We start from the raw sequence: 144179 nt of genomic DNA on the forward strand, positions 1-144179 counted from the left end.
CTATCCGTTTGTAAACTTTCTGTGAAGGATAACCAATAATTACCATAAACAGGGTGCGGTTTTGAATGATGTGGGCATGTGTACTTTTCAATCTTTGTACAGCTTAGAGTAAGGATTGGTAGTAACTGATGTATGCAAGCTTACGGTAATAGAGTGAAATCTTATGCACATAAATACTTTTATTTAACTAATCTTAACCTTCCACCATCAAATCAATTTTTAATGCGACTTGTGGTTACAAGACGCGCAGTTGTTTCTTTCCTGTAACTTTTTCCGGATAAGAAGTGCATTTCAGTAACTTTAGGGAGGCGTACCATTCCAGTCCCGAACAGAGCGCGGGAAAAACGAACACCTAAACCTTTCTGTTCGAGCTCTGATTTCTCTTATTTTATTTTGATGATCATTCTTACCTATGTAGGTTGGGCTCAACAAAATATTTTCGCATTCGGAAGAGAAAGTTGGTGACTGAAATTTCGTAAATAGATTTCGCCGCGACGAAAAACGTCTTTGCTTTAATGACTTCCATCCCAATTCGCGTATCATATCTGCCACACTCTCTCCCCTATTACGTGATAATACAAAACGAGCTGCCCTTTTTTGCACCCTTTCGATGTCCTCCGTCAATCCCACTTGGTAAGGATCCCACACCGCGCAGCAATATTCTAACAGAGGACGAACGAGTGTAGTGTAAGCTGTCTCTTTAGTCGACATGTTGCATCTTCTAAGTGTCCTGCCAATGAAACGCAACCTTTGGCTCGCCTTCCCCACAATATTATCTATGTGGTCTTTCCAACTGAAGTTGTTCGTAATTTTAACACCCAGGTATTTAGTTGAATTGACAGCCTTGAGAATTGTACTATTTATCGAGTAATCGAATTCCAACGGATTTCTTTTGGAACTCATGTGGATCACCTCACACTTTTCGGTATTTAGCGTCAACTGCCACCTGCCACACCATACAGCAATCTTTTCTAAATCGCTTTGCAACTGATACTGGTCTTCGGATGAGCTTACTAGACGGTAAATTACAGCATCATCTACGAACAACCTAAGAGAACTGCTCAGATTGTCACCCAGGTCATTTATATAGACCAGGAACAGCAGAGGTCCGAGGACGCTTCCCTGGGGAACACCTGATATCACTTCAGTTTTACTCGATGATTTGCCGTCTATTACCACGAACTGCGACCTTCCTGACAGGAAATCGCGAATCCAGTCGCACAACTGAGACGATACCCCATAGGCCCGCAGCTTGATTAGAAGTCGCTTGTGAGGAACGGTGTCAAAAGCTTTCCGGAAATCTAGAAACACGGAATCAATTTGAGATCCCCTTGGCGCCGCAAATGGTGCATCGGTTGGGGATTATAGAAAGCTGTAAAGAAGAGACCCACGGACGAGAATAAATGTGAAAATGAACTATTTCGATCAGTGATCGAAAAACAGGCCAGAACAGTGTGTGACAAAGTGGGAAAGCAGGACATTTGAACGAGAAGTGTAATTCTACAGTGGGAAGAAGAAGAAGGTCATCGTACATAAGACAGAAGAAGCAGATGGAACGACGGACGCAGCGGCAGCCGCTGTCTCAGCCTCTGCACTGACGGTGTTGGCGGTAGATGGGAACCATTGAACTGGTATACCTAGAGGCGGAGGACGGCCCTGCTGTTTTATTTAGCGTGCCGAGACTACAATCGACAAGTAGAGATAGTTTAAGTTTAGTCCCCTGTTGTTTTCTTGGGTAAAAAGACTTTTTAAAATAGAGGGGAACCATAATTCTGTAGTTGTCAAGGAAGATTATGTGATTTAGTTTTATGGAAGCGCCAATCAGACAAGCACTACCAGACAGAGAAATGTGGGTGAATTGGAAATAAATGATGTTTCAGTTCCAAATTTACAACACTTATGTACAGTCATGGACAAAACGAGCGAGACCTCTCGCCTTTTCGTTATGCTGATCCGCACAGCCTTAAAGTCTGCTACACTGCATAGCAGGTAAGGCGACGAAGTGCTACCAACATACTATGCACAAGTGTGATATTGACAAACTGTCCGAACTTGGTCAGACTGTTTTCAATCATGTGTAAGACTACATTAATGCTGATTAGTGTGTTAAGCACAACACGTGAATATGAGAAATAAATGAAAGAAGAAACGCTAATTCGTATGAACTGTACCAAAAAAAATGAATTTCATCTTATCGAGATAACACAACTGTTTTACTAAGACAAAGCACCCCAGATCGTTACGAATTAGCAAAATATTATTCGCATTCGGCCGTGAAACAGTCTGTGTCAATGTTCAGACCAGTTATACTGGATTATCGTTTGCTGACCTACTATCAATGTGTGCAAATTTAGCAATGCTTGAAGATTCATAACTAAATTCAGTTGAAAGTTATTCAGTGCCACACTTAAGCCAATTCAGTTATTGACAGAAGCGGAAAAAGTAGGCAGTAACAAGTATGATATTCTACAACAGTTTCATATTGACATTCACAGGGCGCCGGTACAGAGTAAAGGTAGCAAGAAAACGTATTGAGGGCGCGAGGATTTCTTAAAGTTTTTAATGATAGTCTATTAGCCTCCATCGAGATTAGAACCGAAAACAAACCAGAACTCCCTTGCAGTAGTAATCACATCTCACTACGCTAGCAGACAACACAGGCAAACAATCCTTCATTATTACCCCAGACGTGAATAAGCCGGCAATTCCCAATGAAAATGGCAAAATGATCTGCAGTTTCTGTGGCGTGGAGCTTTCTGGACTCAAAAACAAATTTTCTACCTTTATGTCACCGCTTATGTGACAATCATTCGGGATGTTTATCGAAATAACAAAATACTGTTATTAGCGATCAAATATAGTAGAATAATTTTGCATTACCCCAGGAAATAAACGACTACATAGCTGCCAAACGTATTCTACAATGTTTCGAATTCTCCATTAGACTCGCCACAGCGAGAAAACGTTCATTAGCCTAAGTGTTTCTTAAGCTAGCTAGCAATGGGAATGCTTGCACTTCTAAAACGCGGTAGCATTAATACTGGGATGTGAATTACCAAGTGTTTCTTCTTTCATTTATATCTTATATTTACGTGTTGCGTTTAACACACCAATCAGCATCAATATAGTCTGACACATGATTGAAAACAATCTGACAGAGTTCGGATGGTTTGCCAATTTCACGTCTGTGCATACTATGTTGGTAGCACTTCGTCGCCTTGCCTGTTATGCTGTATTGCCGACTTTCAAGCTGTGCGGATCAGTATAACGAAAACGCGAGGGGTCTCGCTCGTTTTGTCCTCGACTGTACAATTGTGGGAGAGAAACAGGGACAAAATTATCTAACAGATGTAACTATGGGAGAGGGTACCAGCCGTTTAATAATAGATTAGGTGATATTAGTGATTTTGATTTATTTCACACGAGCCAGGGTGACGCAAATGAACAGTAAACAAGAGATTTTGATTTCAAACTTGATATACTGCAAGTAAAGTGAACCGAACAGGAAAATGTAAAGGAGATGTTAGCAGCACTAATGCTTAGCATCAATGAAGCAAATGAAAATTTGGCTAGGGATCTTAAGCAAGATATTAAAGAAGTAAAACAACAACAGTTGAGTAAATTTGAAGAACAGAATGATAATTTTAATAGGATAATTGATCAGCAGTCCAATACCATTAAAGCTTAAACAGAAATCTGGTACTATTAATGATTTAGCTGGTGAGCTTAAACACATCAGAGCTAAAATTGATACTAAGTTAAAAAACCAGGTTTATGGTCTAAAGGAAATGTAACATGAAAGAACTGAAGGATTAAGTTTCTCAAGTAGAAGAAAATTGCAAGAAAGCCTCAGACAGCATAAGAAAGGAATTAACAGATACTGTACAAAGAGTAGCTAATGAAAGCAAGCAAAGAATAGACCCGATCCGGCAAGATGTTCAGAAAGTAGAGCATAAAATAACTACAGTTCTAGGCGTATATGGAAGTGAGCATACTATTTTGAATAGTAAAATCAATGAGGAAAGTGAAAATCGTTTAAAAGCTGTAAAGGTGGAGGATGTAGAAACTAATATGAATCACTTAACTAATTATGTGAGAGTTGTAGCAAATGAATTGCATAATTGTAACAACAGACAAACTAAAGTAGAACATAATACAAAAGTGTGTACCAACAGTGTGGGTGGTAGTCTGATAACAGAGTTGGCTGAAGTAGCTTATATTACTAACAGACAGTTCTTACGTTTTGATTCTCCTGGAAATGTACACTCAAATGAATTTTGGAATGATTTTGAAAATGTTTATAAAGACTGTGGACCGATAGGCAAAATATCGTTTTTTATTTTATCATAATTTTTGGGGAAAACTGGGAACTAGAGTGTGAGAGCTACTGAACCATATGATACTTTGGAAAAGTTTAAAGATGCATTTTTCAAAGAATACTGGGATAAACATAAGCAGATGGCGCTGAAAAACAATTTCTGGGCTGGGTGAAAGGAGAGTGTGAAAAGATTTGCTTCAAAGTGGGTTGCAAATTTATTATATCTCAATAACAAATTAGAGCCAGAGCAGATTGTAATGGCTTTATGTGGGGAACTGCCCATGAACTGGCATAACAAAATAACTGCTGCTCCCATAGACGATATTAATTAATTTACTTATTATCAGGAAAGAGTAGAGACACTAATGCAGGAGGAGACTCAGGCTAATAGAAAATTTAGGCCTTCGAATAAAACAGAACCTCGACAGAATGCAAATGTAAACAAAGTGGGTGTGTCATGAGGTAATCGAAGGGGAAGAGGACTAAGAGTCTGGTGCCAGCCTATGGCAGACAGGCAAACTAACTCCCATCTAGGACGTGCTAACAGATGACGATCTCGAGTATATGACGATAGTGATGTCCAAAACAGACAGCAGAGCAGAGTGCCAGAGGAAGGGATCGCAGAATCACAGAGGATAGGAAACTAGATCCCGTCCGTGAAGATGCTAGCGTTTGCAGGTCGGGAAATGATACTTTAAAACCGCTAGCATCTCGTTTTGTGGTGTGAAATGAGGAAGTGACTGAACTGGGAAGTAACGATGAGGGCAGTACGAATGAGCAAATAACATCAAAATACTTGTATTTAATGGTGGCTTTGGTGACTTCCTGTTTAGGAACGGAAGGGGGAAACTCTACAGTAATGAGGATTTAATATGTGTGTGTACAGTTGATGATACAGGTTCAAATCAACAGGGAAACGTGTCCAATGTAACAGACGAGGAATCTTTTCAGGAAGAAGTGGAGAGCAGAGATAGTAGAAAATTGCAATATTTTGAAGACAGAAATGTTGTGCAGATAATTAATGAGATTTTTTGTAGTAAGGGCAGAGGAACATGCTGAGGATGGCTGTGGGGGTCAGTTAAATAATAGATTAGAGGAGGTTCAGGAAGAAAAAGGTGATGTATCAAGGTGTTTTGATTTGTGATTAGTGGACAGATCGACGGCTACTAAGAGGATAAACACTGAAAATAATCCTACAAATATATGTGTGATCTATAGGCATGGGGAAGTTTTTGAAGGAAGGGAAGTTGTACACGATTTGCTGGCTGAATCTGAAGTCAGCAATATTGACAAGAAGGCAGGAGGCAGGGATCTATGTGCTATTAGTCAAAGGTGGTTAGATGCTTTGCCAAACAAGGACTAATTAATAATAATGCGTGTCATGGTGATTAAAATATTTGCAGCCATAGGAAAGGTTAAGAAACCTGCTAAATATGAAGTGTTGCTGCCTCTTAAAACAAATGGTATACGGTTTTACCATAAGTCCTAATAATTCAACGATTAGATGTGGACATATTGATAGGGGTGGACTTCTTCAATAAATAGAAAGGGAATCTAGATTTCAATGAGGATTCTATGATGTTAGGAACACAGGGAAGAAATGAAATTATACCACTTTCTAAGAAAAAGAACCTCCCCATGAACCATGCACCTTGCCATTGGTGGGGAGGTTTGCGTGCCTCACCGATACAGATGGCCGTACTGTAGGTGCAACCACAATGGAGGGGTATCTGTTGAGAGGTCAGACAAACGTGTGGTTCCTGAAGAGGGGCAGCAGCCTTTTCAGTAGTTGCAGGGGAAACAGTCTGGATGATTGACTGATCTGGCCTTGTAACACTAACCAAAACGGCCTTGCTGTGCTGGTACTCCAAACGGCTGAAAGCAAGGGGAAACTACAACCGTAATTTTTCCCGAGGGCATGCAACTTCACTGTATGGTTAAATGATGATGGTGTCCTCTTGGGTAAAAGATTCCGGAGGTAAAATAGTCCCCCATTCGGATCTCCGGGCTGGGACTACTCAAGAGAACGTCATTATCAGGAGAAAGAAAACTGGCGTTCTACAGATCGGAGTGTGGAATGTCGGATCCCTTATAGTGGGAATTAGTGAAGTTCGGTGGCAGGAGGAACAAGACTTTTGGTCAGGTGAATACAGGGCTATAAATACAAAATCAAAACGGGGGAATGCAGGAGTATGTTTAATAATAAAAAAAAATAGGAGTGCGGGTAAGCTACTACAAACAGCACAGTGAACGCATTATTGTGGTCAAGATAGACACTAAGCCCACGCCTACTACAATAGTACAAGTTTATATGCCAACTAGCTCTGCAGATGATGAAGAAATTGATGAAATGTATGATGAGATAAAAGAAATTATTCAGGTAGTGAAGGGAGACGAAAATTTAATAGTCATAGGTGACTAGAATTCGAGAGTAGGAAAAGGGAGAGAAGGAAACATAGTAGGTGAATAGGGATTGGGGGTCAGAAATGAAACAGGAAGCTGTCTGGTAGAATATTGCGATGAGCATAACTTAATCATAGCTAACACTTAGTTCAAGAGTCATGAAAGAAGGTTGTATACATGGAAGAATCCCGGAGATACTAGGAGGTATCAGATCGATTATATAATTGTAAGACAGAGATTTAGGATCCAGGTTTTAAATTGTAAGACATTTCTCGGGACTCTGACCACAATCTATTAGTTATGAACTGTAGATTAAAACTGAAGAAACTGCAAAAAGTGGGAACTTAAGGAGATGGGACCTGGATAAACTGACTAAAGACAAGGATGTAGTCTTTCGTCCCTACTGTTCAATCTGTATATCGAAGAAGCAATGATGGAAATAAAAGAAAGGTTCTGAAATGGAATTAAAATTCTAGGTGAATTCGCTGATGGCATTACTATCCTGAATTAAAGTTGAGAAGAATTATATGTTCTGCTGTATGGAATGAACAATCCACTGAGTACAGAATATGGATTTAGAGTAAATCGAAGAAAGATGAAAGTAATGAGAAGTAGCAGAAATGAGAACGGCGAGAAACTTAACCTCAGGATTGATGCTGACGAAGTAGATGAAGTTAAGGAATTCTGCTTCCTAGGCAGCAAAATAAGCAATGACGGCTGGAGCAAAGAGGACATAAAAAGCAGACTAGCACTGGCAAAAAGGGCATTCCTGGCCAAGAGAAGTCTACTAATATCAAATACCGGCCTTAATTTGAGGGAGAAATTTCTGAGAATGTACGTCTTGAGTACAGCATTGTATGGTAGTGAAATATGGGCTGTGGGAAAACTGGAACAGAAGACAATCGAAGCATTTGAAATGTGGTGCTGTGGACGAATGTTGAAAATTAGGTGGACTGATAAGGTAAGGAATAAGGAGGTTCTCTACAGAATCGGAGAAGAAAGGAATATGTGAAAAACTGACAATAAGAAGGGACAGGATGATAGGACATCAGTTAAGAGATCAGGGAATGATTTCCATGGTACTGAAATTCACACCTTTTGGTGATATTGTAAATAACTAAATTTCGCATGGCGTCTTACTTTTTGTTACGTGAGACTGATACACAACATTTGAGCGAACTATTCTAAAAGAAACAATCCGTTTGTAAATTTTCTGTGAAGGATAACCATGTGAACTTTTCAATCTCGGTACAGCGTGGAGTAAGGCTTGGTAGTAATGGGTGTATGCAAGCTTATTCGATGGTAGGTTGTGGGTATGGCGATTGCGCGGTGAACTTCATCTGCCAGCGTGTGTAGCGAAAACAGTAAAATTCGGAAGCGGTGGTGTTATGGTGTGGTCGTGTTTTTCATCGAGGGGCTTGCACACCTTGTTGTTTTGCGTTGCACTATCACAGCACAGGCCTATATTGATGCTTTTAGCATCTTCTTTCTTCCCACTGTTGAAGAGCAATTCGGGGATGGCGATTACATCTTTCAACACGCTCGAGCATGTAACATCCACGTGATAAATTTTTGGCTACAGTGCGACGAGAGGAAACTATGCCTCTAACAGTTATAAACATTATTTATTCGACATATGAAAAAATAGTGAATTATTTATTTATATAATATTCTACGATGTAATTGGACATATCGATGTGTATCATATAAAGACAATGATAATTGTAAAGTGCTTTTATGATCTGCGTTTGTCTTCTTTTGCTTTTACCTTTTGTTGGATGGCTTTTGTAGGTTCAGCACGCAAGACGCATATCAAACTGAGGTCTGTTAAGAAATTGTATTTGTTTGTTAATTATTACTTGAAAATAGAGCTCATTATTATTATAGTCATGAGTGAATAATTATTTGTAACTGTAATTCCACTCTCAGTAAGCAGCCATTGATGATAGCGATTTGTATCGCGTTTTTGTCTGTGTTTTCCTTAGAAACAAATCAAATGTTTGCTTGATGAGGTCTAAATACTGCACAATATGAAAGTATAGTTTATAGCGTTTAGTAAACATTTTAAATATTTACTTATTTGTTCTAACAATAGAAAGTCTCTATCAATTGTCTGCCGCCATCTTAACAATTATCACAGCGGGAAATTCAAACTACGCAACTCTGCAGACATAAATGCTGAACGTAATACAAATGTGTAAAAATAAATGTGCACCGGTGGTTCCGAACTCATTTTAATGAAAATAATTCGAATCAAATTGGTTCTTAAAAAACAGTGCTCATAGCACGAACGTTCTAACAAACGCACGAGTTGCGAAGAATATTGTTTCAGGTAACATATGTCAGTGTTGTGCGCGGCTGATATTCGGTGGTTTTAATGATCATTTTGCTGAAGATAACTGCTTCCATCTTAATCAATAGTTGTATAGAATCTATTGTATGAACTGCGATTTAGTCACACTTACACAACTTACAGACAACACTTTAACACGACGTTAACTTGGAGTTCTTTAGCAACTTGACCAAATCTTTAGCCGGGAGAAAAATTATTTAGTAATTACTCAATGTAATAAAATAAGAGTATCATTTCCATTTACAAATTATTTAAATACCAAACCACTGAATAACACAGCGAACGCCACACTGGCGCCCAAAGTGGGGCCACCAATGCACATTTATTCCTTTTAAGAATTAAATTGAGATCTATTTCGTGTACGGAGTACCAAAACAAGCATCTTCCTACGGAACTGCCGGCGCGACAGTAACTAGATATAAGCAGTGCAGTCCACAGCTCTCGATCACCTCAAGTACGGACAAATGTTAATGTCCTGTAAGTACATAGCAGCACACTAACAATATTCGCTGCATGTGCAATTTAATATTGATATCAACACCTGCAGCTATAAGTAGTAATAATTGAATATTCTGGCTGCGAGAATAATATTTTTGAGTGTTATTTGTGTATATGTGTTAATTATAAGATCATTTTGTGTCAGCTTGTCAGTGATTTATATATTTGTTGTGCTATATTGGTGATAGAATGGTTAAACAAAAGAAAAATAAACCGAATGAGCATACTGATGCAGAGATGACATCAGAGTCTCAGGTAGAACACTCTAGCCATATTTCTGTCGAATTATTAGAAAATTTAATTATGAATGATAATTTAGAACTGATGTCCCGAGTGATAGTAAAACTGAGGAGTTGGCAAAACAAACTGACACTCCTGCATTCAACCAGTTAAGAATTAATGACAATATTTCTTCTGGGCAAGGGGCAGAAGTTAGCAATGCTCAAGCTATGTCCATACAAGATATGCTAACAGCATTTTTTGAAAAGTTTACTGTTAAAGAGCAGGAGCGTGAAAGACAACGTCAGCAGGAAAAGGTAAAACGTAGACAGGAAAAGCTTATAGGAAAACAGCGACAGGAGCTCAGGGACCAAGAAAAGGAAACGAAATTTATAGAAAATGTAAACAATATTTTTCTGGAAAGATAAAGAAATTGTCCGTAGGATAAATGAAGTATTGGTCGATCGTGATAATGCTATTACTACCCATTTTAAGCAGGAGATCTATGCGGTAAAAACCACTATTGAACCGTTAACAAACATTCCAGTTCAGGTCAATAGTCTTCAAAGTGAAGTAGATAGACTAGAGAACCAATTCAAAGCCTTGGCAACCGCTGTGGAAACAATGCAGGAGGACATTCGCTCGGAAATCTGAAAGCAAGTCCGAACAGAAGTAGCCAGGGTGCTGAGCTCTGAAAATCAAAACTTTGAAAATCTGACAGTATGCAGTAATGACAACACTGGTACTGACAGGCAGAAGATCGCAGATAATCTGACGGCGAATATTAATGCACCACAAGGAAGACCAAATTTTGGTAATCAACCGATATTACCAGAGCATTATGTGACACCAAGGAACAATAATAGTGGAGTAGAATGTACTTGTAATGAAGTAACCACACCATCTGCGAATGATAGCATTTCCATGCACTTAACTACTTTGATGCATGAAGAAAGCCTAATTAAGCATAGACAGTTTCAAATATTTAACGGAGAAAGCAAGAAAAACATGCATCCAGTAGTTTTCATTCGAAAGTTCAAAAGTGTTCTTCCAAAATCATGGTCGGAAGAACAGAAAATACAGTTTGTGATTTCACGTATTTCTGGTGATGCTTCGCTCTGGGTATTAAATGCAGCAGAAACTTGCAAGACTTTCCACGACTTTGAGAAGGCGTTCCTTGATCCATTCTGGTCAGCGTCTACTCAAGAGCGACTCCGTAAAATTGTTTACAATGCAGAAATGTGCAATCCGAGTCAGGTTCCTTAAGAAAGTACTTTGAAAAATATATTAACATGACCCGGTACTGGGATGAGCCAGTAACCACCAGAGACTTATTGCGAGTGTTAAAAGCTAGATTACCCATACATATTAGAGAAAAATTATTTAATGTTACAGACACCGATTTGAAAGAATTTCTGTCTGTAATTGATTCTCTGGATCTAGTGCAAGAAGACGCCAGAAAAAATTCTGACGTGATCAGCAATAATAATAGTCCTAATAGAAAAAAATCATGGAATGGAAATAATGGAAATAGGGGCAAAGGTAGTCCAAAGAAAAGTAAAAGTAAAGCTTATAGTAACGGAAAATACAATAATAATAATAGTAGTAAGAATCCCTACAACCAAAATTTTGGTTATCCCAATAATAATAATAGTAATTATCAAAAGGCCGAAGAACACCAACAACCGATTGGTAATCAGAGGCCGTACCACAATGAAAACCCAAACAATAACAATAGCAACCGAACGAGACGAAATAAAAACAGGTGAGACAGACCATATAAAGACAAGCCTAAAAATATGCGGGGTGACAGTGAATATTGGCGACAGCCAGGGACAAGTCATTGGCAGCCGCAGCAAAATTCTATCAATTCAGGTCAGCAAATAAATTATGTACAGGCTATACCTATACCAAGCAATCAATATCCACCGTGGTGGGATCCAAGCAGGCCTCCTCCGACTGAAAACTCACAAAATGTTAGAATAGTGGAGGTACCTTCGGAAACAAAACACAACACTCAGAAGCCAACAAACTAATTTCGGTCCCTGTAGGCCTTCGCCAGGTGACCGAGGCCAACAATGAAGGCAATAGGTCGACGGAACAAAAAATAAACATGATACGGTATCAGGATGGCAACAGGATCGAAGATGAGCTATATCAGGAACCTGCTGTCTCTGATAAGCCACAAAAGGAAAATATCGAAGAAAGTGTCACCGGAGCTGTAAATGGTGTAACAACTACTATTCCGCTTGACACAGGTGCGAATATATCAGTTATGAACACGCAGTTTTTCAAGAAGGTATCGGAGATAAGGAGATTGCCGATTTTGCCGGTTGCAAATTGTAAGGTTATAGGGGCATTGGGAAAAAAGGCACAGAGTATAAAATACCAGACACAGGTGGAAGTTTCCTTGGGAAATGATCGCTTATTATGCACGTTCCTACTAATGGATAACTTGTCCATACCGGTGCTTCTGGGTCTTGAGTTCCTTCGGGAAAGGGAAGCTGTAATTGATCTCGCCCGTGGGACATGTGCACTTAAGTACCAACAGCGACCCATAACATTAATGCTGAATCGGGAGTTCGGTGCGAACCTTCCGCTGATGAGAAAAATGAATCTTTCTGTCAGCAAACAGAAGATGTTAGTGTTGGATCATAAGCACCCACAGATGTGTCACAAAAATCGAAATAACGATGCACCCAGCAACGTGAGTGACATCGTCACAACAATAGAAGAGAAAGTACAGGAGGCAACTTGCATTAATGCTTCAGAGGCTAGACAATTAACAGAATTATTATCCGGATACCTCGAAGTATTCACTGAACGCCCTGGAATCATAAAAGATTACCAGTATAATATGAAAGTATATCCGCACAAGACCTATTGCAGAGCATCTTACTCGGTCCCCTGGTCTAAGAAAATCGAAGTGAAGATACAATGGACCAATCAGAAGTGCAAGTGCACCATTCCACAACTGTAAATTTAATGTTTATGGTAAAATAATTAGCAGTAATAATTTGATAATATTATGTATGTATTAGTTTATAAGCTTTTATGTCAAGTATTACACTGTAATATTCTTGAATTATTTGAACAAGGAGTAGAGAATCCCCATAATAAATGTATTTTTACTCTAAAAGGGATAAATAACTTGATAAACACTTGAGTGTTGTTATATTAAGTGTGAGGAATTTTACCGTCCTATACGTAGGATAGAAATGGTTAAAAAGCTTGAGTAATATATTTGTTCGTGTGTAAGAATGGATACAACAAAAATATTTTCGTAAGATTGAGTCATGTAGTCCCACACACGTAGCGAGTGTTGGTGGTGTGTGAGCTGTGTGACTGAGAAAAAATAACTTAATAAGTAAGTAAAAAATAAAATAAACTGCTTTCACCACTAGTGAAGCGAAATCTGAATGTGTACTGATTTACGTACACGGTTTCATTACAAAGTCATTTAAAATGCTCTTATGAGCAACATTCCTGTTAGATAAACCGAACATGGACCTCTGTCCCAAAAACATGGTAAATAACGATCCCAATAAAAAAAAGAATAGAAATATATTAATATATGTATCTGTAATAAAAATGGAAATGTGCTGTTATCTGGACAGTTCAGTAATGATCTCATTGTCAAGATAATGTAGCAGATTCTGAAAGTTTTGTATATCGTCTCATGTTTATGTGACAGTGTAAAATTTTAAATTTTGTTATTCAGTCATGGTAATATGAACTTATGTTCCAGTGTACCATACCTCATTACTTGAAAAGTGTCATTTGCATATAGATTGTCTGTTAAGTACTGTGGAAAACTACTGACAGCAATCAGAACAGTGAAACGTGTTTCGCAGGAACTAGTGGACGCGTGAAGAACTGTGATTTACATTGTGAATAATGATGAACAGTGATAAAAACTGTGATCACCTAACCCTATCAACGCTCTTGGAGTGTCAAAGTTAGCAGCAACGCTATGAACGTTGAGTACTGTTGACTGTATTAACAAGTAATTTGAACTGATGACCTTTAGTAGTTTGATATGAAGCGTCTCCGCGTGCCATATATAATGTGACAGACTGTACAGCGAGCCGCGCGGCAAAACAATAATGCAATATTGGCTACGCAGCGCGTCGCGAAAATATTTACATTCCGCTTAAGTAAACGAAGCACACTATGGGCACTTGTATGGTTAACGGTGCAGTGTTCAAAATGCGCATATTGTGATAAACTTACATGTGAATCACTACATTGTGTTGAACAGTGTCAAAATGCAGAACATACTCCAAAAACAGTCTAATTCCATCCGTGTGAATGCAAGTGAAATGGACACTAATAGACTTCTCCACAGGATGAGAATAGTAATTATCTTGTCACTGATACTTATATTTTGACATTTTATGTACCCGTCTTAAACTGAGGGACGTGGGAAAGGAGAAACAAGACCTGGTGCAGCGCGACTTCTAGCCAGCAGCAGATCCAAACCACGGTGCAGCCGACGGCAACCGACGCCCCACCGACTCGGCCGGGGGCGGTCCAGCAGCAGCCACTACCTGTCTGCGGTCCAACGGCTCGACAAGAGGGCGGTCCTCGACGTCAGCGGCAAATTGTTATGGCGTTCGATAAATGAGTAACTTTGGAAATTTGGTGATACCCCACCATGAGAAAACATTCATTATCTCAGATGCTTACAACAGAGACATAAATTTGCATTTTCCAGCATATTTTATTACATTCATGTCGAGCCTGACTGTTAAAAGTAGGTGTCTGTGTTTTCTTGAAGCCCCTTGGACGGTTTTATTCCCGGTTTTCCGAGTCCAGTGAACCCAAATGGGGGTTCAAAATGGTTCAAATGGCTCTTAGCACTATGGGACTTAACATCTTAGGCCATCAGTCCCCTAGAACTTAGAACTACTTAAACCTAACTAATCTAAGGACATCACACACATCCATGCCCGAGGCAGGATTCGAACCTGCGACAGTAGCAGTCCCGCGGTTCCGGACTGCAGCGCCAGAACCGCACGGCCACCGCGGCCGGCCCCAAATGGGGGGGGGGGGGGGGGGGGGGGGGGGATAGTTAATCTGGGAAGTATCCGCAGCAATTTCCGAGATAATACAGTCGCTGAAGTCATTTAAAGTACTCGATTCAACTATAATTTTATCATGTCTAAAACAACATTGAAATTAACATTTGCATCTTGAGAGTAACAAATCTACGTGGATTACGTGGACTGATAAAAAAATATACAATAGATAAATTAATTTTTTTTCTCAGCTCAAGGGGCATTGTAACATCCACGTGATAAATTTTTGGCTACAGTGCGACGAGAGGAAACTATGCCTCTAACAGTTATAAACATTATTTATTCGACATATGAAAAAATAGTGAATTATTTATTTATATAATATTCTACGATGTAATTGGACATATCGATGTGTATCATATAAAGACAATGATAATTGTAAAGTGCTTTTATGATCTGCGTTTGTCTTCTTTTGCTTTTACCTTTTGTTGGATGGCTTTTGTAGGTTCAGCACGCAAGACGCATATCAAACTGAGGTCTGTTAAGAAATTGTATTTGTTTGTTAATTATTACTCGAAAATAGAGCTCATTATTATTATAGTCATGAGTGAATAATTATTTGTAACTGTAATTCCACTCTCAGTAAGCAGCCATTGATGATAGCGATTTGTATCGCGTTTTTGTCTGTGTTTTCCTTACAAACAAATCAAATGTTTGCTTGATGAGGTCTAAATACTGCACAATATGAAAGTATAGTTTATAGCGTTTAGTAAACATTTTAAATATTTACTTATTTGTTCTAACAATAGAAAGTCTCTATCAATTGTCTGCCGCCATCTTAACAATTATCACAGCGGGAAATTCAAATTACGCAACTCTGCAGACATAAATGCTGAACGTAATACAAATGTGTAAAAATAAATGTGCACCGGTGGTTCCGAACTCATTTTAATGAAAATAATTCGAATCAGATTGGTTCTTAAAAAACAGTGCTCATAGCACGAACGTTCTAACAAACGCACGAGTTGCGAAGAATATTGCTTCAGGTAACATATGTCAGTGTTGTGCGCGGCTGATATTCGGTGGTTTTAACGATCATTTTGCTGATGATAACTGCTTCCATCTTAATCAATAATTGTATAGAATCTGTTGTATGAACTGTGATTTAGTCACACTTACACAACTTACAGATAACACTTTAACCCACCGGAAACTTGTTCTTTAGCAACTTGATCAAATCTTTAGCCGGGAGAAAAATTATTTAAAATAAGAGTATCATTTCCATTTACAAATTAGTTAAATACCAAACCACTGAATAACACAGTGAACGCCACAAGCACCTATCCATAATGCACGGCCTGTGGCGGAGTAGTCACACGACAATAACATCCCTGTAATGGACTGGCCTGCGCAGAGTCCTGACCTGAATCCTATAGAATATCTTTGGGACGTTTTGGAACGCCGACTTCGTACCAGGCCTCACCGACCGACATTGGTATCTTTCCTCAGTGCAGCACTCCGTGAAGAATGGGCTGCCATTCCCCAAGAAACGTTCCAGCACCTGACTGAACGTATGCCCGCGATAGTGGAAGCTGTCATCTAGGCTAAGGGTGGGCCAACACCGAACTGAATTCCAACACTACCGATGGAGGGCACCACGAACCCATAAGTCATTTTCAGCAAGGTGTCGGGATACTTTTGATCACATAGTGTATATGGAAGTTAAAGAAGTAGTGGTAATTTCTGCACACGATACAGATTTGGCTAGTATAGCGATTGTAGGTAGGATAGTATTAAAGAGGATTGTAAAAATAGTGTACACTAGAGTGGGACTGGTAGAGCGCCATAACTGGGTCAGTGGTATAGAAGAGCTCTTGAAGTCGGGTCACTGGTTAAATTTGTCAGACAAGAGATATCAATAAAGAAGTAATGACTAGTAGAAAGAGTATTAGGTCATGTAAGTTCGGATAGATTCCACACTCATAATGTCTTAAAAACGAGGCTAAGGCTAGGTTACTATGGACTTATTACTTTGGTAAATAAATTTTTCCTAACTGCTAAGATAGAATATACGGTACAAAAGGAGAGTGCGCAGGCCAGTGTCGCCAAGCCATAGGCCAGGCAGTGCATGTGAAATTCAATTCCCTTAGATCAGTTTTGCTCCCCATAGGTTATTGAAGCGTCTATTCTATATGATGGTCTTTACAGATAGACGGTAAATTACTTAACTGGAAGAGAAAGAGTAGATGTAAGTAAGATGGGACTTCATCAGGTCCTATTAAGCTACCCTTATACCTTCCTCTCCCACGAGAAGTAACTACATAGCTACTTACCGTACTGGATAGAAAGAACTGATGGAATAATAGTGCAAACGGAACCTAGAGTTCTGTGTTTGTGCATCGTAGGAGTATGGCTCAAATGGCTCTGAGCACTATGGGACTTAACATCTGTGGTCATCAGTCCCCTAGAACTTAGAACTACTTAAACCTAACTAACCTAAGGACATCACACACATCTGTGCCCGAGGCAGGATTCGAACCTGCGACCGTAGCGGCCACGCGGTTCCAAGCTGAAAGCCTAGAACCGCACGGCCACCCAGACCGGCTTGTAGGAGTAAGGCAGTGAACCTAGTGCAAATATCAAAAGGAAACAGCAGCACCAAAAGCTGAAGATTATTCAAGGGTGTTTAAAGGAAACAGCAGCACCAAAAGCTGAAGATTATTCAAGGGTGTTTACTTCAGACATATCTAGGAGAGTGTGGATCGCAAAAATAATTTTAATACATTAGTGCTTCGTCTGAAGCCAGTTTCTCAAGCACGTTTCCCAGGAGGAAGGAGCATGCTATTTTTAGCAACATGTTTTGCATTGTTATAGAAAGTAATCATTACGGAGAGTGGTGAAATTCATTGATGAGAAGCTATTTGACATACGTAATAATTTGTGAGATATAAAACAGAGAGAAGAAATTTATAAATGAGGCAGAATTTTGGATGCTTGTGTATTTTTGGTAAATAAAGTAGACGCATTACGTATTTTTGATGACGTGTCAGCACATGGGAGATGATACGTTCCCTATTCGCCATAAATATTTTTTCGTATTTTTTAAGATAATACAGGTCCTTTAGATAGTTTTGAACATAGCGCACAATTCAATCGATCAGATGTTTTTGCATATATGCACCTATATGACGCTCCACAAGTCACCGTATGGTGCGTGGCGGAGGGTACCTTTCATCACTGCTAGTCATTTCCTTTTCTGTTACACACGTAAGTGGAGTGAGGAAAAAACGGCTATATTCCGTGCGAGCCCCAAATCCTCTTATCTTAACTTAGCACTCGTTACCCTAAATATACGTCTCCTGCAGTAGAATCTTACTGCAGTTAGCTACAAATGACGGTTCTCTAAATTTTATCAACAGATTTTCGCGAAAAGAAGTCGTACTTCCTCTATGGATGTCCATTTGAGTTTACGAATCATTTCAGTAACACTAGCGTATTGATCGAATCTACCGATAACAAAACCAGAAGCATTCCTCTTGAACTGCTTTAACGTTTTCCTTTAATACGACATCGTGCGGACTCTTTATGGATGACCCGTACTTTTCTAATGCTTTTCCAATAATCTGAAGTCGACCATTTCCCTTCCCTACTACCGCCGTTGCATGATGGTTCCATTCATATCGCTTTGCAACGTTTAACCTACGTCACAGTGTCAAGCTGCACATAGTAATACTGTATTCGATGTGTACATGATTGTTTTTCTCACTCATCTGCATTAAATTACATATTCCTACATTTAGAGCAAGCTGTCATTCAACACGTCAAATAGAAATTCTGTCAGACTCATCCTGTATCCTTTAACAGTCACGCAACGACGATACGTATCCGTAAAATACAGCGTCATCCGCAAGATCCTTTGCATTTATAGAGAACAAGAAGGGCCGCATCACACTTCCCTGGGGCACTCCTGACCATACCCTTGTCTCTGATGAACATTCCTCGTCGACGACAAGATACTGGGTTCCATTACTTAAGAAGTCATCGAGTGACTCACACATCTGGAAACCTATTCCATAGGTCTGTACCTTCGTTAACAGGCTAGATTGGCGCTCTAAAAATATGGACTGTGACTGTTGCTTTTCGTTTATAGTTCGCAGTATGGCATCTGAGAAAAGGGCAAGCTGAGTTTTACACGAGCGATGCTTTCTAAACCCGTACTGATTCGTACAAATACACTACTGGCCATTAAAATTGCTACACCACGAAGATGACGTGCTACAGACGCGAAATTTAACCGACAGGAAGAAGATGCTGTGATATGCAAATGATTAGCTTTTCAGAGCATTCACACAAGACTGGCGCCTGTGGCGACACTTACAACGTGCTGACATGAGGAAAATTTCCAACTGATTTCTCATACACAAATAGCAGTTGACCGGCGTTGCCTGGTGAAACGTTGTTGTGATGCCTCGTGTAAGCAGGAGAAATGCGTACCATTACGTTTCCGACTTTGATAAAGGTCGGATTGTAGCCTATCGCGATTGCGGTTTATCGTATCGCGACATTGCTGCTCGCGTTGGTCGAGATCCAATGACTGTTAGCAGAATATGGAATCGGTAGATTCAGGAGGGTAATACGGAACGCCGTGCTGGATCTAAACGGCCTCGTATTACTAGCAGTCGAGATGACAGGCATCTTATGCGCATGGCTGTAACGGATCGTGCAGCCACGTCTCGATCCCTGAGTCAACGGGGCCTTTTGCAAGACAACAACCATCTGCACGAACAGTTCGACGACGTTTGCAGCAGCATGGACTATCAGCTCGGAAACCGCGGCTGCGGTTACCCTTGACGCTGCATCACAGACAGGAGCCACTGCGATGGTGTACTCAACGACGAACCTGGGTGCACAAATGGCAAAACGTCATTTTTCGGATAAATCCAGATTCTGTTTACAGCATCATGATGGTCGCATCCGTGTATGGCGACATCGCGGTGAACGCGCATTGGAAGCGTCTCAGTCACCTCTTGTTCGCATTGACGGCACTTTGAACACGGGACGTTACATTTCGGAAGTGTTACGACCCGTGGCTCTACCCTTCGTGCGATCCCTTCGAAACCCTACATTTCAGCACGATAAGGCACGACCGCATGTTGCGGGTCCTGTATGGGCCTTTCTGGATACAGAAAATGTTCGACTGCTGCCCTGGCCAGCACATTCTCCAGATCTCTCACCAACTGAAAACGTCTGGTCAATGATGGCCGAGCAACTGGCTCATCACAATACACCAGTCACTACTCTTAATGAACTGTGGTATCGTGTTGAAGCTGCATGGGCAGCTGTACCTGTACATGCCATCCAAATTCTGTTTGACTCAATGCCCAGGCGTATCAAGGCCGTTATTACCGCCAGATGTGGTTGTTCTGGCTACTGATTTCTCAGGATCCATGCACCCAAACTGCGTGAAAATGTAATCACATGTCTCTTCCAGTATAATATACTTGTCCAATGAAAACCCGTTTATCATCTGCATTTCTTCTTGGTGTAGCAATTTTAATGGCCAGTAGTGTAATCTTATTGGTCTCACTGAAATTTATTATATTCAAACTAAGTTTGCGTTCAAGAATTATGCAGCTAACCTACGTTAGGGATATTGGTCTGGAATTTTGCGGGTCCGTTCTTTCACACTTCTTATATACAGGAGTCACCTCCACTTTTTTCCCGTCGTGTGCGTCTTCGCACTGGACAAGAGATCCGTGATAAATGGAAGCTAAGTAAAGATGAATTCCATGAAGGACCCATTGAATGGAGATTATTTTGAGAAATAGGTCTTTTTAAAATTTTCCTGGCGAATTAAATGTTCAAACAAATTTCCGGCATGCAGCCGATCTTTGTTTAATTCATCGAGAGATATTTCGACTGTCGAAATTTATTTGAACAGGATTTTGTAGCCAAAAGAGTACTGAATAATGTAGTGTATTGAATCCTGAATTAAATCATTCTTGTTTCAGAAGAAAGAAGTGTTGCATTTACTTATTAAACGCCCATCGTATGACGGTGCGTATGAAACCGCGTGCTGTAATCGAATTACAATTCGAAGAACTCGTCCAGACATGAAGCACCTTCTCATTCAGCTCGACAATGCCACACCACCCACTATCACTGCGACATCTGCAACAATCCATCGCCTTGGGTTAATTGTCATCGATCGTTCTAAAATTGTTAGAATTGTTGAAGGTGTCAATGGCTCTGAGAATTCAATATGCAGCAATAAAAAATTTTGATCTTTTGCCTAATAATATAAAATGTCTGACAGGTAGCGAAGCAAGTTTTAAATTTAATTTAAAATCATTTCTCCTGGACGAAACGTTCTGTTCCATTGATATATTTCTGCTTAAACACCGATAGCCAGTAAAAAAAAAAGTTTCAAGTGTAATTGCATGTGTAGGAATGAAATGCTAATACGTTCATTAATATTAACATGTATTCATATTCTGTAAACTGAATGGTTCCACATCATTTCGATAAAAGAATTTTTTAAATGATCTATGGAACATGTAACTAACTAACTAATTCTTCCATATAGTGCCGATTTGGCCCCTGTTTCCAAAAGTTGAAGATCACTTTCGTCGACATCATTTTGATAGTGAGGAAGCGGTGCAAGCAGATGCGAGGTTGCGGTTCCGTCAACAAAGTCATGCATTCTCAACAAACTTCTCTCGTTGGGAGAAGTATTATTGTCGCCAGGGCGACTATGTTGAGAAATAAATGTGTAGACATGAAGAATAAAGATGCAGAAAGTTAATAACGTCTGTTTTATTTAGAAAGCTTTAAGAGATTTCACATTTAAAAAATCGGAGGCATTACTTTTCCGAAAGCTCTCGTAACTGATGTACATCGATTGTCAAAGTAGTCTGATGTGCAGAACTTAAGGATGAAAGTAACTTTCTGGTAATGTGTTGGTGCCAAACGGCATAGCCCGATGAAATTTGGACCATGCATAGAAACAATTCCTTCAATTATAGCACAGTAAGTAACAGAAAGAAATTCGCAATGAACGGAATGATATTTTTATTCAAAGGCAGTAATCACACTGAAGCTATCGCGTTCCAACATGATCCCCTTTTTTTTTTGGTCATCAGTCTACTGACTGGTTTGATGTGGCCCGTCACTAATTCCTTTCCTGTGCTAACCTCTTCGTCTCAGAGTAGCACTTGCAACCTACGTCCTCAATTATTTGCTTGACGTATTCCAATCTCTGTCTTCCTCTACAGTTTTTGCCCTCTACAGCTCCCTCTAGTACCATGGAAGGCATTCCCTCATGTCTTAGCAGATGTCCTATCATCCTGTCCCTTCTCCTTATCAGTGTTTTCCACATATACCTTTCCTCTCCGGTCCTGCGTAGAACCTCCTCATTTCTTACCTTATCAGTCCACCTAATTTTCAGCATTCGTCTATAGCACCACATCTCAAATGTTTCGACTCTCTTCTGTTCCGGTTTTCCCACAGTCCATGTTTGACTACCATACAATGCTGTACTCCAGATGTACATCCTCAGAAATTTCTTCCTCAAATTAAGGCCGGTATTTGATATTAGTAGACTTCTCTTGGCCAGAAATGCCTTTCTGCCATAGAGAGTCTGCTTTTGATGTCCTCCTTGCTCCGTCCGTCATTGGTTATTTTACTGCCTAGGTAGCAGAATTCCTTAACTTCATTGACTTCGTGACCATCAATCCTGATGTTAAGTTTCTCGCTGTTCTCATTTCTACTACTTCTCATTACTTTCGTCTTTCTCCGATTTACTCTCATGATCCCCTGGACACTATAAAAGGCCGGACATGGATCGCTGTATTGTGTGTAGTCACCACGGATGGCAATGCATGCTTTGCAGTGTGCCGCCATGCAGGTCACAGAGTTGATTAGGAGTTGTCGTGGTAGTGCGCATCATTCTCCTACCAGCGTGGTTGTCAACTGCTCGATGTTCGTAGGTGCATGTGGGTGTGTTGCAGTATGCACCCGAAAGGCGATCGATGGGATTTAAGTCGGAGGAACTGGCAGGCCAGTCCATTCGCCGAATATCTTCTCGTTCGGGAAAAGCTCCTCCTCTTCCTGTACCTCCTCCTTCTCCTACGCAGTTCAGTGCGGTCACGCATTGTCATCCTTAATACTGAAGTCAGGGTTGAGTGCTCTCCTGAAAATACGCACTCCGATACGAATACAGTGTCCAGTAACGTTGACCGACGAGTGTACCGTGTTCCAAAATTTGAAGGTCAGTACGCCCATGTAAAATTATGACATACAACAACATAACAACTGTACCACCAAAACGATCATATTCGATACAGTTTCTGGGTGCATCACGTATCTTTATATGGCGAGAGGTAATGATGTAATGTCCAGGGACTGACATGATGTATTTCTTTCCGTTACCTTTGTGTACTATACTGTAACAGTTCTTTCTATGTGTAGTCTCATTTTCATTGAGCTATCCAAATGTTACGTTACTGCTTGGATTTTCATACTATCGTTTGATGCTAATAACTGCTTATCTGCTCTTTCCAGAGTAAATACTCTCTCAGTCTTCTTGAAGGACTTATTAACTTCAGTAACCATCGTCACTATGACATCATGATCACTAATCCCTGTCTACACTGACACCGTCTATAAGGTCAAATCTGTTTGTAGTTGTGAGGTTCAAAATATTTCCATTGTGCGTGTGTGTTCTCGAGCTATCTGCTCCAGACAGTTTTCCAAAAACATGTTCAGAACTACCTCACAAGATTGTCTGGCCATGCCACATGCAATGAATCCATAAATGTCCCAGACTGTACTCGGTAGATGAAAGTGGTGTCCAGCGAACATGACGTAAGCGGGGTACTTCCGCACTACTGCGTTACTGAGCATAGATTTACTTTGAATTATTCTGCAAACGTTACGTCGGTTAGCCGATAAAAACATCCCACGATAACGTGAGAGTTGACCTAGGCCGGTTACTCTTGTCCAGATAATTTCACAATCGGATTCAATATTGACTACGATAGACACAATATTAATGGTGACGGCAATGAACACTCCTTCTACTATGGCGTCTAATATGTCGTTTCAATATATGTTCTATGTCTCGTTCAATATTTGTGAACTTACTACTCTGTGTTTCATCTAGCTCTTGGTTTTGGAAATAATTTCAGCGCTACAACTTTTCCGGACGTTAATAAATTCAGAAAACTTGTTACGAATTTTTGGGCAACTTACTGTTAAAGGCCTAACAATTGTAGTGTCTTTACTTTGTACGTCATCTGTCTTCGCCCTGTGTGTATCGACTGGCGAGCCTTGATCAGGGGACCGCAAACTATGGCCTAACCTAAAAGCAAAGAAAGATGTGCATTCTACAGGTAACCTGCTTCCAAAGTAGTTGCTTCCTCTGTGTAACTCGTCCTGACATATCAGTCCTACAGTTTTCCAACCCATAACGCAGGTTCACACATTTACAGACGACAGCTGAGAAGGCCTCAAAATCGATGGAGCCTCTGACTGAAAATCTCCACTCGGTTCCACCTATAAAGAACACGATTCAATTATGGACATAACATGGCAAATTTTGACCCTTGATTTCACCCCACGAACGTGGTTAAAATTGATTCAATTCTGGCGATAGATACACATTTTTGACACGGAAGTATTGCTAATTAAGTATTTTGACAAACAATGAAATACTATACTATTGACAACATCGTTTTTTGAACAACGCACCATTTCAGTTAATGTGAAAATCACACAATTTTCTTCCCAAATAAAACTGGTCATTTGACTTGAACTTGGAAGACACGCAGTGGTTGTGTGTGTCATCAATGTTACTTGAATTTCCTGTTAACGTTAAGTCATAGGAAAAGGCGTATGGCTTGTAAAATCTTTATTATAGTTCCATTGATAAGGGCTGTGCCTCTTCACATTATGACGACGACAATGCAGATAACAGTGCGTGGCTTGTGATCTCATGGCTAGGGCAGCGACCTAAACAAGTGACGTCACAAATGTAAACAAAGTACACCAGGGGGAACATGGCCCTTCTATTTTTGCATCACCTATTGAATTTCAAGCTAAGGTCTCAGAATTAAAATCTCGAAAATATAAACTCTCTCCAATCCGAAATTGTTAATAGCTGTGGCAGATTCGAAGATCAGAATGGCTCTACGCGCAAAAAAGGCTAAGCCTTTTTATAGAGGGTAACTCGGTTTCTCATCAACTGCGACAAGCAATTCACTTTGTCATTCATCAATGCGATACGTAATTTTCGCCTTGTGTGCTATCTTGAAACTAAAGATACCAAAAAGTACTTGATGAGAAACTGATTAAAATGATACATCTTAATAAATTTGTCCATGAATATTTCGCCCACAGTCGCAATTAAAGTGAACGCTATTTACACATAATTTTAAGTAAATTTATTCTTATTGAACTGTGCCTTGAACCTCTGCAATATAAATTTAAGTGGGACGTCAGTCTCATAGGAAATTATCTGCTGTTTCTGCTGGTGTCGTATAAATTTATGTAGCTCCGATAGATTTTAAATTATGAGCGAATCTATGCAAAAATGATTTGAAAACAGCAATGAAATTCTGATAACTCAAAAACCTAAGTTTTGCTCATAGTGTGTGGTTATGTTGTCCAATACATGCTGCAGTGCTATTTGTGTATGTGTTTTGTACATTTAGACTTAATTATTTAATTCAGACCCTTCTCAGGGATTAGTTATGTGCTTGAGTAATCATTTGAGTAGCTCATTCTGTTTGGTTCAACGAGTGCCTTCATTTTGTTGGTCGATCTTCTCAGTGGCTCAATTAGTGTAGATGTTCTTACAATTATTGTAAAAAGTCGTTACTGATTCATTTCCCACCTGTTAATTAATTAAGTACTTCACTTCCATAGGCAACCAGTACATCAACACAAGTGTCTCAGTGGCTTTTTAATTTGATTCATCGTGCTCTGCTGTACATTCACTGGTTTACACTTCACATATGTAGACATGTATTAACTTCTAACGACTCCTGCGAATCAGACGAGCGTCCGCACGCTCGAACTGAAACACATCACCTCGGAGCTCTATTCAGGCTGACGTGTCGCAAGGGCCACACTGAGATGATAATCCCCGGTTATTTAAGCTGACCGTGGCGTTTAGTGAGGAACTATGATTTTTATCTTTTGTGGGTAGTAATCTAACATCTTAGCCTCAGATGGCGATCAGCAAATTCTATTTGCCACTGTGCCTCTTCTAATATTACTGATGGTTCAAATGGCTCTGAGCACTATGGGACTTAACATCTGAGGACATCAGTCCCCTAGAACGTAGAACTACTTATACCTAACTAACCTAAGGACATCACACACATCCATGCCCGAGGCAGGATTCGAACCTGCGACCGTAGCGGTCTCGCGGTTCCAGACTGAAGCGCCTAGAACCGCTCGACCACTCCCGCCGGCTGATATTACTAGTACAATCTTTAACCAGGTTCTTTTGAAGGCCATCCTGGGATCATACACAGTACACATGCATATCCGTATTTAGATTGGATCTAGATCAATGAATAATTACTGTTTTATACAGATCGATGGTGACTGTCATGGAGGCAAAGTTAGTGTTGCAGTTGGAGTTGCAATATTCCACTACCGTTATTTCTAGGAACTATATTCAAGTGTGTCCGCCGCTCGTGGTCTCGCGGTAGAGTTCTCGCTTCCCGAGCACGAGGTCCCGGGTTCGATTCCCGGCAGGGGCAGGGATTTTACCTGCCTCGAGATGACTGGGTGTCGTTGTGTCGTCCTCATCATAATCTTTCATCCCCATTGCGGTCGGAGGAAGGCAATGGCAAACCACCTCCACTAGGTTCTTGCCTAGTAAGGCGGCGCGGGTCTCCCGCGTCGCTCCCCTACGCTCTGTAAAGAAGTATGGTACTCATCATCATATTCAAGTGTATATTTTGAAATAATTATGCGTCTTATTAATAACATCAGTGTCACTATCAATACTACCAAAATTTGTGTTGCTGACAACAGTGACATTGATGAATATTAAGACTAGTATCATATACGTAAGGCAGAGTTAATATATGAAAACAGCAACAGCCAAGAGATTTGAAGCAACTGTCACACACATACACATACATACTCTATCTCCCTCTCTCTCTCACAAACACACACACACACACACACACACACACACACAACACAAACACACACAGAAAAATAGATAAATGCACTAGTAAATTAAATATGATGTGAGTATAATTCAGTCTCCAGTCTCTGTAAGGTATAACAGTGCAAATTCCATTGAAACTAAAACAATGTGAAACAAAATACGTTTGTTTTATACATAATATCATCCTTTAATGAATAAAAATAATTATCTTCCAGTCACCTGCACAGCAGGGATTATTATTTTTTATTGGAGTACCATGTACGAACGTGTCTAAAGGTTAAGTTCATAAACTATCACAGAAACTTCTTTCTGACCTCTCTCTTCACATGTTCAATCTATAGAACGACTGTAGACACCTACAAAAGTAGCTTCACGCAGTCTTCTGCTTCAGATTAAGAGCCAAAAGTCTTTTGCAATAGGTAGCTGCCTTGAACAGCACGTAGACCACGATGGACGCCATTGCAACAACGAACCCAATCACGTCGAGCAGCAGCAGCTGCCACCAGCTCAGGTCAAGGGCTGCACTGCGCATGTGCGGAGCACCCTTGTGACGTATCACGTACTCGATCCACCAGACGGCATTGTCCAGGGACCTCTCCTGGTGCTCACGGAATACTGCTGAGAAACGCTTCATGTTTTCTCGATAGCTGTCGTAAAAGAGGACAGATAACAATAGGCTACAAACAGCAAAAGAATAGTGTAAAAACCAGCTAAACGTAGTTAATGAAAAAGTAGATGAATATGAATAAAAACAAAAGTCATTGTCCACTACGAAAAACTTTATACAGTCGACTTGGAAAACACTGTTTTTAAATATAATAACAAAGAGGGGAAGTAAATTATCACCAAAGACAGTAACTTGTGCGAGGAAATAAAGTTCACCAACAGAAATTTTCCATTGTAAGTCTAAAGCAAAGACATATCTCGTGCAAGTTAATTAAGAAAACGGCTGTTTCTTTTTAATATTGTCTTATAATGAGATAAAATTAAGGCTCACCTTTTGTTGACATAGACATCAATAGGAGAAAGCAACAGTCAAACTAGAGAGGGGAATGAAGTGGCTGTCTGTATGTTCCCTTGATAACATAAATGAAATTTAATATTTCTGTTCCTACCTGTCGTTTTCAAGAACTGTGTGAATGGCTTTCAGAATGGTATCAGTAGTGACATCTCTGAACAGCAGCTGGTAACCAATACCAGATTGTACCATCTTAGCCACATTCTGTTGCTGGTCCGCAAAAAAGGGAATTCCTATCAGGGGTACTGCAAAATAACTTGCTTCATTCATGCTCTGAAGTCCTCCCTGGGTAATGAACAGACGAATGTTTGGATGTGCTGGAAAAGCGAAAAGGGAGGTAAGACAAATAGCTTTTACAGTGCTGCACCTACAAAAATTGGTGCACTGAACAGAAGCTTACCCAAGACGTCCTGCTGGGGCAGCCACTTGGCTATCATGACGTTCTCCGGCTGTCCAGGCAGGCTGTCCACCTCCCACTTCCAAAGTACTCGCTGTGGTAACTGCGCAAAAGCTTCCAAGAATGCAATTCGTTTGTGCTCAGGCATTGTACTACCCTTCACATTAGTACCAAAGCTGAAGTAAATCACACCGTTTCTTGCACCATCAAGGAAATCCTGGATATCCTGCAAAATAATTAATCTCGTATTGTATACTCAGTCATTTAAAATAGGGGATGTGCCTTTCAAATCGCCTCACAAGTAGGTAAACCGTTTTTGATTAGGTACAGTAAATTCTTTCCATCCTTGAATACAATAAATGCTCCATTTTTTTTTTTTGTAAAATAATAAAAACAAATTTTATAACAACAGCAAAATCAATCTCAAATAATTTTCATCGCAGTGTTTTATCCTATAAGTACCAAAGCCAGTAATCTCATCTACCTCTAAAATACTAGTTGCCACCAATATGAGAGAGTATCTGCATAGTTAGGATGTCGTGGATATGAGCCTGTGATAAGGCGCTGATACGAATTAAATAAGTGTTCACTCATACACATGCTTCATAATAACTGAGGAAATTTAAATCACTCTGTAGATGAATAAGTTACATGTAAAAATTTTATTTTCTTACAACTGTCGAACACATGTTATTATATAGTGCCAATATTTTTGTTAAATCTAAGTACTTCTAAGTTATTGGAACCTCAGCCTCAACCCAATAATTCTGCAATTTTTGCATCACAATACATTCGAAATGGTACTAGTAGATTTAACTTTAATCCCTTATGTAACACACACAAGTACACCTTTTTTTAAAAAAAAATTGAGAGTGACAGTTGTTGAGAAAACTTCACAAGGATGAAAATGTGGTAATTTAGACTTTCTCGTCGAATCTGGATGATGAAGTCTTCTTGGGTTATCAGCTGAGTCAAGGTGTCGTTCTGTGGCATCCCACTTGCCGTCTTCAGGTCTGATAACCTGAGAAGGCTTTATCGTCAAGAGTGAAGATGTACTGTCAAGCTTCTCTCGCTAATTAAGACTGTCATAGAGCTGTCTACCAGCGATTTCAAAATGAATACCATGTATTAGTACCACATACATTAATAAACGTCAGCAAGAGCAATTAACTTGTAGGAACCCCAATTCAAAACTTTTCTCTCTCACACAGCGCCACAGTTTAAGAGATTAGGTTCCAGTCTACCTCCAAAAAAGTAATCCATAATTCTAGTTCTCATAAATGTAGAGATCCCACAAACTTATAAAGCTCACGTTTATGTATCATAATTACGCTTTCCTCTGAAACTGCAATCTACATCAAAGAATTGGATGGTTGAGGTTTTGTCAAACTTAAAAATGTGTTAATATGTGAAGAACATTTCATGTGACTCGATAATCCTTTTTCTCTTCTAGGTAGCATCACACCGAATCTGAGAAAAGACGTCATTCCACAATGCTGTATTTTAAAAATCTACTTTATTGAACCCTCCTAGTTTTGGGAGTGATCCAGTTTCAAGTGCATCTAGTTTCACATCGAGACTAAAGTCGTTTTCTTCCATGGTTGTTCAATATAACTAACCACCACTGTGGCAATCCTAAGTGTTTAAAAAAGAGACATTACATATACCAGGGAAAGCATTACATTCAATACTGCACAAAAAAGTTGCTATGTGTACCTATTTATGTCTAAGAAACTAATTCTTTTTGCACATTCATATAGCTACCAAATATTATGGATTCCTGTAACTGATTAGTCAGCCAACAAGTGAATTAGCTATCATTTAACTCTGCAAAACATCATTTGTATGGATAAAATTGTGACATTCAGCGTTACATGATTCACATATATCACAGAAATTTTAGTTATAGATCGTTTCTTACGTATAGTTTTGATTAGATATTTAGTAAGTTGCACTCTCTGTGCACTCCGAAAACCTAACAAGCTATATTTTGGAAGATCTTCAAAGAGATATAAAAATATTGCAATGATTTCCAAAGGGTTTCAGGAACCAAACTCAGTCCTTTTTGAAGAAATAATGCTGCATTTATTTTTATCCACATGGAGGATTTATTCAAGAGAGTATTGCCTTTGTTGATATTCTTTAAAGAAGGAGTATTTTCAAGTTATTAACATTCACTGTAATATGCCTCATTCAGATACTTCTCTTCAGCACCCAGTAAGCATTTTATGTTTAATTTAAGTTGTTAAAACTGTGTGTTTATTTTGAGATTTGGTAAATATTTTCAGTATTCATATCACATTGTCACTATTTGCTTTTAAAACTTTCTACAAGTACCACATGGTTTGAATCGTATGAGTGGAATTATAAATTCAAAAATTGTTTATTTTTAAATCTTTACTTCTATGAGTTTTATTTTTGTAGCTTTGCTAGTCATAGTTGATATGTAAAGTATCCATACCTTAACGGTTGGAATATTTGTTGGATTTTTATGATAATTGGTTCTTCTTCTGTTGTAGTTACATGTCATTGTGCTTTCTTCCTTTCTGTATCTTCCAGTTTCCTGTATATATGACTGTATTTAAGATTGGCTTTTGGCTTTGGTCTTGTAGAGCACATGCGTTGGTATAGCTGTTACTCAATAAGTTTTCTTTTCATTTACTGTTGTAAGCTATGTGCCTTTTAAATTTAATTGTTATGATATACTCTAAGTTTGCTCTCTACAATGACTAAGAACACTTAATTGACTGATCATCATAGCAAGAAATACGATTGTTATTGTCGACTGTAGTTATTGCATGTATAACAGATACATACTTCACCACCTGAACAATAGTCAAGAGCGAATTTGTAGCTCCAGGAAAATATAAATATCTAATTGTATTTGCATGGCTAATACTAAAGATTCCATAGCTCAGTATTTCATCAACTTTATGTAAGATATCAAATACAAACAAGTGATACACAAAACACACTCTAGCAGGGAAAAAAATCTTGCAGATAGTGAGACAGTAGCTGCTAGAATAACAAAGGCAGTGTGAGTTTTGGATATCTGGAAGCAATCTCCACAAAATTTCTAAATGACAACTTTTTATTCATTGACTGTATGTGTTTAGTGTTATCCTACAACTGAAAATTCTACTTTCAGCCAGTGTCTGGTGGTTTAGCTACATCATCAATAAATATTAAGGACATACATACCCTATGGAACAGCTATTACCATTACACAATGCTTTCATGAAACAATGAGAACTGATAATTAACAAGGACTACTCAAATTCTGATAAATATTGTCAGCATTGTTGAAAGAAATAAGATGAGTGCGATGTTATATGGCTCTTTTCACTGCTGTTATACACACCACCTGTACAAATGATCAAAACACACCTCCTAAAAGTGGTAGAAAAATAAAGCATTCATTACTAAATTTACGAGTATGTAATTGATAGAAATGATTTTCGGGGACTTGGCTTCATGATGTCTATAAACATCCCAGTATTGTACAAAATACTGGTCAAAACAAGTGGAGGAACCTACGACATATTTACAGCAATGCCAAAGTCAGCACTTCAGGCGCTTGAAGGCACCATAATACAGACACTTTTCGTAGTATAAACGAATATAATCCTCTGCAAAGTTAAAAGGGAAGAGAAAATCATGGGACTGGACGCCTCATTGATTGTACTATTAGACGATACATGCATCCACACATTTGAAAAATAATTTAAATCGTAGATAGTCGTGAAGAGATGTCTCGTAAATTGGTTTTATCACAGTTAACTAAATCTTCTATCCTGATGCAACTGTTGACCCAAAATCAATGAACCAAGAGTAATGGGAACTCTTGTCGACTTTAGCAACAACGTTTTCAGTCTTGTTACAAGAGATACAACAGTAGAAAACGGTACTTCTTGCAACAAGAAAATCAACATGTTTGATGGATTTTGTATTTTTAGCCTGAACTCAAAATATTCACGACCCTTCAATCGCGATATTATAATCAATATTCTTAGATTAGGCATTATTTTTTCATAGAGTGACCAAGGACAGCGTATTTATTCGTTTCTCCAAGAAATACTTTGGCGTGTGAAATGTTATGTACACAACATTATTGTTGATTTCATACTGCTCGTAACAAGTTCGCGTGCAATATATTATGGACTTACATCTACCAGAAAAAAACTTTTTTCCTTTTCCTTATACCTACTTCCGATCTGTCAGAAATAACCTAATTAATTTTCTCGTCTACACTCTTCAAACATCTATGTAGTATGCATATGTTATTTCAACAATGGCGGATCTAAACAAACGATTTTGTTATTCTTCCCCTGTTATCTCATTCTGTTCTTTGCACCATCTTTCTTTATGGTAATTACAATTGTTTAGTTTTGAAGTATAGGTCCTTATATCACAATGTGCAATTCTATCTCTGAAATGAGCGCACTGGTGACATGAAATTTGCTTCCTCCCTACTGAAACCGTTTTTCAGTGAGATCCCGCAAAACACATATAATGTGAACAAACAGTGGTTCAGTTGTAGTACAACATGAACAATATTACATCACAATCTCAAAACAAGCTAATCAAATGATCTCGTTTTTCTTCCCATTGTTTCCCTTAAAACGTGTACGGTATGACTAAGAATAGTTTGAACTATAATGAGAATTTGCAGTTATTTGTGAGATATTGTGAAAACAGCAGCTACTAAAATCAATACAATTCTCAGGTCGCACTCTATTAAATCACCACTTGAGGGTAAATGTGCGTTGTTTTATTGGGGAAAAATTCTGGAATAACATCCCGTTTCATAGGGTCTTCTTCACAGATATGATTACCAAAATTTGTAGGCAAGGTTTCAAGTAGAGCTTATAACCCTACTACTACTATTGGAATTTAATATGCTTTTACCTAAATAACAGAAACGCTGTCTCTATGTTCCCACGAATAACCCTCATACTAAAATTTAGTTTAGTTTCTAAATAAAGTACACTGTGTGAGGATAGTCCTGTTTATAGGAAAAGCTAACCAATAGAGTTACCCTTTTTACAGGATTTGACCGTGTGTTGTGTCTAATGAATAAGTAAATCAGACTATTCACTTCTTTTCCTAAGATCTTACCCACCGGTTAGATAGAAACGCGGTATGAATAATATTACACTGAATCTGCGACAACTCAGTTCAAAGTTCATTTAGTGGTTTAAAACATGTACTGACGGCCGCCAGCCTATCCAGTCAATTAAACAATGAAGTATTGGAAAAGCAGAAGTATGAATTGTGCCCACTTTCTTGCTACTGTTTAATTTGGCTCTTCACATAAATATTACTCCTCGTAAACAATGCTCGACTACACCCTTATACATTGCGCTTGCAAAAGAGAAAAAAGCCCTGTAGATAACTTCAAGGAAGCTAAAAAAAATTGACCAGGGGACCTTTAGAAAAGTACTTTCCATAATAAACAAACTTAAATAGTAAAATACTTAGATACTAAAGCGCACACTTTTTATACTGGATATTTAACTTCAAGAAATCCTCTTTCTTACTGGAATTTACTTTCAAAAGATATTACTCTTTGAAGTAATTTTGTATAGTTATTTAACAGATTCTAATAACTTGGCTTCACTTTGGTTGGATTTTACGTAAGCAAACTTTTACTATAACATTTTGCAATAGTTGAGAAAACTTTGTTATTATTTACACAAAAACAATTTAAATGGTAACTCTTTATATTAACTTGGCACTTCAAAAGTCTGTAAAACAGGATACTCGGATTAATCAAACACCAGGAAGAAACTCTATATAGGTGTATGGTTAGGATGAAATAACAGGATGAACCAGTTCCTTTAAAGTTCAAGAATTATTATTAAAACACGGTTTAAATTAATGGTTCACGTTGTACAAAAGTAAAAATACAAAAAAAAAAATCTTATCTGGTGGCTGTAGGCTTGGGTGTGGCGAACAATTATGACGGCTACACTACCTATAGTATGGCCTGCAATTATCTTGCTGTATGGCTCCATTTCTCTTCTTGGCATTGTTCAATTTTACATACAGTAGCTCAACAACTCGCAGCTATCCCGTAAGCCATTTGCAGTCTTCGTCCGAGGCATTTTTGTGCAAATTTGCAGGCAAAGTTTCTCCTGCTCCACAGAGGTGTTGCCTCAATCACTGCTGCTTACAGACTGATTGGCTTACTTTCCGCGCTTGCTCTAGGTAGCACGCCAATTTGCCCTTGCCACCTTTTCGACTTTCCAGAACCACTTCCATTTCAAATGCAAGCATACTGGCTTTTACATAACGCCTATCTCTTACACTGTTCCTAGGGGTGACCAGTTCTTAAATTGTCAAATTTACTCAACATTAACAATTTATACACATAAATATTTTTAAATGCGAAATGTCATTAGAAAATTATTTACAGTAATAAACAATTTACATAGTATTTTACATACATTACTCACATACATTGCGAAGAACTTCAAACTTCAGTGTAGCACACTTTACTTTACATCTACAGAAAATATAGTACCAATATCCGAAAATTTTAAAGCAAAAAAATTATAAAAATTTAAATTAACCATAAACAAGTAATGTTATAGGCTGTGTTGTTTGTTACGAGTGTCTTAAGCCAGAACAGGGTCGCTAAAGAGACTCTGAACCAACTGCAGCATCTGTGATATCTAGAAATGACTCATCCGGTGGTACTGCGAAACCAGATTAAGGAAATATTCAAAGAAAATAGTGATGTCTTCCACGTCAGTACCATATGAAGGACATAAAGATATTAGGGAAAGATCTTTGGGATACTCATAGTTGGTGGCTATTCAGAAATACGATTGGTGACTGAAAAGGAGTGATGAGGTGAGGAATTTTGCCAGTACACTATGTACTGCATGGTGAGTTTCCTTCCCAAGACACCATTTGGGAGATCAGAGCGTATCTATACGCCACAGCTAGCAAGAATGATTTGTACTGGAAAGAATAGTCAATTGCATGAGTGTTGAGTAGCGCTTCAATTTAGACCGCAGTACCCCGAGTGCCATACAACCAGTTGTTGCTGTTGTTGTCTTCAATCCTGAGACTGGTTTGATGCTGCTCTCCATGCTACTCTATCCTGTGTAAGCTACTTCATCTCCCAGTAATTATTGCAACCTACATCCTTCTGAATCTGCTTAGTGTACTCATCTCATGGTCTCCCTCTACGATTTTTACCCTCCACACTACACTCCAATGCTAAATTTGTGATCCCTTGATGCCTCAGAACACGTCCTACCAACCAATCCCTTCTTCTAGTCAAGTTGTGCCACAAACTCCTCTTCACCCCAATTACCTCCTCATTAGTTACGTGATCTACCCATCTAATCTTCAACATTCTTCTGTAGCACCACTTTTCGAAAGCTTCTATTCTCTTTTTGTCCAAACTATTTATCGTCCATGTTTCACTTCCATACATGGCTACATTCCATACAAATACTTTCAGAAACGACTTCCTGACACTTAAATCTATACTCGATGTTAACAAATTTCTCTTCTTCAAAAACGCTTTCCTTGCCATTGCCAGTCTACATTTTATATCCTCTCTACTTCGACCATCATCAGTTATTTTGCTCCCCAAATAGCAAAACTCCTTTACTTCTTAACGTGTTTCATTTCCTGATCTAATTCCCTCAGCATCACCCTACTTAATTCGACTGCATTCCATTATCCTCGTTTTGCTTTTGTTGATGTTCATCTTATATCCCCCTTTCAAGACACTGTCTATTCCGTTTAACTGCTCTTCCAAGTCCTGTGCTGTCTCTGACAAAATTACAATGTCATCGGCGAACCTCAACGTTTTTATTTCTTCTCCATGGATTTTAATACCTACACCGAATTTTTCTTTCGTTTCCTTTACTGTTTGCTTAATATACAGATTGAACAACATCGGGGACAGGTTACAACCCTCTCTCACTCCCTTCCCAACCGCTGCTTCCCTTTCATGCCCCTCGACTCTTATAACTGCCATCTGGTTTCGGTACAAATTGTAAATAGACTTTCGCTCCCTGTATTTTACCCCTGCCACCTTTAGAATTTGAAAGAGAGTATTCCAGTCAACACTGTCAAAAGCTTTCTCTAAGTCCACAAATGCTAGAAATGTAGGTTTGCCTTTCCTTAATCTATTCTCTAAGATAAGTCGTAGGGTCATTATTGCCTCACGTGCTCCAACATTCTGCGGAATCGAAACTGATCTTCGTCGAGGTCGGCTTCTACCAGTTTTTCCATTCGTCTGTAAAGAATTCGCGTTAGTATTTTGCAGCAGTGACTTATTAAACTGATAGTTCGGTAATTTTCACATCTGCCAACACCTGCTTTCTTTGGGATTGGAATTATTCTATTCTTCTTGAAGTCTGAGGGTACTTCGCCTGTCACATACACCTTGCTCACCAGATGGTAGAGTTTTGTCAGGACTGGCTCTCCCAAGGCCGTCAGTAGTTCCAACGGAATGTTGTCTACTCCCGGGGCCTTGTTCCGACTCAGGTCTTTCAGTGCTCTGTCAAACTCTTCACGCAGTATCGTATCTCCATTTCATCTTCATCTACATCCTATTCCATTTCCGTCATATTGTCTTCAAGTACATCACCCTTGTATAGACCCTCTATATACTCCTTCCACCCTTCTGCTTTGCCTTCTTTGCATACAACTGGGTTTCCATCAATGGTCTTGATATTCATGCAAGTGGTTCTCCTTTCTCCAAAGATCTCTTTAATTTTCCTGTAGGCAGTATCTATCTTACCCCTAATGAGATAAGTCTCACACATCCTTACATGTGTCCTCCAGCCATCCCTGCTTAGCCATTTTGCACTTCCGGTCTATCTCATTTTTGAGACGTTTGCATTCCCTTTTGCCTACTTCATTTACTGCATTTTTATTTTTTCTCCTTTCATCAATTAAATTCAATATTTCTTCTGTTATCCAAGGATTTCTACTAGCTCTCGTCTTTTTACCTACTAGATCCACTGCTGCCTTCACTACTTCATCCCTCAGAGCTACCCATTATTCTTCTACTGTTTTTCTTTCCCTCATTCCTGTCAATTGTTCCCTTATGCTCTCCCTCAAACTCTGTACAACCTCTGGCTTAGTCAAATTATCTAGGTCCCATCTATTTAAATTCCCACCTTTTTGCAGTTTCTTCAGTTTTAATCTACAGGTCATAACCAATAGATTGTGGTCAGAGTCCACATCTGCCCCTGGAAATGTCTTACAACTTAAAACCTGGTTCCTAAATCTCTGTCTTACCATTATATAATCTATCTGATACCTTCTAGTATCTCCAGGATCCTTCCATGTGTACAACCTTCTTTTATGATTCTTGAACTAAGTGTTAGCTATGATTAAGTTATGCTCTATGCAAAATTCTACTAGACGGCTTCCTCTTTCTTTTCTCGCCCCCAATCCATATTCACCCACTATATTTCCTTCTCTCCCTTTTCCTACACTCGAATTCCAGTCACCCATGACTATTAAATTTTCGTCTCCCTTCACTACCGGAATAATTTCTTTTATCTCATCATACATTTCATCAATTTCTTCATCATCTGCAGAGCTAGTTGGCATATAAACTTGTACTACTGTAGTAGACGTGGGCTTAGTGTCTATCTTGACCACAATAATGCGTTCACTATCCTGTTGGTAGTAGCTTACTCGCACTCCTATTTTTTTTATTAATTATTAAACCTACTCCTGCACTACCCCTATTTGATTTTGTATTTATAACCCTATATTCACCTGACCAGAAGTCTTGTTCCTCCTGCCAACGAACTTCACTAATTCCCACTATATCGAACTTTAACTTTTCCATTTCCCTTTTTAAATTTTCTAACCTACCTGCCCGATTAAGGGATCTGACATCCCACGCTACGATCCGTAGAATGCCAGTTTTCTTTCTCTTGATAACAACGTCCTCTTGAGTAGTCCCCGCCCGGAGATCCGAATGGGGGTCTATTTTACCTCCAGAATATTTTACCCAAGAGGACGCCATCATCATCATTTAACCATACAGTAAAGCTGGATGCCCTCGGGAAAAATTACGGCCTTCTTTCAGCCGTTCGCAGTACCAGCTTAGCAAGGCCGTTTTGGTTAGTGTTGCAAGGCCGGATCAGTCAATCATCCAGACTGTTGCCCCTGCAACTACAGAAAAGGCTGCTGACCCTCTTCAGGAACCACACGTTTGTCTGGCCTCTCAACAGATATCCCTCCGTTGTGGTTGCACCTACCGTACGGCCATCTGTATTGCTGAGGCACGCAAGCCTCCCCACCAACGGCAAGGTCCATGGTTCATGGGGTAGGCATACAACCAGTGATTTATTGGTTTTCTTCAGCTCTTCTGTTCATTGTGTTGGAAAGAAAAATATTGACACGTCACTGTGTTTGTTTTGACCAACTAAAGCGGTAGTAAAGGAGTAGCAGAAGTACTGAACTAGGTTTCCAAATGTTCCTTTACAAAGGAAATACTACAAATATTGACACAGCACAATTAGCGCATCATTAGAAAAATAAGTGCTGTAGATATTAATGGCAATGACGCTGAGAAACAAAAGAGATCATTTAACTGAACAGGTCCCCCAAAGTCCAATGGATTCCCTGCCAGAGTCTATACAGGATCTGCAGTTGACTTAGACCCTTTTTTTGACCATAATAAACCGTAGATCTCTCTGAATCTGTGCCCATTATTTGCTCACACCTGCCTACAAGAAGAATAGCAGAAATGATTCACAAAATTGCCATGTAATGTCATTGACATCCAGCACTTGTAAGATCTTAGAACAACTTATGAGCCCAAATGTAGTGAGATATCTCGAACAGAATCACCTCTTCCAACTCCAACCAGCATGAATTTGGAACGAACCAGTCATACGAAACCAAACTAACCTTCTTCACACAGGACGTCCCGAAACCCGTGGGTCAAGGCAAAAACGTAGACTCAATTTGTCTAGTCTTCCGTCAAAGCATTTGATTCAGTGAAATACGGACGATTATTAACTAAGTCCAATTATACGAGGTTTTTGATTGGGTTAATGATTTCTTTGGTATCGACATATCCAGATCTAATTCAACATATACCTCAGGGACATGTATTACTATGCTTGCTGTTAATGCTGTACGTTAATGACATGATCGACAATATTGATAGCATTCCCAGACTTCTTGCAGATGATGCTGTTACGTATAATGACCCACTATCTGAGAATAAGTTGCACAGTTATTGAGTAACAGATTAATAATGTTTCAAAGTAGTGCAAAGATTGGAAACGAAACTTGCTTCAGATATTCAGAAGCGTAAAACTGTGTACATCACAAAATGCTAGCACGTTATAGTCCATGAGTACTATGGCAGAAAAATCTGCATGTAACAATTTGTGGGGATATGAAATGGAAAGATATTGTAAGCCTAGTCGTAGACAAACTGGTGTCTAACTTCGGTTCATTAGTACCATACATCTACATCTACATCCATACTCCGCAAGCCACCTGACGGTGTGTGGCGGAGGGTACCTTGAGTACCTCTATCGGTTCTCCCTTCTATTCCATTCTCGTATTGCTCGTGGAAAGAAGGATTGTCGGTATGCCTCTGTGTGGGCTCTAATCTCTCTGATTTTATCCTCATGGTCTCTTCGCGAGATATACGTAGGAGGGAGCAATATACTGCTTGACTCTTCGGTGAAGGTATGTTCTCGAAACTTTGACAAAAGCCCGTACCGAGCTACTGAGCGTCTCTCCTGCAGAGTCTTCCACTGGAGTTTATCTATCATCTCCGTAACGCTTTCGCGATTACTAAATGATCCTGTAACAAAGCGCGCTGCTCTCCGTTGGATCTTCTCTATATCTTCTATCAACCCTATCTGGTACGGATCCCACACTGCTGAGCAGTATTCAAACAGTGGGCGAACAAGCGTACTGTAACCTACTTTCTTTGTTTTCGGATTGCATTTCCTTAGGATTCTTCCAATGAATCTCAGTCTGGCATCTGCTTTACCCACGATCAACTTTATATGATCATTCCATTTTAAATCACTCCTAATGCGTACTCCCAGATAATTTATGGTATTAACTGCTTCCAGTTGCTGACCTGCTATTTTGTAGCTAAATGATAAGGGATCTATCTTTCTGTGTATTCGCAGCACATTACACTTGTCTACATTGAGATTGAATTGCCATTCCCTGCACCATGCGTCAATTCGCTGCAGATCCTCCTGCATTTCAGTACAATTTTCCATTGTTACAACCTCTCGATACACCACAGCATCACCCGCAAAAAGCCTCAGTGAACTTCCGATGTCATCCACAAGGTCATTTATGTATATTGTGAATAGCAACGGTCCTATGACACACCCCTGCGGCACACCTGAAATCACTCTTACTTCGGATGACTTCTCTCCATTGAGAATGACATGCTGCGTCCTGTTATCTAGGAACTCCTCAATCCAATCACACAATTGGTCTGGTAGTCCATATGCTCTTACTTTGTTCATTAAACGACTGTGGGGAACTGTATCGAACGCCTTGCGAATGTCAATAAACACGGCATCTACCTGTGAACCCGTATCTATGGCCCTCTGAGTCTCGTGGACGAATAGCGCGAGCTGGGTTTCACATGACCGTCTTTTTCGAAACCCATGCTGATTCCTACAGAGTAGATTTCTTGTCTCCAGAAAAGTCATTATACTCGAACACAATACGTGTTCCAAAATTCTGTAACTGATCGGCGTTAGAGATATAGGTCTATAGTTCTGCACATCTGCTCGACGTCCCTTCTTGAAAACGGGGATGACCTGTGCCCTTTTCCAATCCTTTGGAACGCTACGCTCTTCTAGAGACCTACGGTACACCGCTGCAAGAAGGGGGGCAAGTTCCTTCGCGTACTCTGTGTAAAATTGAACTGGTATCCCATCAGGTCCAGAGGCCTTTCCTCTTTTGAGCGATTTTAATTGTTTCTCTATCCCTATACTGTGTAAATGCATTCACTCTACAGAGGAGATCGCTTAAAAAATACAAGGCGCGCTGAAAAATTCGTTGAATGGTCCCAAAGGCTAACATCAGCGTCAGTTATAATGAGAGAAGTGTCAACAGGCGCTTCCTATGGCGAAAACTGCCGAAGTGAAGCAATGGTGCACCCTGCCACCAAATTAACGGAGTCAATATGAAAACTTGTGTCACTGCAAAATGGAGCAACCCGTTGGCACGAAATTTTGCTTCAACTTAGTGAACACTGTGACGTAGACTCATGGGATGTCAGTGCAAGTGTACGAATTTGAAGCAGTAACTAGGAAGTGTGTATTGCGTGATTTAAACTCTTTAGAGTCGGAAAGAGAGGCTTCATGGATGAGCCACTTTTGGGTCGACTGTCAACAAGAACAGTGCCATACAACGTCGAGAGAGTGAAACGGATGCTTACGGAGGGTCGGCGACTGAGAATGACAACAGAAGAGTCGAAGATAAGCAGAGACGGTGTAAGAGGTATTGTCCAGAAATATTAAAAAAGGCGGAAGATCGGTGCCCGGTTTGTACCGCACACGCTGACAGACGAGAAGGAGCAAACACGGATGGAAACGTCTGGACATGTCATCGACATGTCTGGCCAGCATCATCACGTTTTGAAAACCATCATTACAGGATATGAGACCTGGTGCTACCAACACGATCCAGAGGCCCACCGACCGTCAGTGGTATGATGTTTACCATCTTTCGCGAACCAAAAAAAAGTCGGCTGGCAAAACCCAAGCTTCCGTCGATGATGATCGCCTTTTCCTACAGGAAGGGCTTCATCTCTCAGGAATTACTACCCGAGGACCAAATTGTCAACATGGAAGTTTATGACTGAGTTTTGAAACGGCTGCTGCAACGCATCCAGCGGATTCGGCCACAACTGTACCTGAGTAGACGGTGGAATTTCGTCGGCGATAACGCCCGTCCGCACATCGCTATCTATGTGCTCAACTTTGTCGCTCTGCGCAAGGTGATTGTTTTGCAACAGCCTCCTTGTCTTTCAGATTTGGCGCCGAGAGACTTCTTTTTGTTTCACTTTAATTTGACGCTGGTAGGCACAGACTTCGAAGACGTTGCGGACATCCAACAACGCGTGGGCGCAGCGATTTGAGCGATTCCACAACAAGCGTTTGCCAACGCCTTAACAAATGATATCAGAGGTGTGTTGTAGCTAATGGTGATTACCTGAAAGAACAAAACGCCGAAGAAGCCTCAAAAGGCCCAGCAGTATCGACCGACTGCAGCGTCATTTTCAGCCTAACAGGTGTCAATGGGTGCGGTTATGGAGGGCATGTGGTCAGCTCTCCACTCTCCCGTTCGTTGTCAATTTTTGTGACCGAAGCCGCTTGTGACGGTACGTCACATAAGTATTGACATTTTTAGCGGTTGTAAATCGTAGTTTACGTATTTTATGAATATAATTAGTGTAAAACATATAGTTAATGTTCTTGAAACAACTGATATGCACCGATAGCAGCTTTATTCAATGTCTATGAAAATAAAAAAGGATCGAAAGAGACGCGATTGTACGGCCGAGGAGGAAGGACGTATTTTGTGGGAGACACACTGTTTTGTTTCGCTATACGGAAGGCAGCCATTGAGCGGCTACACATATTTTATGTAAGTTATTCATATTTATTGCCAAAACAAACTTGTTATTATTATTACAACATGAATTTTTTTGTAATAGTTGTAACCTCAAATGCTCACAGTGCTAACTATTTTTAATAAGCATTTTTTCAGTAATTTGCGCTGCGAGATGCTCATCTTCCTATGCAGCCTCTGGGCGGCCATTACGCGTCGAACTATTAATTTATTTATCAAAGTGTTAACAGTAAATGTAAATGCGAGAGATTTCGTTGTACGAACCTTTTAAAATTGCAACAGATTAAATAATTTACGTTAAAGTTCATGCTTTTAAATTATACAGATTGACGTCACAAGTGGCGCCCAACAACGTGGGGGCCCAAACTTTATGTACCAATATTAAACACAGAAATGACTGAGATATGGTTGTCCGTCTAGAAAACTATATTCAAAAGAAATTTTTTTATGTATATAATTATATGTATGTGACATTAATGCCATATATGTAATCTATTTCCATGTACCAAAAATACAAAACTTGAACGAGATCCAACCAGTGAAGATAAATGGACATGAAGCTGATTACATGCGTACCATTGTCTCGACTGAGATAAAGACAAAACCAAGCAACAATAACTAATAAAGGTAAGGGTGTATATGCATGCGCTTCTGGGCTGGAAACCAAAGGAAGAAAGGATCCGGGGGCCATGCACTGTGTTTATCTTCTTGAGTTAAAGTTTGTCAAAAGTGTTTACGCAATTTGTTTTAACGTCAATGGATAGTGAAACAGATTCATTTACTACTACTGAACAAAAATCAGTGTTAGAATTCTGAGACAGTGATTAGTGTTCTGGATTTGAGGTCACACAATCAGCTGTCTGAATCAAATAAATGCTAGTGAATTTGACTGCCAAAGTAATATTTTTGCAGAAGTAAAATTTTTCACAGTGCAACGGAAATATAACGAGTACGAAAGTGTAACTGTTACTTTCAGTAGTAATAGTAGCAGGTAGCTTCTTTGCTTTACTTGATTTCAGTGTTTTGTATGTGCTTTGTGTAGTTAGTATATTTTGTGTCTGTGTCATTTTTGGGGGAAAATAGATTTTGTGTGTACTCGTGTCTTACCAGTCAGGGTTAATACTAGTCTAAATGGTGAAGACACGCAAGGACAAACGGTTAGAGGGGAAAGATCTGTCAGGCTATGACACAGACGAAAACATACAAGAGTGTCCAGTGAGGAACACACCCACAATGACGGGTTCTCAACTTCCAAAACCGGAAGCTGAGCAACCTGAAACGGACAAAATATTAGGATCTGATCAGGATCAAGCTCAATTGAGCAAAGAAATACACTCGACTACTGGCACAGGGAAGGAGGATGCTACTGCATCGACAGCAAATGTACCAACGACCGATTTTCTAACGGTGCTGATGGCACAATTAGACATGAGAGACAAGCAACGGGAGCAGGCATTAATTAAGCAAGTTAAGGACATTTTAGTGGAAGAGCGTCTCGAACGTGAGGAAAAAGAGAGACAGGAACGCCTTGGACGCGAACGCGGGGAACAGGAGCGTGATGCTCAGTTCCTGGCAAAAATGAATGAAATGTTTGAACAACGTGACAGGGCGTTGGTGTCATATTTGTCGCAGGAGATCGATGCAGTAAAACAGCAAGTGGCTGACTTTGTAGACCAAAACAAAGACATTCCGCAAAAGGTAATGCAAATAGACGAGCGCGTAGATCAATTAGACAAGGCGCATAACGTCTTAGAAATTGAAGTGAAATATATTCAGGAAACAGTCGAACGAATGTCAAACAATATAGATCAAAAGATCGATGACTATGTAACAGGCGGCAGCTCGCTTACAGCGGACCGAGCAGTCATCGACCCCCGCGCCATTCAACAACAACAACCCACGGTACGGAAATGTGCCGATAAATGTATGCCGAGTGAAAAAAGCTGACTGCGAGAAAGTGCAACCGTAACGCCAGTCAATTGTTCAGGCGTTGTCGTCGCGAACGGAGAGGTAGCGCTACCAACTGTAGCGCAAGTAAAGCACGAAGAATCACTATTAAAACACAGGCAGTTCCAGACGTTTAATGATGAGAAAAAGAATGTACATCCGGTAATAGTTATAAAAAGTTTCCGGAATGTACTCCCAGCATCATGGACTGAGCACCAAAAGGTTCAGTTTGTGATCTCTTTCATCACAGGCGACGCGAGATCAGGGGAGTACAAACAACGGACAAGCGAACGGTAAAGGAAAAAACCAATCCAATAATAGCCATCGTAAGAACGGGTATTCAAAGAGTGACGCATATTCGCAATGGGAAAACTTCTCTAAGAAAGGAAACACTATGAGTAGCGTGCCCACTGTGGATGGTCACTGGCACAGCACTGGATACAATACGTACCGGCATGGCCACTCAAACCCGTCTTCGCCTAAAAGAGGTGGAGAAAACTACAATCGAAAGAGACGAGGCGAAGGGGGAGGAAATTCCAACTTCGGCAATAAAAATATGAGTACTAACAATGAGCAATGGCAACGGGCAGGGCCAGCAAACTGGCAGGCACATCAAAACATGCCGTCAGGTCATGTGCCTGTTAATCAAATCAATGTCATCCCGATGCCACCGCCTCCACCTCAGCCTCCGAACAATCAGTCACACGTGTACGCACCGCAGTGCACCTCACCAATTGTGACTGATAATGTTCGAATAACCGATGTGTCTGATCACGTGTCGGCAGGGTGCGACAGGCCGTCAAACTCTGGCCGACCTCTGTAGGCCCTTCCCAGACGGTCGGCAAGATGAAAGAGGGGGGCAGACAGAATGTGGGGGTGAATATGCTCCGCTACAATGACGGATGCGACATGAAAGATGAACTAACAGTTGATCCGCGACCTGCGGACCAACAAGAAATGGAACATGTGCAGGCTGCCTTTGTGGCAAAGATAAATGGGGTCGAAGTAATAATAATATTGGATACAGGGGCGAGTGCTTCTTGTATTGATGAGTAGTTATTCAAGTGCGTGGATCGTGTGAAAAAGTTACCGAGCCTGCCAGTAGAAAATTGTAGGATAGTAGGTGCCCTACGGGGCAGGGTGCAGCTAATAAAGAATCAGGTGCAGGCAGAGATTGCCCTGGAAAACGAAGCCATACTGTGCTCAATCCTGGTGGTCAAAAATCTCACAGTGCCTTGCATACTGGGCCTTGACGCTCTTAGGGAATTGAAGGCAACACTTGACCTCTCCCGAGCCAGATGCACCTTAACTTATCTAAACCGAAAAATTGATCTGGCATTAATGAGGACTCCGGACGCGTATGTGAACTACCGCCGGAATGTCCGGGTAACTTTACAGGATACTGACGCATTGAATCACAACAACTGTGTTGTAAATCAAGGCAGCAGCGAACCGGAACCCGGTTGGGAACGGCAAAATGCTATTATTAAGCAGCGTATTGAATCAAAAGTAGCCGAATCTTCGTACCTGAGCCTGTCACAGCAATCTGATTTGAGTCAAGTGCTGAACCAATTTGTACAGGTGTTTTCAGAAAAACCGGGGATAATAAAAGAGTATGAGTTCGACATGCAAGGAAAACCTCATCAAACTTTCTGCCGTGCCTCCTATTCAATACCGTGGTCGAAAAGACAAACCGTGGGGAGAGAAATTCAGAGAATGCTGCGGTGGCAAATATAGAACCGTCAACATCACCATATAGTAGCCCTCTGTTAGCGGTTACAAAAACAGACGGCAGCGTTCGGCTGGTGCTGGACGCACGGGATATTAATAATTTAATAATACCTGTTCGGACCCGCCCGGAAAATATAGAGGAACAAATTCAGAAATTTCAAGGTGTTAAGCACTTAACAAGCATGGATTTAAAAAGCTCGTACTGGCAGGTGCCGTTAACGCCAAATTCAAGAAAATATACCGCGTTTATATTCGCCGGTAGAAACTATCAATTTCGAGTTTACCGTTTGGGCTGAATATAAGTGCGTGCATGTTCATTGCAGCTCTGGACACCATGTTAGGACCTGATCTTCTTGAAAGGGTAACGGTGTATGTCGATGATATTCTCATCGCCACAGAAACCTGGTCTGCGCACATCGAGATTTTGTACCGTGTGCTGGCAAGGTTTGCAGCCGTCGGGGTTCCTGCCAACCTCGAAAAGTCAAAATTTGGCAGGCAAGAAATAAAGTTCTTAGGACATATTATTTCTCCGGTGGGGATTCTACCTAACCCAAAGAAGCTGAAAGCGATAGAGGAGATGCCGTACCCCAAGACGAAAAAGCAATTGAAGGCGTTCCTTGGAGTGGCCTCCTTTTTTAGGCGGTTTTTACCGGCGCAGTTGCTAAACAGTGAGGACTTACTAGGTCTGCTTAGAAAGAATCGGCCATGGAATTTTACGGAAGAATGCAAGAGAGCCTACGACCAAATTAAAGCGGCATTAGTGAATGCAGGAATCCTACACCATCCTGACATGTCACGAGATTTCTATCTAGCAACAGACACATCTTTTTGCGGGCTGGGATGTTGTTTATTCCAAGTAGACAACAACGGCCAGCAAACAGAAGTAAAGATAATAGGATTTGCCAGCCGAGTGTTAAATTCATGTGAACGGTCCTATTCTGCAACTGAATTAGAGGCGCTTGCAGTAATCTGGGCCTTGAAGAAATTTCACTGCTATGTATATGGCAAAAGAGTCATAATCTTTTGCGACCACCAGGCTCTCAGCTATGTGCTTACGTGCCGTTTGTTGCACAAGCGACTCACGGGGTGGATTTTAGCTCTACAGGATTAAGATTTTCAAATCAGGCATGTGAAAGGGTCGGACAATGTTGTGGCAGACGCGTTGTCTATATTACCCCGAGCATTACCAGAATTTGCAGGGCTTGTAGAACAATCTACAGAATTCAAAATCTTGGTACTGGGAGATTCCATCCGGCGGAATAAATATGTGCATATGTGTCGAGAGATCGCACACATGCAGCGTGACGATCCGTTGTGGTGTAAAATAATGGATTCTCTAAGCAATGATCCGTATGGGAAACTTGCCAAATTATATATGACACAAAATTATATTTTGTACCATCGAAGGGCTGAAACATCTGAAAACTGGAATGAGATTTTCACTCTGCAGCGGAGTGTGTGCAGATATGAAACTTCCTGGCAGATTAAAAAGTTTTAATCTGCCAGGAAGTTTCATATCAGCGCACACTCCGCTGCAGAGTGAAAATCTCATTCTGGAAACATCCCCCAGGCTGTGGCTAAGCCATGTCTCCGCAATATCCTTTCTTTCAGGAGTGCTAGTTCTGCAAGGTTCACAGGAGAGCTTCTGTAAAGTTTGGAAGGTAGGAGACGAGGTACTGGCAGAAGTGAAACTGTGAGACCGTGCGTGAGTCGTGCTTCGGTAGCTCAGATGGTAGAGCACTTGCCCACGAAAGGCAAAGGTCCCGAGTTCGAGTCTCGGTCGGGCACACAGTTTTAATCTGCCAGGAAGTTTCATCTGAAAACTGGTGTGTGTGTATACCAACACAGTCAGTAGAGAATTTAATATGGTACACACACGATTCTTGGGGACACTTTGGCGGAAAGAAATGCGCAGACTTATTGTCTAGGTACTGCTACTTCCCAAACTTGCATCGTAAGGTGAAGGCTCTTGTGAGAACTTGCCTTATTTGTCAAAAGACAAAACCGTGCACTCGTAGCGCGAGACACGAGCTACACCCAATAGTGCCGACAGCACCAGCACCCTTGCCGATAGCAAGAGGCGGGTTGAAGTATGTGGTAGCAGCATTGGACATTTTTTCAAAACATTTGAAGTTGCATCCTACAAAAATGTCTACCACAAAAGCAATAGTCAGGAAAATGGTATCAGATTACATACCGAACGTCGGAAAGCCGATGACTTTATTAACTGACAATGCTACTTATTTTAAAAGTCACGACTGGAAAGTGTTTATTTTGGAACACAACATCAAGCATGTTTGTGTGTCATTGTATAACCCGAGCGCGAACCCTGTCAAACGTTGCTTCCGCGAATTCAACAGGTTTGTCCGCACATATGCGGCAAATCATCAAACGAAGTGGATTGAGTTAGCACCTCAACTCGAGAAAATACATAATAATATACCCCATGAATCCACTGGGTGCACACCAAATGAACTCATGACACAGGATTCACCCGACGAGGAGTGGTTAAAGCTTTTGCGACGAATTCCACGACTTGTAAACAGAGAGCAGAAGCTACAGCAAGCCCTGTTCGCAATGCAACACAATGCAGCCATTAGGAAGAAGAAGTAAGATCGCACATTGAATAAACTCTACACGTACAACAGAGGAGACCTGGTGATGCTCAAGAGTCATCCCAAGTCCTCGAGTATCAAAAAAGTCAACAGAAAGCGGCAACTCTTGTATACAGGACCACATAGGATTTTAGAGATACCACATGACGGGTGTTACCTGTTGGCACACCCGGACACAGGAAAGATAAGAGGGTTGTTCCCGCACAAGGACTTAAAACCGTTTATATCCAGGGATACTTAAGGGTTTAAGTCTAAAATGTGTAGTGTGTAAAAGTAGATGTAAGTTGTATGCCTAGTTAGTAAGATTTATTTAATGTTTATTTGATTTTATACCTGTGCTTGTTAGATATAGAGTAGTTGCTAAGTGTATGTATGAGTGAGTTGTGACAGAAGGAGAATACTGCACTTAAACAAGTGCCGTGACAGAAATGAGATTAGCAAATGAATCTGCGTAAGGACGCTCTGCACAGGATAAACCTTGAAAATGGAGAAAGCATTGTGCATGGTCGTCGGACGCGCAAATTAACAGCGAGAATTCTCGGAAAAAAAAAATTCAAACAGAATAATATCGCTTAACTTCCACACTGATTCCAGCTTGAAGGTGCTTGCAGGTACACCCGCTCGCAAGCAAGGCAGCTGAAAACGCAACAATGACAACAGTTTCTCAATCAGTGTTGAATGAATAAATAATAGACATGTCGTAAAACCTACTGAACTCACGGGTCCGGTATGACCAACTGGTCAACACTTTAAATAAGAGGTGACAACTAGGTCAATCACTGAACACTAAGTGATAAATGAACCTAGAAGGAACTCTAATTGTACCATATCTATGTATATACATAATATTAACATATAAAATGGAAAGCAAATTTATTATGTAATTCTAGTAAAATGCTATAAACCATGTTCCAGTTTAAAAGTGACTATCCGAACGCTCAAATAGTGAAAAAACGGATGAACTGAACTACGAATTGGATCGACATTAAAGTGTGAACAGTTAACTGTGCAAGAACACAACATGTGTGACTGTGTTTAACAGTGGATGACTGTTCTGAAAGTATAGTGAACAAAGGAATAAAAATTAATAGCTCAAATGGTGTGCCTTTCCCAGAAAACAATTTAGATGCGAAACATGATAGACATTCACAATGCGGATAAATGTTTCGGCAAAGAAGTGAGACTTCTGATAAACGGAGCCCTAGCAGTGGACTGAGAAAATACGCTATAGGTAGCGCACAGCGAACTGTGGTTTCCGGACCGGCAGAAGCACGCTAGAAGCGACGCAGGCCAAGTGATATGAAGCGAAAAGTGTCACCGCGACGTACTCAACCGAACACTCACCATAGTGACATAGTGACTGCGATCAAGTGACCACTTAGCTTAAAACTACAGTTATGTTAAATCAGTGTAAAATATGTAAGTTAGTACCAGAACTTATTTAAAGGCCTGGAACTCGTTCGTTCGTACATTCTTACAATGCATTACGTAAACAGTGAACACGAGTGACTGTGGAGTGTTTGGGAAACTAATGAATTTTCTTCCAACACTTATAGCAGGTATATTTACTTTATTATGCTGATGAACTGATACTCGGTGAAATCGGCGGTTGTCCTGTCCACGCAGCGGGCGCGGCGCCACGCCCACCGACCGGCAGCTGTTCGCGCCTACGTCACCGCTTGGGCCAACGAACCGGCGCCGGCTGCTACAAGCGGTCACATACGCTATCGTCTACGCCAGAAGCGACACCTCGCCAGACCAACAACAAACCGCCGTCGGCAACGTTTATTTCGATCAGATCCAAAAATGTTGTAGTCGACGATTAACTGATATACCACGTAAAATGGTAACAGTCAAAAACACAAAGCCTAAAACAACTATCTGTACAAAAAAAAGACTGTTGGACGTTATGTAATTTCATGTTTTAGTGATGATTTTTTGTAATGTAAATGTATACGTCTAAATTTGTCTGTTAATTTGTGTGCATGTGCTATACATTCAATGTAAATCAAAATTAACCGTAATAACAACAATCCGAAGGCTCCGGCGGGGTTTTTTTGGCCCGTTTTTTTCCTTTACGCCTGTAACCCGAATGGGGGAGCGTAAGTCAAAGTGCCTCGGGTAAGATACCGGATTGTTCCTATTCATAATAAAACAGAATGACAGATGGGACTGATAGACGTACTCACCTGTAATTGTGACAACCATAATTGTGTAATGAACAGAGTATTGAACAGTGAATTGAAATAGGTGGGCCAAACATAAACTTTTGGCCGTCCACAAAACTGAACTAAATATAAAACCGTAGTGAGTCTGTACATAAACAGTGGACTTTATTACGTACACCCTCACTAGGGGGTCCATGTGACGGTACGTCACATAAATATTGACATTTTTAGCGGTTGTAAAAATGGTTCAAATGGCTCTGAGCACTATGGGACTTAACAGCTATGGTCATCAGTCCCCTAGAACTTAGAACTACTTAAACCTAACTAACCTAAGGACATCACACAACACCCAGTCATCATGTGGCAGAGAAAATCCCTGACCCCGCCGGGAATCGAACCCGGGAACCCGGGCGCGGGAAGCGAGATCACTACCGCACGACCACGAGCTGCGGACTAGCGGTTGTAAATCGTAGTTTACGTATTTTATGAATATAATTAGTGTAAAACATATAGTTAATGTTCTTGAAACAACTGATATGCACCGATAGCACCTTTATTTAATGTCTATGAAAATAAAAAAGGATCGAAAGAGACGCGATTGTACGGCCGAGGAGGAAGGACGTATTTTGCGGGAGACACTGGTTTGTTTCGCTATACGGAAGGCAGCCATTGAGCGGCTACACATATTTTATGTAAGTTATTCATATTCACTGCCAAAACAAATTTATTATTATTATTACAAAGTGAATTTTTTGTAATAGTTGCAACCTCAAATGCTCACAGTGGCTAACTATTTTTAATAAGCATTTTTTCAGTAATTTGCGCTGCGAGAAGCTCATCTTCCTATGCAGCCTCTGGTCGGCCATTACGCGCCCAAGTATTAATTTATTTTTCAGTGTTAACAGTAACTGTAAATGCGAGAGATTTCGTTATAAGAACCTTTTTAAATTGCAATCGATATTTAAATTACTTTAAAGTTCATGTTTTCAAACTATACAGATTCCATGAGTTCAGTAAGTTTCATCTTGGCCGCTCCACGGCAACAATCGAAATTCTCTCAGGCCTTGCTTTGCAATCAATAAATAGAAATTAACAAAATTACATTCAGTTCAGTTAACGGCAACTATATTTTAGTCATCACGTTCAAAATCTAAAGCTGTTACATGAATAACTGAGGCCCTTGAAGAACCCGTTTGATATTTACTTATGCATGTAAGTAAAAGTGGCTCTGAGCACTATGGGACTTAACATCTATGGTCATCAGTCCCCTAGAACTTAGAACTACTTAAACCTAACTAACCTATGGACATTACACACATCCATGCACGAGGCAGGATTCGAACCTGCGGCCGTAGCAGTCGCGCTGTTCCGGACTGAGCGCCTAGAACCGTTAGACCACCACGGCCGGCAGATTTCAACTAATCTCTAACAGTCTTAAGAGGCAGTGTTCAGGACTCTAGGAGAATACACTACTGGCCATTACAATTGCTACACCTCGAATATGACGTGCTACAGTCGCGAAATTTAAGTGACAGGAAATAGATGATGTGATATGCAAATGATTAGCTTTTCAAAGCATTCACACAAGGTTGGCGCCGGTGGCGACACCTACAACGTGCCGACATGAGGAAAGTTACCAACCGATTTCCCATACACAAACAGCAGTTGACCGGTGTTGCCTGCCGAAACGTTGTTGTGATGCCTCGTGTAAAGAGGTGAAATTCGTAACCATCATGTTTCCGACTTTGATAAACGTCGGATTGTAGCCTATCGCGATTGCGATTTATCGTATCACGACATTGCTGCTCGCGTTGCGAGATCCAATTACTGTTGGCAGAATATGGAATCGGTGGGTTCAGGAGGGTAATACGGAGCGCCGTGCTAGATCCCAACGTCCTCGTATCACTAACAGTCAAGATGACAGGCATCTTATACGCAGGGCTGTAATGGATCGTGCAGCCACGTCTCGATCCCTGAGTCAACAGATGGGGACGTTTGCAAGACAACAACCATCTGCACGAACAGTTCGACGACGTTTGCAGCAGCATGGACTATCAGCTCGGAGACCATGGCTGCGGTTACCTTTGACGCTGCATCACAGACAGGAGCGCCACCGATGGTGTATTCAACGACGAACCTGGGTGCACGAATGCCAAAACGTCATTTTTTCGGACGAATCCAGGTTCTGTTTACAGCATCATGATGGTCGCATCCGTGTTTGGCGACATCGCGGTGAACGCACATTGGAAGCGTGTATTCGTCATCGCCACACTAACGTATCACCCGGCGTGATGGTATGGGGTGCCATTGGTTACACGTCTCAGTCACCTCTTGCTCGCATTGACGACACTTTGAACAGTGGACGTTACATTTCAGATGTGTTACAATCCGTGGCTCTACCCTACATTCGATCCCTACTAAACCCTACATTTCAGCAGGATAATGCACGACCGCAAGTTGCAGGTCCTGTACGGGCCTTTCTGGACACAGAAAATGTTCGACTGCTGCCCTGGCCAGCACATTTTCCAGATCTCTCACCAATTGAAAATGTCTGGTCAATGGTGGCCGAGCAACTGGCTCGTCACAATACGCCAGTCACTATATTTGATGAACTGTGATATGGTGTTGAAGCTGCATGGGCAGCTGTACCTGTACACGCCATCCAAGCTCTGTTTGACTCAATGCCCAGGCGTATCAAGGCCGTTATTACAACCAGAGGTGGTTGTTCTGGGTACTGAATTCTCAGGATCTATGCACCCAAATAGCGTGAAAATGTAATGACATGTCAGTTCTAGTATAATATATTTGTCCAATGGATACCTGTTTATCATCTGCATTTCTTCTTGGTGAAGCAATTTTAATGGCCAGTAGTGTACTACAGCCGCACATTTATCGCTCCCATAGGGACAGTGAAGACAATATTATACGATCTGTATCACGTACAGAGGCATTTACGTAGTGAATTTCCCGCGCTCCACATCACAATATGTGGCACATAGGGGAGTGCTATCCACAAATGGTTCAAATGGCTCTGAGCACTATGGGACTTAACATCTGTGGTCATCAGTCCCCTAGAACTTAGAACTACTTAAACCTAACTAACCTAAGGACATCACACAACACCCAGTCATCACGAGGCAGAGAAAATGCCTGACCCCGCCGGGAATCGAAACCGGGAACCCGGGCGCGGGAAGCGAGAACGCTACCGCACGACCACGAGCTGCGGACTGCCATCCACCACACGGTGTTTGTGTAGGAGCATAAGCTATCACTTTTGGGCTATAGACTACATATCTCCTTCTTTTCATGTGATACTTTCATTTAGATACGTATTATTGTCTTTTACTTCTTATTGTGATGTATTTTAGCATTTCATGGCGGTATATAAGAGAATTCAAAGCCCAACGCTATTCATAGCAATGCTTAATCCATATTTAACTATGAATGTTGTCGTTGTGCGTAGACGAAAACTGCAGAGGATTCTGCAGCCTTTTATTAAATAGTCACACCGGTTTTAGTCAGATCACCGAAGGAGAGTAACGTCTGGCGTGGATAGTAATTGTATGGTTAGCCGTATGGGTAAAGTACGTGTTGTTGGCTATTTTCCCTTTGCTTTTACGGCGAAGGTGAAATGGGATGGTGGCGTAAAATTCCTGACCACCAGACCTCAGGTCGATGTCCTGGATTATATTCTAAACCTTTTGATGTGTCGACAGTAGTGCCGACACAGTGTGATTTGAGGGGACCGCAATGCACGCTATAAACACACGAAGGATGGCGTGAGGTCTGAAACAGGATACTAAATGAATGCTATAAAGAAAAGTACGTAGCTTCTGGAATACTTAACTTTAATCCATCCTTGTTGTACATCGCTCTTGACGATACAAGTGAGACTCTTTAGGTACAAGCTATGTAAGGCTAATGGCGCCTTGCTAGGTCGTAGCCATAGACTTAGCTGAAGGCTATTCTAACTATCTGCTCGGCAAAGGAGCGAGGCTTCGTCAGTGTAGTCTCTAGCAAAGTCGTCCGTACAACTGGGGCGAGTGCTATTCCGTATCTCGAGACCTGCCTTGTGGTGGCGCTCGGTCTGCGATCACACAGTGGCGACACGCGGGTCCGTCATGTACTAATGGACCGCGGCCGAATTAAAACTACCACCTAGCAAGTGTGGTGTCTGGCGGTGACACCACATTCCTCCCCCGCAAATCGGCGGACGGTCGTGTTATAAGGCTTCCGCCCGCCGTGGGAGGACCCCATGTTGACGTATGGGACGAGGTGGGGAGCCTAACAACAGGCGAGGCTGTGCCACCCTCACCCGGCCATTCGGTCCGAGGGGAGCTAGGAAACGCCTGAAAACCTACTCCAGGGTGCACGTCAACATGCGGTGTATGCGCCCGTAAAGAGACAGGAGGGGCCGAAGGGTCGACCTCCATTGCGTCGGGGTACCCGACGCGCGAAGACGCCATGTGGTCCGGAGCGGGCAAGAGTTCCGTGGCGGAGGACAGCTGGTCACGGGAAGCGATCGGCGGCGCGTGACCCAGGGAGGCGCTTGGCGGTTGCAGCGAAGCGTCCACTGCGGGCGGCGCCGGCGGGAGACCAAGTGGCGGCGGCGGCGGCGGCGGCGGCGGCGGCGGCGACGCGTCGCCATGGGGCAAAATGGAAGGCAGCGTCGGTAACACCTGGGGATGAGGCGAGCCAGTAGATGGGTCCCCAGGGCGCTGGCCGGACGGCACCGTCGCTGAAAGCAGACGGGGAGCGGCTGAACCCGTGCGACGACAGAGGCGCAGCTGATTGAGATGCCGACGCACCTCACCAGAGGCCCCCAAAACCAAATACATCGCGCGGCCGAGGCAGCTAAGAATGCGCCCTGCGAGCCAACGCCGTGAACCGCGAAAGTTGCGATAGAACACAACGTCGCCTGGAGCAAAAGCAGGAGTCTGCCGCTGCACAGGAACCTGATGCGGCGGAAGCAGCAAAGACATCAAGGTTCGATGAGGACGACTGTGGAGCAACTCAGCCGGCGAGCGACCATCTCGGGGCTGAGAGCGATACGAAGACAAAAAGAGCAACAACGCATCCTCCCGAGAATGCGACTCTTTCAACTTCAACATCTGTGACTTGAAAGTCCGGACCAGTCGTTCAGCGGCACCGTTTGACTGAGGCGAAAACGGCGCGGACGTCAGGTGTTGAATACCATTGGCCTTGCAGAATGACTGAAATTCTGCGGACATGAATTGTGGGCCATTGTCGGAAACAATAATCTGTGGAAGACCTTCAATGCAAAAAATTCCAGACAACGCTTGGATGGTGGCAGATGACGTCGTGGAAGACATCCGGACAACAAAAGGAAAATTACTAAAAGAATCGACCACAACCAACCATCGAGCATTCCAGAATGGACCAGCAAAATCGATGTGCAAGCGTTGCCAAGGGGAAGTGGCTTTCGGCCATGCAAAGAATTTCCGCGGCGGTGCGGATTGTTGTTCGGCACACGCCAGGCAAGAAGAGCACATATTCGTAATCGCAGCATCGATTCCGAACCAAGTACAGTGCTGACGAGCAAGTTGTTTCGTTCGCACTATACCCCAATGTCCTTGGTGGAGAAGCCGTAAGACAGAGGACTGTAACGAACGTGGGACCACGACTCTGGACTGATCATTATGAGAACGCAACAACAAAACACCACGTCGTACAAAAAGTCTCTCCTTATGAGCAAAAAATCGGCGAACCAACGGATCCTCGATCCGTGACTTTGACAAGGGCCATGGCGTAGCAACAAAACGCAAAACGGTAGCAAGGACAGGGTCAGCAGCTGTGGCTGTAGCTACACGACCAAAACCAATCGGAAACAAGTCGACCACGTCATCGGTTTCCGAATCAATGAACATGCAAGCAATTTCGGAAGAATCGAATGCTCTATCCTCAGCAACAGGCAAACGGGACAACGCATCAGCGTTTCCGTGCTTAGCAGTGGACCGATACAAGATATCGTAGCGGTACTGCAAGAGGAAAATAGATCAGCGAATAAATTTCTGCGCTGTACGTGGAGGTACAGGCTTGTTCGGATGAAAAAGCGATGTCAAAGGTTTGTGGTCTGTGATGATGGTAAAGTGACGACCATACAAGAAATCATGAAGCTTTGTAACACCAAAGACGAGAGCCAAAGCTTCTTTCTCTATCTGCGAGTAATTTCTTTGCGTAGACGAGAGCAATTTGGACGCAAAGGCAATAGGGCGATCATGCGATCCATCTTTGTGCGCAAGCACAGCACCGATCCCGAAATCCGATGCATCTACCATCAACAAAAGGGGTTTCTGGGGATCGAATGGCGCAAGGCAAGTATTAGAAAGCAACGCCGATTTCAACTGGCGAAAGGCGCGTTCGCATTCCGTCGTCCAGACGAACGGAACACCTTTACGGCGTAAGCGATGAAGCGGAGCTGAAATGGAAGAGGCATGCGGGATAAAGTTATGATAGTAGTTAATTTTTCCCAACACACTCTGCAGCTGCTTCACATTCTGCAGCGAAGGCAAGCCGTGTATGGTACGGAGGTGCTCTGGACTGGGATGTATTCCTTGTGCATTTATAACATGTCCCAGGTACGGTAAGTCACGAGCAAAAAAACGCATTTGTCCTTCTGCAAGCGAAGACCATTGTGTCGCAATACCTGAAATAACGTTCTTAGATTTGCGAAATGTTCTTCTGCTGTCTTTCTGGAGATCACAATATCGTCCAGATAGTTCGCAGCAGTAGGGACCGACGCACAAACAGTTTGTAAATATTGCTGAAACAATGCAGGGGCGGATGCACACCCGAATGGCAGTCTTTTGAATCGGTACAAACCAAGATGCGTGTTAACCACCAAGACACGCTGGGATTCCTCGTCCACTGGTATTTGCAAGTACGCATCTGCTAGGTCCAACTTTGAAAAATATTGACCCGGGCGCAGTTTATCAAAAAGATCTTCCGAGCGGGGTAAAGGATAAGTTCCAATCACTAATTGTGGATTCACTGTTGCCTTGAAGTCCACACAAAGTCTCAATTTTCCGGAAGGTTTCGGCAAAATTACTAAGGGTGAGGCCCAGAAAGAAGCTTGCACAAGTTCAATTACACCTTGTGATTCTAAATCGTGTAATGTTCTTGCGACCTCATCACGCAATGCGTGAGGAACATTGCGCGCTCTGAAAAATTTCGGTTGCGCGTTGACTTTCAGTTCCAAATGTGCTTCATAGTTCTGAGCGCAACCTAAGCCCGGTGCAAAAATGTCTGCAAATTCTTCACACAGACGAGAAACACTGTCTGAAGGCACAGTCTGATTCACTGATAGGACCTGATGTACTACAGACATGTTAAACAACTGAAATAAATCTAAACCAAACAAGTTCACTGCAGTAGAAGAACGAAGAACGTAAAATGACACAAGTTTTGTTTGTCCCTTGTATGTTGCAAGAAGAGTGCACTGTCCTAACACAGGGATATGCTGTCCTGAATAACTAGTGAGCTGAACATTTGCGGCACGCAATGGAGGTTTGCTCAGTTGTTTGTACGTGTCGTAATTGATCAATGAAACTGCAGCTCCGGTATCGAGCTGGAATGGTATGACCGTGCCATTAAAGTCCAAATCTACAAAAAGTTTATTGTCCTGCTGACGACAAGAGCGACTGTCTCGTGCAATTTGAACTGATACCAGTACAGCATCACTTGCTAATGGACGTGATTTCCAGCGACGTCGACGCACACATTTTGTGGGACGAACACAGTCACTGTGAGAGAAAGTGGCACTGGACAGACTGGAATTAACTACATGAATGTCCACGGGCGAAGTTCCACGAGCCTGAGTGTCCTTAGTTCGATTTCGGCGTGAAGCAAAGGGCCTGGAATGATTAAGAGCGTCTGATCTGAGCTTTTTCTGGCAAACACTTTGAACATGTCCTTTCTTATTACAGTAAAAACAAATAGCTTGGCGTGACGGGCAATTGTCACGCGAATGTCTAGTTGCACACCGCGGGCATGATTTCACTGCATTTGTATGCTTGCGCGGCACACGTGGAGAGCTAGGCGGTAGCTGCGCGGACGAGCGCGAGGGCTGTTTATCGTTCCGTGCAGCGCGCCCGGCGGCCCGGTTAATGTGACACACGGCTGGCGAAGTTGCAAATGATTCCTCTGCAAAGTCAAGTGTGTCTTGTCTATCTAATATGTCTATCACTTGTTGAAGGGAGGGATTAACTAGTTTCAAAATCTGTTCCCGTATACGAACATCAGAAACGTTCTGTGCAATTGCATCACGGACCATAGTATCTGAATAAGGGAGTCCACATTCACACTCAAAAGCACAATCCCTTGTAAGGCCTTGCAAAGTTGCAACTCACTCCCGATTAGTTTGACCGGCCATACGTTTTGTACGAAAGAACGTATACCGTTTTGCAACTACATTAACTGTTTCCTTGAAATAGGCCTCTAAAGCAGACAAAATTTCTTCGTAGTACAGAGTTGCTACGTCGCGTCGGGGAAATAATTTCACTATCACACGGTACGTTTGCACCCCTACACACGACAATAAGTGAGGCTGCCGCTCGTTACCTTGAATTCTGTAGGCGGCGAGATGAAATCCAAATTGGCGTGACCACTCCGTCCATGTTTCCTTAGCTGGGTCAAATGGCCGGAACGGGGGTGCAACAGCATGTTGTGGCTGCGGTAGCAGTGAAGCGGCGGCCGGCGCATCGTTTTGCATTGCACGTTGACCCTGGACGAGCTGTCCAAGGGCATCCAATAACGCCTGCGTCTGCCCGATTCTGCAAGCGATAAAATTCGGACAGTACATCTGGAGAAGCCATAACACAAGTAAATGTAAGCAAGTAGAAAGAACAAGACCCTTTTTTGACTCGTCGCCATATGATGTGTCGACAGAAGTGCCGACACAGTGTGATTTGAGGGGAAGGCAATGCACGCTATAAACACTCGAAGGATGGCGTGAGGTCTGAAACAGGATACGTAATGAATGCTATAAAGAAAAGTACGTGGCTTCTGGAATACTTAACTTTAATCCATCCTTGTTGTACATCGCTCTTGACGATACAAGTGAGACTCTTTAGGTACAAGCTATGTAAGGCTAATGGCGCCTTGCTAGGTCGTAGCCATAGACTTAGCTGAAGGCTATTCTAACTATCTGCTCGGCAAAGGAGCGAGGCTTCGTCAGTGTAGTCGCTGGCAAAGTCGTCCGTACAACTGGGGCGAGTGCTATTCCGTATCTCGAGACCTGCCTTGTGGTGGCGCTCGGTCTGCGATCACACAGTGGCGACACGCGGGTCCGACATGTACTAATGGACCGCGGCCTATTTAAAACTACCACCTAGCAAGTGTGGTGTCTGGCGGTGACACCACACCTTTCCGCAGCGTCTCGTGTAGTGTAGGCATCTGATACTGTCGATGGTGAGCCGTCCGGCGAAAGGTGGCGCTAAGCTCTGCGCCCCCTTGGTGCTATTCGAAAGGAGTAGGCTGTGTGTCGGTACTGGATTTCACTTCTCCCATCTCTCATCACCATTCACTACAGTCATGACCCCACGATTCACACACACACAATTCTCATACTTCGCGAAGGCATGGCGCCATCGTGGGCAAACTGCAGAAAAACCTAGACGGCTGAACCTGCCCTTCCCGAATCTCCCAACCGACAGCGCCTAAGTAGTGTATTCGCTCACTGCTCGTTGAAAGAGATGAAATTTCAGGAGGTAGAATGAAAACCTGGGGATACTGAGGCAGGTACAAACACACAGAATAAGTGGTGCGCTGCAATACAGGAGTTTTTTGTACTTACATATTCGCTTCTTACGTCGTTTTTCTAAATATTTGGTTTCATCGTTCTGACTCAGTAACTCGGAAAAATTTGTTACCTTTTCTCCCTACAAAAGCAACACTTCATTTAGCTAACAAAATCAGGTTCTAGACTTCTGTAATCCAATACGTGGATGAAAATAAGAGTAGATGACTATCTTCTTAATCATAACAGCAGTCGTTCCCCGCTTACAGATGGATTTCTGCCCAGTCATTGCTTCGGAAAGAAAGTCACCGGGTAAAACTGAGACAGAAACTAGCAGGACTGCCAGCATTTGAACTCAAAATAAACTGTCGCCTCCATCATCCCCCCCCCCCCCCCCGCCCAATCATGAATCATGTCACATTCCTTAACACCTTTCGGGACAATACGACAGAAGGTATGTGACTGGCCAATGCAAAACTTCAGGGGAGTCTATGAAAGACGACATACAGATCCGACCCAGGTTTCTGATGTTTTCATTGGTTTAGAAGCCCCCAAAATGTTCTTAATCGTTTTTCAATTGGGTGATGTAGGAAACCAGTAAAAAATTTCCTTCAAAATTAGACTCCTGCTCAGCTCCGCAGAAGAGCTGAATTTCGCATAGAAAGTCTGAATTATCATGTAAAAGCGACTTTGCTGTAGAAAATATTCTAATGTTGCAGTTCCTATCTGACAATTTCTTAAAACTAGAGTATCCATGACGACGTTTACTTCTTGCCTTCTCTTACAATACCACCGTTGATTATACACATGTGTGCTAGTAGCTCTTCTGGAATCTGTCTGGCACTCTTCTCAAACTTGTCAGTCTCTACAAACATGCAGACATCGGTGGCTATTAATTCTCGTTGTCATTTTCTTCTGACAGAAATCATTTGTATGTACGCATTTGCATGCGCAACCTAACGTCGCACGTAGTGTATTCAGTGACATGTATGGCAATTTTTGACCAATCCGCATATGATATATTTATTAGGTATTTCAGTGCACAGTCAGACGGTATTGGAAATGCGTCGTGTCCACAGTTGTGTGTAATGGATCAAGAAATGTTCAGTTACTCATAAAGAGTGGAGGATATTCTTACAAGGAAGAGTTTTACACTAATAATTTAAAAATGAAATTATTCTTCTGGGCTAACACACAGTAAATGTTACTACTTACCCGAGGAAGTGGCTTCCGTTGTTTCTCTAGATGTAGTCCCGTCACCTCAATGATATTAGGCAACAGTGGCCGTGGGTAATTCACGCTGAAGTGGTTGTTGACAATAAGAAGGCTGAAGTTTCTGTCAATTACTTCCACAGGGGGGTGATCAGGGCCAAAATATTTCCTAATCAGTTCATTTTGCGATGGCATTGTTACGTAGTTCCATATGTAAAATATTCGAGCCATAAAATAGGCATTATATAGTCTTTCCCAGAAAGACATGTGGTCTGTGTAGCCAACCAGCAGATCGGGACAGTATGCTGGGTTGTTGGGATTTCCATAAGAAGCGAGAACTGGAGTAGGAGCGGCCAGAGACACGTAGCCAATTGTTGGTGGGGATCCCAACTGGTGAATCAAGCCATAATAGCAATAATATACTAACTGCTCCAGAATAACTACGTCGAAAGACGGCTGGGACCTGCAAACAAAAGTAAGACATCAAAACATCTTAGTATTAAGCATTTTAGAATGTAAAACATATCGCTCAATTCAAACATAATTACCGGAGAAAATCCTTCATCTGTTGGGATTCTAACTGGATCTCACACGTCGCCTTTCCTGAAGGAGACCATCTTTCTATGAATCCAACTGGACTTCGGTCTGACATCGAAGTAAAGTCAAATGTTTTTCTCCAATAGTCGTATGTCATCGATACATCAATTTCTGTAAAATTCTGGATGTTTTTCTGTAGGAAAAAATGTATTTCAGTAGATACGTCCCACAAATATATTACATGTTCAATAACGAACTACACAATGGTGTCCAACTTCTAAGTGTCGGCGTGAAAAAGGAAAACTGAATGAGAAGAATCTGAAACTCATTCTATAACTACATTACGCAGTCAGCTGAGTAGCTGTAAGTATGTATAACACTTGACACGATATTCTGTTCTTTTCTTTACTGCATGAGCTTGTTTGTCAGTGGACGTGAGCTTAAGAATTAGCTGTAACAGACTTCGAATAGGTACGTTATTTAAAGATAACGCATTGCAGAGGATCAGGAACACTTTTTCCCGCCATATGTACATCGTCTGTACACTGGTTTACTGGCTACAGTGCACACGTGCATAAAAGTACGCCAGACAACGACCATCGTCACAGCTGAGCTTGCTAACGTATGTCAGTATGGTGTTTCTCCACTCTGAGGTGTGTGGATCGAGACCGGGCGTTGGAATTAATTTTCATCTCTTGTATTTACCTGACAAATGAACTGCGGCTCATGTGTAGTGCCCTTGAACACAAGATTTTGCGCCAATAACCTGGACTAAATACTGGAAGTCCCCATAACGGTACATGGAGTGAAGGAATGACAAAGTGTTGACTGAAATCCGTCCGATAGATGGGAATGTTAAGCTGGGTGGTCCCTTTGGTGCCTGTTTGAGAAGAGGCTACGTGCTGTCACAGGTTTCACTCTCCTTCTTCTCACATTTTCATACAATACAAATACGGCATTATACACTACTGGCCATTAAAATTGCTACACCACGAAGGTGACGTGCTACAGACGCGAAATTTAACCGACAGGAAGAAGATGCTGTAATGCTGTATATGCAAATGATTAGCTTTTCAGAGCATTCACACAAGGTTAGCGCCGGTGGCGACACCTACGACGTGCTGAAATGAGGAAGGTTTCCAACCGATTTCCCATACACAAACAGGAGTTCACCGGCGTTGCCTGGTGAAACGTTGTTGTGATGTCTCGTGTAAGGAGGTGAAATGCGTAATCATCACGTATCCGACTTTGATAAACGTCGGATTGTAGCCTATCGCGATTGCGGTTTATCGTATCGCGACATTGCTGCTCGCGTTCGTCGAGATCCAATGACTGTAGGCAGAATATGGAATCGGTGGGTTCAGGAGGGTAATACGGAACGCCATGCTGGATCCCAACGGCCTCGTGTCACTAGCAGTTGAGATGACAGGCATCTTATCCGCATGGGTGTAACGGATCGTGTAGCCACGTCTCGATCACTGAGTGAACAGATGGGGACGTTTGCAAGACAACAACCAACTGCACGAACAGTTCGACGACATTTGCAGCAGCATGGACTATCAGCTCAGAGACCATGGCTGCGCCGGCCGGTGTGGCCGAGCGGTTCTAGGCGCTTCAGCCCAGAACCGCGCTGCTGCTGCGGTCGCAGGTTCGAATCCTGCCCAGGGCATGGATGTGTGTGATGTCCTTAGGTTAGTTAGGTTTAAGGTGTTCTAAGTTCTAGGGGACTGATGACCTCAGATGTTAAGTCACATAGTGCTCACAGCCATTTGAACCATTTGAACCATGGCTGCGGTTACCCCTGACGCTGCAACACAGACAGGAGCGCCTGCGATGCTGTACTCATCGACGAACCTGGGTGCACGAATGGCAAAACGTCTTTTTTTCGGACGAATCGAGGTTCTGTTTACAGCATCATGCTGGCCTCATCCGTGTTTGGTGGCATCGCGGTGAACGCACATTGGAAGCGTGTATTCGTCATCGCCATACTGGCGTATCACCCGGCGTGATGGTATGTGGTGCCATTGGTTATACGTCTCAGTAACCTCTTGTTCGCATTGAAGGCACTTTGAACAGTGGACGTTACATTTCAGATGTGTTACGACCCGTGGCTCTACCCTTCATTAGATCTCTGCGAAACCTTACATTTCAGCAGGATAATGCACTACCGCAATTTGCTTGTCCTGTACGGGCCTTTCTGGACACAGAAAATGTTCGACTGCTGCCCTGGCCAGCACATCCTCCAGATCTCTCACCAATTAAAAAGGTCTGGTCAATGGTGGCCGAGCAACTGGCTCGTCAGAACACGCCAGTCACTATATTTGATGAACTGTGATATGGTGTTGAAGCTGCATGGGCAGCTGTACCTGTACACGCCATCCAAGCTCTGTTTGACTCAATGCCCAGGTGTATCAAGGCCGTTATTACGGCCAGAGGTGGTTGTTCTGGCTACTGATTTCGCAGGATCTATGCACCCAAATAGCGTGAAAATGTAATGACATGTCAGTTCTAGTATAATATATTTGTCCAATGAATACCCGTTTATCATCCGCGTTTCTTCTTGGTGTACCAATTTTAATGGCCAGTACACATACCCATTACAATCACCTACACTTAACAGATCCATTTAAGACACAACTCTCATATTGTCACGAACTGCGAAGAAAGGGATCATACAACGAGGTGCCAAAAGACCTCCTAATATCGTGTCGGACATTCTTTATCCTTGGGGAAGCGCAGCAACTCGACGTGATATGCACTCTACAAGCCGTTGGTAGTCCCCTGCATAAATGATAAGCCTTGCTGCTTCTATGCAGGATTTTGTGGGCGTTCTGACCTCTCGACTGTGTCCCATAAATGTCCAATGGGATTCATGTCGGGCGAGATGGGTGGCCAAATCAAATCGCTGTAATTGTCCAGAATGTTCTTGAAACCAGTTGCGAACAATTATGGCCCAGAGACATGGCAATTTTAATTCATACAAATTCCAATGTTGTTTAGCAACATAACGTCCACAAATGGCTGAAAATAGTCTGTAAGTAGCCGAAGATAACCGTTTCCAGTGAATGATCAGTTCCATTCCATGTAAACATAGCCCGCACCATTATGCAGCCGGCCACCACTAGCTTGCACAGTCCCTTATTGACAACTATGATCCATGGCCTCGTGGGGTCTGGGCTACAATTGAACCATACCATCATCTCTTATCAAATGAATTCGTGACTCGTCTAACCAGGCCACAGTTTTCCAGTCTCTAGAGCCCAGCTGGTATGGTCACGATTCCAGCTGTTAACTGAGGCACTCGTGTCGGTCATCTGCTGCCATAGCCCATTAAAGAAAATTTCGCCTCATTGACCTAACGGATATGTTCGTCGTGCGTCCTACATTGATTCCTGCCCAGTGTTGCTTGTCTGTTAGCAGTGACAACTCTAAGCAAAACCCGCTGCTCTCATCGTTAAGTGAAGGTCGTAGGCCACTGCGTTGTCCATCGTGAGAGATAATAGCTGAAATTTGGTACTCTCGGCACACTCTTGTGGCTGTGAACCTCGGGATATTGAATTCGCTGACGATTTCCGAAATTGAATGTCCCATGCGTCTGACTCTAAGAACTATTCCGCGTTCGAAGTCGATTAATTTCCGCCGTGCGGCCGCAATCACTTGGGAAACCTTTTCACATTAATTACCTGAGTACTAACGACAGCTCCGCCAATGCACTGCCCGTTTCTGCCTTGTGTAGGCGATACTATCGCCGTCTGTATGTGTTGTAGTGCGCTGATGAAGCAAATCCTTCTCTATTAAGCTGCTGAATTTACACATAGGACTCTCCCAAGCCAACAGTAGCACTGAACTCTCTTTTGCGACGCTTCTGACATGCACAGTAAGCAGTTTAGTGATTACTGATGTGTCGTATTGGGATGGTCACACTTTTGTTTGTCATCGAGTGAATGTTTCTTCTTCTGTCGACCACAGAGATGGCTCAAATGGCTCTGAGCACTATGGGACTTAACTTCTGAGGTCATCAGTTCAAATGGTTCAAATGGCTCTGAGTACTATGAGACGCAACATCTTAGGTCATAAGTACCCTAGAACTTAGAACTACTTAAACCTAACTAACCTAAGGACATCACACACATCCATGCCCGACGCTGGATTCGAACCTGCGACCGTAGCGGTCGTGCGGTTCCAGACTGAAGCGCCTAGAACCGCTCGGCCTCCCCGGCCGGCGACTACAGAGATGACGTACTGCAACCACGTGACCGAGAGATGTGGCTGAGGCTCGGAATGAAAGCGGTTCGAACCCCATCTAGCTATCTAAATTTAGAATTTCCGGGGTTTCCCTAAATCGCCACGGAAATAAACCACATTAATTCTCTCGAAAAGATAGCGGCCGATTTCATTTACCTTTTTTACTAAGCACCGCTTTTAGATCGTGCAAAAGAAGCCACCTGTCGTTAAAACTTCATTATTTAAGCGTTTCGGGTGGGGAACATCATCTGAGTGTCTACCAAACACATCACAGTTGACATGAACGCACAACATAAATATGGAAATTTGTGGTAAGTTCCTATGGCACCAAACTGTTTAGGTCATCGGTCCCTAGCCTTACACACTACTTAATCTAACTGAAACTAACATTCGCTAAGGACAACACACATACCAGTGCCCGAGGGAGGACTCGAACCTCCGACGAGGGGAGCCGCGAGAACCGTGGCAAGGTGCCGGCAGACCGCGGGGATACCGCGCGAACCGCACAACTTAAAGTTGGCCTATTAAGAATAGATGTAATTAAATCCACTGACAAACAATTTCACACAGTAAAGAAAAGAACTTAATACATAATACCATGTAAAGTGTTACTTATCGCACTACTGACTCCGTACTGCAGTTATAGAACCCAACTATCATAACATGTCACCTGGTGGCATGGTTGTACTGACGTTAGAATGCATCATCAAAAGTCAGCGGACAATTACTAAAACATTTAATGAAAATTTAGAGCCACAGAAACGTGCAAACAGAAGAACATCGCAAAGGAAGGAATATGTAGAGTTTAACATCCCATCGACTATGAAGCCATATAGGGGCAGACCATGAGCTCGGGGTAGGGAGGGATGGAGAACGAAATCGGCCGTGCCCTATACAAAGGATCTATCCCGGCATTTGGCTGGAGAAAGACAGGGAAAACATGGAAAATCTATATCTCGATGAATGGGCTGGGATTTGAATCGTCGCTTCCAAAAATGGGAGTCCGACCTTGTAACCACTGTGGCACCTCACTTTGTAACATCATAAATACGCGCATCAAAAAATGTTTTGCATCACCCCAGTTCCCAGAACTACTGAAGATAGACGTTGACTGTGGATACTGTTTCGCAGTCAGTCCCTTTGACTGTTCAGAGATGTCACTAAACCCGCCCAAAGATGTGAACAACCATGCACGAGCAGCGCCTATTTGACGGACGGGATCCGACAGCCGATCAGTTCGTCATTCCACCAGGAAGGAGGTACACAGCTCTTATTGTCTGTAGTTCAACCATGCCTAGACGGGCAATACCGCGGATCCGTCGCGTCCGCATTGTTACTTTGTGACAGGAAGGGCTCTCAACAAGAGAAGTGTCCAGGCGTCTCGGAGTGAACCAAAGCGATGTTGTTCGGACATGGAGGAGATACAGAGAGATAGGAACTGTCGATGATATGCCTCGCTCACGCCGCCCAAGGGCTACTACTGCAGTGGATGACCGTTACCTATGGATTATGGCTCGAAGGAACCCTGACAGCAACGCCACCATGTTGAATAATGCTTTTCGTGCAGCCACAGGACTTCGTGTTACGATTCAAACTGTGCCCAATAATCTGCAAGATGCGCAACTTCACTCCCGACGTCCATGGCGAGGTCCATCTTTGCAACCACGACACCATGCAGCGCGGTACAGATGGGCCCGACAACATGCCGAATGTGCCCCTCAGTGGCATCACGCTCTCTTCACCGTTGAGTGTCGCATATGCCTTGAACCAGACAATCGTCAGAGACGTGTTTGGAAGCAACCTCAGCAGGCCGAACGCCTTAGACACACTGTGCAGCGAGTGCAGAAAGGTGGAGATTCCCTGCTGTTTTGGGGTGGCATTATGTGGGGCCGACGTCTGCCGCTGGTCGTCATGGTAGGCGACGTCATGGCTGTACGATACGTGATTGCCATCCTCCGACCGATAGTGCAACCATGTCGACAGCATACTGGCGAGGCATTCGTCTTCATGGACGACAGTTCGCGCTCCCATCATGCACATCTTGTGAATGACTTCCTTCAGGATAACGACATCGCTCGATTAGAGTGGCCAGCATGTTCTCCAGACATGAACCCTTACGAACATGCCTGGGATAGATTGAAAAATACTGTTTATGGACGACGTTCCCCACCAACCACCCTGAGGGATCTACGCCCTATCGCCGTTGAGGAGTGGGACAATCTGGACCAACAGTGCCTTGATTAACTTGTGGATAGTATGCCACAACGAATACAGGTATGCATCAGTGCAAAATGACGTGCTACTGGGTATTAGAGATACCGGTGTGTACAGCAATCTGGAGCACCACCTCTGAAGGTCTCGCTATATGGTGGTACAACATGTAATGTGTGATGTTCATGAGCAATAAAAACGGGGGAAATGATGTTTGTGTTGATCTCTATTCAAATGGTTCAAATGGCTCTGAGCACTATGGGACTTAACATCTGTGGTCATCAGTCCCCCAGAACTTAAAACTACTTAAATCTAACTAACCTAAGGACATCACACACATCCATGCCCGAGGCAGGATTCGAACCTGCGACCGTAGCGGTCACGCGGATCTCTATTCCAATTCTCTGTAAAGGTTCCGGAACTCTTGGAACTGACGTGATGCAAAACTTTTTTTGATGTGTGTACATGTGGTATGAGCAAGGGAGGAAGAGAGGACAGCGTGAAACAATCCTGGCTCATGCAGTCCGCACATTTGCTCCACCTGTAACCACCTTGTATTCAGTGGGACGTTAAACATAATTTTTTTTCTTTCTTCTATGTATCACATCAGTGATGGGATAAACACATTATTATGAGTATTAATGGTTTCCAGAAACTTGATATTTATTCAATTCGGTCTACGTATGCAGTGAGACACGGCGAAATCATTAAAATGGTTCACATTAATGTAACATTGGTTTCTAAATTTTTAACGAGATTTGTTTTAAGTTCTAAACAATGTATTCATAGTTCCTTCATCAAATAGACCGCATTTACATACAAAATCGTTTCTACATATTTCCATGGCGATAAACGTAAATTGACAAAAATATTGTTGGATGCTTTCTCTCCAGATGTTCTCTCAGGTTACTGTCAGTCATTTTGGGACATAATGTTTGATTACAAATATCGTACCATGCAAATTCGTAACTTTCGTCTGTTACAGTAACATATCTTCACAAATAACTTGACTTATGCCTGCCAATTATTTTTAGCAACCGGAAACGAACACAGACAAAACTGAATCTAGGATTACTATGCTTTACTTTATGTAATTCTAGCGGAGAAACGCGGTGATGCCCTGGTACTTATTTATAGCTATGCGACCACGCCCATACTGCCCAACGTCTGGCCTTGTACTTAATATTTATGACGTCATATCTTCTGAACTATGTGTTCTCCAGTGATATAAATATTTTGGCATATCGCCACCATAAGTGATTACCGACCGAAAAATGTGTTGCGAATGGAGTTACTAGTAAAGAAGTAATTAATTTAAACATCATACATGATGCGGCAGTTTTTCAAATTCAAATGGTTCGAATGACTCTGAGCACTATGGGACTTAACTTCTAAGGTCATCAGTCCCCTACAACTTAGAACTAATTAAACCTAACTAACCTAAGGACATCACACACATCCATGCCCGAGGCAGGATTCGAACCTGCGACCGTAGCGATCGCGCGGTTCCAGACTGTAGCGCCTAGAAACGCTCGGCCACCCCGGCCGGCGCAGTTTTTCACCCAACCCTTTTCTTCTACTTACCTACATGCATCTGTATGATTACTCTCCAACTAACAACTAAGTGCCAGGCAGAGGGTTCATCAAATCATCTTTAAGCTACCGCTCCACTCTAGCTTTCCGTGCGAGCTCAGATTTCTCTTGTTTTATTATGATGATCATTTCCAATATGTAGGCGGATGCTAGCAAAATATTTTCTCACTGTGAGGAGAAAGTTGGTGATTGAAATTTCATGAGAAGGTCCTGCCGCAGCGAAAAACGCCTTTGTTTTTATGACTGACCTCCCAGTTCGTTTATCAGATCATTGGTAATCTCCTGAACTATATGTTGTACAGTGACAGTAAGGTATACCTGTACCAAGTTTGGCTGAAATCGGTCCTGTGGTTTTGGAGGAGGTGTGGAACATACACACAATGTTAATACCTGCTCACAAGAGCACAGAATACACTCGGAGCTACGAATGTTTCGCCCCTTCCGCGAAAAGAAAGCTGCACTTCTGACGACTTGTTTTTTTCATTCTTCACTAGCACAGCCAGTGAGATGGGGCAATGATTACAACAATGGTCCGCATTTGGGAGGACGACGGTTCAAAATTCGCGTCAGGCTATGCACAATATGTTTTCCGCGATTTCCCTCATCTGCCACGGGAAAATGCTGGGATGGTTCCTTTGTAAAGAGCACGGTCGATTTCCTTCACCATTCTTGAAACATTTCCAGCTTCTGCTTCGTCTCTAATGACCTCAACGTCGACGGGACGCTAAACCTTAATCTTATTTCCTTCACTCCTTTTCCAGAATCGCTGTTATATATTTCCCCGTCTCGTTGAGCTTAGTCGACCTTTTATTTTTCACCTGCCTCTCGATAAGTCATTTCCATTCAACATGTAGTGCAAAAGCCTTTTGATCGTTCATTAACTACTCTCTTCATAGCTTCAACGTACCAAGAAGATACTGCGCTTCGTAACTGCGTTTATCTTCGACACCGCCTCGAGATATATAAAATACCCGTTTTCTGGGTTAAACATTTACATACCAGTTACACAGCAAATATTGTTTCCTTGAGAATATAAGTTACTCAGTGCACATCTTTAAACAACACATCGAGTGATCCATCCAATCAGCCACTTCTCACGCTGTCCACACCTATCCCTTAAACTGTGAGCTGCTAACGAAGACAGAAGTTCCATCCGCGAGTAACACTGCCCGTGTGGAGCTATTACGGAGTAGCGGCTGCCACTTGGAACGGCTTCAGGGGAAACACAAAACTGTTCGTGTGCTTCCTAGGAGTGTGGCCATTGTGCTGATCACACGAGACGTCTCAGTTTAAACAGCTCCGAGACGGAATTCTGAGTCTGTCTACTGTCGTGGCAAGGCGTGAATGGTAAGAGTATTGGTTTGTTGTACATTAATGAAATTTGTAACTGACACCAGCACTAAATTATTGGGGCGGGAGGATTCAATAGATACGGTGCATATCACTAGGGGGTCTAAACATGAGATCCCCTTGAAAGAAGTTGAAAAAATTGGGACCTAAAACCGCTTTATGGAGCATCCTCAATGCCTCAGAACAGATATTTCAATGGTGCTTAAAACTTCTAAAGCGTGTCATTTTAAGACTGCATTACCGACTCTAAAAAAGTTATATAGTATTAATATTTAAATTTGTCGACAGTGTGTGGACTATTACTATACATTATGTGCTAAGCAATCGTTTTTCAAACTAAATTCCTTTTGGTGAGTAATACAAGCGCATTTGATTCACTGGAACGTTAGTAAATCCTGAAAACTGTAAATTCTTACTGCACAAGAGCTTTCAGTATGTGTAATCAGTTACGTTTGGATCAACGGTATCATTTTTTGTCAAGTAAGACTCAAAAAACTTAAATCGCTTTTCAAATAATATTATGGAGGACTCGCGTCTGCGATCCCCCGCCCCCGCTTCCGGACGGTTATGCTCATGGCTAGAGGAAAAGTAGTTTAGTTTCATGGCCATTGCCAGAAGAAATGTATTTTAGCTTCATAGCTACACAAGACGAGGATTGTGGTGAAAATTCGCTTCTCTGTTTGTGAATGTAATATACCCATAGCGAATCGTGTTATTGCTTCATAGTTACAATTCAGTAGCGGTATTATTTTAACAGCTATGTTAAATATCGCCCACCCTTGAGCCAAATGAGAGACTTTTCAAAGTTCCCTCGCAGTCTCTGTCTCTAGAAGACAGTGCCTGTCTGCCCTAACGGACGAATGTGGTGAAGATGCGTATGCCACGTAGACAGATCACACATGATCCCACATATGATTTGCAGAGAGCCGAGTAGCGATGAATAGGGGGAGAAGAACCGCAGATGACCTGCGACCAAGGACGCATGCAGAGCTGTGCAGGAACTTTGTGGACATCCATCATTGCTCTTTCAACAGCCTCAAAGAGAGCATACTACGATGCTGCCAAGCATGTGTGGTGGCTGCAGGTATCCTTTATTTTGTTAAGTACAAATGTCAAGTACAAACACCAGTTTTCTTACTCTTTCTTGGCAAAGGATGAATCCTTTATACCTCAGTTAGTTAGTTACTTAGTTCTGCGTCCCATGCACGACCATAAACGTTATTATCAGGAATTTTTGAACTAAATAAAGGACTGTAGTAACTGTTTCACGTCTCTATACTTGCCAATTATAGTTTTGCATACGTCTACTTATTTCTAATCAAGAGTTGCTGTATGGTGAAGAAAATGTTGTTAAGAAGAAACCACTTAAGTCTTCATGTGGAAACACTTCTAAGGTCCTTCATACATTCCATTCCCATACAAAAAGTTATCAAAGAGTATCATAGGTCCGTATTTCACACCTTGTGACTAAGTTAGATTCACTAGAACGAAATTAAAATTATTTTTCTTTCTATTACTGTATTTGTAAACTGGTTCATAACTCTCAAACTGCAGTGAATTGTGGGCAATAAATATCTTCAGGAAATATATGTACTGTAAAGCTGTGGCCAATATTCTCAGTTACCTTACGATTATTTTAATTATTTTCCTTTGTGCAATGAGTGCTTAATGAGGGGTTATTACAGGAAAGGTCACTTGTGGACTTACGCTAAACACACTGGCGGAAAACCATCGCAACACTAAGAAGAAGTAGTGCGACATAAAAGAAAGTTGATAGGCATGTTGTCGTACCTTTTTCTTTTCGAATTTCGCGTCTGTCGCGTAAGAGTGGCGCTGTTAGGCCCACTACGAGGATGCAAATCATGTATTTTTCGAATACACGCTGTTAAGGTCATCAGCGTTAGTTACCTTTCAGACTGGACGTGGTGAGTTGATGCTACTCAAGAATGGCTTTAACGCGGCAAAGACACCATTCTCACCGCATCACTGACTTTGAGAGGGGCCGTATAACAGGGCTACGAGAAGCTGGATGTTCCTTCTGCAATACTGCGGAAAGACTTGACAGGAATGTAACCACTGTATTTAGTTGTTGGCAGTGGTGGTCGCAAGAAGACCGGGCTCTGAAGGGCCACGCGGCACTACCGAGAGGAGAGACCATCGTGTTGTGGCGCATCGTACTGCATGTCCAGCAGCAATGTGAGCACAGTGGCACAATGAACTGTTGTAAATCGTTTACTTCAAGGACAGCACCGAGCCAGACGCCGCATACCGTACAATCCACTGATGCTAATCTACCATCATTTGGGACTTCGGTGGTGTCAAAGGACAGTCACTGAAGGGCACGGTGGAGGTATGTTGTGTTCTCTGATAAAAGCTGGTTCCGCCTCGGTGGCAGTGATGGTTGTTGTAGGATAGAAAGAGCCCAGTTGAGGGCCTGCTGCCAATCTGTCTGAGTGCTAGACACACTGGACCGACACCTGGAGTTATAATCTGTGGTTGAATTTCGTTTGAGCACTCACGGTTATCCTACGCACCCTGACTGCAAATCTGTGATGCAGAATCCACTCGAGCACATGGCATGACGTCGTCCGCAAACAACTTTAACTGTCCCTGTACTGACCTACCATGTGCAACAGCGCAATAGGCTGCTGTCACTGTCTGCACACGCGCATCTCTCGCACGCTCTGTCCTTAGTACTTCGCTATGACGTTACGATTGAATGAGCGAAAGGAGTAGGGGGGGGGGGGGGGTGAAACTCATATGGGGACTTCCGGTAACACGATCTTGGTTCGCTGCCAGGCCACTTTGAACGCTGCAAGTTTATCAAGCAAACATCTCGTCTTCTTATTGGGCGATTTAAATCCTTCCATATTTGTTTTGATTTCGTTCAGGACAAATGGAAATGGAAATGAGCGTTTGGCGTCATTGGCCGGGAGGCCCCTTGCGGGGCAGGTCCCGCCGCCGAGGTGCAGGTCTCACTACATTCGGCGCCACATTGGGCGACTTGCGCGCCAGATGGGGATGAAATGATGATGAAGACAACACAACACCTAGTCCCTGAGAGGAGAAAATTCCCCAACCGGAAATCGAACCCGGACCCTTAGGACGGCAATCCGTCACGCTGACCACTCAGCTATCGGGGCAGACCGTTCAGGACAGAAGTTGATTTCATCGCACTGTGTTGCTGACAGAGTACAACTTCATGTGTTTATTGCACTCCATGAATTGCACTGTTTATATTTTACTCGTTTTGTGATTGATCTTGCTCGCTTCTGTAATATGGGGCGGAGAAAATAATTCCTTATTTGTTTTCGTTTCATATAAAACAGAAGCTGGTTTCGTTGTACAATTTTCTGTGGCCATTTATTCCTCCTGTAAACCCGTTTGTGAACTAATCGACTTAAATGCGTCGAAATTACGTTGTTCGTATTCTTTTTTATTTTAGTTCGAATCCGTTTATCGTACCTTCCCGCATTTAATGGAGAACTCCATGTTCGCAGCTATTGACAGAATTGCTATTCAACTTTATTACAGCTTTTCAGGAACCGCTTCGAATGATGTTCCTCCTTCCCATTTAGTATACATTTTTGAATTAGTGTCTGAGTACGTAGCTCATGTACCAGTTACTATTATGCAGCAAAAACATTCTACTCGATGGGCATAATTGCACATGGGATTGTGTGAATATACTTCCACAGTACTGAAAGCTCCGGCATTTAGTAAACTCTACTTATAAAGATTTCACTAGTAGATCCACTGATGAAAGTATGAGAATGTGTATAATTTGCTTTTAAATTTCCATCAGGGTGGGAAGATGATTATAGCATATTGATTTCTGCTGAGATATATTGCTTGTAGTACATGTTAATAACTTTTGAATACATGTGCGTAACTACTGTTACATTTTTAGCATTTACAAGCAAGGGTGTTTGGGCCACTAAGAGAAAATAACGCCTCTTAAGCACATGTCTAAACCTAAAACTCATCTGACGTGACAGAAGCTGGTTTCATCGTATTGTGTTCACGATTATTACTTCTTCTTCATGTTGTACTCTTTGAATTGCTTTGTGAATATCTTGCTAGCAATCTGCTTAATTTTTGCTTAGACTCATAACATTGTGTGGTGTAAATGAATCCACGATTGCCTGTTTGTTTTCTGCATCACATAAATAGAAGCTGAACTGATCGCTTACGTCTAAACTGCAATATTTGGTTTTAAAAATAAATTATTTTAGATACAAAAGGCAACCACGACGTCTTTTATAAAATTTTACATGATTGTGAAACCCAGCAGTGAGAAGTTGAGCTTGGTTTTTGATTGAGATTTCTGGAATATATCGATAGATGGACGTAAATGGACAAACAAATGATTACAACGTCAAAAAAATTATCTATTCAAGAGAAAGCGCTTCACAAACTGAGCAAATCAATAATGAGTTGATCCACCTCTGGCCCTTATTCAAGCGGTTATTCGGCTAGGCATTGGTTGACAGAGTTGTTGGATGTCATCCTGAGGGATACCGCGCCAAATTCTGTCGAACTGGTGCATTGTTGTTGTTGTGGTCTCCCGTCTTCTGCCTGGTTTGAGGCAGCTCTTCATGCTACTATGTCCTGTGCAAGCGTCTTCATCTCCGAGCAACTACTTCAACCTACATCCTTTTGAATCTGCTTCTCTATTCATCTCTTGGTCTGCTTCTACGAGTTTTGCCCTCCATACTCCCTTCCAGTGCTAAACTGGTAATTCTTTGATGCCACGGAATGTATCCTACCAACCGATCCCTTCTTCAAGTCAAGTTGTGCCACAAGTTCCTCTTCTCCCCAATTCTATTCAGTAGTCTAAGCTATTTATCGTCCATGTTTCACTTCCATACATGACTACACTCCATACAAATACTTACAGAAAAGACTTCCCGACACCTAAATCTATACTCGATGTTAACAAATTTCTCTTCTTCAGGAACGCTTTCCTTGCCATAGCCAGTCTACATTTTATATCCTCTCTACTTCGACCATCATCAGTTATTTTGCTGACCAAATAGCAAAACTCATCCACTGCTTTAAGTGTCTTATTTCCTTATCTCATTCCCTCAGAATCACCTGATTTAATTCGACTACATTCCATTATCCTCGTTTTGCTTTTGTTGATTTTCATCTTATATCCTACTTCCAAGACACTGTCCATACCGTTCAACTGCTCTTCCACGTCCTTTGCTGTCTCTGACAGAATTACGATGTCGTCGGGAAACCTCAAAGTTTTAATTTATTCTGCCGGCCGGTGTGGCCCAGCGGTTCTAGGCGCTTCAGTCTGGAACCGCGCGACCGTTACGGTCGCAGGTTCGAATCCTGTCTCGGGAATGGATGTGTGTGATGTCCTTAGGTTAGTTAGGTTTACGTTGTTCTAAGTTCTAGGGACTGATGACCTCAGATATTAAGTCCCATAGTTCTCAGAGCCATTTGAACCATTTTAATTTCTTCTCCATGGACTTTTACTCCTACTCCACATTTTTCTGTTGTTTCCATTACTGTTTGCTCAATATACAGATTGAATAACACATAGAACACAGAAAATGTTGTGGGGAAGGCTAACCAAACGGCACTTAGGATCTGTAACAGATCTACTAAGGAGACCGCCTACACTACCCTTGTCCGTCCTCTTTTGGAATACGGCTACGCGGTGCGAAATCCTTATCAGATAGGATTAGATTAGATTGGATTAGATTTACTTTCATTCCAAATGATCCATAGTGAGGAGGTCATCCGGGATGTAGAACACGTCAGAAAAACAACAATACATGACAAATATTTACAAACTAAAACAAATAAGCTAATGTACCATTCCACAGCTCCCAAGTGGAATGATCGTCATTTTTTAATGAACACTATATGAAAGAGCCATTTTACAAATACTAATGCACTGAATTTAAAATAAAAAAGCTCAAACAAGGACAGCTTTGTATTATCGCGAAATAGGGGAGAGAGTGTGACTGAAATGATACAGTATTTGGGATGGACATCATCAGTTTTTCGTTGTGGAGAGATCTTCTCACGAAATTCCAGTCACCAACTTTTTCATCCGAATGCGAAAATATTTTTTTGATGCCGACCTACATAGGGAGAAACGATCAGCATGATAAAACAAGGTAAATCAGAGCTCGTACGCAAAGATATAGATGTTCGTTCTTCCCGCACGCTATACGAGATTGGAATAATAGAGAATTATGAAGATGGTTCGATGAACCTTCTGCCAGGCACTTAAATGTGATTTTCTGAGTGTCCATGTATATGCAGATGAGCATCTGGGACAGGCTACAACCCTATCTCACTCCCTTCTCAACCACTACTTCCCTTTCATGCCCTTGACTCTTTATAACTGCCATCTGGTTTCTGTACAAATTGTAAAGAGCATTTCGCTCTCTATATTTTATTCCTGCCACCTTCAGAATTTGTAAGAGAGTTTGCCAGTCGACATTGTCAAAAGCTTTCTCTAAGTCTACAAATTCTATCTTCTAAGATAAGTCGTAGGGTCAATATTCCCTCGCGTGTTCCAGCATTTCAAAGGAATCCAAACTGATCACCCCCAAGGTCGGCTTCTACCAGTTTTTCCATTCGTCTGTGAGGAATTTGTGTTACTATTTTGCAACCGTAACTTACTAAACTGATAGTTCGGTAATTTGTACACCTGTCAACACCTGCTTTCTTTGGGATTGGAATTACTATATTCTTCTTGAAGTCTGAAGATTTTTCGTCTGTCTCACACATCTTGCTCACCAGATGGTAGAGTTCTGTTATGGCTGGCTCTCCCCAGGCCATCAGTAGTTCTAATGGAATGTTGTCTATTCCTGGGGCCTTGTTTCAACTCAGGTCTTTCAGTGCTCTGACAAATTTTTCACGCAGTATCAATTTCTCCCATCTCATCTTCAGCTACATCCTCTTCCATATTGCCCTGAACTACATCGGCCTCGTATAGACCCTCTACATACTCCTTCCACCTGTCCGCTTTCCATTCTTTTCCATCTGAGCTCTTGATATTCTTACAAGTGGTTCTCTATTCTCCATAGGTCTCTCTAATTTTCCTGTAGGCAGTATCTATCTTACTCCTAGTGATATATGCCTCCACATCTTTACATTTGTTCTCTAGCCGTTCTTGCTAAGCCATTTTGCAGTTCCTGTCGATATCATTTTTGAGACGTTTGTATCGTCTTCATTTACTGCATTTTTATATTTTATCCTTTCATCAATTAAATTCAATACCTCTTCTGTTACTCAAGGGTTTCTACTAGCCCTCGTCTTTTTATTCACTTGATCCTCTCCTGCCTTCATTATTTCATCTCTCAAAGCTGCCCATTTTTCTTCTACTGTATTTCTTTCCCCTGTTCTTGTCAATTATACCCTAATGCTCTCTCTGAAACTCTCTACCCCCTGGTTCTTTCAGTTTATCCAGGTCCCATCTCCTTAAATTCACAAATTTTTGCAGTTTCTTAAGTTTTAATCTACAGTTCATAACCAATAAATTGTGGTCAGAGGCCAATGTCTTACAATTTAAAACCCGGTTCCTGAAATTCTGTCATACAATTATATAATCTATTTGAAACCGTCCAGTGTCTCCAAGCCTCTTGCACAAATACAACCTTCTTCCATGATTCTTAAACCAAGTGATTAAGTTATGTTCTGGGCAAAATTCTACCTGGTAGCTTCCTCTTTCATTCCTAACCCCAGTCTATGTGCACCTACTACTTTTCCTTCTCTTCCTATTCCTGTTATCGAATTCCAGTCCCCATGACCATTGAATTTTCGTCTCCCTTATCTGAATAATATCTTTTATCGCTTCATACATTTCTTCAATCTCTTCATCATCTGCGGAGACGTGGTAGACGTGGACTTCGTGTCTGTGTTGGCTACAATAATGCGTTCACTATGCTGTTCGTAGTAGCTTATCAGTGCTACTATTTTTTTTATTCATGATTAAACTTACTCCTGCATTACCCTTGTTTGATTTTGCATTTATAATCCTGTATTCACCTGACCAGAAGTCATGTTCCTCCTGCCATCGAACATCACTAATTCCCAGTATATCTAACATTAATCTATCCATTTCCGTTTTTAAATTTTCTAACCTACCTGGCCGATTAAGCGATCTGACATTCCACGCTCCGATCAGTAGAACGCCAGTTTTCTTTCTCCTTTGCCCGGAGATCCGATTGGGGACTATTTTAACAATGGAATATTTCCCAAGAGGAGGCCATCATCATTTAATCACATTAGATCATTAAAATCCCGAGCTGTTTGGAGAGTCCTGCCGATAATGCTCCAAATGTTCTCAATTTGTGGGAGGTCCAGCGACCTTGCTGGCCTAGATAGAGTTTGGTAACCACGAAGACAAACAGTAGAAACTCTCGCCGTGTGTGGGCGGCCATTATCTTTCTGAAATGTTAGGCGAGGATGGCTTGCCATGATGGGCAAAAAAACGGGATGTAGAATATGTCGACGTACCGCCGTGCTAAAGGATGCCGCAGATAAGAACTGAAGGGGTCGTGCTATGAAATAAATGGCACGCCACACAATCACTGCTGGCTGTCGGGCCATATGGTGGACCGAGTGAGATGGCGCAGTGGTTAGCACACTGGGCTCGCATTTGGGAGGACGACGGTTCAAACCCGCGTCTGGCCATCCTGATTTAGGTTTTCTGTGATTTCCCTAAATCGCAAAATCCGGGATGGTTCCTTTGAAATGGCACGGCCGACTTCCTTCCCCATCCTTACCTAATCCAAAGGGACCAAAGACCTCTATGCCTGGTCCCCTCCCCCGAATCAACCGCCGGTCTGGGTGGCCGAGCTATTCTAGGCGCTACAGTCTGGTACCGGGTGACCGCTACGGTCGCAGGTTGGAATCCTGCCTCGGGCATGGATGTGTGTGATGTCCTTAGGTTAGTTATGTTCAAGTAGTTCTAAATTCTAGGGGACTGATGACCTCAGAAGTTAAGTCCTATAGTGCTCAGAGCCATTTGAACCATTTTGAACCGAATCAACCACCACCACCATCTGACAGATGACAGACAGGTTGGCGTTCGACTGCTGTCCAAGGCATCTACAGACACGACTTCGCTGGTCATCAGGGAGCAGTCCGAAACAGGTTCATCACTGGAGACATTTCTACTGCAGCCAAGGAGATTCCAGGCCGAGATTTGTTTGGAGGCGCCCCGGATAGCGGTGGGATACCAACCTAACATTCGCCCGCCATAAGGCCCGACAACCAGGAGTGTCGGTTGAGGGTGCATTTCCTTTCACGGCAACACTTCTTTGACTGACATCCGCTTACAGCACAGCGGTGGCCAACATCCAACAACTCCATCAATCAACGCCAAGCCGAATAACTGCGTGGACCACCGCGTTGTTGACGTGTACCATTTCTGGAGCACTTTCTCTTTAATAAACAATGGATTTTTTCTGAAATTCGGATCACTTGTTTGTCTGTACATATACGTCATATCTATAGATTTCCGTTCCACTCGGATAATTCCTTTATGTTGAATCGGTTCTTCTTTTTTGACTTAGAGCATACGAATAAAAAATTATCAACTAAATCGCGAATTCTAATTAGAAATACGCATTTTCGTGATTTGTTTTCTCGTATTCAGAGTTCGCTGCGAGGACTCTAGGAGCGCTGCTGTCGTTCTTTACTTCCGTGTCGTACCATGGGCCTCGCACTTCTTATATTTTGTTGTCCTTCAGGGAGGAATACACATGTTTAGTGAGCGGCTGAATGTAACACGAAATGATGCTCGTGATAACACCAGTTCTGCCAGCTGATTAAACCAAAATGGTAGACCATTACCATAAAACAAGAACACTACTGGGCCCATGATGAAACCCCGAGAAACGCCCTTCGTGATTTTCCCCCATGAACATGATGTGGCGTCCCTACACTCGAACATCCTAGCGTACTTTTCCGTTAACAGTTTCTTAAAACAGATCTAAGTAAAGATTGTTCTGAAACAAAGTAAACAATAAAAAAGTTGTTGCTCTTAACAGAATATTATGACTGATACAACCAAATAACTACGAATAGTCACAAAAAATAACAAATGCTTGCATTTTATTTTGTACTCAATAAAATTATAAATAGCTGCCCCATTAGAATAGCCCTTTTAAAAACATACTGTGATTGACTCATCACATTACATATTACACGGCCGCAGAGTTTGAGTTTCTTATTGAGATTTTTTTTATTCTATATGAATTTTTACTACTGAGGATAGTGGTATTTTCCTTATTTTAAATGGTGATATTTTTGTATCAGATTTACTTAGTACCACTTCCTCAATGACTGTTCGCTTACCCCTCTTAACTTCTTGCAAATTTTTAAACTTTTCGTGGTATGTTCCACTTTTTTGTCACTAATCACATTATTTTTTTCTTTGAGATTTTCTGGAATGTTCATGTGAATGAAATTTGAACGACTCTGGGTCACGTTCTGATGCTCCATTGCCGGCCGAAGTGGCCGCGCGGTTCTGGCGCTGCAGTCTGGAACCGCGAGACCGCTGCGGTCGCAGGTTCGAATCCTGCCTCGGGCATGGATGTGTGTGATGTCCTTAGGTTAGTTAGGTTTAACTAGTTCTAAGTTCTAGGGGACTAATGACCGCAGCAGATGAGTCCCATAGTGCTCAGAGCCATTTGAACCATTTTGATGCTCCATTAACCACAGAACAGCAAAGTTCTGGCACTGAGCGCCACGGGTTTTGAATCCGCGCCAGACGGCATGGACCTCGATTACCACTAGAGGTCTCTACAGCCGTCGCGCAATAAGCCGTGGCTGCGCGCGCTCTCCTGGCTCGCTACAACGTGAGGGCGCCACGGTGGAGCACGTGGTCCCAGCAGCCAATAGCGAGGTACCGTACCCTGTATATAAGCGCCTGCCTCTCGCTCAGCTAGCTTTTTGCTGCATGGTGTAACCAGTGGCTCCTGAAACTCAATCCTTCCAAGACCCAGGCCATCATCGTAGGTCGTACCACTCGCTCCTTCCGGCTCCTGGATTTCTCCCTTACTGTCTGCACCCGTCCTGTCCGCCTTACCCCCACCCTCACCTACCTTGGCCTCACCATTGACCGTCAAGTCACCTGGATCCCTCATCTCCGCTCCATCCAATCCAAAGGCCACAACTGCCTCCGACTCCTGAAACTCCTCTCTGGCCAGACATGGGGGTTGCACCCCTCTACCATCCTCCACACCTACAAATCCTTAATCCATCCCATCCTATGTTACGCCAGTCCTGCCTGGATATCTGCCCCCCTCCCCAAATTCTATAAGTCCCTCCAGATCCTTGAGCGTCATGCACTCTGCCTCGCCTTCCGTATACGCCTCCCGCCCCCCACGCGGATCCTCTATGATCTCATTCCTTTCCCCCATCTGCTCCTATTCCTCGAACATACCCGCATCCTCTACACCTCCCACCGTCTTGAACCCCCTCACCCCCTGGTTGCTCCTCTCGTCTCCAATCCCCGCCCCCTGCCACGTCTTCACCGTTGTGTCCCCCCTACCCTCCATCTCTACACCCTACATCTCCTTTCCCAAGGTGGCTTCCATCAACTTCCCCTCCCGGATGATGCCCTCTCTCCCTCCATTTATCCTTCCTATCAACTCTGATCCTCACTCTCCCTCCTTTCCTCTGTCCTTTTCCTGGGCTCCCTTTCCCCCCTCCTTCCATCTTCTTTCTTCCCCACCTCCCCTCTCTCTGCCCCCTTCTCTCCCCCGAGACCTTTTACATTTCCCTCCTCTGCCTCCTCTCATTCCCTCTCGCGTCTGCCCTTCTCCCCCTTTATTAGTCCTCTCCCTCCTTGGTTCCCCCCCCCTTTTCGTTTTTTCCTCTCCTCCCTCCTTGTTTTTCCCCCTTCTCCAAGTCCCCCCCCCCCCAATCTGCCTTTAGATCGGGAGTGCCGTATTTGTGCCGCCATTTTCGTGCAGTGTTTTACGGTGTGTTTTTCCAGTGAGTGTTCCGTGTTGTGTCTTTTGGGAAGTGTAGCGAACAGCCATCATACTGTCGCTGGGTGTGATTTTTTATCTCTTGCGAACAGAAACCAGACTGTCGCCATGGTTTTTTTTAATTGTGTGTCTACTTTGTTCCTTGTCTGATTCCTGTGTATTTTATCAACATTGCTTACCCCTTTTGCTTTCTGTTTTAACTTTCCGCATTTTTACGCCATTTTACACTTTAAATCACCGTTTTATCGCCTGTTTTTCCTTGTTTCTTTCTTCTTCCTTTTTTTTAAAAAAAAAGGTCTGTAGGCTATAGAGCAGCGTAGTAAGCTGCTGCCAGCCCGCCCCCTTTGGGGGGAATTGAATATCAATAAAGAAAAAAAAATGATCAGCTAGCAGGCAATCATTGTAGGCAGAACCACCTCTTCCCTCCGTCTCCACGGCTTCTATATCACCATTTATGGCCGTCCTTATCATCCTCACCCCTACTCTCAAATACCTTGGCGTCACCCTTGACCGTCACCTCTCCTGGACCTCCATCTCCGGACGATCCAAGCCAAGGCACGTTCCCGCCTCCATCTCCTCAAGCTCGTTTCTGGCTGCACATGGGATCTGGACCCCTCCACCATCCTCCATACCTATAAATCCCTCATCTGCCCTATCCTCTGCTACACAGGTCCTGCATGGATCTCCGCCCCTCCTACCTTTTACAAAGCCCTTCAAATCCTAGAACGCCATGTGCTCTGCCTCGCCTATTGCATCCGTCTCCCCTCCCGCACACAGATCCTGTATGACCTTATTCCGTTCCCGCACCTCCTCCTTTTCCTTGAACAGATACGGATCCTCTACATCTGCCATAAACTTGATCCCCCTCACCCTCTTGTCTCTCCCATCCTCTCCCACCCCTGTCCACTGCCGCGCCTCTATTCCTACGTCCCACCTGATCTCCATGTCTCCACTCTCCATACCCTCGTCCAAGGTGGCTTCCACCAACTCCCCCTCCCTGATGATGCCCTCATCCCCTCCATCTACCCCTCCTACCAACTTTTATACTCCCCTTCCACACCCTGTGTTTTTTCGTTAGGACACCCTCTCTCCCTTCTCTCCCTCCTCCCTTCCTCCACCCCTCCTCCCCTTGGGCTTCCCCTACCCCCTACCTTCTTTCCTCCATCTCCTCTACCACTGGCATCTACACCCTCCCCTCTCCCTCCTCCCCCAACTTTTACCCTTTTTGGCAGGTCCCCGAACTCGTACACGTCAAGTGAACATTCACGCCCCAGAGATCATCGCCGTCGGTTCTTTGCGTGTGCCGTCGTGTTAGTGCTTTAGTGTTTCACCGCTCACGCTCCATCGTTCACGTGTGTTATTTCAGTCAAGTGCTGAAAGTTTCTTATTTTACTACACCTGCGAACGGCTCCGTGTTTTGTACTCATGTGTCCACTGTTTTTTGTACATCATTATGTTTTGTTTTTCTATGTCTTCCTTGTTGCTATTTGTACTAGCTGTAGCCGAAGAGCAGCGTAAGATTGCCGCTGTCGGCCCACCTTTGTATAAGGTGTTAAAATAAAAATAAAGAAAAAAGAGCTCAGCTAGGCAGTCCGATATTCGTGGAGTCTATCGACATCGCTTCAACAGACAGAGTGTTTGGAGTATTTCGTTTCCGTTACTAGTGGACGTTGTGCATTCGTGTCGCTTGTCACCCCGTTGCTTATTGTCGTCGTAAGGTCTCCCTTGGTCGTCCGTCGTTGTTCGTGTCCATCCTTTCCCGTTCGTTTGTTGTTCTCGGGCCGCTCCCGTTTGGTTCCGCCGCGCTTCGTTCTCGGCAACCCCGCTACCGTTCCGGTAGTGGTTACAACAAAAGTGTTTATTTAAATTTAGCGTTTCCGAAAATTCATTATATTTCGTCAGTATTTCAGAGTTATTAAAGGAGTGTTTAAGACATAACTCTACAGCTTGTCTTGCATTTAAGGACAGTTATTGCTTCGTAGTTAAACCTACACTGTTTGTTAAAAAGAGTGAAGCACCGGAATAAATGGTTGGAGGTCAATCTAACTTCATACGTGTGCCGCACTCGGCGGGTATGGAAATTATTAGAGTTGCAATTCTACCTGTAAGGTAAGAGCAGTGGATAGTGTTACTAGTGTTTAGTGTTGTTACTAGGTACGATAGGTATGTAAGGGGCGTGGGCAGTGTCAGATGTTGAGTGAACTCTGTGAAGGACACGAAGATGCCGCTTACTCGTGTCAGACATCGTTATCAGCAACAGAGTTTCAAAGCAATCTTACTGTGGGTCTCCATTGGACTGGCTGATCGTATCGTGCTGTGTCGAGATTCGTGTGGCACCTGGACTCGACCGTGGCCCGATGTTGGACTGCACGGAACGGACGGCAGGCATACCCGTCGAAAAGCTTTCGGTCGAGCAATTCTGACCACCAGAAGGGACGATCGCTGTATTGTGCACTAAACACATCGTAAACCCTTCTGCCCTCCGAAAAAAAGTAATAAACTTCCTGCAACATTTTGTGCCATCGCACATAATTGGACGGAGACAAGCAGGAGCCAGACTAGGGAGCAGCCGTCCGACGCGTAGTCTGCCGTTAACATCGCAACACAGACGGCTGCTTTTGGAGGAGTGCATTGATAGGGAAGCGAGGACTGGTTATGAATGGCGTTGCACTGCGTTCAGCGATGAATCGCGGTTCGTCACTACCCAGTCTGAGCATCGTCAGTAAGTGCGACGGCGAGTCGGTGATAAGTCCCATTCCTCCAATGTTTTGGAGAGGCCCAGCAGTGTTGCCGGCTGCTGTGGCAGAGCGATTCTAGGCGCTTCAGTCGGGAACCGCGCTGCTACTACGGTCGCAGGTTAGAATCCTGCCTCGGGCATGGATGTGTGCGATGTCCTTAGCTTAGTTCGGTTTAAGTATAGGGGACTAATGACCTCAGATGTTAACCCCCATATTGCTTAGAGCCATTTGAACCATTTTGAACCCAACAGTGTTAATCCTGACGTCGTAGTGTGGGCAGACATCAGGAATAACTTCTGGTCATGGCTGGTAGTGACTGAAAGAACTCTGACGGCACAGTGGTACGTCATGGACATCCTGCGGCCTCGTGTGTGAGATTCTTTAAAAGTGCAATTCTTGTCCACACATGACACGTGTCTCTACGAGCTGGCTGCGCGATATGAGATGCTCTGTTGGCCAGCAAGATGCTGAGTTCCCCCCCTCCTCCCACCCCCCGATGGATTAGGACATCGACGAGCAGTTACAACAGCTGTGGGCCTGCTTGCCGCAGGAGAGGATACAACGTCTTCCCGACCTCCTGCGCAACCGAATTAATGCACACATCCAGGCCATACTGATAAGTGGACTCATACCGACAGGTTCCTTGTAAATCTGACTCGACTTAATCTCTGAACTACCTCGAGATGACTGGGTGTTTGTGTTGTACTCATTTCATCATCATTCGTGAATGTGGCGCGTTTGGACTGAACGAAGGTTGGGACTTTGTACGGGCGCTGATAACCGCGCAGTTGAGCGCCCCAAAACCCAAACATCATCATCATCATCATCATCATCTCTGAACCAACTTACAGAACCAATTCAGTTTAATGCAAGCACCTTGCAGTTGACAAAAGCAGCCGTTATGTTTCGATAACAGACTGTGATACGACTTGATTTTCATAATGTACAGTTGATTCCAGAGCCTCAGTTCGATCCTCAGTTTGGTACAAGGAGGAGATGGAAAGAGGATCGGCGTCCAGTCGGTATCGTTAGAACTGGTAAACAATTACAGAAAAAATGGAGAGCTGCAAGCTATACCTGTGAGCCCACAATATTAGCGTCCAGGAAGCAGCGATAGGTCGACAACTTTCGGTGGACCCCTGACCATAAACTCTTTTTGGGTTATTCAGTGGCAGTAAGGGATATCAGAACATTGCGGATTAAGGACAACTGCTCATGGAATGAATGTTATCTTCTTAGTGTATACTGTCACAGACAAAAAAATTCCACATGCACTTCCATCTCTCGACGTCTATTTAGAGATTTATTTTTTTCCACCTGCTCTTCCGACTCTCGACATCTGTAGAGGTTTTCATCTATGTACTATTATTTAAACGGTTTCACAATCGTTCTTTTGATATTTAAGAAATTTTTTCTGCCTCCACTAGAAAGTGAAGAAACCTACAGTCCATATTGAAGAACCCGTAAGCCACGCCAACGACTTTGACTCTAAAAAGTATTTTCTGTCGAAGGTGCACTTACTCTTATCGGGTCCGTTGTCATGACTGTGACCTGATGGCCTCTCTTGGCGAGCTCGAGAGCTATCAGTCTGAAAGGCAGCTGGTGGCTGATGGAGGCCGTCGGGATGATGCCCAGGATCCTGGCTGAGTGGGCCACTCGAGCCGCCAGCATCACTACTAGGATCAGCGTCACGGAGCCATTCATTGTGAAAATGGCACAGTCTCACCTGCAGGCAGGGTTAACGACAACGTAAAAGAAACCTGAGTACAAATTTGTGGCATTCTGAAGAGATGACATAAAAAAACGTTTTGAAATTACAATGAAATCCAGACCATTTGCTGCTTACAGGCATTGATAAATATCAACGGGGACATCTGAAAATGTGTGCGCAGACCTGGACTCGAACCCAGGATCACCTGATTATATGGCAGACAGTGTATCCGACTGAGCCACCGAGGACACAGAGGACGGAGTGACTGCAGGGACTGATCTCTGGCGAACTCCCCGTGAGATCCACATTTCCAACTTACTGTCCACACATTACATTTGTTGTGCCCCTGCCCACTATACTCATTACTCGCGGCAGTAAATCTACCGATTTCGGTGAGAGTTTGAGCAATGCGAGTGCTTCCGCATTGAAGAAGATCATTGTCCGGTAAGCCTTATCTATATGAACATGCTATCTGTTCTTTCGGACATGTCTTCATATAGATAAGACTTACCGGCCAATGATCTTCTTCAGTGTTGCTCAAACTCTTATGGGAATCAGTAGACTGGCTGCGGTGAGTAATGAGTGTAGTGGGCAAGGGCACTATAAATGTACTGTGGGGACTTAAACTGGAAACGTGGAATTCACGGGGAGTATGCCAGAGATCAATCCCTGCAGTCGCTCAGTGCTTTGTGTCCTTGGTGGCTCAGTCAGCCGGCACGGTAACTCAGCTTGTCGGTCAAAGGCTTAGTTGCCCTCCGTAATTAAAAAAAACAAACACTGAGTGAATAGATCAACGATGAACCTGAGCAAGTTTCATGGTACATCCGACCCAAACAAACACAGCGGCCAATGACGAACAAAATGAGATCAGAAAAAAAGTCGCATAGAACATGTAAGCAGGTGATCCTGGGTTCGAAGCCTGGTCGGGGCACACATTTTCAATTGTCACTGTTGATATTTATCAAGGCCTATAAGCAGCTAATGGTTTGGATTTCATTTTAATTTCGTTTTTCGAGAGCTACAAGATCACCAATCTGCTCTTTCGGACATATCCGACCATCTTCATACACTCATATGTCATATAAAAACGTTAGGTTGAACTTTATATTGTATTTTATGAAAATTGATACTTTAAAGCTTATGTTCCTTTTTCTCAGAATCTACGAATTATTTAATTTCGTACACTTTTTCTGTGAACACAATAATTGTCGTCTCAAGAGCAAATTTTAAAATTCTGAGTGTGAACTGAGATAACTGGCAAGGTGCTTAGAACTTTACCTGAATTTTATATTACCCTTAAGAATTAAATTTAAAAAATTATTAAAATTCTCCTGTTCCGTACATTCAAAAGAGTCTCACGAGAGCAGCTTACTATATGCAAAGGGATTAAACAGGGAAAGTTGTATAGAAATCTAGAAGTCTCTCGAACAGTTTCTGAGAAAAAGATGATTATATTATTTACTGCTATTTCTTGAAAAAGTTCCTATCTTAAATACTTAAGAATTAAATTAATACTATATTAAAAAGTATTATACAGCCTGCTTTGGCCTGCAACGTTCACTGTGTGTTAACGTACCGCCGCAATGCCTCGTCGACGTTACTATCGTCAGCGACTTCGGTGGTATGTTCCTGTGTATGGTTCATTGAAAGAAATAAAAATTGACCTTACTGGGAAATTTAGTACTGTTATATATATATATATATATATATATATATATATATATATATATAATAATCCAAGGAACTTAACAGTAATGTGTTACTTTCATGTAAAGCACGTGCAAAATCTCGTCATGTATTCAAAACTATGGATTTGGCGCTTCTTTTAAATAGTGTCTGTTTTCCATGTACGTGTCCCCCCTCCCTACTTGAGGGAGTAGTGAAAAACGGTCAAATTAATGATTTCACTTGTTCATTAAATGTTGAGTCTTCTGGTCAGAGATATAAAATGTGCTGGCTTCATTCACCTATCGTCTCTCAATTCCAAGTTAGAAAGTTTCATTATGGACTGCTTCTGCAGCACAATAGCGCACAGGCGTTTAATGTTCTTACTACAGGAGAAGTTTCTACACAATGTTATCCCACTCAGACACTTAATGAACGCGGATAGTCAAAATACGTAACACCGTTTAAATATTTTGATGAAGAAACTAGTAATGATGAAGGAGTGTTGTACTCATTGGAAAAACTGTTCTGTGTTTTTAGTTGAGGATCAGTAATTTGTAAATTAATTACAATTTCCTGCCTTGCGCTTTGTCTGAGGTTGATTATAATAATTTTTGCCACTTCAAAAGATATAAGTTCTCGTCAGTATCCATTAAATAGGAGGAAAACAATGTATTTATTGAACACAGTTGATATTAATATCGAACCTTGTGGAGCTTCATTAATGATTTCCTCAACCGGAAAATCTTTCCTGCCTTATTACTTGAATTATCCACTTGTTAAACTATTAATTCTTTGAATGCTTTGTTTTTACAGTAAAATCTGCTATGTCGATTTTACGGAAGCTGAGAAAAGCCTGGAGGCGTCTGTGCTCTTTATTGGGATCCCTACGCTGGCCACCTTTGTGAAGAACTCTGGGTGTTTATCATACACGTCTTAGCGAATACAGGTCATGTTTCCTATTTCCGCCTCATAGTCAAAACATAATAAAAATTAATAGACGAAAACCCGAAGAAAAATGCATAATTTTAGGTTTATACTGGTGTGCTGCACGATGTTTTCTTTCACCTTAATTGAAGTTGATGGTATGGCTAAAATAATTCCATTGGGTCACTCAAAAACAAAGAATTCATAGTGAAAAATATGTGAGCACCCACAGGTATGTGTCCTTGATGAGTGATAAATACCCAGAGAAATAGAAGAAAAATTCTATTAGCAATACTGAAGACTTTTCCAGAACACTGCACCACCATAAACGTCATAGGAAATAATTTCAGAGACATGTTAGGTAGGTATAACTGTACAAATGTAGTATCACGTTTTCTAAAAGTGATGTATTGTAATTTCGCTAAAAGATGTTCCTTAGCCTTTCTTTTTTGTTAAGATAAGATTTTTACAAGAGAACGAGTACTGAGCGGTGAAGTTGTAAACCTGTAATACGCCTTACGCTGTATTAAACTTCAAAGAAATTGAATTTTTATCAGTCTTCTTCACTTACTCTTATCTGCTACTTGAGCGTGTTTTCCTCTTCAGATATCATCATCAGCAGCAGCAGCAGCCAATTCAATCATTAAATGATGTGGCCTCCTCGAGTCTTGGATTCAGATGGGCTTTCAGCAGTCCTCTCCAAGTGGATCGGTCTTGGACTGTTCTCTGCCACGTGCTACCAGCGATCTTCTTGATATCTTTGACCCATCTGTCCGGTGGTCTTCCTCTAGGCCTCCGATGCTCTCTCGGACTCCACTCAAGTACTAGCTTCGTCCATCTGCTATTTTTTCCTCTGGCGACGTGACCAGCCCACTGCCATTTCAAGGAGCCTGCTGTCTCTAAGATGTCCTTAACCTTCGTCACAGGCCGGATGTCACATGCCCTTTTCCAATTCCTTCTTGTATAGCCCAGCATTGATCTTTCCATGGCTCCTTTTGTAAATGAGTTCAGTGTCCATGACGCAACCACACGTCACCGTAGGAAGAATGCATTAATCACATACTGTTTTCTTTAGATTTACTAGCATTTTTGATCTGAATGCTGTTGAATTACGCCGGCCGCGTTGGCCGAGTGGTTCTAGGCGCTTCAGTTCGGAACCGCGCTGCTGCTACGGTCGCAGGTTCGAATCCTGCCTCGGGCATGGATGTGTGTGATGTCCTTAGGTTAGTTAGGTTTAAGTAGTTCTAAGTCTAGGGGACTGATGACCTCAGATGCTAAGTCCCGCAGTGCTTAGAGCCTTTTTTTTTATTATTTCTCCCAAACGCTTGCCAGTAAGGCAATATCATGAGCAAATCTCAAGCTGGTAAGCCTTCTTCCATCAATTCTAATTCCCTTACCTTCCCAGCTCAGCTCTGACATAGCATTTCCAGTACAGCCTAGGTTTTGAGGAGACGGGATCGCCTTGCTTGACACCCCTCATGATGCGGAATTCTTGAGTTGATTCGCTGATATTAACATAAGCTGAAGAAGTCTTGCAGATATTGCTGAGCACTTCAGTGTACGCTGCTCCCATTCCTTGCTCACTCAAAGCTTGGAGGGCAGCTATATGGCTAACGGAGTCATAGACCTTTTCAAAGTCAACAAAGGCAATGCAGAGAGGCAGCTGGTATTCATTTTTCTGCTTATCACTTCACTAACGGGCAGAATGTGGTCAATAGTGCTAAATTTGCTTTGGAATCCTGCTCGTTCTATAGGTTGGGCTGAGTCTAGAGGGGGACTAATTCGATTTAACAGAATCATTGTGAAAAATTCGTACGAAATTGAGAGCAAGCTGATAGGAGGATAGTTTTTGATATTGTGAGTACTTCCTTTCTTGTGTATCAATATAATCTTTGCCTTGTTCCACGATAGTGGGATTGAAACATAGAGCCGCAGGAAGTAAATACTTTTGCCAAGTGATTTATTGTTTCCTCTCCTGCCAGTCTCAGGATGTCAACACTGAGCTCATCATCACCCGGCACTGTTCCCTTCTTCATGCTGTCTAGAGCACACTTGACTTCCGATGAGAGTATATCTGGAACAATAGGTAAATCAATTAATTTAGATACACTCAAATTTTGCCTTGGTTTGCTATACAAATTGCTATAAAAGTCTCTGATGAACTTCAAAACCTCCTCCTTTTCAGTGATTCGACTATCATTTCCACCAAGTGCGATAATCTGCTTTTTACCGATTGTGAGTTTGCGTTTGGGTGACTTCAAACTTGTCTTGTTCTCTGCGTTTGCTTGTAAGGTGTCTTCACTGAATTTCTATATGTCAGTTTTCATTTCTCTTCGCACTACCTTACATAGTTCGGAATTCGCTGCCATGTCACGATCGGTTTGGATTTTCATTTCTCTCCTCTGTTGTAAAAGGTTTTCAGTCTTGACACTGAATTTCTTTGGTTGTTTATTCTTTTGGCATAGCCCACCAACTTCTTCTGTACTTGAAACAATCATTTCCGCCAAAACTCCATCTTTAGTTGTGGAATTTGCTTTAGAGGACTTCTTGGAATTTCGACGAATGTTCTTCCAGGTTTTTGAAGGTTGATTATGCCTCTCTTCCCTTTCATCTCTTACACTGAGCTCGGTCTTTGCTCTCACCAGACGGTGATCACTGCCAGTGTTGAACTGATTTAGCACTGTCACGTCTTTTACAATTCACGGAATGTTTGACAGAATAAAGTCTACCTCATTTTTGACATTGAAATTTGGGCTACTCCAAGTCCATTTTCGGTCAGGGTGTTTCTTAAAGAATATATTCATAATGGACATATTGGTGTACTCAGCGAACTGGACTAATCTCTCACCTCTATCCTTTCGGTCATCAATCCCATAATTACCCACCACTGTGTCACATTGTTTCTTGGTGCCAACTTCTGCATTAACACAGCCAATAACCATCTGGAAGTGACAATCGCTACCTTTTTTACAGGTGCTATCCAGGATTTCATAAAAATATTCCATTTCTTCGTCAGGGTGGCTTGAAATGGGAGCATACACCTGAACAATCTGTATTTTATACCTATTCGACACTTTAAGGACCATTCGAACTATCCTGCTGGAAGTTCCTTCTAAGAAAGATTCTCTGTCAGAGATATTCTTGTTAATTAAGAACCCAACGCCATTGAGTTTCCTTCCGTGTCGCCACAAAAGTAGAACAAGTTGCCAGAGTGCAAACAGAGACAGTCTTCCTCTTTTCGGCGTACTTCGCATAAACCGACAATAGTCCAGTTGATTTCTGTAAGCTCTTTCTCGATCTCTTTTAGTCGGTCGTTGCCTATCAGACAGCGACAGCGACAGTTATATGTACAGACTTGAAAAATCTGCTTCTTCTTCTCATCACATCTTGGTTCCAAGGTGGGTGTAAACCGAATGTGTACGCAACGGAGAATAATACACGCTAAAACGAAGATCTGGCCCAGTCTTACTACCCCCTGAAGCAGATCTTAGGATCTCTTAATTCTATAAATTAGAATCTAAACATAAATGAATGATGAAGGCAACTAAACCTACTAAATGATAAACGTTGCTCCTGCTTATATATTTATTGTAGTTTTAAAAAAACATTCTAATGTGAAGTTTACATTCCCTAAGTAAAATTACTAATCAATCCAACTCTGCCCCTTATTATGACTGCACGGTCTAATATCAATAACGCGAAATGACTGACATCATCTACGTACCAAACACTAGAAGACTCTACTTTCAAAGATGATCTACGATGGTGTGGAACCTCAGTGGAAATAAACTAACGTGATCACAGCTGTTTAACTTTTATAGCCCTAATAAGCCGAAGCAGTTTGCGATACCACAGTATGTACTGCGTCCGGTGCGTCGAAGTGATGGTTCTCGTACTCGACTGCGACGATGGAATTACTCCAGCCACAGATAAACTCCTCCAAACACTAGGACGGCAGAAGGCGGTCCTCTGACTAATATACTCTAATTCTGTCTTCTCCTCTCTGTGTTCTAGAGACGAGAAACGCGAACTCCCAGCCACAAGGACGGAGTTCAGGCAGGTAACGTCTCAACGTAAGTATAGGCAGAAGAAGTGCTCTCAATTACTGAACGCTGCGTACTCAACGACGACAATCAACCTGGAGGTGAAGTCCAGAACCGTATAGGTTCGCAACAGTGCCTAGCTGTTCAAACTATAAACTCTCCTGAGAGCAAGGACAGCAAATCCGCCTGTATCAACAAAGCGGATATCGAGCGACCGTCACACACGGGCACTCACAACGGAAGACCTCGTCTCTCCAGCGCTGGCTTCCCAGCAAGGCTCGGCTCCCAACCATCGTAATTCTGAAAACGAATCATATTCCCGTAACCACGGAATATTCTCCCTCTCTGCAGATTCTTCCGAACGCCGACCAACAATATTTTAGGCTTTTGTCGTACAGCGCGGAAAGTTTGCGAGGAAAAACCTATACTCGTACAGTGGTACGCTACTGAGCAAAAATCCTTGGAAATAACCCAGCCTGCGTGGTTTCTGAGGTGCCGCTTCTTCGTTCCTCTCACCTTCGTCCAAGAGTTTCAGCGTTCGCAAGTATTATCCGGTTATCCTTCCGACGCCTACTACAATAGCGGCCAGCCGTCACCCTATTGTGCTGCAGAGCTCAGGTGCCACGATGTCCATCTAGTGATTTCCTGTGCTTAACAGGAAAGTCAAAACAACAAGCAACGGTGGTAACATTAAGAGTGCAACGGGAATTCCACTGTTAAATGCAGAGGAGAGAGCAGATAGGTGGAAAGAATACATTGAAAGCCTCTATGAGGGTGAAGATTTGTCTGATGTGATAGAAGAAGAAACAGGTGTCGATTTAGCAGAGATAGGGGATCCAGTATTAGAATCGGAATTTAAAAGAGGTTTGGAGGACTTACTGTCAAATAAGGCAGAAGGGATAGATAACATTCCATCAGAATTTCTAAAATCATTGGGGGAAGTGGCAACAAAACGACTGTTCACGTTGGTGTGTAGAATATATGAGTCTGGCGATATACCATCTGACTTTCGGAAAAGCATCATCCACACAATTCCGAAGACGGCAAGAGCTGACAAGTGAGAGAATTATCGCACAATCAGCTTAACAGCTCATGCATCGAAGCTGCTTACAAGAATAATATACAGAAAAATGGAAAAGAAAATTGAGAATGCGCTAGGTGACGATCAGTTTGGCTTTAGGAAAAGTAAAGGGACGAGAGAGGCAATTCTGACGTTACGGCTAATAATGGAAGCAAGGCTAAAGAAAAATCAAGACACTTTCATAGGATTTTTCGATTTGGAAAAAGCGTTCGACAATATAAAATGGTGCAAGCTGTTCGAGATTCTGAAAAAAGTAGGGGTAAGCTATAGGAAGAGACGGGTCATATACAATATGTACAACAACCGAGAGGGAATAATAAGAGTGGACGATCAAGAAAGAAGTGCTCGTATTAAGAAGGGTGTAAGACAAGGCTATAGCCTTTCGCCCCTACTCTTCAATCTGTACATCGCGGAAGCAATGATGGAAATAAAAGAAAGGTTCAGGAGTGGAATTAAAATACAAGGTGAAAGGATATCAATGATACGATTCGCTGATGACATTGCTATCCTGAGTGAAAGTGAAGAAGAATTAAATGATCTGCTGAACGGAATGAACAGTCTAATGAGTACACAGTATGGTTTGAGAGTGAATCGGAGAAAGACGAAGGTAATGAGAAGTAGTAGAAATGAGAACAGCGAGAAACTTAACATCAGGATTGATGGCCACGAAGTCAATGAAGTTAAGGAATTCTGCTACCTAGGCAGTAAAATAACCAATGACGGACGGAGCAAGGAGGACATCAAAAGCAGACTCGCTATGGCAAAAAAGGCATTTCTGGCCAAGAGAAGTCTACTAATATCAAATACTGGCCTTAATTTGAGGAAGAAATTTCTGAGGATGTACGTCTGGAGTACAGCATTGTATGGTAGTGAAACATGGACTGTGGGAAAACCGGAACAGAAGAGAATCGAAGCATTTGAGATGTGGTGCTATAGACGAATGTTGAAAATTAGGTGGAGTGATAAGGTAAGGAATGAGGAGGTTCTACGCAGAATCGCAGAGGAAAGGAATATGTGGAAAACACTGATAAGGAGAAGGGACAGGATGATAGGACATCTGCTAAGACATGAGGGAATGACTTCCATGGTACTAGAGGGAGCTGTAGAGGGCAAAAACTGTAGAGGATGACAGAGATTGGAATACGTCAAGCAAATAATTGAGGACGTAGGTTGCAAGTGCTACTCTGAGATGAAGAGGTTAGCACAGGAAAGGAATTCGTGGCGGGCCACATCAATCCAGTCAGTAGACTGATGACAAAAAAAAAAAAAAATAAGCAGGATCAATACCTGTGCGGGCCTTCCGCCCAGAGGTTGAGTTCTGCCTGCCGTTTCATCTCCACCTCTACTAGTATAGGCAATCATTCATTACGCCGTTTTTATAATAAAGAAACCCCGTCACCTTTCATGCAATAAGCGTTAACAATTATTTATAGTGCGTACGTGACATTGTCAGTCTCCTTTAAATATTCATATATATGATGTACTACCTATCAAATAATACCTAATGTGGTTATAGATCACGGCAAAGTATGTGGATGAGTGCTTGTAAGGTACGAAATTATAGCCACCTTACATGGTGTTTGGGACATCGAAGTTGCTCCCACCCGGAGATCCGATTATGGGGCTATTACTCCGGAAAATTTAACATTAATGTCACACATCACAACTCAAATACATCAGAAAACATAATGAACCATACGCGCTGCCGTCTGAGTTTTTGTTTATGACCATCAGTTTAACCTAACAGTGTATTTTCTTCATCTGTGACATATGTTACTTCACTTCGTTTTATTACAATCCATGTCGATTTAGGCCTGTTACCTGAATTGTTAAACAGAAGAACTGCGGCCAAGACATTGCTTTCAACGACGTACCAATAGTTATAGTATAAAAGTCCGAGTAGAGATTGACATTTCCAGGAACGAATATAGATTCATTATAGAGGAGGGCTGTGTGCTTCACGCTTTGTGGCTTCCCGGAGGGGAGGTGAATACGCAGCCACGGTGCACTAGGAATACAGTGGCCATGAAGCCATCTCCGTGGACAGTAATATTTTTGATAAACATTCCCCCTCCCTTACTCCGCACGTTTCGCTTCTACATAACGACGATGACCAACCAGTAACTGAAGGAAGAATTTTAACCAGAACTCCTCTTCTTCCGCATAAGCGTGGGGATACTCCTTTTCTATCGAATGACAATGGCCCATCAATGGTAGCCACAATAATTTTACCCATTTCTTCTATATAAGCGCGGGAATACTCTCTTCTAGAAGAAAAAGCGACACTAGCCTTTGACGTGTTCAGCTCTACATGAACTGCTATCCTGAAGAAGACCCCAGCAGCAGAGAGGTCGAAACATCGATCGTGTAGAAGAAATATGTCATGACCTAACAACCTACAATATTTTACCTTCAATTGTTAATTTGTCTCATAATATACAGACGCTTAGGCTTTTGTAATAAATGTCCTTTACAAACTGCCGAACAAAAAACGGTAAAGGGGGGAGGGGGGAGGGAGGGAGGAGGGAACGAAATTAAACCTCACAGCTTTAGAAGGTATGCGTTGTTATTTCAATGGTTACAGTATCGACTGAAATTTACGAAGAACTTGGCAGTAAGATCCCACTTGTCAGGATGTTTTTGCACTTCCTCTGGCCTGGATGAGTGCACTCATTAGCTTGGGAAGAGTGTCATAAAGCCATTGTATCCTTTCCTGTGGCAAATAGTTCATAAATGTGTAACTGGTGCTTGATATCCTTGATATTGGCATGTCCCACATATGTTCTGTCAGGTACAAACCTTAGGATCTTCCACAGGAGTACGTCAATATCTGGCAGACAATTCATAGAGACACGTACCATACGTGGAGGAGCATTGTCCTGCTGAAAAATAGTATTGCGATATTGTCGGGTGAGAGGTAACATATGAGAATGCAGGATGTCCTTGCTTGACATTCCGTTATGTAGTCAGAGAGCCTTCAATGGCTATTAGCCGTGTCCTTAAGTCGTAGCTGATGACACCATGCACCAGGAGTCACACAGCTGTGTCTCTATAGAACACTGTTAAGTATGAGACTTCTTCCCAGGATGCCGGTATACTTTCCCACGTTGGTCATCTGGTAGTGCAGAATCGCGATTCATCACCAACACAGTGCAACGCCATTCATCGGCAGTCCATGCTTCCCGGTCATAGCACCTCTCCATAGGTAGTCTACTCGAGCGACGGTGATTCCGAAGTCCGACTGCAGCTGGTTTTCGTCCAAAGGTGTCACAGAATGTTGCAACGGGTCCATTACGTGTTGTATAATGGCAGGCGCAGAAGTAAAGAGATTACTGTGTGGTTGGTGCACAATACAGTCATGCTCCCTTGTGGTGGTCAGGTGTGACTGATGAGAACCTCGATGACGAGTACACCTTCTCTCAGGTTCCCAGGCTGTCTAACATCAGGTCACTATCACATCCGAATGCCCCACAAATCTGTACATTGCACGATTCGACCAGGTGGTGAAATGGAGACCAACAGTGAGGCCACTTTCTAACTCTGTCAGGCGCTGATAATGTTAACTAACATGAGTATGCAGCTTGTCAGTGTCCTTCACACGATCATTCAACTTCTCTCGCTGATCACACCTGTTATATGAGGTGTGACAAAAAGTAATGAGACTGATGCGAAAAAAAAATGTTGTGTAACGCTTTAGTCAGTTTAGTGTTGTCTCCTTCAAAGTAGTTCCCTTCTGATTGCACACACTTTTTCCAGCCCTTCTGCCATTGATGGTAACATTTCTGAAATTCACGATCTGTAATATCCTCCAAGACCCTCGTCACAGCTTTTTGGACATCTTGTGTTGTTTGAAAATGGTGTCCCTTGGCCGCCTTTTGAGTCTTGGAAATAGAATAAAGTCGCAGGGAGCGATATCTGGTGAATAAGGTGGCTATGGTATCTGTTTTGAGGTTAAAAATTGCCGTACTGACAGAGCAGTATGGGATGGCGCATTACGGTGATGCAGAATCCAATTTTGCACAAATCTTTCTCATACCAAGATCTTCAGTTATTATCAGACGAGCCGTTTCTCGACTGATGTTCAGTTCTTCTCCAATAATTTTCACGGATAACCTTTGATCAGATCTAGGTTGATGGTCATCCACTGCGGTCTTCATTTTCAACATTCGTTCTGCCTCCGCTAAACACTTTATAGCAACGAAAAACTTGAGCTCTTGACATAACTTCCTCTCCAAAAGCCTTCTGAAGCTTACCGTAAGTTATCGTCGCGTTTTTGCCCAATTTAGCGCAAAAAGAAATGGCATACCGTTGCGCAATATTAAGCAGTTCCATTTCCGTGACGAGAGACGCAAACACGTGTTAACTTATTACAGCACAACTGACGACTGAGCAGTTGCATCGATGTGCCGCTTGAACTAGAAGCAGCTTATAAACCAAGGTCAAAGATATTGTGCCTACGCAAGCCTGCAGGGCTGCCACATCTTGCAAAGAAAATCAGTCTCATTACTTTATTGTCACACCTCGTACATCATACGAGGCATTTTAATGGCGCTAAACACGCACAACACTAATGCACTGTGATGGCCATCCTGCCTCTCAAAGATGCTGCAGGGAACCCAATTTACGTATACGCGAATGGTGTGTATGTATTACATTGTTGTCCGACCACGTCTTCTGGTGCTCCACATTTTTTTCAGACAGTATACATTGGATTAAGATTTGTATGCGCTGTATATTATTATGGATATTGTATCAAATTCAACTTCTCATTTATAAGATCAGTTAATCTATTAAGTGACCTTTGGTTTTTTCATGCTTGTTGAACATCATTTCCCATCACATTGTTAGCTAAGTTAGATTCAAAATACAAGATATGCCTCCCATCAAATATGCTACATTTCACAGTGGCCGTCCTTATACCGTACACTCCACTCTACCTCTCGTAATTATTTCAAAGCTATTGTCTCAACGTATCGTTAACTACCTTCACACACTTTTATGACAGTTTCTTTGTACTACGTTGTTCTATGTTTTTAGTGTTTTGTTAATATAATCACAAGCTTTTTTTGTAGAACTATGTGTGTGTTGTGATGTAACATCTCTGTTTTACATCTCTAAAACAGTATCTGCATAACTACTGGGTGCAGAATTGTGGCACAAGAGAGAGATTACCCATTATGACGACGTTTACTTTTAAAATTAGGAGAGCATATGTTCCAAGAAGGGTCGGGCAACGTATTACTTTCCATCACGTACGTCTCGCGAAATAATCACGACGAGAAAATTTGACAAATTACAGACCATAAGTAAGTCTACCGACATTCTTTCTTCCAACGCAAGATGGCGAATGAGCGTGGTTTAGAGGTGTAGGAGGCGATACTAGCGGTGACAGAAGTAGGTTGATTTGTTGAGTAAAGATGTAGCTCCTCCTCGCCTTGACGTGACTGAGATGTCGGTGTGTTTCAATGATCCACTGATCAATGCTGGCTGGAGTAATGCTTCTTCTAGGAACAACCATGCCACACTGGTCAGCTGGTGATATTGCTGACAAAGAGAAGGCCCGATGGGAGTCTTCTTGGGAATAAGTGGGCGGCAACCACACGAGCCTTAGCTAAGTCTGACATTACTTCCACTTACTTGTGTCAGGTTTCGTCCGTTTTTCTTTCCTATAAGCCTCCCTTGGCCTGCTCTTGTTTTTTCGGTCTCAACGGTTTAAGGATTCGAGACCTCAGGCGGCTTTGGTTGGTTCAAATGGCTCTGAGCACTATGGGACTCAACTTTTGAGGTCATTAGTCCCCTAGAACTTAGAACTAGTTAAACCTAACTAACTTAAGGACATTACACACATCCATGCCCGAGGCAGGATTCGAACCCGCGACCATAGCGGTCTCGCGGTTCCAGATTGCAGCGCCTAGAACCGCACGGCCACTCCGGCCGGCAAAAATAAAAACATAAGAACAAAATAAACAACACATAAAATATAATAAGTATTGTACCGCTTCCTTTATCCTTTTCTTTTTTAATGAAATGTTCAGAGGCATATTTGATTTTTGTTTATGGGCGGAGCCTCAAGTGGTTGCACATGACCCTCCTAGTTAGCTTTAGGGTGAAAGTGGCGGTGGCACTAGCTTTGTTTTTGATTTTAGGTTAGATAGGTTTTTTAGGATAGTATGGGTGTCCGAAATACGTAGGCGACTGATGACCTCACAAGTTAAGTCGCATAGTGCTCAGAGCCATTTCTTTTATTTGTAATTCTTTCTTTTCTTTTCTTTCCTTTTTTTTCCTAGGGGGTGTCCACAGCAGCCAGACGGTGGGATGTCCTCGTCGTCTTCTCGTTCAGCGAGGTTGAAACACCCTATAATTACCGTTGATGTATCTCATCAGTCCATCATGTGTAATATCTCAGTCTCTTCTCACACCCGGTACACCCCTATGGTCTGGAGGGCCCATTAACAACGACCGCAAGTAATTCGCAAGCAGCGTACCATTCCATGCTTTGCGCCGTAAAATCGTGTAATTACTCATTAAATAATGCCAGAAATCTAACAAACCTGCAACGCAATTAAAAAAGTATGACAATGCCACATACCCTCAGCCCACACCATGGCGTTGTGACGAGTAGCAGGGTAGCAAGTGACGTCGGGATGGATCAGTTCGGTGGGCTCTACGGACTGAGGCGTCCGTCGCAGCAACAATGCCAACATGGGCCGTGTGAGGAGCCAGCAGTCGGTAGCCGTACCACAAATTAAACGGTTCATTTCATTGTCGACATCGGTGCATCTGGGGCAGAGAGGATCCCCGGCAAGATGTGTCATGTGTAAACGTTGTCGGGTGGGGAATTTTTCAGTCGTTATCACATACCACAGTTCCCTGACCGTGGTGGGAAGGAAAGGCGAGTGTATGTTACTCCACACCCGCCTCCAGCTAACTGCCGGATGTCGGCGTACAACCACACTAGCAGGCAGCGTCCGTTGAAAGTAGCGGTAGAAGTCCTTGGTTCTAGGATCCCGCGTGGTCGGCAAGACATCCAGCAGATAACTCATGTCGACCAGATAGGTGCGAATGTGACACAGGGCTGGCGTGATATGTCCAACAGAAATCGGCGGACGGAGGGATTGAACCACCACCTCCTGAATCAGTTTACCAGGGATAGTGTCCTTGTCCGAAATACGTAGGCGATGCATCGTCCACAGGCGTCTCGTAACGGTTCTTGAACACCCTACCCTCCCTGACGAAATGACCGAAGGCCGCCTGGAACTTGGCAGCTACCGTAGCGACCATCGGGAGAACGTGTGTGTAATGATTAAGTTTCGGAGCGAAGTAGACGTTGACAAAATATACTCGCACTATCAAGTCAAGTGTTCGAAAGTTATGGAGGCGAACTTGCGTGCGGAGCACATTAAGTAGTCTGCGATACGTATCTGCTGTTGTACGCTGCACGTTCCCATGGAAGTACACTTCCAAACACTTCATCGCCGGGACTTTGGTAATGGCCACTGGCGTATTCATAAGCAGTCCTCAGCCCACATCCATGTAGTGCGACTTTCGCGGGTTGATACGGCTCCCGGCCACGTCTCCGTATTACTGAAGCCACTCAATCGCCGTACATATATCTTCTGCCGACCTCGCCAAGACTACTACAGCGTTGGCATAGGCACAACATTTAAAATGCACATCGCGGAGGCGAATGCCCTCCAAACGCTGTCGTAGACCTTGAAGTGCAGGCTCGAGGGCAAGAGAAGGGCCGGCAGGGGACATCCTTGTCGCACTGGGAGCGCAACATCTTCTCTGAGACAGCCTGCAAGAAATGGTTCTCAACTCGGTCAAGTGCGTGGTCTAGGTCAACTGCCACGTAGGCACCCTCTAAGCGGCATGCCGACATGAGCGCCTCCACATCTCTATAAGAGCTTAACGCCGTGTGTATATTACTGCCACCTCCCAGTCATGTTTGGTCGCCATGAATAGCATCTTTGACAATAGCAAAGAGGCGAGATCGAAGCATGCGTGCGAACAGCTTGTAATTGTAATCCGAATTCAATAACGTCAACCCCCCCCCATTTGGGTTTGGCCCTCCAAAAATTCGAGTGGACGCCGAAGCCCGGATCCAGGAGTTCGCAGCACAGGCGCCGCCAAACTTCCCCAGTCAGGTCAGAAAACGTGCTATAAAATTCAAACGGAAGACCATCAGGTCCAGGTGATTTTTTTCTCGCGCCCGCGATGGGGCCATGCGCATTTCTTCCAACGTGACGGCCTCCAAAAATGTGGCATGGCCTTGCGCCCTGCCCGATGGTGGCAGGTCGTGCAGGACGTCCTCAAGGTCATTGTCACGCCGTTGATCTGCTAGATAGAGAGTGCCGTAATAATCTGTGAGGATACAGGAAATGCCGCTGTGTGTCTCTGCGCGTTGCCCGTCCACAGAAATAATTGCTGCGGTGAGTCGTGTCTTACGGTGTCTGCGTTCTCTGACAATGTGATAAAGAGAGGCACGTTCCTCGGGAATGGAATCTGGCAGTCTCGATCGAACCCGCGTACCGTCCAATATGTCAGCCATGATCTGCAGAAGCCACCCATGCCTGTGTCCGGTGGACGGCCATTTGACGCTCTGGAGAATGTTGTTGCGATGCTAGTTCCCGCAAGACCGTGTAGTAAAAGTCAGAGGTGGATCGGAACCAAAGCGCCCTGTCTCGTCCGTATACCATGAGCGTGCGTCGAACAGCTGGTTTGGCGCAGTATGTTCACCATCGTGTCGTGGAATCATACGTATGGCGCCGTCGCTCACATTTGTGCCCGGTATCAGTGACGGCTTCACTGCAAGCCTCTTCCCGGAGAATGTTAACGTTAAGAGTCCAAGGTCCTCTAATGCAGCTCGTCTGTTGTCGTGGCAGAGTCACGGCGCACATGAAGGCCTGACGGTCGGTGAATGCAGTGAGCCACAGCTCAGCACCGACAGCTGCTGTCCGAAGACCTCGGGAGACATGAATCCTGGCCAACCTACTCTCAGAGTGGCTGGTGACGTGTCTATATCCGCGTCGGTCACCGTGGATTAGCGTCCATGTATCATGCAAAGCGAGATCTCTGACCATAGCATAAAGGGCTGGACATGGGACGTGGTGAGGTATCTGACTCTCAGGGCGTAAGGCACTGTTAAACTCCCCACCCACCACCAGGTGCTCTGTAGCGCCTAGAAGCAATGGAGCTACCTCAGTGGAGTAATAGAGTGTTCGATCTCAATGCTTCGCAGTACCAGAAGGGGCAAACAGATTCAAAAGGCGGACTGCGCCGATGTTGAGCGCAATGCCCCTCGCTGATGGCAAAAACTGAATATCCGTTGGTACGATGCCATCGCGTAGTAGTATGGCCGTACCACCACCACCGTCGGAAGTTGGGCTGACGTAAGACGCGTATCCATAAACATCCAGGCGCAGATCAAGCCGTACCTCATGAAGAAACAAGATATCAATGTACGCCGCCCGAATCATGTCCTTTAACAACTGAGTTTTGGTAGTGGTACTAACGCCGTTGACATTGACTGTACCTATCCGGTAGACCTGGGTCATTTGATAGTACGATGACGTATCCTGAAGTCGTTTAAGCCAATATCAGCCACGTCGTCCGTCCGACCGTCCCTGTCACCCGCACCGTATCTATTATTGATCGGCTGAGACAAGATGTCCGTCCGACGATCCGCCGGCCGCGGGCATCTGGTTGCCGTTCGAGTCTGATATCATTCTTTCCATCATCTCGGACGCCCAGTCACCAAGCTGGAGGTGTGGTACGTTAGGCGACGCATGACGTTCTTCCGATGTCTAACCCCAAAATCGCCAGGAGGCTCGTCAGTGAGCTGAACATCAACTTGGCTTTGTCCTTGGGCGGACATTGCCAGCAGCCAATCAGGAACCGTTGGCGTGAGGTCCACAGCCCGGGCCGCAGAGGGATTTTTCTCATCCTCCTGCAACCTGTCACCATGTCGCGAATCATTTTCTGACGACAGTCTCCTCTTCTTTCGTCTCTTGGACGACTTCTGCTTGCGAGAACACCGCGTTCTGTTGATCACGACGAACAGTAGGCACCTCCCCCATCTCCATGCCCGAGCTCGAATCGATTTGCTGATGCTCTCCTTCCTCACAGGGCTGGGGTGCAGACGTGGTCGCTGCTGTCGAGCACAGCGACAGTTCAGATGGAGGCTGCGTCGTCGTGGGCTCGGAAACCGGGCCCGCGGAAGTCGACAACTGGAACGCAACAACGTCCGCGTCCTCGCTGCCTCATCGTATGTAATAGGCTGCGTTTTCGGTTGCTATGTAGGCGTCGTGTTTGCAAGTCGTATCTGGACTAGGCGTCGCTGCAGGCATTCAGAGCGTACAGGCCCTTCCTGCCCGCACCCTGAACAAGTCCGCGGCTGACCGTCATAAATGACGATCGCACGACAGCCACCAAAGGTCACGTACGATGGGATGTGTTTACGCAGTTCGATTCGCACCTGACGCACTCCATTTAGTGCAGGATACGTCTCGAACGTATGCCATTTTCCTTTCACGTGACTTAGTACTTCCCCGTAAGGCCGCAGTGCGTTCACGACAAGCGTGGCTGGAACTTCAAACGGCAGCTCGAAGATTCGTATATTTAGAACGCCGAGTCCTGCATGGTCGATAGTCACTACACCCACATGGCCGTCCGAGGGGTGGAAAAGATATTTATCGATGGAACGGCGAAGAAGTCGTTCGTACACTGCTTCATCGACAAGTTTCAGGTAAACTGTGCTGGAGGCGATCGAAAGATGTTCCTGTGGATCGACGTGCATTACTTCACGTACGAGACGCTCTACTTCGTATGCCTTAGGTCGTGCGTACTGGGCATCGAACGTTACATTAATCATGGCCTTTCTGTAAGAAAGCGAAATCGTCGTTCGAGATGATTTGTTTACACTGCAATACCACTACCACTACCCGCGCGAGTAAATAACGGCGCGCTTGCGGAGCGCCGCACAGAGCCTCGCTCACGTCCGCTTCACAACACGGCTGATAGCCGACTGGCTGTCCGACTGAGCCAAAAAGGACACAGACGATAGTGCAACTGCAGGGTCTTATCTCTGGCACATTCCCCGTGAGACCCACACTTTCCAACTTTCTGTCCACACACTACATTTGTAGTGCGCCGGCCCACCATACTCATTACTCGCGGCAGTCAATCTACCGATTCCGGTAAGAGTTGGGGCAATGTGAGAGCATACGCACTGAAGAAGATCATTGGCCAGTAAGCCTTATCTGTATGAAGATGGTATCTGTACAGATACCATTGGCGATCTTGCAGCTCTCGAAGAATGAAATTATAATAAAATCGAGACCATTTGCCATTTACAGACGTTGATAAATATCAACGGGAACAGTTGAAAAATGTGTGCGCCGACCGGACTCGAACCCGGAATCACTTGCTTACATGGCATACGCTCTATCCGACTTTTATTTATTTATTTCTTTTTATCTCCTTTTGATCGTCATTGGCCGCTATATTTGTTCGGGGCGGATGTACCATAAAGCTTCCTCAAGTTCATCGTTGATCCATTCACTCACTTCTTTTATTAGAGAGGGCAATTAACCCTCTAACCCTCTGACCGTCACGCTGAGCTACCGTACCGACTGCCTGAGCCATCGAAGACACAGAGGATAGAGCGACTGCAGGGAATGATCTCTGGCACACTACCCGTGAGTTCCACGTTTCCAATTTACTGTCCACACACTAGATTTGTAGTACCCCTGTCCACTATACTCATTACACGTGTCAGTCAGTCTACCGACTCCTGTAAGAGTTCGGGCAATGTGAGTGCTTTCGTACTGAAGAAGATCATTGGTCGGTAAGCCTGATCTATAAGAACACAAGTGCGCAAGAGCTTTTCGTTCACAAACGCAATGACTCAACAACGCTGTCTAGCAAAAACGTCCTGATGGGCGATACGAAAACGCCCTCACATTGTCAAGGAGGCCATTCATTATCTTGTCTGGGAAGTGCTGCCGCATTCTTCATATTCTCCCGGCTTGGCACCTTCGGATTCCAATCTGTTACAAACCCTCTCTAATGCATTTCGACGCCTTTCGCTCAATAATGATGTGTATCTGAATGCTAGGCTGCACGGTTTCTTCGAGTGGAAATCAGTTGATTCATATTGTCACTCACTGAACAACTTGTTGAAAGTGGGAAAGATGTTTTTTGTCCATTCCTGTTTGCCTTTGTAAAAACCTAAACGTAAAATTAAAAAAATCGCCACGACTTATGGGCTAACCCAATACACCCAATTAAACTGGTACAAGATAAGATGTAATGAGATGAATTAATACAAGCAGATACATCTACTAACACTGGTGAGCCAAAATAATATGACCACCTACTGAAAAGCGTCTCGGTCCACCTCTGGTGCGCAATTCAGCAGTGATTCTGCCTACCATTGAGTCGATAAATACTTGATGGGTTTCTAAAGGTTTGTGGCACCAGATACCTAAGCACAGGTTACACACTCCCAGTAATTTACGGGCACTTGCCTTGTGGATCAGGAGCTAGCGCCCGATAGCGTCCCAGTTGCGTTTCATCGGATTCAGCTAAACCGAATTTGATGGCAACACATCAGCATGAGTAGACTATCATGCTCCTCAAACCATTGCAGCACCGGTCTTATGGCATGGACGGTCATCATGTTGGAAGATGCCATCGCTCTTGGGGAAGACGTCAGGCATAAGGGGGTACACGTGGTCCCTAATAATGTTCATATAGTCTATATCTGTCACTGTGCCTTCATTACTACCGCAAGTCCCGTAGAAGACCATAACACAACACAGCTTCCACCAGCGAGTGTCCGTGGTGCGCTGCATCTTTCGAGCAACCGCTCACCTGGATGATGGCGTATCTGGACCCTACCATCGACCTGGTTTTAACAATAAACGGTATTCATCTGGCCAGGCACACGATTCCATTGATCAATGGTCCAATCTGGATGATCCCGCGCCCACTGTAAACATAAGTGACGATGTAGTTGGGTCAACATGGAAACACGTAGGGGTCGTCTGCTAAGAAACACCATGCTCAAAAACGTGCGCTGAACGTGTGTCTGCGCCAGGACTACACTCTGTCGTCAGATTTGCCACATCTTGCCACCTGTCCTGCTTTAGAGAGCGAGCAAACCACCAATCCCTATGTTCTGTGATGAAGTATGGATGTCCAACTTCTCGTCGACTACTCGTGGTTTCAGCATTCTGGAATCGCTTTCCATAAGTCCTCACGACGGTAGCACACAAACAGCCGACCAACTTCGTCGTTTCCAAGATCCTCGCCCCCAGAGACTGGGCCACAATAAAATGACATTTTTTAAAGTCGCTTAAGTCGGCGGATTTTCGTATTTGCGCCATTTACCATAGCCGGGATGATTCCCCAATCGTTTCTGCTCCACTCATATGCTTCTCTTGCCGCGTCACGTGCCCTCAGCGCAACCAAGCAGTATACAACCTCACTGTGGACACTGGTCATAATGTTTTCGCTCATCAGTTTATTTTTTCATACATGTAATACTGAAAGCTGGCGAACCGGCAGTACCTAAAAGCGGTTGAGATGTCCATTTTTCTCCATAATTGGATATCCTAAATACTCCAGCTAGTTATTTGCTGCCAGTCTTGGGTCTACGATGTCTTTCCAGATACCCACGAATTTTCTTTTTGGGAAGTCGTGCAAGATGTGTTCCAATGTTTGTTCCAACGTTCCGCAGTCGATAGTGGTCATCATTCCCCAATTCAATAGGATTGCTGCGGTCACGCAGTAGCCAATTCTGATACGGTTGAGGTAACTTGTAACGCCGGAAATGTATATCCTCCTATTTCCATCTATTGTACTATAAAGTTTTTCCTTATTTCTTACCTGAAGATATGACATTTCTGTGTCTTTATATATTGTAATTGTTTTGCTATTTGTATATATATATGCATTTATGTCGATGTATAATTGGTTTGTTTTGTAAATATTATTTGTATTTTTTCGCTGGGCCTTGCCTAGGGAAAACTATGCTATCGAACGATTACATCGATAGGGCGTGTGGAGAACCAAAGTGTTTAGGATCTTTGGTAGTGTTAACTCTGCCGCGTGGAGCCCAGGCAGAGCAGAGTCTGGCTGGAGTAGGGCGGTGGAGCAGGTGTGTTGTGTGACGCTCTTGTGAGTTGCCGCGCTTTCGGGGTTTGGCAGCATGTAATTTCGCTTGACTTGCTATAATAGTTTCTGACACGGTGTGGCGGACGGGAAGCATTAGCTGGGCAAATCAAAAGCCCATTTCGCCTGGTGACTGTGTTGGGAAGAAGGCACGCCAACATCCAGCTTCTGCTACAGCAATGGCCGACAATGAGTGACTGTCGCCACCTCCTCGATCGACGACTTCAAACCTTCAATCAACCAACAAGGAAGACTGAAAGCACGTAAAGTTTTAGAACTGTATGGCAGACCTCAGCTTTTCAAACTGTTCCATTTGCCTCACAAAAATACAGCAACTTAGCATGAACCTTCGTTGCTCATTGTCTCAATTGCATTACCAAGCAGGGTCCCTTCCTTTTCCAGAATGAACCCGAGTGTCGTTGAAATTCAGACGCAAGCATTAAAGTAATATCATTCTATTTGACTGCTTTAATTTCAAAGTTCAGTTAAAGTATTCATAGCTGGCTACCATAACCAAACAGAATTATATTTGCATTCCGCAAGCACAAATTAAGAGCGCGAGTTTTGTTACCATATTTTAGCTTACCTGTGACTGCAACTCAGCTTGGTACGTACTAAGTTTTACTATTGTTAACTGTTCAAAATCATTTAATTCAAGTTCAAAGTTAAATCTCTTATTTCTAAATTGCGCAGATTCAAGTTGCTTTTGAGATGATTGTTGAGGTAGCCCAAGACTAACCTTACTTTATTTAATTTCGTAGTGCTTCAGAACCAAAGTTCACTATTAATTTCAGTCACTAAATTAACTTTCAATTCTCCGGTTTTATTTTGCTAAATTAAGTCAGAGTGTAGCGAAATTTATTACTTCTGACAAACATTCAGTTTTCACACAACACGTGCCAACCTTCATTTGCCACGCTTTTAGTGCTAATTATATGTGCAATAACCTTTTTTTCAGTTACTATAGTAGTTGTCCATAGGACTGGCGACCATAATTTTTCCCAAATCTCAAATATCTAATTAACGCCAGTTAATTGCTAGCGTAACGACTGCACATTTACCTTCTTTATTAACTTTACCCCTTTTCAAAATTAATTTCCACCAGTTTCATTTGCATTTTTCCTTTCATTTAGATGTAACCCTTCCTCCCTCTTTACCAACTGACTAACTTCGGCGACGATTGCTTTTCCCAGATTTCCATTAGGTACACGCGGTTTAATTTTTCACTGTCATTAAGGTCGATAAGTGAGGGGGAGGTTACAAACTCAATATTTGTTTTGCTTGGTTCGCTTTGGGGAGTTGTGTAGTCGGATCTGTTTCACCCAAATTTTTATTGCCATGGAAGGATCCGCATTAATTTCTCGATTCTTTTTGTTAGATTATACATTTCTGGAGCGAGTCGGCAGTTGTTTATCCGGATTGGTTCTATCGATTTGAGTCACGTTCGTGATAAGTTGTTGAATGTTTCATGAAATGTTGTCTGTGGGTCTTTTGAGCTCCATCAGTTCATGTGTTACTGCTTGTTGTCGTCGGAGATTTGGAGTGGCAACATTGGCGAATACTGACAACCACGATATTGGTGTGGATTTAAGAGTCCCTGTCAGGATCCTCATCGTGTCATTTAGACAGGTATCTATTTTCTTGACATGGCTACTTCTCCTCCAAACAAGACAACTGTATTCGGCGACAGGATACACAAGTACTTGTGCTGTAGTTCTTAAGGAATTTGCGTTAGATCCGCCTATCACCAGCCTGTTTCCTTAATATATTATTTCTTATTTTAGCATCTGTGCTGTTAGTTCTCGGTGTTTCCCTAATGTCAGGCTCTGTCAAGAGTATCACCTTAATGTTTGGGGTGTCATACATGTCGTAATTTTTTGTTGTGAAACATTACTCTCAGTTCATGTTTGCCATTCTTCTGGTTACGTGGAATGACATGACTTCTGTTATATTAGGCTTCGGAAAGAGTCTCCACTTCTTGTAATACTGGTCGTTCTTTCCTTGACTGTTAGTAAGTGTTTGTTCACCTTCATCAAATGTGTTGCTTTGAGCTGCTACAGCTAGGTCGTCGGCGCAGCTAAACTTTGAAGGATCAGTAGTGACTATGTACCTAGTGTACAAGCTAAATAAAAGTGGCACCAGAGCCTAGGCCTATGGGCGACCACTCTTTATGGTATAGGATTTACTTGTGTTTCGATGACCATTCTATATGGTATGGGATTTACTTGTGTTTCTGCAGCCTTCATTTTAAAAGAGAGGTTTTTAAGCATGTTTTCGATTAGTGTTGTGATCTTTGAGCTTGGAACGGTTTGATAGGGCTTATATATTAATATACCCAGCAGCACGGTTACATATGTTACTGTGAGGTCATTAAAGGAAACTGGGGTTTTGTATTTCAGTTAGAAGCCCGTTTCTATAAAAGATGCTACGGCGAGAATTTGCTCGCTGTAGCTTCGATTCTCACGAAATCCTCCAATAACCTCGTCACTTACCGAAGATGTAAGGTGTCGCATGGCTACAGCATGGATACAGAAGTTAAGCTTAGTAAATTCGGCCACTTATATGAAACAATTAACAAAAACCCTTAAAAATAAAACTAGGAAATATATTCAAATCAAACACTACAAAACTGTTGCAGATCCCACACTACACTACGTACGCGAGACATAACGGACTAACAAAAAGCAAGAAAGCCGTAATCAGGCACAAGAAATAAAGTCCCTAAAAAGAGTTAAAAGTTGCACAGTAGAAGGGAGACTAAAGAATCAAGGTATAAGAGAATAATTAAAACATTTTCTTCTATATGATACAATTCTAGATCACAGAAGAAAATGGAACGAACACCTAGAAAGAATGGAGAGTACGAGACACCACTTATAGGCTAGTGAAAGTGTCAAGGAAGAAGAGACAGACGAAGACCCCGGCAAGAATGGGTACCGTAACAGACAACTTTGCCTCATACCGGGAGAGGAAAAGAAGAAGAAGGTGTAGCCGAAGGACTCTATGTTTTTGTTCAGTTACAAAAGAGAATCTGTTCGAAATAGGAGAACAAGGATTCTGCTTTCCAAAATCATCATGGAATGGAAAACTACATTGCGTCTCAAGTCTGCAGGTGGTAGCAGAGAGAAATAAGAATATGTATTAACTGTGGCCTCTGATATGCACGAAATTTATACGAAAAATATAACTGCTTGTCAACACGAGCAGGAGCAATTTGGGAAAATAATTAGAAGACAGTCGAAGATAGTCTCAGGAATAGTTCGGTCTGTAAACATTACTACACATGAGGTATTTTGCAAGGTGTCAGTCATATATACCACGGTCCCAAAAAAGATAGCAACTCTCCCCTGGGAAAATAATTAGAAGACAGTCGAAGATAGTCTCAGGAATACTTCGGTCTGTAAACATTACTACGCATGAGGTATTTTGCAAGGTGTCAGTCATATATCCCACGGTCCCAAAAAAGATAGCAACTCTCCCATATGTCCGTTATCTCATTCTGTTATATAAATATGTGTTGCAGTAGGAATCATATGACATCACACAGTATTTATTTATCTCACTGAAGCATTTTTACATGGAAAGGATTATCTGCATAATGGTAATGAGCTGGAACATATTTATTTATTATTTTATGTAGGACGTTCAAACTCTCCCCCACCATGAACTATACGCATCAAAAACTAACACAGAATATTATCATTTTCTATGAGTGTCTCTGATGCATTATCCTGAGGCTACTTATACTTACAAGGGCAAGTAAATACAGTAAATGATAAAAATACGAATAACAATAACAATGATAATAGAAGGCAAAAAGAAGCCGTATTTAATATCATCAGAAGCACAAAGTGTAATGACAGGGGAAGATTGAAATGACCGTAACTATTCAGAAAGAGCTGACTATTTATTAATGAGACAATCAATTTCGGTCAGCTGTTACTATATTCAGACCTGAGTGAATCCAGTACATTACATAATTCGTGTCATTGTATGTATAGATGCTACAGTCACATTAATGAGCCATACAAGCTGCGTCATGATATGGCTGATTAATGTGACTGTACCATCTATACATACAATGACACAAATAACGTCATGTACTGGATTCACTCATTATCTGAAGATGGTGATAGACGACCGGTATTCATTTCCTGGTTAATATCATTTCTGTGATAGATGACGATTTACAACAAAATAAGCATTTCCTGGCTCGCTGTGAAACATTATTACATACATGTTGCAACTCATGAAAAGAGCTGACTGTTTTAATAGAAGACTGTAGACAAGGGGGAGGGAAAGATGAAGGGGGAGGGGAAGAGGAAGTTGAGACTAGTGATATAAAGGCAAATGTATGAGTTCCTTGAGATTTCGCAGAAGACCCTTCTGGGTTCTTGTTACAGAAAAGGAGTTTGAGAAGATGGGTCTATTATACGACTGAACAGAGAAGATTTTAATTTGTTGGGAGCCACTACTACTTCTATGATATTTAGGTAGATGTGTGAGAGGTGAGTGTGAACGAGAGGGAGTGCAATGGCTGAGCAGGCGGTTCTGCAGCAAGAGGGTACGGTAATCATTAATTCTGTATTCACGTAGCCATGATAATTGTTTCTTACCCAAGAGTGATATGATCGAAAAAACAATAGGCATTAATGTATCGCACACACGCGTTCGTCGACAGTTCCATCCGGTGTGAGGTCCTTCAGGTAAGTCCTTGAGTAATACATTACTAGCCATTAAAATTACTACACCAAGAAGAAATGCAGATGATAAACGGGTATTCATTGGACAAATATATTACGCTAGAACTGACATGTGATTACATTATCACGCAATTCGGGTGCATAGATCCAGAGAAATCAGTACCTCTTGCCGTAATAAAGGCCTTGATACGCCTGGGCATTGAGTCAAACAGACCTTGGATGGCATGTACAGGTACAGCTGCCCATGCAGTTTCAACACGATACCACAGTTCATCAAGAGTAGTTGAAATGGATCAAATGGCTCTGAGCACTATGGGACTTATCATCTGAGGTCATCAGTCCCTTAGAACGTAGAACTAGTTAAACCTAACTAACCTAAGGACATCACACACATCCATGCCCAAGGCAGGATTCGAACCTGCGACGGTAGCAGCAGCACCGTTCCGGACTGAAGCGCCTCGAACCGCGTGAACAAGAGTAGTGACTGGCGTATTGCGACGAGCCAGTTGCTCGGCCACCATTGACCAGACGGTTTCAATTGGTGAGAAATCTGGAGAATGTGCTGGCCAGGGCAGAAGTCGAACATTTTCTGTATCCAGAAAGGCCCATACAGGACCTGCAACATGCGATCGTGCATTATCCTGCTGAAATGTAGGGTTTGGCACGGATCGAATGAAGGGTAGAGCCACGGGTCGTAACACATCTGAAATCTAACGTCCACAGCTCAAAGTGATGTCAATGTGATCAAGAGGTGACCGAGAGATGTAACCAACGGCACTCCATACCATCACGCCGGGTGATACGCCACTATGGCGATGACGAATACACACTTCCAATGTGCGTTCACGCCAAATACGGATGCGACCATCATGATGCTGTAAACAGAACCTGGATTCATCCGAAAAAATGACGTTTTCTACTTCGTGCACCCAGGTTCGTCGCTGAGTACACCAACACAGGCGCTCCTGTCTGCGATGCAGCGTCAAGAGTAACCGCAGCCATGGTCTCCGAGCTGATAGTCCGTGCTGCTGCAAACGTTCTCGAACTATTCGTGCAGATGGTTGTTGTCTTGCTAACGTCCCCATCTGTTGACTCAGGGATAGGGACATGGCTGCACGATCCGTTACAGCCATGCGATTATGATGCCTGTCATCTCGACTGCTACTGATATGAGGCCGTTGGGATCCAGCACGGCGTTCCGTATTACCCTCCTGAACCCAACGATTCCATATTCTGCTAACAGTCATAGGATCTCGACCAACGCGAGCAGCAATGTCGCGATACGATAAACTGCAATCGCGATGGGCTACAATCCGACCTTTATCAAAGTCGGAAACGTGATGGTACGAATTTCTCCTCCTTACACGAGGCATCAACGCCGGTCAACTGTTGATTGTGTATGAGAAATCGGTTGGAACTTTCCTCATGTTATCACGTTGTCGGTGTCGCCACGGGCACCAACCTTGTGTGAATGCTATGAAAAGCTAATCATTTGCATATCACAGCATCTTCTTCCTGTCGGTTAAATTTCGCGTATGTAGCACGTCGTTTTCGTGGTGTAGCAATTTTAATGGCCAGTAGTGTATTATAGTCGGCCTGCGTGATCGAGCGGTTCTAATCCCTTCGGTCTGGAACTGCGCGACCGCTACGGTCGCAGGTTCGAATCCTGCCTCGGGCATGGATGTGTGTGATGTCCTTAGGTTAGTTAGGTTTAAGTAGTTCTACGTTTTAGGGGACTGATGACCTCGGATGTTAAGTCCTATAGTGCTCAGGGCCATTTGAACCATTTGAATAATATAACTTTCAAACACGTTCGTGTGATTAAGCTCATGGTAAGCATAGAGCATGTAAGCAGAGGCCTGAATAAAAGTTCACCTGCTCGCGAGTACTGCAGGCCAGCAACGCAACAACGCAACCAAAATGTGTGCTGACGCTGGCGAAGACTTCAGCAACGGATCTCGACAGTGCAATCGGCTGGCATCTGAAAGCAGACGCGCCTGTTCTGGCATTAAGTCGCTGCGCCCGACCTCGGCACTCCAGCCGACACCACCTAGACTATAGGCCTGCGCTCACACTTGTGACGTCACATACTGGTGGCCGGGTCTGTATCGGAACGCTCCTGTTAAGCACTCTGCAGCTATACGAACTTTACGAGTTTTAGAACTGAGACCGCATAAGGATTCTCCTGCTTTCCTCTTCTACATGGCCTTGTAATGAAAGTATGGAAATTTATATCATTGCGTAAAGTAACTGAACAAAACTGCCCTATGTTATTTCAAGATGTAGAATTATTTTGACGATTTGATTTAAATACGCGTTTCTAGGCTTGAATACAAACTGTAATTTTAAATTCTGTCTTTTACCTCAGGAGCTACGTTTGTTGCAGTAAAAAATCGGCAATATGCAACAACAAGCAGACGTTTTCGGTTTTAAATAAAGCAACTGGAGTTCCTTCAGAATTTAAGAATTTGTTTCCCCGGTTATTTTCGTAAATTTTCCTATCCACTTCAAAATTTGCTGACCTCACACGAAACTCAAATCATTCGATGAAATGCAGCACCTCCTGACATAATGTTTAATAAATCAAAAAACCCGAAAAAAATTTTTATTTCCCTGTTTCTCCAGAACTTTAGAACCTTAAACATCAAAAGATTGTTTCTCGTATATCCTTGACTGAAATTCGTGTCACAGAGTGCTGTTAATTTAATCACAATGCACTTACCTCGAACTTTTGCTTTCTATACTGCTTAATCTGTCGAACACTGAATTCATTAAAGCAATTTTCTAAGGTGGTTTACTCAAATTGAAATTATTTCCGAATAGCAGCATATGTAAAACTGAACAAAATCATTCTGTAGCTGTTCCAAATAAAAATACTGGAAACTCAATAATCTGGTAGGAATGACAAGGAATACTAAACATTTTCGAGCCACACTAATTAATATAACTATTATATGTGACAATAGTTGCAAATATGAGACACTTCACAGCCAGCTTCGTATTAACCTCGCAGAAATGGTCCAGAATTAAGAAACAAATTATACTGGTACCTGATACGTAACTGCTTTTAAAAACAATGTTGTGCAATGGAAACAAATAACACGCTATAGATTTTTTGTCATTTACTTATCCTTGAATGATGCGTAGACTGAAATTCATGTCTGTGAATAGTTTGGCAGCTGAGCTATCACATCTCGAAGTCACCCTTCGTCAGAATGGTTATAGTGAGAGGCGGATCAAACGTGTGTTGCGCTATCGGCCTTCTGTCAACGGGTGAGTGACGATAGCAACGAAGTGGCACCTAAGTCTACGGCCTTTTTGCCTTACGCAGGAAGCATTTCCAATAGAATTGGCCGTATTTTGCGTAAATATGACGTGAAATGTGTTTTTCGACCACCTTGTAAGATTAAGGCCCTGTTGGCGTCCGTAGAAGACAATATTGGTTTGCGTAAGTCTGGTGTCTATCGCATTCCTTGCAGTTGTGGCATGTCACATATTTGTCAATCAGGACTGTGGAAGACCGGTGTATTGAACATAAGCGTCACACACGCTTACAACAGCCGAGCAAATCCGCTACTGCAGAACATTGATTTGACACCGGTTATCCTATGGAATACAACAATACAGAGATTCTGGCTTGCACGTCCAGCTATTGGGATAGTGGTATTAAGGAAGCTGTTGAAATCAAACTATCAAGCAACCTTATAAACAGAGATGGTGGATTTTGTTTAAATGGTGCTTGGAATCCGGCTCTGTCTCTCATCAAAAAACAGAGGGACAGCACTAGTGCTATCTCACCTGCTGATTAATAGTCACTATCGATATTTCTGATGTTGGTTATCTTTGATTGTGTGTGGACTCTGCGGTTACTTGTTCTATGTGTGGTACCTTCCTTATTTCTCCTCTGTGAACCGAGGTATTAAATTCCCTTGCACATTGCTTCCTCCTTGCAGTTGTGCCTTGAGAATGGCAGGGTGTGCTGCTGTCGCAATATCGGCAGTGGTCGGTGACGTCAACCGGCAGCAAACCCGTAAGTTATTTGAAATGTTTTACTTAAGCTGCGCATTTAATATAAAGATAAGTTGTATTCATACCAGTAAAAGTTCAGTTCAAATTAGGTTCTGGTTAGTCAAAGGTTAGCATCCGAGTTTAAGTTAGATAGCAATTTGAGGGTACATAGTTTTGGTAATACATAGACATTTTATAGATTGGGAGTTAAAGTTGGGTTAAATTTCATACAGAAACACGTAGTCAGGAACTTACATACGTCGACCTTTTCTGCTAGTATAGTTCGTTGATTCGATTTGTAATACATAGCCAAATAGTGTTGGATTCATCAAAAGCAAAACAAAAAAAAAAAAAAAAACCGCTGTGCTAATTCTACCAGTCTTGTGCTTCTTTTTCAGGCAGTTCATTCAAAATTTTGTTTTGAATCTGCGAAATTTTGTGTCTTCTCACGATTATCGATTACTTTATTACGTATACAATTACCATAATAGTGCAGTATCTGTGCGGATTTCATATATTATTGAGTATTGACTACAAAACATTTCACTTATATAAGAAGAAGGGAGTGCAAGGGTGCCTAAAAGCTTACGAAGACTAAGCAAAATCAGGGGGGCTCTTGTCTATTACGTAAGTCAAACGAAACTGAACATCTGTCATAGAGAAATGAGACACCATTAAGACCTTATGTCGCGTGCTAATCAGGTGTATGAATTTTTAAACAACTTGTGTAACTCCTGCACTCGGAAATAGATAGTTGATGTATATATTTTTGATAGTTGATATATATTTTTTTATTATATATTATTGAGTATATAGTACAGTTTTGTTTGTTTGTTTGATCACTGCATCCGTTTTGTTTTTCCAAGAAATAGTATTTCGTCATGTTTGGCACAACAGAAAAAAAAATGAAAGTCCGTCGTAGCACAAGAGAACAGAGGGTTTTACGAAATAGATGGTCGGCACAGGAAGATATAACTCACCTTGAGTAATTAGGAACTACCAGTATTTTACATGAGACTACAGGGAATTGCGTGGTTCCACAATTATTAACCATAAGTGTAGAATTCGGTGGCCAGTGTCACAGTTAGTAAAATTTTTCTTAGTTTGTGACAGTATTGTCAATACGAAAAACTACCGACGTTCCGGTCACTGTTACAAGTGACCTTCTTCAGGTTTTTTTTTAAAGAACCAAAAAAAAGAAATTAAAGCGCCCTGAAGAAAGTCACTTCTAACAGTGACCGAAACGTCGGTAGTTTTACATATTAACAATGCTGTCACAAACCAAGAGTTTTTTTTACAATTATTAACCAATTTAGCGAGCGATAATGGAAAGGACAAACGATGGGTAATGAGGTCGCCAATTCTGAAGTCGAGTCGGTCGGTGATAAGTCATCACAGTCTACAGAAAGCTTACAAAAGTTGCCACAGTCATGCGAAATTTTGCAACTAGTCAGATATACCTCAGCGTAAGGTTTTTCGTCAATGTCTTTTGAAGGAACACAGCCGACATCACCTACAGTGAACAGTTATATAGAACCAAAGTGCGCGAATCCGACAAATTTTCTAGAATCAATTCGTCAGATCCTTAAAGAAGCATAAGATGAATTCAGTAAGAAAACTGACAAATCACAGAAAGAATGTAAGAAATCACAGAAAGAAAATGGTAAGTCACTTAGGGAAGACAAAAAAACAAAGAATGGAAATACAAGATCACTGGAAGAAATGAAATTTAAAATACAAAATTTAGGAAAGAAATTAAACATGACCTGCAACCAACAATAAGCAGTTTTACAACAGAACACGAAAACAAACAAAAACGAGGGTAATGATAAGGACGAATTGTCAGCCAAAATCAACTATTTCCGAGTGCAGGAGTTACACAAATTGTTTAAAAATTCATACACCTGATTAGCACGCGACATAAGGTCTTAATGGTGACTTACGTAATAAACAAGAGCCCCCCTGACTTTGCTTAGTCTTCGTAAGCTTTTAGACACACTAGCACTCCCTTCTTCTTATATAAGTGAAATTTTTTGTAGTCAAACTATCAGTTTATTGCTGCTAATCATTACATGTCTCGTGGTTTTTTAATATTTTACTTACGATGCGAAGATCTTTTTGTCACCATATCCTCGTATTTGTTGTGTTACTTTTTAACTGCTTGACAGCACTATGTAAAAATATTTTAACGAAGGTACGTTTATAATCTGTTTCTTACTGTACACTTGTTGTTATTAACCTGCTGTTAATTGTGATCCAACTCTAGCAATCACTAAATTTTCATTCTGTACACATTATTTGTAGGACTCTGTCGGCCAGAGTTCGCTTGAAGATTGCTTTCCGATGTGAGCTTAATTATATTGTCTCCTGAGGGGGGCAAATTAATTTGCCGAAATTAGTCAAGAAGTTAATTTAACAAAAATGTGTGCAGATGACGACTGATTGTATCTATTCTTAAAGTAGCAAGATATTCATACACAAAGGAAAAAAGAAAACAAGTGAGCCAGACATGTTTTTCGTGGAATGTATGATTAGGCATGTAGAAAATAGATTATTTGTGTGATGGCACGGATTTTCCTCATTACGAGATAGTTAGAATAATACTTAAGACTTGCTAAATAACAAAGTTAAACCACCCAGCCGCACAAATTCAAATTCAAATCGCTCTGAGCACTATGCGACTTAACTTCTGAGGTCATCAGTCGCCTAGAACTTAGAACTAATTAAACCTAACTAACCTAAGGACATCACACACATCCATGACCGAGGCAGGATTCGAACCTGCGACCGTAGCGGTCGCTCGGCTCCAGACTGTAGCGCCCAGAACCGCACGGCCACTCCGGCCGGCCCAGCCGCACAGTTCCTTAGCTTGAACGCTAGAGGAAGCTTCATACAAGGGACTGGCAATTTTCTCGACACACTTCCTGTTGAACTACGTACACTAACATACAATTACGGTGGATCTGGAACAAATCTGTAGAAAGATTAAGCAAGGCGTTAACGATATCGAAGAAGCTTGTGAAGTGCATGATGCGTCATACAGTGCAACCAAAGTTGTTACAGAATGTCACGCAGAAGATCCTATTTGACGTGATGGGGCTAAGGAGATCCGTTCAAAAAAGTCCGTTGATTTAGGACAATATATTGCAGCTTTAGCATCGGTAAAATAATTTGTGCAAAAACGAAACTGAGTGCATGGATATGTTGCTGACGAGCTATGAATGCCTCTCGCTGTCCTGCAAACTTCAAAAGTGATGTAGCAAAATGCATTCGATCATCTTCATCAGCAGCTGAAAAGGCTCGTAACGCAGAAACGAGGAAAAAGGCAAATCAAAATGAGACGTGTTATACCCCTACCTAACATTTCAGGTGAATTTCTTCCATTTCTGATCATTTAGTTGATCCGCCGACTATAACGTTTTTAGGAGGAGGAGCTAATGCAATAAGTCAAACACTAATAAATGTGAAAAATCCACAAGCTTAGTTTTAGGGAGCCAAAAGACATAATAAATCGATGGACTAAACGAATGCATGTTGTCTTTTCTTTTAGAGATGTCTGAAAGAACAGATACCATGGGTTATCCCCAGCTTTTATGCGTATTACGTTCATTGAATGGGGTGTGGAAGAAAGGAAAGGGAAGGAAATAATGATGTCAGCTGCATTACTACTTCATGCGGAATTAGCAGTGACGAGTGGAAATGTGTGCCAGACCGGGACCTGAACCTGCATTTCCTGCTTACTGGGCAGTTGCGTTAACCAATGTGCCACCTGAACACAGAGTTTATCGCAAATGCGCAGACTATCTCAGCGCGCTCCCCAGCTAACTCCATTCCACCTACTATCCATAGTCCCTACCCATGTCCTCCATGCTTACTAAAATTAGATTCTCACTGGGGGTCGAACTCAACCCGCCAGGGTAGACGAGAGCGCTAACTCGCTGCTTCCTGGACTCGGATCGGCACGCCAGCCCCAGATCGAATCCGCCCGGCGTATTAACAACGAGGGCCAGAGTGCCGGCCAGCCTAGATGCGGTTTTTAGGCGGTTTTCCACATCCCGATAGGCGAATACCGGGCTGGTCCCCATGTTCCGCCTCAGTTACACGGCTCGCAGACTTCTGAACAATTTCGCACTATCCCATGGATTACACTCGACACAGACAGTTGGGGTACACTAATTCCGTCCTGGGGGGTACGGGGTGGCGGCAGGAAAGGCATCCGGCCACCACATAAACATTAACATGCCAAATGATGTCTGACCCTGCATAACTGCGGGACAAGGCTCAAGCGATAGAACTGGAGGTCGAACTCAAATGTGCATCCACAGTGAACATTGTAGATTCATCGCCCTATCGAGGTGAACCAAATATATGAACGTGTGGTATCTGTTCTTTTAAACATATCCAATAGAACAGACACCATGCGGAATATGCAGCTTTGATACATGTTATGTAAATTGAAGGGAGGGAGAAAGCGAAAAAAAGGGGAGGAACTAATCAGCTTCAATGGGAATCAGCGGCGATGAGTGAAAATATGTGCCAGACTCGGCCTCGAAACTTGGATATACCACTTAAAATGGTTCAAATGGCTCTTAGCACTATGGGACTTAACATCTGAGATCATCAGTCCCCTAGAACTTAGAACTACTTAAAACTAACTAACCTAAGGACATCACACACTTCCATACCCGAGGTAGGATTCAAACCTGCGAACGTAGCAGTCCCGTGGTTCCGGACAGACGCGCCTAGAACCGCTCGGCCACGCGGCCGGCATCTCCCACTTACTAGGTAGCTGGGTTAACTACTGTATATTAAGCAAGCACTTAAAGAAACAAAAGAAAATTCGGAGAAGGAATTAAAATCCATGGAGAAGAAATAAAAACTTTGAGGTTCGCCGACGACATTGTAATTCTGTCAGAGACAGCAAAGGACCTGGAAGAGCAGCTGAACGGAATGGACAGTGTCTTGAAAGGTGGATATAAGATGAACATCAACAAAAGCAAAACGAGGATAATGGAATGTAGTCGAATTAAATCGGGTGATGCTGAGGGAATTAGATTAGGAAATGAGACGCTTAAAGTAGTAAACGAGTTTTGCTATTTGGGGAGCAAAATAACTGATGACGGTCGAAGTAGAGAGGATATAAAATGTAGACTGGCAATGGCAAGGAAACCGTTTCTGAAGAAGAGAAATTTGTTAATATCGAGTATAGATTTAAGTGTCAGGAAGTCGTTTCTGAAAGTATTGGTATGGAGTGTAGCCATGTACGGAAGTGAAACGTGGACGATAAATAGTTCAGACAAGAAGAGAATAAAAGCGATCGAAATGTGGTGCTACGGAAGAATGCTGAAGATTAGATGGGTAGATCACTTAACTAATGAGGAGGTATTGAATAGAATTGGAGAGAAAAGAAATTTGTGGCACAAGTTGACTAGAAGAAGGGATCGGTTTGTAGGACATATTCTGAGGCATCAAGGGATCGCCAACTTAGTATTGGAGGACAGCGTGGAGGGTAAAAATCGTAGAGGGAGACCAAGAGATGAATAAAGTAGACAGATTCAGAGGGATGTAGGTTGCAGTAGGTACTGGGAGATGAAGAAGCTTGCGAAAGATAGATTAGCATGGAGAGCTGCATCAAACCAGTCTCTGGACTGAAAACCACAACAACAACTGAGCCATCCTGGCACAGTGCTTAGCGCAAATGCATGGATTATTTGGGGTGCACACACATTCCCACGTAGCGCCACATCCTCCATGCTCCCTAATTTTAGGTTCCCACTGAAGGTTTAACTTAAATGTGGATCCACACTGAATGTTGTGGACTTATTTCCCATCGAGGCGAATTAGTTATATACATGCACGGTCTGTTCTCTCAGACATGTCGGAATCAACATACACCAAGTGGAATCCGCAGCTGTGATGTGTAACATGTAAATTCATGATGGGCAATGGGTAGGGGGGGGGGGAGGAAGAAGAGGAGAGAGAAGGAACTAATAAATCAGCTGCATTGGGACCTTGTGGGGAATCAGCAGCAATGAGTGAAAATGCATGCTGGGTTGGGATATGAATATGGGAACATCCGCTTACCAGACAGCTGCATTAAGCATTGCACCACCCGGACACTGTTGTCGGGAATGCATGGACAATATCGGACGCTTCCCAGACAACCCACATTCCTCTTCCATCTCCTCCATGCTCACCAATTTTAGATTCCCGCTGAAGGTTGTGGATTCACTGCCTATCGAGGCCAATCAGTTATGTGAACGTGTTGTGTCGTAACTGATTCGCCTCAACGGGCAATGAATCCACACCCTCCAGTGCGGAGCACGTTTATGTTCATCCGCCGGTGGGAATCTAAAATTAGCGAGCATGGAGGACTTGGGTAGTGACTGCTGATGGGTGGCGCTAGGTGGAAATGTTAGTCAGCCGGGGAGCGTGCCGAGACAGTAAACGCATTTCTGATACACGCTGTGTGCGGGTGGCGCGCTGTTCAACGCAACTGCCTATTAAGCAGGGGATCCTGGGTTCATGTCTCGGTGGAACACACATTTTCACTGATCACTGGACTGATTCCACGTAACGTCCTGATGCAGCTGATATTATTAATTACTTCTTTCCTCACCTCCTTCAATTTACATAATGAATTGATGGAATCTGTAGCTATAGGTAAAGACCTACATTTAAACCCATACAGACATGGGATGCGACAGTAAAAACAGTCCCCTAGCTAGTCTAAAAGACAGACTTCTCACAAACACAGCTCTTCTGAAATGTGTGAAAAATTCCCACATCACATCACTGCTAGGAGTGTTTACCCGCAATGAATTTACTAATACTGTATGGGAAACGACTGAATTTGAAATTATGAATTTAGATATGGAATGAAGCTGTGGCACCCACTGAGTGGCAAAAGTGAAGCTCAAAATGGTTCAAATGGCTCTGAGCACTATGGGACTAAAATTCTATGGTCATCAGTACCCTAGAACTTAGAACTACTTAAACCTAACCAACCTAAGGCCATCACACAACACCCAGTCATCACGAGGCAGAGGAAATCCCTGACACCGCCGAAAGTGAAGCAAAATCGGAATAACACCTATTACTTTCACTCGTTTCGAGGCTGAAAACGTCCCTAACAATTACTTCTAGGTCATGGTCGATTCATAAAAACTTTTTCCTAATGTTTTATCTTGGACTGCGAGACACATCCTCAGCGGCAAAGCGGCGAACTGCAACCAGAACTCGAGGGAGCTCCGAATATGTAGAAAGTGTAGAGTCCATCACATGACGTCAGCTACGAGATTATCTCTGATAATGCCAACATTCTCTGCTGAAAGAAACTGGTCGTCACTCTTACAGTGCAATGCTGGCTTGCAAATTTGAGCTAATTTAATACCTTCCTCTTTTCTGTTACAATTACACTCCTGGAAATGGAAAAAAGAACACATTAACACCGGTGTGTCAGACCCACCATACTTGCTCCGGACACTGCGAGAGGGCTGTACAAGCAATGATCACACGCACGGCACAGCGGACACACCTGGAACCGCGGTGTTGGCCGTCGAATGGCGCTAGCTGCGCAGCATTTGTGCACCGCCGCCGTCAGTGTCAGCCAGTTTGCCGTGGCATACGGAGCTCCATCGCAGTCTTTAACACTGGTAGCATGCCGCGACAGCGTGGACGTGAACCGTATGTGCAGTTGACGGACTTTGAGCGAGGGCGTATAGTGGGCATGCGGGAGGCCGGGTGGACGTACTGCCGAATTGCTCAACACGTGGGGCGTGAGGTCTCCACAGTACATCGATGTCGTCGCCAGTGGTCGGCGGAAGGTGCACGTGCCCGTCGACCTGGGACCGGACCGCAGCGACGCACGGATGCACGCCAAGACCGTAGGATCCTACGCAGTGCCGTAGGGGACCGCACCGCCACTTCCCAGCAAATTAGGGACACTGATGCTCCTGGGGTATCGGCGAGGACCATTCGCAACCGTCTCCATGAAGCTGGGCTACGGTCCCGCACACCATTAGGCCGTCTTCCGCTCACGCCCCAACATCGTGCAGCCCGCCTCCAGTGGTGTCGCGACAGGCGTGAATGGAGGGACGAATGGAGACGTGTCGTCTTCAGCGATGAGAGTCGCTTCTGCCTTGGTGCCAATGATGGTCGTATGCGTGTTTGGCGCCGTGCAGGTGAGCGCCACAATCAGGACTGCATACGACCGAGGCACACAGGGCCAACACCCGGCATCATGGTGTGGGGAGCGATCTCCTACACTGGCCGTACACCACTTGTGATCGTCGAGGGGACACTGAATAGTGCACGGTACATCCAAACCGTCATCGAACCCATCGTTCTACCATTCCTAGACCGGCAAGGGAACTTGCTGTTCCAACAGGACAATGCATGTCCGTATGTATCCCGTGCCACCCAACGTGCTCTAGAAGGTGTAAGTCAACTACCCTGGCCAGCAAGATCTCCGGATCTGTCCCCCATTGAGCATGTTTGGGACTGGATGAAGCGTCGTCTCACGCGGTCTGCACGTCCAGCACGAACGCTGGTCCAACTGAGGCGCCATGTGGAAATGGAATGGCAAGCCGTTCCACAGGACTACATCCAGCATCTCTACGATCCTCTCCATGGGAGAATAGCAGCCTGCATTGCTGCGAAAGGTGGCTATACACTGTACTAGTGCCGACATTGTGCATGCTCTGTTGCCTGTGTCTATGTGCCTGTGGTTCTGTCAGTGTGATCATGTGATGTATCTGACCCCAGGAATGTGTCAATAAAGTTTCCCCTTCCTGGGACAATGAATTCACGGTGTTCTTATTTCAATTTCCAGGAGTGTATTACGGTGTTTATAAATCTCAGTATCCTGTTTATACATGCGCGCATGATAGTGCGTTGTTTTCAACATGATACTCGTCTCACTGAATTTTATTTGATGAACATCTTTATGGGAAACATGATCCGTTACAGCCAATTTATCCGTATCTCCCAACGTCTTCTTGTGTTCAACCAAACGGGTCTTAACACTTCCTTTCATGGTACCAATATAAACCAATCGACAGCCGCACGCAGTTTCATACATAGCCGGTGTAGCAAAGGATGTATATATTTTGCCAGTCTTACCCTTGTGGTGGGTCTGAAGATAGCTTCCACACCATACTTGCATAACACTTTCACAATGCGATCGGTAATCTTAGTAATGAATGGAATGAAATCTTTCTCCTGGCCATCCATTGTTCCTCATTGATCCCGATTCTCTTCCTAGGGCAAAATGCACAATTTAACTCCTTGTTAGACTAACCATTCTTCTTGACTGGCGATCATAGGTGTCCAGCCTTATCTTTTAAATAATTTATTTCACATATTTTCTACTCCCAGTCTACCAAGTTTTCAATCACACCTCTCTTTTGTCTCTGGTGGTGGTTAGGATCTTTACGAAGGTAACGGTCGGTATGCACGGTTTTTCTATTCTAACCACCATCCCACAAAAAACGAGACGTGGTTAAAACCTTGGTAGACGTGGCGTACAAAATTTGTGAACCGGCTTCTTTAATAGACAAGGTTAAACATCTGCAGTTGACGCCAGAGGAGAATGGTTATTCCAACAAGCAAGATATATCGAGCACTTCGCCCTAGGGAGACAATCAGGACCAACGAAGGACAACGGCCGCCCATGGGGAAAGTTTTGCTTCCGTTCATTAGAAAATTATAGATCGCATTGCAAAAGTGTTGAGCAATTGTAGTGTTGAAACTATCTTCAGACCCACCAGGAAGATAGAAGAATATTTAAGATACCGTTTGGATAGGCCGGGTGTCTATAAAATTCTTTGAATTTATGGATTGGTTTAATTGGTACCGTTAAAAAAAGTCTTAACACCCGCCCGATTGAACACAAGACGAACTGCCGTCTGGGACATATGAATAAATCGTCCGCAGTGGAACATTTTTATCAAATGGACGTTCGTGAAATAAAATTCAGTGGGACGAGCGTCATATCGAAAACACTGCATTATCATGTGCATATATACAGAGAGGATTTTGAGATTTATAAACACCATGATAATTTTAACAGAACAGAGGAAGGCGTTAAATTAGATAAAATTTGGATGTCAATGTTGTACCGTAAAAGTGACGATCGATTACTTTCAGTCGAGAATACAGGTATTCCCAGAGATAATCTCGTAGCCGACGTCAAGTGACTGCCACTGGTGTCCTCTACACATCCTATCTATTCAGGGCTCCCTTGACTGCTGGTCCCTAACAGAATTGTAATATATATATATAAAGGGTGATCCATTGATTGTGACCAGGCCAAATATCTCACGAAATAAGCATCAAACGAAAAAACTACAAAGAACGAAACTCGTCTAGCTTGAAGGGGGAAACCAGATGGCGCTATGGTTGGCCCACTAGATGGCGCTGCCATAGATCAAACGGATATCAACTGCTTTTTTTTTTTAAATAGGAACCCCCAATTTTTATTACATATTCGTGCAGTACATGAAGAAATATGAATGTTTTAGTTGAACCACTTTTTTCGCTTTGTGATAGATGGCGCTGTAATAATCACAAACGTATAAGTTCGTGGTATCGCGTAACATTCCATCAGTGAGGACGGTATTTGCTTCGTGATACTTCACCCGTTTTAAAATGGACTGTTTACCAATTGCGGAAAAGATCGATATCGTGTTGATGTATGGCTATTGTGATCGAAATGCCCAACGGCCGTGTGCTATGTATGCTGCTCGGTATCCTGGACGACATCATCCAAGTGTCCGGACCGTTCGCCCGATAGTTACGTTATTTAAGGAAACAGGAAGTGTTCAGTCACATGTGAAACGTCAGCCACGACCTGCAACATATGATGATGCCCAAGTAGGTGTTTTAGCTGCTGTTGCGCCTAATCCGCACATCAGTAGCAGACAAATTGCGCGAGAATCGGGAATCTCAAAAACGTCGGTGTTGAGAATGCTACATCATGGTGACGACTTTGAACGCCGTGTGTAGTTCTGCCACTGGGCACAAGAGAAATTACGGGACGATGACAGATTTTTTGCACGCGTTCTATTTAGCGACGAAGCGTCATTCACCAACGGCGGTAACGCAAACCGTCATAATGTGCACTATTGGGCAACGGAAAATCCACGATGGCTGCGACAAGTGGAACATCAGCGACCTTAGCGGGTTAATGTATGGTGCGGCATTGTGGGAGGAAGGATAATTGGCTCCCATTTTATCGCTGGCAATCGAAATGGTGCAATGTATGCTGATTTCCTACGTAATGTTCTACCGATGTTACTACAAGATGTTTCACTGCATGACAGAATGCCGATATACTGCCAACATGATGGCGGTCCGGCACATAGCTCGCGTGCGGTTGAAGCGGTATTGAATAGCACATTTCATGACAGGTGGACTGGTCGTCGAAGCAACATACCATGGCCCGCACGTTCACCGGATCTGACGTTCCCGGATTTCTTTCTGTGGGGAAAGTTGAAGGATATTTGCTATCGTGATCCACCGACAACGCCTGACAACATGCGTCAGCGCATTGTCACTGCATGTGCGAACATTACGGAAGGCGAACTACTAGCTGTTGACAGGAATGGCGTTACACGTATTGCCACATGCATTGAGGTTAACGGACATCATTTTGAGCATTTATTGCGTTAATGTGTTATTTACAGGTGATCACGCTGTAACAGCATGCGTTCTCAGAAATGATAAGTGCACAAAGGTACATGTATCACATTGGAACAACAGAAAAAAAATGTTCAAACGTACCTACGTTCTGTATTTTAATTTAAAAAACCCACCTGTTACCAACTGTTCGTCTAAAATTGTGAGCCATATGTTTGTGACTATTACCGCGCCATCTATCACAAAGCGAAAAAAGTGGTCCAACTAAAACATTCATATTTCTTCTCGTACTACACGAATATGTAATAAAAATGGGGGTTCCTATTTTAAAAAACGCAGTTGATATCTGTTTGACCTATGGCAGCGCCATCTGGAAGGCCAACTATAGCGCCATCTGGTTTCCCCCTTCAAGCTAGACAAGTTTCGTTCTTTGTAGTTTTCTCGTTTGACGCTTTTTTCTTGAGATATTTGGCCCGGTCACGATCAATGGACCACCCTGTATATATGTGTGTGTGCGAAGTCATGCATTGTTTGCTATGATGCGTACATATGAATTCAAAACTGCTGCAAATCTACATTTCAGTTTAACTTATATACCGGGTGATCAAAAAGTCAGTATAATTTTGAAAACTTTATAAACCACGGAATAATGTAGATAGAGAGGTAAAAATTGACACACATGCTTGGAATGACATGGGGTTTTATTAGAACCGAAAAAAAATGGTAGACGCGTGAAAGATCTCTTGGGCGTTTCGTTTGGTGATGATCGTGTGCTCAGCCGCCACTTTCGTCGTGCTTGGCCTCCCAGATCCCCAGACATCAGTCCGTGCGATTATTGGCTTTGGGGTTACCAAAGTCGCAAGTGTATCGTGATCGACCGACAACGCTAGGGATACTGAAAGACAACATCCGAAGCCAATGCCTCACCATAACTCCGGACATGATTTACAGAGCTGTTCACAACATTATTCCTCGACTACAGCTATTGTTGAGGAATGATGGTGGACGTATTGAGCATTTCCTGTAAAGAACATCATCTTTGCTTTTTCTTACTTTGTTACGCTAATTATTGCTATTCTGATCAGATGAAGCGCCATCTGTCGGACATTTTGTGGACTTTTGTATTTTTTTGGTCCTAATAAAACCCCATGTCATTCCAAGCATGTGCGTCAATTTGTACCTCTCTATCTACATTATTCCGTGATTTATTCAGTTTTCAAATTTATACTGACTTTTTGATCACCCGGTACACTAATGCTAAACGGAAGAACTACGATTCTAAGTGCAAATTATTTTGCAACATTAGACTTGGGCAAAGGAAAATGGTTTACTAGACTGGCAGCCTTCGGGGTGTATAAAGCAATGTCAAATATCACATCACCAAACTGTAAATTAAATCTAGCAGGTAACAAGTCTGTAAGTGTTTCCTATGGCGAAATCGATACTGATTATGTCAATGCATATTTAAAACGGTTTACAGAAGGGTCTGAGTTACATTCAAGTATCAATAACCTTAATATGTAGATATGAATAACCGAGGAGACTACTGACGAGAAGAGGAAGGATCAATCGGACACTTTTGTGTTTTACAGTGAAACAATGTCGGGCATCAGATTCTGATCAAGTTTATGTGTCAAGTGGTAGCTATATTACCAACTATTACTACTCACACTGAGTGTAATATAGCAAAAATTGCTTATCTAAATGAGAGATTCATCCGAAATTTACATTTTTTTCCTGCATCCGACCCTTAAGCGTTACAGCGTGCAACTATTTGTGTACCTGCTTCTACCAACATGCACAGGACGTACATGAACTATTAAAATGGCAGTAAAACTTGAAATGCTGTGATTCGTTATAATTGCACTGCAAACGGGCCGCAATGGAAATTCTAAAAATGATTCTAGTGAATTTGATCACTTGTAAATTAACAAAGGAGAAGGTATACTTAACTCATAATTATATCCACGAGCAGCTTAGAACAGGATTGTGAGTAGAACATTTACACCTTACTATATGACTTGTAGACGAAATTTCAAATCACTAATTATGAAGGTCTTAAAGACGGTAGCTGTATCTTATCACCGAGGGAACTGAAGAAAACGACTCCCATTGTCGTAATCGACTATCGGAAACAAAACGAAATCATTAAATCAGGTCTAGTTGACGTACGTAGTCAGTTTATAACCATGGATAACTTCCCAGGGGGCACACCTAATTAATTAGCATGGCCGTGTCATAAATAACACACCGTTCAGTTGGTACAAAGAGATGCTTAAAAGGAATTTCAAACAATTTCACTATGATACGTATTTCCATATGTTAATTGATTTCAGTTGTCCCAGGATTCCACGACGACAATGGTTTATTTATGGTGAAAGAAGTCACGTTCATCACTCTAAGAGAAAAAGTACGTGTTATCACAACATTCAGTACGATTGTGGCATCGCAAAAACTATTTCCCAATGTTACATGCTTGAAAACACGATAAACGACATTGTGGTTGGTGCATCATTTCTATGGGATCTGATGCGATGAACCTGGTATTCAATACACGGACTTAACAAGTGGTTCAAATGGCTCTGAGCACTATGGGACTTAACATCCGAGTTCATCAGTCCCCTAGAACTTAGAAGTACTTTAACCTAACCAACCTAAGGACATCACACACATCCATGCCCGAGGCAAGATTCGAACCTGCGACCGTAGCAGTCGCGCGTTTCCAGACTGAAGCGCCTAGAACCGCTCTGCCAACGGGGCCGGCACGGACTTTACAGCGACACTGAAGATGTTCGATCATACAAAGTGGAAAAACGGCTAGGATTAGAACAAATGGGTATGTAGCAGTGCGATCTCTTGAAGACAAGAAGACATGCGATACCAGTCCTCATACTCTGAAGATTGTAAGTGATAAAGTTACCAAAGCATTTGACAATATAACACTACTGTTAAAATGGATGTTAAAACAAACTACTTTTTTTAAACAAAGCTGCTTTTACTTTACTCACCTCCAACACGTGCGAATAGATGTAGTGCGCGCCCACTGATAGTTACGGAGGGGGCAAGGTGGCGCGGCGTGGTTATGGAAGAGAGCGTGGAGACATTCGCTTTCCCATCTCCGCACAGTGCGCGAAACCACTGGTTTAAAAATGTTACTGTCGTTGTTAGCCGTACGCGTGGTGGCGGTGATGAACACACGTGTGTAGACATAATGAAAGTTAATGTGGAAACATTCGTTTATCCATCCCCGTACAAGTTGGCGAAACTAAATTTCTAGAGCCATAAAGGCCGTTCTTGAACAGCAATTAGCCGGACAAACTGTGACGGTTGAAACTCTTGCTCGTGTAAACCACGAATGTAAGCGTTCCCCGTATCGTTAAACTTCTTCTGCGACCTACATCGGTTTTGCGAAATACTCGTGCGGGCACTGTGATAATGCAAGTGTCCATGGAAACAATCGTTTGTGCTTGTCGTTAACTTTCTCCCACAAACTACGACGGTCGTAACGACGTTTGAAGATACTTGCTAAAAGGTTAATTATGGACGGGCGCAGATATTACATACTATCTGTGGATGTCTCCGATTGTACGAATGATTTACAAATACTTTTCTTTCGTAGCACCTCACTGTAGCGTACACTCAGGGGTAGGCGCGGAGTAATAAGGTGCTTTGGTCTCTGCATAAGACGTCTGAGAACGAGCCGCTTGCATCATCCCCACATAGCGCCGATGGGTCTCAGGAACGCAGCGAGAGCCAGCATCCTTGTCTTTTACACAACTACAAAATCGTTTTGGCATTTAATTTTTAGATGTACGAACGAAAAATTATGATCTATGTTTTACAGCTAAAACGATCGAATATTTTCCATCGCAGATAAGGTATTCCGTATGTACCCATCCTGAAACACATACCTATACTCTGAGGCGACAAAAGAAATGAGATAGCAATATGCACATATATACTAATGGCCATTAAAATTACTACACAACGAAGATGACGTGCTACAGATGCGAAATTTAATCGACAGGAAGAAGATGCTGCGATATGCAAGTGTTTAGGTTTTCAAGGCAATCACAAAAGGTTGGCGCCGGTGGCGACACCTACAACGTGCTGACATGAGGAAAGTTTCCAACCGATTTCTCATACAAAATCAGCAGTTGACCGGCGTTGCCTGGTGAAACGTTGCTGTGATGCCTCGTGTAACGAGGAGAAATGCGGACCATCACGTTTCTGACTTTGATAAAGGTCGGATTGTAGCCTATCGCGATTGCGGTTTATCGTATCGTGACATTGCTGCTCGCGTTGGTCGAGATCCAATGACTGTTAGCAGAATATGGAATCGGTGTGTTCAGAAGGGTAATAGGGAAGGCCGTACTGGATCCCAACGACCTCGCATCACAAGCAGTCGAGATGACAGGCATCTTATCCGATGCCTGTAACGGATCATACAGCCACGTCTAGATCCCTGAGTCAACAGATGTGGACGTTTGCAATACAACAACCATCTGCACGAACATTTCGACGACTTTTGCAGAAGCAGTGACTATCAGCTCGGAGACCATGGCTGCGGTTACCCTTGACGCTGCATGACAGACAGGAGCGCCACCGATGGTGTACTCAACGACGAACCTGCGTGCAAAAATGGCAAAACGTCATTTTTTCCGATGAATCCAGGGTCTGTTTACAGCATCATGATGGTCGCATCCGTGTTTGACGACATCGTGGTGTACGCAAATTGGCAGCGTGTATTCGTCATCGCCATACTGGCGTATCACCCAGCCTGATGGTACGGGGCGCCATTGGTTACACGTCTCTGTCACTTCTTGTTCGCATTGACGGCACTTTGAACAGTGTACGTTACATTTCAGATGTGTTACGACCCGTGGCTCTAACCTTCATTCGATTCCTGCGAAACCCTACATTTCAGCAGGATAATGCAAGACCGCCTGTTGCTGGTCCTGTACGGGCCTTTCTGAATAAAGAAAATGTTCGACTGCTGCCCTGGCCAGTAAATTCTCCAGATCTCTCACCAATTGAAAACGTCTGGTCCATGGTGGCCGAGCAACTGGCTCGTCACAATACGCCAGACACTACTCTTGATGAACTGTGGTATCGTGTTGAAGCTGCATGAGCAGCTGCACCTGTACACGCCATCCAAGCTCTGTTTGACTCAATGTGCAGGAGTATCAAGGCTATCATTATGGCCAGAGGTGGTTGTTCTGGGTACTGATTTCTCAGGGTCTATGCACCCAAATTGCGTAAAAATGTAATGACATGTCAGTTCTAGTATAATATATCTGTCCAATGAATACCCGTTTATCATCTGCATTTGTTCTTGGTGCTGAAATTTTAATTGCCAGTAGTGTATAAATGGCTGTAGCTTCGCGTTCACCAGGTGGTAAAGGGCAGTCCATTGGTGTAGCTATTATTTGCACTAAGATGATTGGTGTGAAAAGATTTCCGACGTAATTATGGCCGCACGACGGGAATTAACAGACTTTGAACGCTGAATGATAGTAGGAGCTAGATGCATGGGGCATTCTATTTCGGAAATCGTTACAGAGTTCAATATGGCGATACCTTCGGTGCCGAGAATCCGAAACTTCAGGCATTTGTCCTCACTACGGGCAACGCAGTGGCCGACGGCCTTCACTTTACGACCGAGAGCAGTTGCTTCTGCGTAGAGTTGTCGGTGCTAACAGATAAGCAACGGTGCTTGAAATAATCACAGAAATCGTTGTGGGACGTACGACGAACGTATGCGTTAGGGCAGTGCGGCGAAATATGTCTTTATTAGGCTAAGGCAGCAAACGACCGACGCGTGTGCCTTTGCTAACAGCACTACATCGTTGCAGCGCATCTCTTTGGCTCGTGACCATTTGGTTGGACACTAGATGACTGTAAAACCGTGAACTAGGCAGATGAGACCTGATTTTACGAGGGTGAGTCAAATGAAAACATTAAATATTTTTTTAAATATTATTTACTGTGCAGAAGTGGTACAAAACTGTATCACGTTTCAACATAATCTCTCCCACGCTCAATGCAAGTTCTCCAGCGATTACAAAGTGCATAAATTCCCTCAGAAACAGATTCTTTTGGTAGTCCACTCAACCACTCATGCACCGCGTGGCGTACCTCTTCATCAGAATGGAACTTCTTTCCTCCCAGTGCGCCTCTGAGTGGTCCAAACAAATGGAAATCACTTGGGGCAAGGTCTAGTGAGTACCGTGGATGAGGTAGACACTCAAAATGCAGGTATGTTATTGTTGGAACTGTTGTACGGGCAGTGTGGAGCCTTGCATTGTCATGTTGCAAAAGGACACCTGCTGACAGCAATCCACGTCGCTTTGATATGATTTCAGGCCACAGATGATTTTTTAGGAGATCTGTGTATGATGCACAGGTTACAGTGGTCCCTCTAGGCATGTAATGCCCCCAAACTGACGCCTTTTGCGTCCCAAAAGCGAGTCACCATAACCTTTCCTGCTGATGATTCAGTTAGAAACTCCTTTGGTTTTGGTGATGGGGAATGGCGCCATTCCTTGCTCGCTCTCTTCGTTTCCAGTTGGGGAAAGTGAACCCAGGTATTGTCCGCTGTAACGATTCTTGCAAGGAAGCCATTACTTTCTCGTTCAAAGTGCCGAAGACGTTCTTCACAAGCATCAACACGTCGTTCTCTCATTTCTGGAGCCAGCTGCTGGGGCACCCATCTTGCAGACACTCTGTGAAACTGGAGCACATCATGCACAATGTGGTGTGCTGACCCATGACTAATCTGTATACATGCTGCAATGTCATTCAGTGTCACTCGGCGGTTTTCCTTCACTACGGCTTCAACTGCTGCAATGTTCTGTCGAGTCTCAACTCGTTGTGCCTGACCTGGACGAGGAGCATCTTCCACTGAAGTCACACCATTTGCGAACTAACTACTCCATTCGTAGACTTGCTGCTGTGACAAACAGGCATCACCGTACTGAACCTTCATTTGTCGATGAATTTCAATAGGTTTCAAACCTTCACTACGCAAAAACCGAATAACAGAACGCTGTTCTGCCCTGATTCAAGTCGCAAGTTGGGCGGCCATCTTTATACTGATACTGCGACGGTATGTGTGCATCGGCAATATGCTGGCACCTACAGGCTATTCTGCGCGCTGTTTGTAGCACGCTTACCAACTTACATGATAACAGAGCGAAATTTCGATTTGTCATTACAAATTTAAGGTTTTCATTTGACTCACCCTCATAGTTGATAAGAGCCGATGATAATATTCGAGTGTGCGCAGACCCCACGACACCATTGACTCAAATTGTCAGCAGCGCACTGTGCAAGCAGGTGGTGGCTCCATAATGGCGTGGGCTGTGTTTACGTTGAATGGACTGATTTTTCTTGTCCAGCTGAACCAATCGTTGACTGGAAATGGTTTTGTTCGGCTGTTTGGAGGCTATTTTCAGTCATTCATGGACTTCACCCCAAACAACGATAAAATTTTTATGGGCGACAAGGCGCCGTGTCACAGAGACACAGTTGTGTGCGATTGGTTTGAAGGCCATCTGGACAATTCGAGCGAATGATTTCGCCATTCATATCGCCCGACATGGATAACATCGAACATTTATGGAACATAATCGAGAGGTCAGTTCATGCACCAGACCCTGCAGCGGCAACACTTTCCCAATTATAGACGGCTATAGAGGCAGCAATATTTCTACAGGGGACTCCGACGACTCGTTGAGTCCATGCCACGTCGTGTTTCTGTACTATGACGGACAAATAGAGGTCCGACTCCATCTTAGGAGGTATCCCATGGCCTTTGTCAACAGGGGGGGGGGGGGGGGGGTGAGGGGCACGGAGGGGTATTATTCTGCTGTGCTTGCTTCCATCTTCTCCCAAAATCTTTTCATGCTCTCACTGTGGTTTTTCTTACGTTCCTCTGTCAGCGTTCTCTTAGATGTGACGGTTTAGCTTTAAACTGACGCTTGTCCTGTAGAATTTTGTTTGTAATGCCTATTTCCTAAGTATATTTTTCAATGTCAAGTGCCCCACGGTTTTTTACTTTCATTAAGAGGGCATACTAGGACTTCTTCTGGTCAGTCTACTATTTTCATTTTGAGACTGTGGCCAAAGAATTTCGGTCCTTTATCTGAGTGTCCGAAATTATCTCCACTTTTTCTGTAACTCGTTGAACTTCCGTCTCAATCAGATGCACTCAGCACAAAATGGACCAAGAATTTTCTTTAGTATTTTCCTCTGTACTGTGTCTATACCTGTATTTAATAATCTGCCTCCAATTTACAGTCTCTAATGCATATAATGTTTCAAGTTTGACTATTGTGATACAAATTTTTAATTTAATGACAGTGGGTTTTTATTACAGCTATTCAGTGTAGTTCTGTAAGATTTTTGTAATTTAGTGATTCTGTCTTTGCTGCTTCACGATTTAATGCAGAGGTTAGGTTCGAATCATCCCTTGGGTTTGCGTGTTGTCCTTCGTGTCAGTTAGTTTAAGTTAGATTAAGTAGTGCGTAAGTTTAGGGACCTATGACCTCAGCACTTTGGTCCCATAAGACCTTACCATAAATTACCAATTTCCAGATTTAGGATGAGTCCTCATAGGTATTTAAACTAGTATAAACTTGTATACTTGAGATATTTTGCTAGACTTTGTAAACATGGTTTCCCATTTAAGTATCTCTAAGTATCGAGGAGATTGTATTGGTTTTTTCCATAAGAAATTTTTGTTATGCCACAGCCAAGGTAGCTCCTGAGGGCTAGCAACCCATATTACACCACAGAGGACAAGGCTGTCTATATCCAAGGCGTACCAAAAGCACGATGGTAAATACCAACTATTTACATACAAGATAATGGAAACAGACATCCCGAGCACTACTTCCTGCAGAGGAAGCTCGAGCCACGGCCTGCAGGAAGTATCACTACGCCATAACCTGACTGGCTGGAGACAGCTTTTTAGGGGCTAGAACCAGCCCCGAAGTTCAGTTCACTCTGGATGCCGACCTCGTGTACTTCGACCGCTGAATTGGACTCTTACTAGTGTATGTGTGTGTTACCACGAACCTTTGCGGAAAATTAGAACTGAACTTTTGTTTGCCTCAATTAGGAGACTTTTACTGGCATTGTTATTGATACCTTTCTTTTGCTGTTCAGTCATCAACCTTCTGATTTTTCATCAATAAAAGTTGTGTTTGTGAAAAATTCCGAATTGTCAGTCACAACAATTTTCAGTTCACTTTTAGCCGGTATTTCATGGAGTCTTTTGAGGGAATTTACACCTCTACTCTGTTGTTTGAAACATCGCTGCACTGTCTGCATAAGCTAAACTGTGTAAACGAATTTTAGTTTCTTGTAGTCTGCTAATGCTTGTTCCTTCCTTTTCATAGTACAAGATTTAACTGTGCGGGGGGTAATCTGTCTCCCTGTCGGACTCATGTCTATATATCCAAAGCTTCAGACATTTCACCTTGTAATTTAACTTCTGGGATGGTGTCGTTTAATATTTGTTTAATCAATGTATTGTCCTTCCATCCACTTTAAACTCTTCTAGTGTACATCTGTATTCTGAACAGTATTTTTAAGCCCTGTAAGATGTTTGCTGTTCTTGTAAGACCGTCTTCAAACTAAAGAATTGTTCCACACAAGATCCCCTTTCCCTAAAACCTGCTTGATACTCGCCAATTGAAAGGTCCGTTTCTGGTTCAAGACTTTTAATAAGATTTTTGAAAGAATTTTTAAGTAATAACTAACAAAGACATCACTCTGTAGTTATCACATTAGTTTGATCCACTTATTCTGTAATCGGTGGATTATTCCACATTGTCTTTCTTTAGGTATTGTTGCCTCCAACCAAATACCTGAGGGACTTTATACATTGACTTCTTGAGGCTTTTATCGCCTATTCTTCACTTTCTGTTATCATCATATCTCCTCCTCGAGCTTAATTGTTTTTAAGTTCACATATTGCTTTGTCAGCTTCTTATATTGTTGGAGGCGCTGATTCTACGTTGGGCTCAGATTTTCCAAATGTAAATTCGGCTACAGGAGATACAGAGTTTAAAAGATCATAAACTACTGGTCTAGGAATATAATGAATTTTTTTGAGACAGAGAAGTTGCTGTCCATGCATCAGCACGGCTTTAGAAAGCATCGCTCCTGCAAAACGCAACTCGCGCTTTTTTCGCATGATACCATGGATGAAGGGTATTAGACGGATGCCATATTCCTTGACTTCCGGAAAACGTTTGACTCGATGCCCCACTGCAGACACCTAACTAAGGTACGAGCATATGGGATTGGTTCCCAAGTATGTGAGTGGCTCGAAAACTTCTTAAGTAATAGAACCCAGTACGTTGTCCTCGATGGTGAGTGTTCATCGGAGGTGAGGGTATCATCTGGAGTGCCCCAGGGAAGTGTGGTAGGTCCGCTGTTGTTTTCTATCTACATAAATGAACTTGATAGGGTGGGTAGCTATGTGCGGCTGTTTGCTGATGGGAAGGTATCGTCGATGAGTGAGGATACAAGATGACTTGGACAGGATTTGTGAATGGTGTAAAGAATGGCAGCTAACTCTAAATATAGATAAATGTAAATTAATGCAGATGAAGAGGAAAAAGAATCCTGTAATGTTTGAATACTCCATTAGTAGTGTAGCGCTTGACACATTCACGTCGATTAAATATTTGGGCGTAACATTGCAGAGTGATATGAACTGGGACAAGCATGCTATGGCAGTTGTGGGGAAGGCGGATGGTCGTCTTCGGTTCATTGGTAGAATTTTGGGAAGATGTGGTTCATCTGTAAAGGAGACAGCTTATAGAACGCTGGTGCGACCTATTCTTGAGTACTGCTCGAGCGTTTGGGATCCCTATCAGGTCGATTGAGGGAGGACATAGAAGCAATTCAGAGGCAGGCTGCTAGATTTGTTACTGGTAGGTTTGATCAACACGCGAGTGCTACGGAAATGCTTCAGGAACTCGGGTGGGAGTCCCTAGGGGAAAGGACGCGATCTTTTCGTGAATCGCTACTGAGGAAATTTAGAGAACCAGCATTTGAGGCTGACTGCAGTACAATTTTACTGCCGCCAACTTCAATTTCGCAGAAAGACCACAAAGATAAGATAAGAGAGATTAGGGCTCGTATTGAGGCATATAGGCAGTCATTTTTCCCTCGTTCTGTTTGGGAGTGGATTTCGGAGTATGTATGTAGATGTAGGAGCAACGTGTTTGAGTAGTAATCAGATAGTCGTGGTTTGAACATCGTCACTGCTTAAATTTTCAACAAAAATCATCAGCAATGGCGGCCGAAGACTTCTCTCATGGGAAGTCACCCTCGTTCTGCCAGCGGCCTTGTCAAAGAGGGCGGAGGAGCGGAAAGTGTTTCAGGGCACGCCCTTGCCATAGGGTTGGGAAAATGCCCCTTAAAAGGCGGAAGAATCAGCAGTGACCAATAGTACGAGTTCGCACAAGGAATAGAAACCACTGTATTAAGGACTCATACAGTAATGTCTATCGACAGAAGATCTGCCTGCAACTGGAAAAGTGTTAACAATAACACTTTTCCAGTTACAGACAGAGAGACATCGGCAAAAGATTCCTCCACCCTGATCGCCGAGAGGGGACTGGCAAGGGTTAGGTGACCATGAGAAAAAGATTGAATAACCTACGGAAGGGTAACGTCCCACGAATTGGAGAGTGGAATATCAGAAGTTTGAACATTACAGGTAAGGTAGAAAATCTGAGAAGGGAAATCCTGAAGGTAAGTCTAGATACGGTGGGTCAGCGCGTTCATATTGAAAGAATACAAGGATTCTTGGCCAGACAAATATAGCGTAACATCAACAGCAGCGGAAAATGGTGCAAAGGGGAGCAAGTTGACATTTCTTGTCTAAAAATATATCTGGGAAGTATCCGCTTGTTATTTGTCTTGCACTCTTTTTCTATTTGTGCTAATGTGGTTTTATCATACTGTCGTTTTACGAATCGAACAATTTTGTAAGTATGTTTCTGAACGGTGGTGAATTCGTGCCACTTTTGTTTGGTTTTATGGAAGTTCCGATCTTCCTAGGCTTTAATTATTTTCTCTGTGGCCTTATCTCATATATTAATCCACCACTCATGTTTACGTTTCTTTGAGAGTATGTCAGTATGTTGGGAAGGTTGTACGAGAGTATCTTTAAGTCCTGAGCAGCTGGAAACTCTTGGCTGAGGATGTTTGCACAGAAGATGATCCAATTTTTTTTAAAGAATTTCTGGTTGTGTTTTTAGATTTTTGTTTATTGTTGATGTCTTTCTACTTGCCTACCATTTATTTTTAATAAATATGTGGGTATCATAATCGAAGAACACTTTTTTACTTTTAATTTCTAAATTTCTTTTTAATTTTTGTTTGAGATGACCATTTTCCCTATTTTAAATTCTCCAAGATAAGGCGTTGGAGATTTTAAAATTTCCTCTTCTTAGGCAATACCAGGAAATCTGTTGACCTCAGTTTCATTTGCAGAATTTTTATTAGTCCTTTCGTGAGCAGGGTACAATCTTGCATTTGTTCTGAATTTCTTTTCCTCGCCATTTTGTGTCTGCCCTCCAAATTTTAATATGGTGATCGGGTACAGCAGCTCAAGTTTCTGCCTCTTAATTCCCAGAATTGCTCCACTTCATCTTGTAATTCTTTTGGTTATAATGTTGCATGGTCATTGATTAATACAAAAGCCTTGTTCCCTAATTTTATTGATAACATTCCGAATGTGAAGTAAGATTCAGTATTAGATTTATTGTATTTATTTTGATTGTAAACCCAGTTCCAAAATGCAGTGGTGTGTTGGGTTCCTAGATTCCTTGTTCACCTTCGTAAATTCTGTGATTTCCTGAAGCAAACTGGCATTCTTTTCTATATGTCGTTCCTTATTGTGTCTGGATTTAGATGTTTCTCTAGTATATCAGTCAGTTGCTTTAATTTTCCCGGTTTTAGAGGTGTTTGGGTTTTAGTACCTATGAATGTTTTGCCCTTGGATGAAGAGATTTGGGAAGCTCATGTACTTTCGCGCATGATGTTCTCGGTCCTCCGGAATCCGACAACCTAGAAA

At 42.9% G+C, this 144179-nt stretch overlaps 1 protein-coding gene across 1 annotated transcript; it reads right to left on the reverse strand.

Moving 5' to 3' along the window:
- Window positions 1–27372: 27372 nt before the first annotated feature.
- LOC124606391 (UDP-glycosyltransferase UGT5-like) lies at window positions 27373–88811 on the reverse strand. The gene is made up of 6 exons (XM_047138371.1): window positions 88643–88811; window positions 63021–63202; window positions 62476–62935; window positions 28421–28643; window positions 28118–28337; window positions 27373–27649 (listed from the first exon to the last, which is right to left on the reverse strand). Exons 1-6 carry the CDS (start codon window positions 88790–88792, stop codon window positions 27373–27375), a joined length of 1512 nt encoding a protein of 503 aa, XP_046994327.1. The 5' UTR covers window positions 88793–88811.
- Between the last annotated feature and the right edge of the window lie 55368 nt (window positions 88812–144179).

Source organism: Schistocerca americana, chromosome 3, assembly GCF_021461395.2.
Source record: "Schistocerca americana isolate TAMUIC-IGC-003095 chromosome 3, iqSchAmer2.1, whole genome shotgun sequence".
Classification (NCBI taxonomy): Eukaryota; Metazoa; Arthropoda; class Insecta; order Orthoptera; family Acrididae; genus Schistocerca; species Schistocerca americana.

Bases quoted from the DNA above. Each gene is read 5' to 3' on its own strand.
- LOC124606391 (XM_047138371.1), bottom strand. From the start codon at position 88,792: ATGCTGGCGGCTCGAGTGGCCCACTCAGCCAGGATCCTGGGCATCATC. The intron at 28,644-62,475 runs GTAAGTAGTAAC...ATTATTTTGCAG, and splicing joins AACGGAAGCCACTTCCTCGG to GATATCCAGGATTTCCTTGA. The intron at 27,650-28,117 runs GTAGGAACAGAA...CTTTTACGACAG, and splicing joins ACAGTTCTTGAAAACGACAG to CTATCGAGAAAACATGAAGC.